General features: G+C 44.6%; 1 protein-coding gene across 1 annotated transcript; it reads left to right on the plus strand.

Moving 5' to 3' along the window:
- The first annotated feature begins 13,467 nt into the window (after positions 1–13,467).
- MIER2 (MIER family member 2) lies at positions 13,468–113,942 on the plus strand. The gene is made up of 13 exons (XM_058163564.1): positions 13,468–13,477; positions 39,330–39,417; positions 45,250–45,413; positions 53,503–53,628; positions 62,761–62,884; positions 80,403–80,509; positions 83,782–83,851; positions 85,114–85,265; positions 87,655–87,736; positions 97,745–97,839; positions 103,699–103,802; positions 105,328–105,464; positions 109,024–113,942. The coding sequence occupies exons 1-13, from the start codon at positions 13,469–13,471 to the stop codon at positions 109,488–109,490; spliced, it is 1,725 nt and encodes a 574-aa protein (XP_058019547.1). The 5' UTR covers position 13,468; the 3' UTR covers positions 109,491–113,942.
- Positions 113,943–139,883: the final 25,941 nt, after the last annotated feature.

Below are 139,883 nucleotides of genomic sequence, written 5' to 3' on the forward strand. Positions count from 1 at the left end.
TGAGTGGACCCAATTTTACAATTATTTTTACTGTGGTTATTAAGCAAATTGCATGGTTGTTAAGTGAATCATGCAGTCATTAAATGACTCTGGCTTCCCCAATTGATTTTGCCTCTCAGAAGCTGGATGGCAAGGTCACAAATCACAATTGCATGAGTACAAGATACTCTACAAGTCATAAATGGGAGTCAGTTGGCAAAGGCCCCAATTGTGACCATGGGGATGATGGGACAGTTATTACTCTGAAGACAGGTTGCAAGTCGCTATTTTTGAAGCCATCATTCCATTGTTAACTCTAGTTAACATTGTTAAGTCAAGGACTACCTGTAAAATCTTGATTTAGTAGACCATTTTGGGAGAAAGGTGCCCATTAAATCTGAATGTCTTTTAAATTGCTCCAAATAACAATAGAGCATTACATTACACAAAAGATGTAAACTGATGCAAATTACAAATTAAAATAAATTAGGTTGATTGTTGATTTATGTAAACAAACTTTGAAAAGAATGGATTTGTTTGTTCCTGCCAACTAGGGCCTGATTTGCTATATTTTACACCAGTTATATTTCAGAATAGAATTCAAAGGCAGTTTGATGTCAAACCTGTTGCATCTGTTTAATCCATTAATGCAGGGGTCTCCAACCTTGGTCCCTTTAAGACTTGTGGACTTCAACTCCCAGAGTCAAGCTGACTGAGGGACTATGGGAGTTGAAGTCCACAAGTCTTAAAGGGACCAAGATTGGAGACCCCTGAATTAATGAGAAGATTTTGAATCATGTCACCAAGACCTTTTGCTGCAAGTAGGAATTGCTACACTGGCTGAATTTGAGCAAAACTTCTTCTGGCCATGTCCTGTTTCCACATGTGAACCCGGCAGGAACTGACTCCAGGACTCCCAAGTTGTAAACTCACTCTGTCAAGGAGAGCAAAACCCTCTCTAGAGCTGACTGGAACAGGGGTCTCCAACCTTGGTCCTTTGAAGACTTGTGGACTTCAACTCCCAGAGTTCCTCAGCCCGCTTTGCTGTCTGAGGCACTCTGGGAGTTGAAGTCCACAAGTCTTAAAGGGACCAAGGTTGGAGACCCCTGGACTGGAACATAAAAAGAAACCATTACTGCACAAACAGAGACAATGTGTTGTTAGGACTGTTGCTGTGTTGCCCTGTTCAGACTCCCACAGCCTCTGGGCACTAAGTCAAGAATTCTACAGCATCTTTGGCCTAACTCAAGCTATAGATATTCATCTGGACATCATCAGCAGAGTAATGATGCTGTATGCTAAATTGACAGGTAATACCTCCCTGCAGTGTTATAAAACAGAGGTAAGTCGAACAAACTCTGTGGCCCACCACTGGGGATATCAATCAGGCCAATCCCTCTTCCTCCCCAAAACTGACTGGCATCACTCACTTAAGAGAGAGAAGTAGAATCAATGCAGAACAGCACTTTCTATCTTAACACTTTGAAGCAGTTTAGAAGGCCACTATTGTTGAGCATACAGAATGCCACAGATTCAAGAGTCTATGGAGATTCTCAGTCATCCAGTTCATGGTTATCCCAAAAGCGCTTTCTCAAAAGGCAATCGGACTTTCTTGGTTTTGCTTGAAGATCGTTCGCTTTTTCTCCAGAAAGCTGCTTCAGTTCCGACTGAAGACCCCTGAGCTAGAAGATTGTTTCAAGAAAAGCCGCATCATCTTCTCCATCAAAATATCTGGCAAAAACCCACAAAAAGGAATTTAGTTACTCAGTTCCCCATACCCTTTACTTGAAAGAGCTAGGAGGAAGAATGTAGTAGGCTCAGTAGAACAGATCACTGCTACCAAATCCTCTTCTTTGACAGTTTAGTCCCATCTGTGTGATGCAGAGGACCCCCCAATAGATCTTCACTGACTGGCTGAGTTGCAGTAACAAAAGAGTGCCAGGACATAGCATTACTATAAGGCAGGCCAGTTGAGGAACAGGCCGGAGGTCTCTGAAGGTGTTGAGATTAGGATTGAGATTATTTGGGAGTTTCAGGGCTTTCTGAGAATTTGGAAGTGGAATTGGCTGCACCAAATTGCACTGCTCAAGATAATTAGTTGCTTAATATGTTGGGAAATATGTATCATGTAATCAAAGGAGTTGGCCGGTGTATCCTGGTTGTGAGAGGTCAAGAGATTATAGCAGGTTAGTATGACCATTACGGAAGGATTAAAAATCTGATGTTAATCTCTATTTCCAGTTGGGTTACTTTAAGATGCTAATGGTGAACACCATATCTAGTAAAACCTCAATCATCTATGATTTAGTAGTGGATATAGGACAGAATAACAGAGTTGGAAGGGACCTTGGAGGCCTTCTAGTCCAACCCCCTGCTTAGGCAGGAAACCCTACACCACTTCAGACAAATGGTTATCCAACATTTTCTTAAAAATTTCCAGTGTTGGGCATTCACAACTTCTGCAGGTAAGTTGTTCCACTTATTGATTTTTCTAACTGTCAGGAAATTTCTCCTTAATTCTAAGTTGCTTCTCTCCTTGATCAGTTTCCACCCATTGCTTCTTGTTCTACCCTCAGGTGCTTTGGAGAATAGATTGACTCCCTCTTCTATGTGGCAGCCCCTGAGATATTGGAACACTGCTATCATGACATCCCTAGTCCTTCTTTTCATTCAACCAGATATAACCAGTTCCTGCAACTGTTTATATGTTTTAGCCTCCAATCTCGTAATCATCTTTGTTGCTCTTCTCTGCACTCTTTCTAGAGTCTCAGATATCCAAATCTGTAAGTAGAGATGATATCTTGCCAGAAATCTTTCCTCCTTGGTTTTTAATCTTTCAGGACCTAAAAACCAGAGAGAAATGATGATGTTGGTCTTTAAAGACACTTCACCTGTGAAGTGATCATGGATTCTGCATTTCAAAGGACAAGATATATTACACTGGGAAATCTGAGGATCCTGTTGGTGTATCTTCCATCCTATTGTATACCTGGCAGAATCCCTTTCTAGGTTGCTCACCTTAATTTCTGAGCTGGTTTTGTAGTCCTCTTTTATTGTTGGGTGACTCCAATCTCCTGAGGAAGAACTCAGGAATTTATGGATTCCGTAGTAGCCATGAAGGTGGCCCAGGTAATTTCAAACCAACACAGGTAAGGGACCAAATGTTCAACCTTGCTGGATATGGTTTAGGTTTTAGAAACACCTTCAGAGAAAGCAAGATAATCTGTGTCTGTTTCAAAAAGGGCAGGTCAGTGTATGGGACAAAGACAGCACTGATTGCGCTTGTTGATAGGCTTTGTTGGGATCTTGATAGAAAGAAGGCACCTTACATGAAACTGCTGAGGAAAGTCAATCTTTGGGTGTGACTCAGAGTAAGGTGTTATCAGAATATAGATTGAATATTACTAATCTCAATAATGCAAGAGATATAATAATATAATATAATATAACAACAGAGTTGGAAGGGACCTTGGAGGCCTTCTAGTCCAACCCCCTGCCCAGGCAGGAAACCCTACACCATCTCAGTCAGATGGTTATCCAACATTTTCTTAAAAATTTCCAGTGTTGGAGCATTCACAACTTCTGCAGACAAGTCGTTCCACTTATTAATTGTTCTAACTGTCAGGAAATTTCTCCTTAGTTCTAAGTTGCTTCTTTCTTTGACCAGTTTCCACCCATTGCTTCTTGTTCTACCCTCAGGTGCTTTGGAGAACAGCCCGACTCCCTCTTCTTTGTGGCAACCCCTGAGATTTTGGAAGACTGCTATCATGTCTCCCCTAGTCCTTCTTTTCATTAAACTAGACATACCCAGTTCCTGCAACCGTTCTTCATATGTTTTAGCCTCCAGTCCCCTAATCATCTTCGTTGCTCTTCTCTGCACTCTTTCTAGAGTCTCAGCATCTTTTTTACATTGTGGCGACCAAAACTGAATGCAGTATTCCAAGTGTGGCTTTACCAAGGCATTATAAAGTGGTATTAACACTTCATGTGATCTTGATTCTATCCCTCTGTTTATGCAGCCCAGAACTGTGTTGGCTTTTTTAGCAGCTGCTGCACACTGCTGGCTCATATCTAAATGGTTGTCCACTAGGACTCCAAGATGCTGTCAATGTCTCGATTTCTTTCTAAAAGGCTGCCTGGGTCTGGTCAGGATGAAAGCTCTGGTGTTGCCTATTGACTGGGTGGTACAATCCCAGAGCAGACGGCAACTTGAGTCTCGCAGTTAGTGCTACATAGCTGCCGATGGAAGCTGTGTGCAGAGGGCTTTCACCCATCTGGCTGGTTCACTAGCTGTAATCCTTCCTAAAACAAGAGAGCCCAGTGACAGTAATTCATTTTTTCATCACTAAGCGCATGGACTACCAGACTTCACTCTACACAACGTTGCCTTTTAACAACACCCAGAAATTTCATTTCAAAAAGCAGTGGATTAATTTTTTGGGGGTGGTGGGGGCGGGGTGGTGGTGGTATTCATCGCCATAAGTACTGATGCTTCAGGCCTTGAACTAGCCTATATATTTCTAGCTGCAATTCAAAGTGCTTGCCTTTTTACATAGCTTGGCTACTCAGTTATAACTGACTCATCTGATTCATGCAGGAAAACTGCTTGTGACCCACAGTTGTGGATGATTTACAAGGGTTTCTTTTTCAGCAATCACCATTATGCGGTGGAAGTCTTCCTGCAAACTTGTCCCCTAGTGTTGAAGGGGACCTAGTGTGGTTAGCAGATTTCCCCTGAAATCTGCTAACCACAGAATGCTTATGGTAACTTAGATGAGCTGTGGTGGGGTTTTCCCCCCATTGTAATTTGTAATGCTACTTGATATAACTACTTATCTATTCTTTGTCATCGTTTTATTGCACTTGTATCATATACATTGCAACTATTAAGAATGTAATTGATTGCAAAGTGCTAACTGAATAAATACTTGATAAAATAGTTTGATCAAAGCCAAGATGAGATTAAACAAATGTCAGTATCATAAGAAATTCTTCTTCTAACGTTCTTACTGCAACATTTTTAAAGAACAATAACTTTCCAGCTTGGGTTTGAAAGTCTTCAATTCTGATCATTATATCCACAACCTACAATATAAGACTTTTAAGCCGAGGATTCTCTCATTCTTGGCTCTGATATAATATTGGTCTGTCTTCCAGAGGTAGTTCAGTGATTAAACCCAAAGGGTCCATATAGGGGCTTTCCCCATTTGTAAATGCAATGACCTAAAACAGAGGTGAGCGGCATACTAGGGACAGTAAATTTTCTACTAGTAAATTTTTTGTTGATTTCAAGGATGAATGAACACTTTACCATAGCAGTGGGAAGGTCCATAGAATAGTGCTGCAGCAAGCGGTTAGGGTGGGGCAGGGACCAGAATGAAGGTATCCTGGAAGATGCATGTCTGACTGCATCCTTAACAAAATCACTAGTACTGGGACAATTTGCTGCGGATTCAATATGACTTATTATAATGATTTACTCTCTCATTCTGCTTCCTTGGTATTAAGTATATCCTTTAGTGTATTGCAATTTCTAAAATTTTGATTAAAACCTTGATATTATTAATTCATCTCATAATGTTGACATCCAATAGCCAAAAAACATATATATTAAATACTTGTTTAACAAAAGGACTTTAAATATTAAGGTGTACTTGCTTTTGGTGCCCAACTCACACATAAGAGCAAGCATGCAAAAACAAAACACCCCTCTTCTTGATTTGTAATCTATATAATGAAGTGGGAGAAAACAGATGAGTTGCTCTTTCTTTGCTAAACTACTGGACAGATGTAAACCCTTTGATCCAACTCTTTCTATCACCCAAGGTACCTCATAAGAGGAAAGCTGCATTTATTGTGTTTCCACGAAAATAAGACCCTATCTTAAGTTTTTTGAACCCTGAAATAAGTGCTTGGCCTTATTTTCAGGGAGGTCTTATTATTTTGGGGCGCATTGAGCAAGATGGGGCTCCTCTTGCCGTCTTACTTGATTTCGATCCTGTCTCCCTAACTCTAACCAGAGGAAATGGCAGGGACTGGCTGTGCATGCATTTAAATATTTTCCAGGAGGGCTTATTTTCGGGGTGGTGGTGCTTATTTTAGCGCATGCGCTCAAAAGCCTGATTGGGCTTATTATCAGGGGATCTCTTATTTTAGGGGAAACAGGGTATAAAGTCAATTTCTTAAAACTACTGAATATTTGAAATCTTATTTGAGGAATTTTGCATCATTTTAGTTTAACTTTGTATTTGTTTAGAAACATCGATCATGGTCAGTTTAGCCTTTAACACTTGCTTCTCCTGGGTTTGTTCTTGCAGAATCACATAAAAGACGCCGTTCTCTTCCTACAGCGGAAAAATTAGAACAACTCTCCAGACCCCGGATCTATTTTTTTGAAGAGCACGACCCATACAAAGTTTCCAAGGCTGCTCTCAAATACAATCCTTCTCCTCGCATTATTGAAATTAGTCGTCCAGCAAGAGTACGAGGAAGAATAATTTGAATTATGTAGATGTTGGCTTTCCTTGCTTCTGTATTATTTGGGAAACCAATTAAAGGATTTTGCATCTCTCAGAACTGTAAACTGTATATCATATACATCATCAGTGGATCTCTGGTTAGTCCTCTGGCTACTTCTACCTGATGACTTTAACACAAACAGATTCTGCTCAGCTTGATTTCCAGCACAATTCCATCTGCCGGAAACGTTGCTGGTTCTTTGGAATCAAGTAATGTCATAGATCACAAAAATCCTTGGTTAAGTCAATCAGATTCTGGCTGTGATACATGTTTCAATACGTTATCTTGAGATGTAGAATATGCACAAATTATAATTTTTTCCACTTGATAAGAACATAACAAATCCTCCAACTATTATATATGGGTAATTTATTTTTACAACTAAAGTAAGATGAGCAAGAAAAAACATTAGGCCTAGACTCTATTACAAAAGCACCCACTGGACATTAAAATCCAAATCTTTCGTACTGCACTAAAATAAACAGAACCTACACCTCCAGAACTTAAAATTGTATTCTTTCTTGTCCTACACTTGAACAAAGCAAAAACATTTCTGTTTTGTTACATCAGATATGTTTTTAAATATTTGAAATTTCCATTAAAAACAATTTCCTTTCTTTTACTAAACATAGTAGTGCTTTTAGGAATACTGCCTCCATGATGTCCTTTTTATCTAATAGCTGATTAATATATGCATCATATAAACTTAACGATTCTATGTATAAGCCAATTCTGTTGCAAAATGCCATATTTACAATGATACATTGGCTTACATTTATATTTAGAATCAAATTTGAAATTTTCCAACAGATCAGGTAGTACTGGTAAGAAATAAGAACATTGTAGACAGTTAAAATATCTCTGGGCCATTCCTTCATGACATTAATTCTTAGTTTAGGTTCAAGTGTGCAACTTTTGAAGGCTACCCTAGTCTTGATGCAACTTATCTAGAACTGTTCTCTCCAAAGTGGACTGCACAACAATCAATTTGGAAGAAGTGCGGAGAAGGATTTAAAGGATGGAAAGAGTGCTTTTAGTATCTATAAAGCTTAGAAAACCAGTTTTGCTCCTTAACTTTCCCAAATTCATAAAATACAAAAAGATATGAACCAAAATGTTTGGTTCCATCCACTTTGACAGTTCTACAAAATGTGAAAAGAGAGTCTGGGGACCACATACGGACAGTTTGGGGGAAAGGACATATATCAGAAAGTATGCTTCGGCCAGGCATGATCTTATGCAGTCAATGTAGTCAACACAGCAAATTTTAAACCAAAGATAAGCAGAAGATGGATGATTTTCAGTAAATCAAAAGGTGTTTTTAATGTTATTTGTTTATGCATTCATTCATTCATTCAATTTATAGGGCTGCCCATCTCAACATGTGACTCGTTAATAATTAATTTCAACTAATATAATAAAAATTACCAAAATAGTCTTTTACTTGTGGAATCCAGCTGCTGAAATCAAGAAAATGAAAAAGTGTGAAAAAGTGTGTGAATCTCAAACCTATATTTAAAATGAATTCCTCTGATGAACCATTAGAACTACACTATTTTGTCCCGTGGTTGAAGGACCTCAGGATTTTCTCTATTAATAAATTAGGTTCTATAAGCCTGAAGTCTACTGTCCCTGCTCCAAAGTAAATTATGGAATGATTTATTCAATTATTTTACACCTTATTTTGCTGAATTGTGTGTGGACAATGAAACTTTTCCATTCAGATACTTCTATCACTATTTCTGTATCTCCAATTTTTTAATCTTAGAATCTTAAACTTTTGCCTCATTGCTTGCTCCTTTTCAGCACAATACAGCAACTGATTTCACATACAGCATTGTACAATTCATGCATTAAATAAAATATAAGTGAATTCATAACCAAATCAAACCATGGATGAACCCAAATAATATCTCATAGACTAAATATGATAAATTTAATCACAGAAAAACCAGGCAGTCTGGATGAAAAAAGCCTATAGATACCTGGAAACATCATGTCATTCATCCTTTACATTGTCCTCATCTCTTTCCTGTTAATTTTTATAATTCTTTCACTCTTTATTCCACTATTCATTTCTTGTCCCTGTTCTTTCACTACATTCTTTTAACCCCTAGCCCATTTTGACTACTTTCATGTATCATACATACTAATTTTCCCACATTCAACTTTGATCATGTGAACTGGATCACATTTTGCACACTCAACATACTTTAATGTTGCCCAGTGATGTTTTTTATTCTCCTGCCTGTTAAAATCCTGCCTTATTCCCATGTTCTATTCCACTTACTTTTTCGGTATCCACTTTTCATTTTGTCCTTTATCATTATTCTCTTAAGTGGCCTACAATTTGCCTATCTTTTTTAATTTAATCCTCATAGCCATTCTTTTCTCCACTGGGTATTCACAATAATTCACATTCTTATGCATTAAAACTGGATTAAATTTCAGTGTGCGTTATATGGGGCTGCCTTTGAAAGCTACTTTGAAACTGCAATTGGTACAATACAGATCCCTTTCTCCTCTTGAGAGCTGTTGTAACAAAGTAAAACAGATTTGCAGGTGCTGTGTTGGCTATCAGTAAGTTTCTGGGTATCAAAATACCGATTTTAACATATAGTTTCCCCCACAAGTATCTCATTCAAATGGAAATAGTCTGTTCATAAACTCATAATGGGAAGGGATTCTTAAGGTACCCATTTACCGGATTGGGGGGGTTGAAGGCATTTTCACTTTTGAAGACCCTTCCATTTGAAACAGACTCCCACTAGAGATTTGGTTGCCACCTATCCTGATGGGATGTGATATGTGACTGTTATTATTGGGATTGGGCATAAGCGGCTCTTGTCTATTAACTTATTCGTTAACTTTTTAAACAATTGTTTGGTGGTATTTTAGTTTATGTATAAACTGCTGGGAGTGTCTTTGGAATATGGCACTATTAAAAAATTAAATTATTAAATAAAAAGTGATATCCAGGAAAATAGGCCACTTTCTAGAATAAGCCAGTGTTTTCCAAACCTGTGAACTAAAAATATGTGGAATTCAACTCTACATATCTTAAAATTCCTAAGTTCGAAAAACCCCGGTTTAAGATGATGGAGCAGTTGACATAAAATGCTGAAGCAAATTTAGGGATCCTGCAATATGTGGACTCACGAACTGTTTAACCGTATTTTTAGCATAGTTTGGTCTAGTGATGAAGGCACCAGGCTGGAAACCAGGACCCTGTGAGTCGTAGTTCTGCCTGGTTTACTACTTTGGGCATTGCATGTGAACACAGCAACAGTGTTGAGTTAATCCAAGTTTAGGATGACTATTAAGGAAAAGAGAGTCAGTTGGGTATAGTGGTTAAGGCTAGAAAGCAGGAGACTATAAATTCTAGTCCCACCTTAGCTGTGAAAGCTGGCTAGGTAATTTTGGGCCAATTACTAGGAGATGGTAAATTCCAGTCCTGCCCTTAGCCACAAAAGCCACTCACTAGGAGACTGTGAGTTCTAGTCCCACCTTAGGTGTGAAAGTTGGCTGAATGATAATGGGCCAATCACTCCCAATCAGCCCAACCCTTCTCACAAGATTGTTGTTGTAGAGAAAATAGGAAGAGGAAGATATGTTGAATATGTTCGTCACTTTAAGTTGTGAAAATAAGGGTAGGATATAAATAATTCTTAAACCTAGCTATATTCCCATCTCAGTTTTCCTCAAATTTGCCATCTTGTTCTATTTTATTTCAACTCTGTGCATATTTCCAGCCTTCATTCTTCCAGTTTCTTCCCTCTGATCACACCACAGACTTTAACCTTTTCAATTTGTCCCCTTGTGCTGCCTTAAATTTACTTCAATTTTTCTCCAGTTGACTTCCCCTAAAATTTCTGTACTTTGTACTTGATCCCAGCCTTGTTTGTTTCCTACTCCAACTTCTCCTATAACCAGAATTTATATTATTTAATAAAAATATATATCTTGCTTTTCCTTATATCATCCAAGGCAGCTTGGGGGACCTCTCCCTGTCTTTATCCCAGCAACAGCAATCTTGTGAAGTAGGTTGGGGTGCAAGAATGGCTACATACTCCAAAGTCATCAGGAGTTAAGGATGGTCAGATCTTCCCAGGCCCCCCCGCACCCAGTCACCTAATATTAACACCCCACATTTCTCCCCCAGTCTCATTCCTCCCCCTTTAGCTTCCCCAGAGACTGATACCCTCATAGGCTACCTATTCCTGCCCCAGTATGCCCTCCCATGTCTCCTTTTGACACTTGGAAAACTGCATCCAGTTTTGCTCACCCCAATATAAAAAAGGTGCTGAGATGCTGGAAAGAATGCAGAGAAGTGCAGAGAGGGGGCTGGAGGCTAAAACACATGAAGAACTGTTGCAGAAACTGGGTGTGTCTAGTTTAATGAAAAGAAGGACCAGGGAGGACATGATAGCAGTGTTCCAATATCTCAGGGGCTGCCACAAAGAAGAGGGAGTCAAGCTATTCTCCAAAGCATCTGAGAGCAGGATAAGAAGCAATAGATGAAAAGGAGAGGACCAACCTCGAACTAAGGAGAAATTTCCTGACAGTTAGAACAATCAATCAGTGTCTCTTGTCTCCAGAAATTGTGGGTGCTCCATCACTGGAGGCTTTTTAAAAAAAGAGATTGGACAGGCATTTACAGGTAGTCCTTGACGTATGACCCCAATTGAGCCCAAAATTTGTTGCTATGTGAGACATTTCTCACAGTGAGTTTCGCTCCATTTTATGACTTTTCTTGCCTTAAGTGTATCACTGCAGGTATTAAGTTAGTAACACAGTTACTAATCTAGTTTCCTCATCGACTTTGCTGGTCAGAAGGTTGCAAAAGGGGATCATGTGACCCCGCCCACCCCCAGGGGACACCGCAGCCATCACAAATATGAGTCCGTTGCCAAGAGTCCGAATTTTGATTGCATGAGCACAGGGATGTCCCAATATATGTCATACATGTGAAAAACGGTCCCAAGTCACTTTTTTTCTAGTGCTGTTAACTTTGAACAGCCGCTAAATGGGCTGTTGTAAATCGAGGATTACCTGGATCTGAAATGGTTTAGAGTTTCCTGCTTGAGCAGGAAGTTGGACTAACTAGATGACCTCTAAGGTTCCTTTCCAACTCTAGTTATTCTATATTATGTTAATTATTTTACCGGTTTACCTCGGTTCTTTTTTAACAATTAGCCAGTGTAACAACTTGCCTCCAGAAGTTGTGAATGCTCCAGCAATGGAAATTTTTAAGATGTTGGACAACCGTTTGTCTGAAATGGTACGATAGGGTCTCCTGCCTAAACGGGGTTGGACTAGAAGACCTCCAAGGTCCCTTCCAACTCTGTTATTTCTATTCTATTCTATTCTATTCTATTCCACTTATTCTATTCTTCTATTCTATTCTACTTATTCTATTCTATTCTCTATTCTATTCTACTTATTTTATTCTATTCTCTATTTTACTCTACTTATTTTATTCTTCTATTCTATTCTATTCTACTTATTCTATTCTATTCTATTCTACTTATTCTATTCTATTCTACTTATTCTATTCTTCTATTCTATTCTACTTATTCTATTGTATTCTCTATTCTAACTTATTCTATTCTATTCTAGTCTATTCTACTTATTCTATTCTGTTCTATTCTATTCTACTTATTCTATTCTATTCTCTATTCTATTCTACTTATTCTATTCTATTCTCTATTCTATTCTACTTATTCTATTCTTCTATTCTATTCTTCTAGTCTATTCTACTTATTCTATTCTTCTATTCTATTCTATTCTACTTATTCTATTCTATTTGCTATTCTATTCTATGCTATTCTATTAGCAAGTAGTTCTATTATTCTATTCTATTCTACTTATTCTATTCTTCTATTTTATTCTATTCTATTCTCTATTCTATTCTACTTATTCTATTCTTCCATTCTGTTCTACTTATTCTATTCTTCTATTCTGTTCTACTATTCTATTCTACTTAGTCTATTATATTCTCTATTCTATTCTACTTATTCTATTCTATTCTATTCTACTTATTCTATTATTCTATTCTACTTATTCTATTCTTCTATTTTATTCTATTCTGTTCTATTTATTCTATTCTATTCTCTCTTCTATTCTACTTATTATATTCTTCTATTCTGTTCTACTTATTCTTCTATTCTGTTCTATTGTATTCTTCTATTCTATTCTCTATTCTATTCTACTTATTCTATTCTATTCTCTATTCTATTCTACTTATTTTATTCTTCTATTCTATTCTATTCTACTTATTCTATTCTCTATTCTATTCTATTCTACTTATTCTATTATTATTATTATTATTCTCTATTCTATTCTATTCTTCTATTCTATTCTATTCTATTCTATTCTATTCTATTCTACTTATTCTATTCTATTCTTTCCCTTTCCACCCGCCCCCCAAGTTCACTTCCTTGCTCCCCACTTGCCTCAGCCCTCTTCCCCCACCCCGACTTCACCCTTTCCTTCCCAAGGAGTCCCCTCCCAGCTCTCCCTTTAGCATCGCTGCCCCCACTCCGCGTCCTCCTCTTTTCCCCCCACATCCCTAATTTTTTTTTTCTTTTTTACCTCAGCTTCTCCCTCCGCCCGCGATTCTCTCTCTCCCTCCCAGCGGGTCGCCAGCGCTCGCTCCCGGCTCCCTCCAGGTTACCCCTGGGCCTGAGCCCCTCACCTGCCTCACCTGTCGCTTTGCCTCCTCTCCCCTCAGCTTTCCACGCCCCTCTTTTCCCCACATTTTACCTCAGAGCTCTCCGCGCCTGGTCGCCCCCACCCAACACCCTCACCGCGCGCCCCCCCACCCTCCGCCTCGCAGTGTCCCCCCACACTCTCTCTCTCTCTCTCTCTCTCGGCCTCCTCCTCCCGCTCCCGTGCGCGGCAGCCAATCAGCGCCAGCCTCCACATCCGGGCTCTCCTGCCTCCCCTGCCGCCGTTCTCACTCTCGGCTATGGCGGAGGTGAGTGTGTGTGAGAGAGAGAGAGAGTGTTGGGGGAGGAGAAAGTCGGCTCCTCTCCTCCCTCCTCCCTCCCCTCCGAAGAGAAGGGGCACCCCGTGGGGGCGGGGCTTGCAGGGGGTTTTGGAGGGGAGCAGGAAGTGGGAGCCAGGGCAGGGCTTTTTGTGGGGGAGCAGGTGGGACTTGCAGGGCGGCAGGTGAGAGTTCCTGGGTTGGGGGGCAGGTGGGGGGGTCCCCGTGTGTGGTGATGGGTGGGGGATGAACGGGCCGGAGAGGCGAGGATGGAGGAGTTGGGACTTCGCTGGGGGTGCAGCGCCAGGGGTCGGTGGGGCAGGGCGGATGAGTCTCCCAATGGGTCAGAGTTATGGGGGTGCAGGGCAGGTGGGAAGGTGTGGCCCGTGGTTTAGGAGGCCGACTTCGGGAGGGTCTCTAAAACTTCTGGAGGGACTTTTTTGGGGGGGCCGCTCAGCAAGGATGGGCAGGTTTCGGGCGATGGGGATGGAGGGTCAAACTTGGGGAGCGGAGGAGGAGGAGGATTTGGGGTGCAGAGCTGAAGATGGGAGTGCTGAGGCCTTCTGGGTGGGGGCAGGGAGCTGATGAGGATGGGCCTGAGTTGGGCGCTCTGCGAAGATTTGGGGTGCAGGGGAAAGGTGTAGAATTGCGGCAGGAGCAATTGCCCTCAGGATGTGGGGGGGGGGGTTGCAGGATTGATTTAGGGGGCAGGTATTGCAAAACAACTGGGATTCTTGGAGTTTGCCAAAGATTTGGGGGGGATACTTTATAAACGACGTCTTTTGGGGGTTTGCGAATGCTCGGTTCGTGACTTTTTTCCAGGGGCTTAAATATTGAGGGGTGGGGTGTTTCATTGGGAAGCAGTTGTGTTTTAAAGGAATTCAAGCAAAATTTTGGGTTAGGGCACTTCTGCGGAGTTGGGGGTTACTTTTTTGGGGAGATGGGAATAACTTGGGGTTTGCCTCTGATGGCCACAAATGAATGGGAAGCGTTCTCAGGATGAAGTCGCTCCCAAAATGAAGGAGTCCGGGGATGGGTACGAATATTGTGTGTCAAATGGTCCAGGTGGGAATTGGTGTGGTTGGCAGGGCTTCTAATTGGGAGAGTTCATCTTACAAGGGTGTTAAGGTTTTGGTGTGATAAATATAAAGTACCTGGAGGGTTACGTTTTTGGATTTGCAAAATGGAGGGAGGGGTGACCTTTTATGGACATGGGGAACACAACTGAAATTTGGAGAATCGAGCTAGAAATGGTGTATCCACTGAGATAAAAAAGCCGGAAATTCTAAGAAGCTTGATTCAGATTTCAGGGAATGATAAAAGAGTAGGGAATATTGGAAAAATACACTTAGGATATTTGGGGAGAAGGACTTGGAGCTGCTGACAAATTGGTGTAATCCATGTTCAAGGTTGCACTTGGTGGAAATGACTGGTGGAAATGAAGAAAAGAGATGATGTAGCTCTATTTGTTTAGAAACTAATATCCAACTTTGGAGAGCAACAAGCTTTAAATCTGACAAATCTGAGTTTGGAGGGGTTTTTTGGCCATCTGAAGAGATCAAAAAGAAAAAACCAAAATCTTGAGTCATCCAAGGGCCAAGACAAAAAGTTGTGATTTTCTGAAAAACGGAGGATGCATGTCCACAGACCATTGGGGAGTTAAAGTCAGGGAGTTCTTTACAGATTACATCTGCTTCATGATGGCCTTGGTAGAGATTTTGAATAAAGAAAAATAATTGGACACGAGTGAGATAAGGTGGCGGCATCTGGAATTTGGGTGAGTTGAAGATGAAGGACAAGAAGATAAGGAGCTGTGTGAGGGAATGTGAAAACTTGGAAAGAGAACTTGGAAACTGGAGAGAGAGAAAAAACAACGGGTGAAATGGAGGTCTTTACTTCTGTAACATTTGTGCATCGAACTTAACAGAATAACAAAGTCAGAAGGGACCTTGGAGGTCATCTAGTTCCTTCCAGTTGCTCCTTGTTGATGAGATTGTTCATTAATGTCTTAATCTTTACCTTGAGCTTTTTTTTAATTTGGTAGGATTGTGTAGTAGGGAGTGTAGGATCTGAATTTAAAAAATAGGAGATAGACCTCTGGGTGTATCAAATGTAGCAGTTTTATTTCAGATGTTGTAAATTAAATATGTGTACACTTCTTCAAGGATGGTTTGGAGGAAAGGTTTTAGTTTGGAGGAAAGATTTTAGATCACACTTCTCAACACTTCTCTGCTGTTCCTTAAACCATCCAACCTTTCTTCCGGCTTCTACATGATACCAAAAATACACATCACTACTTTATGGAGTGAATTCATGACTTAATCCTGAAAACCCTCCGACATTTTGACTTTTGAAATGTCAGAATGGTAAAACTCTATTATTCAGGGTCATTGATTTATTTTTTAGTATGTAGTCCTTTTTATTGCTTTTTGTGTTTTTATTGCATTTTAAATTATCATTTCCATGAGCGTGGTTAACAGAATAATAAGAGTTGGAAGGAACCAAATGCCTGCTCAAAGCAGTAAACCCTATACCGTTTCAGACACATGGTTGTGCAGTGTCTTCTTAAAAAACTTCCAGTGTTGGAGCACCCATAACTTCTGGAGGCCAGTCGTTCCACTGGTTAATTGTTCTCACTGTCAGGAAATTTCTCCTTAGTTCTGGGTTGCTTCTCTCCTTGGTTAGTTTCCATCTGTTGTTTCTTGTTCTGCCCTCAGGTGCTTTGGAGAATAGCTTGACTCCGTCTTCTTTATGGCAACTCCTTAGATATCAGAAGACTGCTATCATGTCACCCCTAGTCCTTCTAGGTAGATGGGCAACTAGGAATATTTAAAATAAATAAATAAAAATAAATAATAAATAATGAGTAAGTCTATCCTTGTTCCAGATGTTAATGCATGTCACCTCTAAGCCAGGGGTCTCCAACCTTGGCAACTTTAAGACTTGTGCACTTCAACTCCCAGAATTCCTCAGCCAGTAAACCTGAGGAATTCTGGGAGTTGAAGTCCGCCAGGTTTAAAGTTGCCAAGGTTGAAGACCCCTGTTCTAGAACACATTTTTCCACAACCTGGTTCCGAGGTGTGTTGAACTCCATAGAATTCTCAAGTGGCATTGCTGAAATTGCCCGTGAATGATGGAAGGTGATGTCCAGCACTTCTGGAGGCATGAAATTGAGGATATGAAGTAGAGCATCGCTGCCTATTTTTCCCCAACTCTGCTTTTTCAATATTATCCATTGCTGACCCGATGTTGGTGATTTGTTTAAGGAAGCAGCTGCCGTTTTTGAGACAGCTCTGACTAGGAAAATAGACTTTGAGAATCATCCTTGGGGTTCTCAATGCCTCCTTGATTTTATTTATTTATATTAAATGTATGCTCTTTTTCCGTCAGATGCAATGCTCAGGAAGCCCAGAGTAATAAAATAAAGTAAAATAGGTTTTAGATTTTATATACATGCAGACAAAATCTGTTCAGAATAGGACAGTACCAAAAATAAATAAACACTGATTTAAGATGTGTTTCAGTTAAACTTCAGTTAAAGTCGGGTTAAACTGCCAAAACTGGTCTGATTTCTTTTCAGTAAAAAGATTAAAACGGGAAAAAGAGTAACAGAAATGTATTTAGCTTGGTCTTCCTTTGAAAAGAAGTTCCAAAAATTGGAAATGATCTTTAGTTCGTTTTTGCTGCCAATTTTAGATGTTCAGTGATGGTGATCAGCACCCTTTTAGATTAATGGAAGTCAACAAAATTTTTAAAACATCCCAGCTTTCTAAAGTAGACTTCTTCCCCTTAAAGTTCTCCACCTTTTCTGGTCAACCATACCAGATTCTACTGAGAATTCATGGTGATCGCTAATGATAGCGTTCACACAGTTGTCCAAAATATAGTTTGGAAGATCCAGAATAAGTTTCTTTGAAATGTGATTTGAATATTGGTAGCTCGGGTTGGTTAGTTAGGCTGTTGGTTTGAGCTCCGAGCTTGGCAATTCGGCTGCAAACATTTCGCCAGCCTTCAAGGAGATATCGTCACTGACAAATTGCCAAGCTCGGAGCTCAAACCAACAGCATAAGTTCTTTTGCTTGGAGCACTGCTGGGTGCAGTCTGAAAACTGGGATAAGGAGTAATTTATTTGGGTTCTTCCCACCCCACCCCACCCCCAATAGCAGTGCTATCTTCTCAACGACAAAATCATTGAGTTTAGTTAGCAGCTGTGCGCTCCAAGGTTTAAACTAAAATATGCATTAAGATGTGGCTATCTGCTAAGACTTAATACTGTTAGAAGAATTCCCAATGTTCCTGTTCCTCCTTGATTATTAATCAGAATAGAACTGGAAGGGACCTTGAAGGTCTTCTAATCCAACCCCCTGCTCAAGCAGAAGACCCTATGGTATTTCACAGCAATGACTGTCCAGTTTCTTCTTAAAAACCTCCAGTGATGAAGCACCCACAACTTCTGCAGGCAAACTGACAACACTGGTTAATTGTTCTCACTGTTAGGAAGTTTCTCCTTAATTCCAGGTTGCTCTGGAGCATGCAAACCAGCGGTGAGGTAGCCTAGTCATACTTTCCATCTGATTTGCACCAAAGGATTGTCCAGTAAAATCTAAAGCCTCGCCGCTAAGTTCAGAGTCTAACTCTCATGTTTGGTTCATCTGTATTTTCTTTTTTAAGCCTCAAAGACTTTTAACCGTGCAGAATTACCGAGTAATAACGCATCAAGTGTACCCCTAGGTACTTTATAAATGTAAGGTTTATACTGCGGCAATATAAAAATGTGGTTAATAATACTATGAAGTCTTCCTTTCTGTAATTGTTGTGTAATAGAATTTCTGAAATATTGGCTTCTTTCATTTGGGTAGCAAAAAAGCAGAGGGTGATTTATTTATTTTTTTAGTTCTGAATTATTATACAGTAACTCAGGGGATTGGAGGCACTTTTCAGAAAAGGAAGGACTCACCTGTATTTCTTATGTTCTCTAGCCATTAGATTTTGTCAGGAAATTTCTCCTTAGTTCTAGGTTGCTTCTCTCCTTGATTAGTTTCCATTCGTTGCTTCTTGTCCTGCCTTCGGGTGTTTTAGAGAATAAGTCAAGGCCCTCTTCTTTGTGGCAGCCCCTCAAATATTTTATTTATTTATTTATTTTATTTATAAATATTGGAAGACTGCTATCATGTCATCTATTTCATCTGTTTCTATATGAAACCAAATCTAATCAGGTGCTTTGGAGAATAGATTGTCCCCCTCTTCTTTGTGGCAACTTCTGAGATATCGGAACACTGCCATCATGTCTCCCCTAGTCCTTCTTTTCATTAAACTAGACATACTCAATTCCAGCAACCGTTCTTCATATCTTTTAGCCTCCAGTCCCCAAATCATCTTTGTTGCTCTTCTCTGCACTCTTTCTAGATTCTCAACATCTTTTTTACATCGTGGAGACCAAAACTGGATGCAATATTCCAAGTGCGGCCTTACCAAGGCATTATAAAGTGGCACTAACACTTCACGTGATCTTGATTCTATCTTTCTGTTAATGCAGCCTAGAACTGTGTTGGGTTTTTGGGCAGCTGCAGCACACGGCTGGCTCACTTATTAAGTGATTATCCACTAGGACTCCAAGAACCCTCTCACAGTTACTACTACCTGTTGAGCCAGGTACCACATATACTATAGCTATGCATTTGGTTTTTCTTGCCTAAATATAGAACCTTACATTAGAACAATGCCTTGTTGAAGAAATTACCTGTGGAAAAGTTGTTGGTTGAAAACATCTTTACATCTTTTATCATGAAAATAGATAACCACTGTAAATGGTCATCAAGAGGATTGAGGAATCCAAGCACTGACTCCAGAGAACTTGCAGATAATTGGAGTGCTAAAGTAAATTTATCAAGAGGTCAGGATTTTGTAACCTAACCCCCCCTTCCAATTAAATTTGATTTAATAATAATAATAACAGAGTTGGAAGGGACCTTGGAGGTCTTCTAGTCCAACCCCCTGCCCAGGCAGGAAACCCTACACCATCTCAGACAAATGGTTATCCAACATCTTCTTAAAAACTTCTAGTGTTGGAGCATCCACAGCTTCTGCAGGCAAGTTGTTCCACTGATTAATTGTTCTAACTATCAGGAAATTTCTCTTTAGTTCTAAATTGCTTCTCTCCTTGATTAGTTTCCACCCATTGCTTCTTGTTCTACCCTCAGGTGCTTTGGAGAACAACCTGACTTCCTCTTCTTTGTGGCAGCCCCTGAGATATTGGAACACTGCCATCATGTCTCCCCTAATCCTTCTTTTCATTAAACTAGACATACTCAATTCCAGCAACCGTTCTTCATATGTTTTAGCCTCCAGTCCCCAAATCATCTTTGTTGCTCTTCTCTGCACTCTTTCTAGATTCTCAACATCTTTTTTACATCGTGGAGACCAAAACTGGATGCAATATTCCAAGTGCGGCCTTACCAAGGCATTATAAAGTGGCACTAACACTTCACGTGATCTTGATTCTATCTTTCTGTTAATGCAGCCTAGAACTGTGTTGGGTTTTTGGGCAGCTGCAGCACACGGCTGGCTCACTTATTAAGTGATTATCCACTAGGACTCCAAGAACCCTCTCACAGTTACTACTACCTGTTGAGCCAGGTACCACATATACTATAGCTATGCATTTGGTTTTTCTTGCCTAAATATAGAACCTTACATTAGAACAATGCCTTGTTGAAGAAATTACCTGTGGAAAAGTTGTTGGTTGAAAACATCTTTACATCTTTTATCATGAAAATAGATAACCACTGTAAATGGTCATCAAGAGGATTGAGGAATCCAAGCACTGACTCCAGAGAACTTGCAGATAATTGGAGTGCTAAAGTAAATTTATCAAGAGGTCAGGATTTTGTAACCTAACCCCCCCTTCCAATTAAATTTGATTTAATAATAATAATAACAGAGTTGGAAGGGACCTTGGAGGTCTTCTAGTCCAACCCCCTGCCCAGGCAGGAAACCCTACACCATTTCAGACAAATGGTTATCCAACATTTTCTTAAAAATTTCCAGTGTTGGAGCATTTACAACTTCTGCAGGCAAGTTGTTCCACTGATTAATTGTTCTAACTATCAGGAAATTTCTCCTTAGTTCTAACTTGCTTCTCTCCTTGATTAGTTTCCACCCATTGCTTCTTGTTCTACCCTCAGGTGCTTTGGAGAACAACCTGACTTCCTCTTCTTTGTGGCAGCCCCTGAGATATTGGAACACTGCTATCATGTCTCCCCTAGTCCTTCTTTTCATTAAATTAGGCATACTCAATTCCAGCAGCCGCTCTTTATATGTTTTAGCCTCCAGTCCCCTAATCATCTTTGTTGCTCTTCTCTGCACTCTTTCTAGAGTCTCCACATCTTTTTTACATCGTGGCAACCAAAACTGAATGCAATATTCCAAGTGTGGCCTTACCAAGGCATTATAAAGTTGTATTAACACTTCACGTGATCTTGATTCTATCCCTCTGTTTATGTCGCCCAGAACCGTGTTGGCTTTTTGGCAGCTGCTGCACACTGCTGGCTCATATCTAAATGGTTGTCCACTAGGATTCCAAGATCCCACTCACAGTTACTACTATTGAGCAAGGTACCACATATCCGGTACCTGTACATTTTGTTTTTTTAGCCTAAATGTAGAACCTTACTTTTTTCACTGTTGAATTTCATTTTGTTAGATAGCGCCCAATGTTCAAGTCTGTCAAGAACTTTCTGTATCTTGAGCCTATCTTCTGGAGTGTTGGCTATTCCTGCCAGCTTGGTGTCATCTACAAATTTGATGAGTTTCCCATCTATCCCCTCGTCCAAGTCATTGATGAAGATGTTGAAGAGTACTGGGCCTAAAACAGAGCCTTGGGGTACTCCACTGCATACTTCCCTCCATGTGGATGTAGTTCCATTGAGGACTACACATTGAGTGCGGTTGGTCAGCCAGTTACAAATCTATCTGGGGGTGGTGCTGTCTAACCCACATTCTTCTTTATCTAGTAGTAGGTTATGGTCTACTTTATCAAATGCTTTACTGAAGTCCAAGTAAATTATATCGACAGCATTCCTCTGATCCACTAATTTTGTCACTTTGTCAAAGAATGCAATAAGATTAGTCTGGCATGATCTGTTTTTGACAAACCCATGTTGGCTTTTGGTTATTACTTTGTTTGCTTCTAGGTGTTCGGTGATTCGTTGCTTGATTATCTTTTCCAGAATCTTCCCTGGTATTGAGGTCAGGCTGATAGGTCTATAGTTTCCTGGATCTGTTTTTTTTCCCTTTTTTGAAGATGGGAACTACATCAGCTCTTTTCCAGTCCTCTGGAAGTTCCCCTGTGCTCCAGGATCTTTGAAAGATATAGTTCAGTGGTTCTGAGATTTCGTCTGCCAGTTCCTTCAGAACCCTGGGGTGTAATCCATCCATTTCTGGTGATTTGAACTCGTCTAGGGTAGACAGATGTTCACTTACCATTTTCCCCCCTATTTTAACTTGTGTTCCTAATCTGTTTTTTGTGGTGCTGTTTTTGATAGGTTGGATTGTTTTTTCCTTTTGTGTAAAGACAGATGTAAAATATGAGTTAAGTAGATCTGCTTTCTCCCTGTTGCTGGTCACCTTCTTGCCACTTTCTCCCAGCAATGGGCCAGTTGTTTCCTCGACTTTTTTCTTGTTTTTAACATGTTGGAAGAAGCTTTTTTTGTTATTTTTTACTTTTGTCGCTAGCCTTTGTTCATTGTGAGCCTCAGTTTTCCTCACTTCATCTTTACAGGCTCGGGCTATTTGCTAATATTCTGCCTTAGTTATTTGCCCCTCTTTCCACTTTTTATATTTGTCCTTTTTGTCTTTCAATTTGTCAGATAGTTCTTTATGCATCCATGTTGGTTTCTTTTGAGAGCTATTATTTTTCTTCCTCATTGGTATTGTGCTAGACTGTGCTTTTATAATCTCACTTTTCAAAATTTCCCAAGCTTCTTGAGTTGTTTTCCCCTTGAGGATTCTCATCCATGGAATCCTTCTCAAGCTCTCTCTGAGTTTATTGAAATTAGCTCTCTTGAAGTCCAAGACTCTAGTTTGACTTTGTTCTACTACTTGTGTTTGCATAATGTTGAATTCCAGTATTGCGTGATCACTTGCCCCCAAGATTCCTATAGCTTCAACCCCTATCATTTCATCTCTGTTAGTGAGAATTAAGTCCAATATGGCTGATCCCCTTGTTCCCTTCTCTACTTTTTGTAATTTAAAAATCTCTTTGACAGTCTCAATTTCTTCATGATGATTAGCTGCTAAGGGCTTGGCATTAGTTTGTTAGGATCTGATTCTTGACTCCATTTTGGGGTGGGTTTTTTTGCTTCCCTTCAGTAGTGTCAGGTTGTTGGAGACGCCCAGTCAAGTCCCTGCAGTTTTCTTGGCAAGGCTTTTCAGAAGTGGTTTGCCATTGCCTCCTTCCTAGGGTTGAGAGAAAGTGACTGGCCCAAAGTCACCAAGCTGGGTTCGTATCCAAGCCAGAACTAGAGCTCTCAGTCCCCAGTTACTCTGGCCCAAAGTAACCCAGCCGGCTTTATTATTTTTATTTATCATTTATTTATATATTTATAGAACTTTGATAAATCAGTGGTCCTCAACCTTTTCTTCACCACGGACCTTTAAATACCTCTTGTGGCCACGGACCGTGGCCACGCTCCTCTCCCCCAAGGCTTAACTCAAGATTTAAATCAACATTTCTTAAAGCCTTCACAGGCCCCTTGTGATGACATGGGGGGGGGGGCGCGCTCCCCCAGTGGTGCACGGACCACAGGTTGGGAACTACTGTAATAAATAATAAATACACTCTCAGCCTCTTGGTGATCGGCCCAAAATCACCCTGCCAGCTTTCATGCCTAAAGCAGGACTAGAACTCCCAGTCTCCTGGTGATTGGCCCAAAATCACCCTGCCAGATTTCATGCCTAAAGCAGGACTAGAACTCCCAGTCTCCTGGTGATTGGCCCAAAATCACCCTGACAGCTTTCATGCCTAAAGCAGGACTAGAACTCCCAGTCTCCTGGTGATTGGCCCAAAATCACCCTGCCAGCTTTCATGCCTAAAGCAGGACTAGAACTCCCAGTCTCCTGGTGATTGGCCCAAAATCACCCTGCCAGATTTCATGCCTAAAGCAGGACTAGAACTCCCAGTCTCCTGGTGATTGGCCCAAAATCACCCTGACAGCTTTCATGCCTAAAGCAGGACTAGAACTCCCAGTCTCCTGGTGATTGGCCCAAAATCACCCTGCCAGCTTTCATGCCTAAAGCAGGACTAGAACTCCCAGTCTCCTGGTGATTGGCCCAAAATCACCCTGCCAGCTTTCATGCCTAAGGCAGGACTACAACTCACAATCTCCTGGTGATTGGACCAAAGGCACCCAGCTGCCTCTCATACCTAAGGCACAGAGGTGAAATTCAGCCAGTTCGGCGAACCAGTAGCGGCGGCTGCGGGAGGCTCCGCCCACCCGCACCGACGTCATGATGTCGCTTTTTTGCGTGAATTTAAGCCTCTGCGCATGCAGACGACGCAGCGCCTGCCCATTTGTGAACCGGTAGGGAAGGTACCGTATTTTTCGGAGTATAAGACGCACCGAGATGCACCTCAGTTTTTGGGGAGGAAAATAAGAAAAAAAGCTGATTGACAGGTGGATTGGGTTCCCAATCAGCTGTTCCCAGAGGTGAATTTTAGCAACAGGTTCCCTTGGTTGTGAGCTCTGTGCCTTTCTTTTTTTGGCTTTTTTTTTTCTGCCTCTGAAAGCCTCCAAAACAGAACTTCCGGGGGGGAAAAAAGCCTCTGAAGCTCTGTTTGGGGGCTTCTTTTCTGAAGCTTCTTTCAGCCTCTGAAACCTCCGTTTGAGAAGCTGGGCGGGGGAAAAGGTGCGTCTTATATTCAAAAAAATACAGTAAGTAAATTTCACCCCTGCTAAGGCAGGACTAGAAGTCATCGTCTCCTGGTGATTGGACCAAAGTCATCCTATTGACTTACATTTGTGAGGCAGGACTAGAATTCCCAGGCGTTACCACTATACCAGGCTGGCTCTCTTGATCCTCTTACTAACCACCTATTGATATTACCAGGAAAGCAACAAGGAGTGAGATACTTCATCATACCTCCTCCCCCTGTATAGGACAGGTCAAACCTGGGTGGGAAGTAAACTTTTTGCAATTTTTTAGGCACCAAACCATATACTGGCTTTAAAGTTCATGGTTACAGTTCATGAGCTGGTTCAGGTAGCCACCAGAAAGACTGACTCAAAGGCACTGTTTTGTTTTTTTTACCAGCATGTTGAATTGGATCCAAAACTGAACTCTTCTAAAACCAACGTAGCATCTTCAGGTGTAATATAGCTACTTAGCCTGTGTTTTTGTTGAGCAGACAGGCTGTTGCATTTTGGACCAATGAAAGCATCTGAATCTTTTTTTCAAAGACATCCCCGTACAGAGTAGGTTACATTATATAATAAACAGAGTTGGAAGGGACCTTGGAGGCCTTCTAGTCCAACCCCCTGCCCAGGCAGGAACCTTACACCACTTCAGACAAATGGTTATCCAACATTTTCTTTAAAATTTCCAGTGTTGGAGCATTCACAACTTCTGCAGGCAAGTCGTTCCACTTGTTAATTGTTCTAACTGTCAGGAAATTTCTCCTTAGTTCTAAGTTGCTTCTCTCCTTGATTAATTTCCACCCATTTCTTCTTGTTCTACCCTCAGGTGCTTTGGTCCTTTCCTGGTCGTTCTTTTTTCACATTTGTACAACCAGCCTTTTAGCAGGTTTCCCTTTGATATTTTCATGAAGCCCTTTTATCCCCTTCCCAATGGTCCTATCCCATCAGATTACTATTGGCACAGATCCTGTTAAGGTATCTTTGAAGCTAAGCTATTTCTTTTCCAATGTTTATCCAATTCACTTCTTTTAACTTTCATAAATAATCGGGTGCCATCAGCAAATGAATCGCCTCGACCGAGGCAATTTATGAACAAGTTGAAAAGCATCCGTTTTAAATATGTATAACTGCAGACTTCCACTGTTTTGGATAGACGTAAAGTATTGTAAGAATATTCTGTATGTCTGTGGAGATTCTCAGTCACCCAGGTCATGGTTGTCCCAAATTTGCTCTTCCAACAGGCAACTGGACGTCCTTGAGTTGTTTTGGCTTTTTTTCTTTGAGAACATTTTGCTTCTCATCCAAGAAGTCCAGTTGCCTTTTGGAAAAGCACCTTTGGGTGTAAAAATGTTCTATTTCTTCTTTTGTTTTTATTGATTCATAAACCCTTCTTATTGCTGAGCTTCCCCTGGAGAGATTTTGTCAAAAGCCTTTTCGAAAAGCTCAGATGAACAACAGGAGAACTTGCCATTCGGAAGATTCGTTTATTTTGTGGTTGTTGGTTTTGGTTTGTTTGTTGTTTTTTTTAAAAAAAAGAATTGCCTTTGCATAGACTTTATAATTTTGTCTTGGTAAATGCTTTCCACCATGTTGGATAATTATGCAGTATTAGAAAAGCGTTGCTTGAGCTTGCTAAAAAAAAATAAATCCCTCCCCTCATTATTAGTTTAGATTTTTGGATTATTATTTTTTGAGCACAGGTATGGATTCTTCCTGCCTTCCTTTCTTTTTTGTTCGTTTTGGCAACTTTTCCATTTTCTCTAATAGCTTCTTTGACAATGCTAATTAATCATTTTGGAGAGCTCTTGAACTCAAGTACCTTACTTGACCTGCAGTAAATCGTCTATGAATGTGATTTTTCAGATTCAACCCCCCCCCCATCCTCCCCACCACAAAACATCCTGAAGAGATTTGATCCCTTCAACTTTCCTTTTCAACTGCTTTTGAAGCCGTCCCCTCAATTTCGGGGGCTTTCTACTCCTGCCTGGAAGGGACCGGAGCGGGTTGGGCTGCCTGGAAAATAAATTTCCACTTGTGCATGAATTGAATCCGGTTGGCGGTGTGTCAACACTTGCAGTTGGATCAGTGACACCTGGGCGAGATTTAAGGCTTCAACTCTGTAAAAATGGTACTTCTGTCTCGTGAGTGGGAATGTGGATTCATGCCATCCTTGAACACATGCAGCTACTCCTCGAAGTTGGGTGGCCGTTCAGAGTTACAACAGCAGTGATAAAAAGTCACTTACGACCATTTTTCATCCTTTACAATCGTTACAGCATCCCCGTGATCAAAATTCAGCCGCTTGGCAGCCGATTCATATTTATGACGGGGGTCACACGATCCCCTTTTTGCGACCTTCTGGCAAGCAAAGCCAATGGGGAAGCCAGATTCACTTAACAACCGTGTTACTCACTTGAGAGTTGCAGTGATTCACTTAACAAATGTAATGTGGGGAATCACTTAACAGTCGTGGTCAGCGTTCGAAGTACTGCCCCCATAGAAAGCAGAACTCTGACGCAGGTAGATTCCCCAAAGAACAATTTATTGGATACGTCGTATGGACACAACTGGTGAAAGCCGACTCTGAAAATTCCCGCGGCTTTCACCTAATTAGAAAGTAAAAATTCCCCCTTTCCTTCCAAGTCACTGGTCACGCTGTCCAATCAAGGTGCTGGCTGGTTGCTTAGTTACTTCACTCCTCCTCTGGCCAGCCACCTGTGAGAATGTCCTTGGTTCCCACAGGAAACTTTCTTTTTTTGTTTTGGCTACAAAACCCCACCTTGCTATTCCCCCCACTCACCCCGTCTCCCCTTCTGCTTTGTGGCAACCCTGAAGCCTCCAAGATGGCCTCAGCCAGGTACGCTTGAGGGTTGACAACCATGTTACTAACTTAAGAACTGCAAGTTCTTAAGGGCCGTGGTGGCTCAGGCCGTAAGAAGCCTGTGATTAAAACACAGCAGCCTGCAATTACTGCAGGTTCAAGCCCCACCAGGCCCAAGGTTGACTCAGCCTTCCATCCTTTATAAGGTAGGTAAAATGAGGACCCAGATTGTTGGAGGGGCAATAAGTTGACTTTGTAAATATACAAATAGAATGAGACTATTGCCTTACACAATGTAAGCCGCCCTGAGTCTTCGGAAAAGGGCGGGATATAAATGTTAAAAAAAAAAAAAAGTGATTCACTTAATAAATATAACAAAATGGGGAAATTTCACTTTTATTTTTATTTATTTATTTGTCAGACACGTATAAGATAACAGATATAAGTATAAGCATGATTATGAATACAGGAAATGGATATGAATAAATGGGGACATTAGGACTGGGATGATAGGCACGCTGGTGCGCTTATGCGCACCCCTTAGAGACCTTTTAGGAATGGGGTGAGGTCAACAATAGACAGTCTAAGGTTAAAAGTTTTGGGGTTTTTGGGATGAAACCACAGAGTCAGGTAGTGGATTCCAGGCATTGACCACTCTGTTGTTGAAGTCATATTTCCCGCAATCAAGTTTGGAGCGGTTCACTTTAAGTTTGTATCTATTGTGCACTCGTGTATTGTTGCGGTTGAAGCTGAAGTAGTCATTGACAGGTAGGACATTGTAGTGAATAATTTTATGTACTACGCTTAGGTCAGACCGAAGGCGACGTAATTCTAAGTTGTCTTCCCAAAATTTCAAGCCTGGTGGCATCGGGTATTCTGTTGCGAGTGGAGGAGTGGAGACTCTTCTCGTGAAATACCTCTGGACTCACTCAATTGTACTAATGTCCAATATGCAGTGTGGGTTCCAGATACATGAGCTGTATTCGAGAACTGGTCTAGCAAAGGTTTTGTATGCCCTAGTTTGCAGTACAATATTACCGGAGTACACTTAACAAATGTAATGTGGGGAATCACTTAACAGTCGTGGTCAGCGTTCGAAGTACTGCCCCCATAGAAAGCAGAACTCTGACGCAGGTAGATTCCCCAAAGAACAATGTATTGGATACATCGTATGGACACAACTGGTGAAAGCCGACTCTAAAAGTTCCCGCAGCTTTCACCTAATTAGAAAGTAAAAATTCCCCCTTTCCTTCCAAGTCACTGGTCACGCTGTCCAATCAAGGTGCTGGCTGGTTGCTTAGTTACTTCACTCCTCCTCTGGCCAGCCACCTGTGAGAATGTCCTTGGTTCCCACAGGAAACTTTCTTTTTTTGTTTTGGCTACAAAACCCCACCTTGCTATTCCCCCCACTCACCCCGTCTCCCCTTCTGCTTTGTGGCAACCCTGAAGCCTCCAAGATGGCCTCAGCCAGGTACACTTGAGGGTTGACAACCATGTTACTAACTTAAGAACTGCAAGTTCTTAAGGGCCGTGGTGGCTCAGGCCGTAAGAAGCCTGTGATTAAAACACAGCAGCCTGCAATTACTGCAGGTTCAAGCCCCACCAGGCCCAAGGTTGACTCAGCCTTCCATCCTTTATAAGGTAGGTAAAATGAGGACCCAGATTGTTGGAGGGGCAATAAGTTGACTTTGTAAATATACAAATAGAATGAGACTATTGCCTTACACAATGTAAGCCGCCCTGAGTCTTCGGAAAAGGGCGGGATATAAATGTTAAAAAAAAAAAAAAGTGATTCACTTAACAACCGTGTTACTCACTTGAGAGTTGCAGTGATTCACTTAACAACCGTGTTACTCACTTGAGAGTTGCAGTGATTCACTTAACAACCGTGTTACTCACTTGAGAGTTGCAGTGATTCACTTAACAACCGTGTTACTCACTTGAGAGTTGCAGTGATTCACTTAACAACCGTGTTACTCACTTGAGAGTTGCAGTGATTCACTTAACAACCGTGTTACTCACTTGAGAGTTGCAGTGATTCACTTAACAACCGTGTTACTCACTTGAGAGTTGCAGTGATTCACTTAACAACCGTGTTACTCACTTGAGAGTTGCAGTGATTCACTTAACAACCGTGTTACTCACTTGAGAGTTGCAGTGATTCACTTAACAACCGTGTTACTCACTTGAGAGTTGCAGTGATTCACTTAACAACCGTGTTACTCACTTGAGAGTTGCAGTGATTCACTTAACAACCGTGTTACTCACTTGAGAGTTGCAGTGATTCACTTAACAACCGTGTTACTCACTTGAGAGTTGCAGTGATTCACTTAACAACCGTGTTACTCACTTGAGAGTTGCAGTGATTCACTTAACAACCGTGTTACTCACTTGAGAGTTGCAGTGATTCACTTAATAAATATAACAAAATGGGAAATTTCACTTTTATTTTTATTTATTTGTCAGACACGTATAAGATAACAGATATAAGTATAAGCATGATTATGAATACAGGAAATGGATATGAATAAATGGGGACATTAGGACTGGGATGATAGGCACGCTGGTGCGCTTATGCGCACCCCTTTAGAGACCTTTTAGGAATGGGGTGAGGTCAACAATAGACAGTCTAAGGTTAAAAGTTTTGGGGTTTTTGGGATGAAACCACAGAGTCAGGTAGTGGATTCCAGGCATTGACCACTCTGTTGTTGAAGTCATATTTCCCGCAATCAAGTTTGGAGCGGTTCACTTTAAGTTTGTATCTATTGTGCACTCGTGTATTGTTGCGGTTGAAGCTGAAGTAGTCATTGACAGGTAGGACATTGTAGTGAATAATTTTATGTACTACGCTTAGGTCAGACCGAAGGCGACGTAATTCTAAGTTGTCTTCCCAAAATTTCAAGCCTGGTGGCATCGGGTATTCTGTTGCGAGTGGAGGAGTGGAGACTCTTCTCGTGAAATACCTCTGGACTCACTCAATTGTACTAATGTCCAATATGCAGTGTGGGTTCCAGATACATGAGCTGTATTCGAGAACTGGTCTAGCAAAGGTTTTGTATGCCCTAGTTTGCAGTACAATATTACCGGAGTACACTTAACAAATGTCTCGCCAACAAAAAAAATTGGGGCTAAGTTGTGGTCTTAAGTTGAGGACTACCTAGAATTTGCAAGAGAAACTGTGCTCCAAAACATGCTAGTAAGATGGTCAAAATCTAGACTCTAGAAAGAGTTCAGAGAAGAGCAACAAAGATGATTAGGGGACTGGAGGCTAAAACGTATGAAGAACAGTTGCAGGTACTGGGTATGTCTAGTTTAATGAAAAGAAGGACTAGGGGAGACATGATAGCAGTCTTCCAATATCTCAGGGGCTGCCACAAAGAAGAGGAGTCAAACTATTCTCCAAAGCACCTGAGGGTAGAACAAGAAGCAATGGGTGGAAACTAATCAAGGAGAGAAGCAACTGAGAACTAAGGAGAAATTTCCTGACAGTTAGAACAATTAATCAGTGGAACAACTTGCCACCAGAAGTTGTGAATGCTCCAAAACTGGAAGTTTTTAAGAAGAGATTGGACAACCATTTGTCTGAAGTGGTGTAGGGTTTCCTGCCTGGGCAGGGGGTTGGACTAGAAGACCTCCAAGGTCCCTTCCAACTCTGATTCTATTCTATTCTAAAATAGCGAATCTTTAGGATTTGACAAAAGCATTTTTGTTGGAAGACATCCAGTCTTCTTAATACAGGTAATCCTCAACTTACGACCACAAATTGAGCCCAAAGTTCCTGTTGCTAAGACAGACAGTTGTTAAATGAATTTTGTCCTGTTTTACGATCTTTCTTGCCTGAGTTGGTAAGTGAACCACTGCAGTTGTTAAGTTAGTAACACGGCTGTTAACTGAATTGGGCTTTCCCATTGATTTTGCTTGTCAGAGGGTCACAAAAGGGGAATCACGTGACCCCAGGGCAATGCAACCGTCATAAATACGAGTCAGGTGCCAAGCATCTGAGTTTTGATCACATGACTATGGGGATGCTGCAATGGTTGTAATTGTGATAAACGGTCATAAGTCACTTTTTTCAGCGCCCTTGTAACTCTGAACCATCACTAAAGAACTGTTGTAACTTGAGGACTACCTACTGACGCCTTGTATTTCTTCATGGTCTCCCATCCAGGTATGACCAGGCCTAACTCTTGCTTAGCCTGTAACCCCAGATAAGGTCAGTTGGCTAGTTGCTACCACCTACTAAGACATTAGAGGAGCGCAGTGGCTCAGTGGCTAAGACACTGAGCTTGTCGATCAGAAAGGTCGGCAATTCAGCAGTTTGAATCCCTAGTGTCACATAACAGGCTGAGCTCCCGTTCCTTGTCCCAGCTTTTGCCAACCTAGCAGTTCAAAAGGACATAAAAAATGCAAGTAGAAAAAAATAGGGACTACCTTTGGTGGAAAGGGAACAGCGTTCCGTGCGCCTTTGGCGTTGAGTCATGCCAGCCACATGACCACGGAGACGTCTTCGGACAGTGTTGGCTCTTCGGCTTTGAAATGGAAATGAGCACCGCCCCCTAGAGTCGGGTGTTGTGCCTCGCTCACTTTCCCCACAGCCAGGGCCTTCTTATCTGCTTCCGAACGCTGAGGAATGTCCTAGCATGCCTCCCAGCCCCAGCCCTGGCTCCATGCCCAGACAGGCCGAGGAAGAAGAAGTACCTCCAGCCCCCAGCCCTGGCTCCATGCCCAGGCAAACGGAGCAACTAGACCCTCCCCACAGCATGTGAGCCTGAGGAAGGTCAATTACCAACAGCTGCAGACTGGAGTGACCTCGCTTCAGGAGATTAGATAGCGGCAACAGAAGGAAGGGCAGGCCGATAAGTGCTGAGTCATGCCAGCCACATGACCACGGAGACATCTTGGACAGTGTTGGCTCTTCGGCTTTGAAATGGAAATGAGCACCGCCCCCTAGAGTCGGGTGTTGTGCCTCGCTCACTTTCCCCACAGCCAGGGCCTTCTTATCTGCTTCCGAACGCTGAGGAATGTCCTAGCATGCCTCCCAGCCCCAGCCCTGGCTCCATGCCCAGACAGGCCGAGGAAGAAGAAGTACCTCCAGCCCCCAGCCCTGGCTCCATGCCCAGGCAAACGGAGCAACTAGACCCCTCCCTCTCCCCCACAGCATGTGAGCCTGAGGAAGGTCAATTACCAACAGCTGCAGACTGGAGTGACCCTCGCTTCAGGAGATTAGATAAGCGGCGGCAACAGAAGGAAGGGAAGGGCAGGCCGGGATAAGTGCTGAGTCATGGAGCCACACCCCATGGCCTATATAAAGGATCTGCTTTCTGGCATTCTCTGAGTCAGGCAAAGTCTACCTTATCTTGCTGAAATCACTTTCTGGTCTCCTGCCTGCCTTGAGAACTTTGCTAGGACTTTGGGCAGAGCTGTAGAGACACACCTGATTCGGATTTCCCTGACCCGGCCGTCAGCGGAGGAGTGGGACACGACATCGGGAATGGCTAGCAAATATGTGCGAGGGGAACCTTTACCTTTACCTTTTACTAAGACATTCCCTTAGTTGGACATGTATAATTTGAATATAAGCAATCCTCGGCCTACGACCACAATTTAGCCCAGACTTTCTGTGGTTAAGTGACACATCTGTGACACATCTGTTACATTTTATGATCTTTCTTGCCTGGGTTGTTAAGTGAACCACCGCGGTTCGTAAGTTAGTAACCCAGTTTTTACATGAAATCTGGCTTCCCCCTTGACTTTGCTTGTCAGAAGGTCACAAAACGCGATTGCATCACTTCAGGACACACCAAGCGTCATAAATACAAACTAATTGCGTTTAGTCGTCGTGGTCATGCGATCAAAATTCAGACACTTGGCAACTGACTCATATTTATGACGGTTGCTGAGTCCTGAGGTCAACCCCTTTTGCGACCTTCTGACAAACAAAAGTCAAAGGGGAAGGCAGCTTCACTTACCAACCAGGTTACTAACTTATTAACTGCTATGATTCACTTAACAACCGAGGCACGTCCACGAGGATGCTGCAAAGGTCGTAACTCTGAAAAACGGCCATAAATCACTTTTTTCAGTGCCATTGTAACTTTCAGCAGTGATTATTAATTTTTGAAGATATGAAATTAAAATTTAAAATGATATTGGGGATGCTCGACTGCCATTTCAGAAAGAAAAGGAGAGAGGAGTAGAAGGAGGGAAGAAAGAGTAGAGAAGGAGGAGGGGAATAAGAAGGTTAGATAGGGTGACCTATCTAACATAAGGTCTTACAAGACCGCCTGCTGTTACCTTATGCCTCCCACCGACCCGTACGCTCTCACAGAGAGGGTCTTCTCAGAGTGCCGTCCGCCAAACAGTGTCGGCTGGCAGCCCCCAGGGGCAGGGCCTTCTCTGTTGAAGCTCCAACGCTCTAGAACGAACTTCCCCCTGGCTTATGCCAAGTGCCTGATCTTCGGACCTTTCGCCGTGAGCTAAAAACACACTTATTTATTCAAGCGGGACTGGCATAATAGTTTTACTATTTTAAATTGGGTTTTTATTGTTTTAGGGTTTTTAAATTTTTAAATTTTAATGTCGGCCTTTTTCCTGTAATTTGCTTTTGTTTTAAATTCTGGTTTTAATTGTATATATATTGAGTTTTATTCTTGGCTGTACACCGCCCTGAGTCCTTCGGGAGAAGGGCGGTATAAAAATCCAATAAATAATAATAATAAATAATAATAAAGGGTGGAAGAAGGGAGGAGTGGAGAAGGAGGAGAGGAAGTAGTAAAGTGAAGGAGATGAAGGATGGGAAAGTAGTAGAGGGTAGAGAGGGAGGTTGTGAAGAAAGGAAGTGGCAATCGGGCAGGCCCGAATCAGTAATAAATAAAAATTAATGAAGAAGTAACTTTCAGCGGTCACTAAACGAACTGTTGCATGTCGAGGACTACCTCTATAGGATCAGCTGGGATTTCAGGTGGTGGTGGTGGTGTTGTATAGGATAGGGCTCTCCAACCTTGACAACTTTTAAGACTTGTGGACTTTTAAGAATTCTGGGAGTTGAAGTCCACAAGTCTTAAAGTTGCCAAGGTTGGAGACCCCTGGTATAGGAGGACTTGAATTCCCTTGACCCTTATCTGTCCCCAGTTTGCTTTGACTGTCAATAGTTCAGATTCTTGTAGAGAGTGTCAGCATGCAATAAACCTGCATTCATTTGAACCGCTCTGGCTCTGGATTTCTTTTACGCTCCACGATAACTGAGCCAGCTTTTAAAATTCTTCTTGGCATCGATCTGAAAAGGTTATTTAAGATTTCTAGGAATTGGCATCCAAATACTCTTGTTACTGGGCATCTCTTTTCCTTTGCTGCCATTCAAAAGAAATTGGAAGGCAAAATGTATATGCGTACCGGCAGTCCCCGACTTACGACCACAATGCAGGGCAAAATTTCTGTGGTTAAGTGAGGCAATTTGCTAAGTGGGCTTTGCCCCGTTTCACGACCTTTCTTTCCAGAGTCGTTAAGCGAATCACTGCAGTGAATAAGTTAGTGACGCAGTTGTTAAGTGAATCTGGCTTCCCCATTGACTTCGCTTGTCAGAAGGTCGCAAAAGGGGATCACGTGGTTTTGGGACTCAGCAACGGTCATAAGAGAGTTAACAGAGAGCATATGCACCAAGGACAAATTCCTTGTGTGTCCAATCACACTTGGCCAATAAAGTATTTTATTATTATTATTTATTACAAGTAGGAACCAGTTGCCGAGCGCCTGAATTTTGAACACGTAACAATGGGAATGCTGCAAAGGTCATATCCGAAAAACAGTCATAAGTCTGTGTTTTCAGTGCTGTTGCGAATTTGAACGTTCACTAAATGAACTGCTGTAAGCCGAGGACTCCTGTGTGTGTGTTAAACCACTGGTGGAGGATTTTGAATTGGTTCTGTTCTCCATTCCTGGCATTTAGTAGATTCTTTCCCCAAGCCAACAAGTAGAATAGAGTTGAGTAGACTAGACTAGACTAGAACAGAACAGAACAGAACAGAACAGAACAGAATTCTTTATTGGCCAAGCGTGATTGGACACACAAGGAATTTGTCTTTGGTGCATAGGCTCTGGGAGTACATAAAAGAAAAGTTACATTCGTCAAGAATTATAAGGTACAACACAATTGATGGTCAATCAATATCAGTATAAATCCTAAGGATGCAAGCAACAAAGTTATGGTCATAAGTGGAAGGAGATGGGTGATGGGAATGATGAGAAGATTAATAGTAGTGCAGATTTAGTAAATAGTTTTACAGTGTTGGGGAATTATTTGTTTAGCAGAGTGATGGCATTCGGGAAGAAACTGTTCTTGTGTCTACTTGTTCTGGTGTGCATAGCGTCGTTTTGAGGGTAGGAGTTGACACAGTTTATGTCCAGGATGTGAGGAGTCTGTAAATATTTTCACAGCCCTCTTTTTGACTCGTGCAGTATACAGGTCCTCAATGGAAGGCAGGTTGGTAACACTTGTTTTTTCTGCACTTCTAATTATCCTCTGAAGTCCGGGTCTGTCTTGTTGGGTTGCAGAACCAAACCAGACAGTTATAGAGGTGCAGATGACAGACTCAATAATTCCTCTGTAGAACTGTATCAGCAGTTCCATGGGCAGTTTGAGCTTTCTGAGTTGGTGCAGAAAGAATATTCTTTGTTGTGTTTTTTTGATGAGGTTTTGGAAGTTAGGTATCCATTTTAGATCTTGCGATATGGTAGAACCTAGAAATTTGAAGGGTTTTTTACTGTTGATACTGTGTTGTCTAGTATTGTAAGAGGTGGAAGTATGGAAGGGTTTCTCCGAAAGTCTACCACCATTTCTACAGTTTTGAGTGTGTTCAGTTCCAGATTGTTCCAGTCGCACAACGAGGCTAGTTGTTCAACCTCCTGTCTGTATGCGGATTCATCATTGTCTCGAATGAGACCGATCACTGTTGTGTCATTTGCGAACTTCAGTAGTTTAACAGATGGATTGTTAAAGATGCAGTCATTGGTATACAGAGAGAAGTGGGGAGAGCATTTAGCCTTGGGGGGGGCTGTGCTAATTGTACAGGTATCTGATGTGATTCTTAGCTTCACCTGCTGCTTCCTGTTTGTTAGGAAGCTTGTGATGCACTTACAAGTCTGTTCAGGTACCTGTAGCTGGTTTAGCTTAGTTAGAAGAGTGTCTGGAATGATGGTATTGAATGCTGAACTAAAGTCTACAAAGAGGACCCTTGCATAGGTCTTTGGAGATTCAAGATGTTAGAGCCATATTAACAGCATCATAATGAGGACAGATAATAACACATTATAGAACAGAACAGAATTCTTTATTGGCCAAGCGTGATTGGACACACAAGGAATTTGTCTTTGGTGCATAGGCTCTGGGAGTACATAAAAGAAAAGTTACATTCGTCAAGAATTATAAGGTACAACACTTAATGATAGTCATAGGGAAACAGTCAATATAAATCTTAAGGATACCAGCAACAAGGTTACAGTCATAAGTGGGAGGAGATGGGTGATGGGAACGATGAGAAGATTAATAGTAATAGTAGTGCAGACTTAGTAAATAGTTTGACAGGTTTGAGGGAATTATTTGTTTAGCAGAGTGATGGCATTCGGGGAAAAACTGTTCTTGTGTCTAGTTGTTCCTGTGTTCAGTGCTCTATGGCGTCGTTTTGGGGGTAGGAATTGAAACAGTTTATGTCCAGGATGTGAGGGGTCTGTAAATATGTTCACAGCCCTCTTTTTGACTCGTGCAGTATGCAGGTCCTCAATGGAAGGCAGGTTGGTAGCCATTGTTTTTTCAGCAGTTCTAATGATCCTCTGAAGTCTGGGTCTGTCTTGTTGGGTTGCAGAACCAAACCAGACAGTTATAAAGGTGCAGATGACAGGCTCAGTAATTCCCCTATAGAACTGGATCAGCAGCTCCTTGGGCAGTTTGAACTTTCTGAGTTGGTGCAGAAAGAATATTCTTCGTTGTGCATTTTTGATGACATTTTTTGATGTTAGCTGTCCATTTTAGATCTTGCGATATGGTAGAACCTAGAAATTTGAAGGTCTCTACTGTTGATACTGTGTTGTCCAGTATTGTAAGAGGTGGAAATATGGGAGGGTTTCTCTTAAAGTGCACCACCATTTCTACGGTTTTGAGTGTGTTCAGTTCCAGATTGTTCTGGTCGCACCACGAGGCTAGTCGTTCGACCTCTCGTCTATATGCGGATTCGTCATTGTGTCAAATGAGACTGATCACTGTTGTGTCATCTGCGAACTTCAGTAGTTTAACAGATGGATCGTTGGAGATTCAGTCATTGGTCTATAGCGAGAGGAGAAGTGGGGAGAGCACACAGCCTTGAGGGGGGACCCTGTGCTATTTGTACAGGTATCCGATGTGATTCTGCTTAGCTTCACCTGCTGCTTGCTGTTTGTTAGGAAGCTTGTGATCTACTTACAAGTCTGTTCAGGTACTTGTAGTTGGTTTAGCTTAGTTAGAAGAGTGTCTGGAATGATGGTATTGAATGCTGAACTAAAGTCTACAAAGAGGACCCTTGCCTAGGTCTTTGGAGATTCAAGATGTTAGAGCCATATTAACAGCATCATAATGAGGACAGATCTACAATTTACTAATCAGCCCCCTGGGAATAACACATTATAACACATGTGCTCCTGCCTATAGGTTGAAGGCATCTTCCTCACAAGGTTTTCCTAAAAGACCATGAGCTCGGGTAGTCCTCAACTTACAACAGTTTGTTTAGTGACCGTTCATAGTTACAGCAGCACTGAAAAAAGTGACTTATGACCATTTTGTACTTATGACTGTGGCAGCGTCCTCATGATCGCGTGATCAAAGTTCAGACGCTTGGCAGCTGGTTCATATTTACGACGGTTGCTTGAGCATACACAGTTACTCCTCGACTTAACAACAGTTCGCTTAGTGACCGTTCGAAGTTACAACAGCAGGGAAAAAAAGTCACTTACGACCGTTTTTCATACTTACAACCATTGCAGCATCCCCGTGATCAAAATTCAGACGCTTGGCAACTGATTCATATTTATGACGGTTGCAATGTCTCGGCGTCACGCGATCCCCTTTTGCGACCTTCTGACCAGCAAAGTCAACAGGGGAAGCCAGGTTCACTTAACAACCATGTGGCTATCTTAACAACTGCAGTGATTCACTTAACAACCGTGGCATAAAGAGGTTGTAAAACGGGGGCAACACTCACTTAGTGAATGTCTCACTTAACAACAGAAGTGTTGGACTCAATTGGGGTCGTAAGACGAGGACGAGCATCCTGCCTTTATTATATTTACGGGCAACTCAAGGCAGCAATCCACCTTCATCCTTCTATTTTCCCCACAACCATCCTGTGAGGTGGGTTGAGCTGAGAAAGATTAACTGGTCCAAATAAATACATTGCACCACAGTTCCTATCATCCCAGCTGTTGTGTTGCTGGGAATGATGGCAGCTCTAGTTCAGGGGTGTCAAAAGTTGATTTCATTGAGGGCTGCATAAGGGTTGTGTTTGACCTCGGGAGGGCCAGGGTGGGTGTGGCCAGCATGATGTCACTCGTGACAGGGGCGCCTGCAGTGGCCGGGGGGGGGGGCATTTTCTCCAGTAGAGGAAGGCGAAACCAGGAAGAGGGCCTTGTCCTCTAGAGCAGAGGTCTCCAACCTTGGCAACTTTAAGCCTGGTGTCAAACTCCCAGAATTCTTTGCTGGCTGGGGAATTCTGGGAATTGAAGTCCACCAGGCTTAAAGTTTCCAAGGTTAGAGACCCCTGCTCTAGAGGAGCTTCGCCATCCTTCTCAGGCCTTGTGGAGGACCCCCGGATGGCTGTGCAGGCCGTCCAGAGCCCTAGGAAGCGGAGGGCAAGTGCCCAGCCCAGCCCTTGAGCTCCCATGGCAATGGGACCCCACAGCCCAGCCCATGTACCCCCTTCCCTGAGGGGGTACATGACCTTGAAGATGAATACTAGCACAACTGAGAAATTTCCTAGCATGAGCTAGGAAACAATCCCAATCTCTCTCTCTAACAGAAAGGCAAAGTGTCATTCTACATCATATAAATGTGGATTGTGAAATAACTCGTTTTCTTTTTCCTTTAAAGGCCTCGATTGGGAGGCAAAGCCCAAGGATCGTGTCTTATCCTGCACATAACTTATGTTCTGGGCGATCCAATCTTCATACCACGGCAGGTGAGGAAACCTTCCAGTCTTAAGGCTGGTCTTTTTGAATTGTTGTTCTTCATTCATTTTGAATTATGATGGTTCATTAATATTTCTCCTGATACTGCTTTGGTTCTCCATCTCTGCAACCAACTTGCTGTGCATCCACCAAAAAAATACCAAAACACTATAGACTAGGGGTCTCCAGCCTTGGCAGCTTCAAGCTTGGCAGGCTTCAACCCTCAGGAGCTGGCTGGGGAATTCTGAGAGTTGAAGTCCTCCAGGTTTAAAGTTGCCGAGGTTAGAGACCCCTGCTATAGACCAAATCTACCTCTGCTGAAATTACTGGTTTGTACCTTTACCTAACTGGGACGTGGTGGCTTAGTGGGTAAGTCGCTGAGCTTTTCGATCGAAAGGTCGGCAGTTCAGTGGTTCGAATCCCAAGTGCCGCGTAACAGGGTGAGCTCCCGTTACTTGTCCCAGCTTCTGCCAACCTAGCAGTTCGAAAGCAGGTAAAAAAATGCAGGTAGAAAAATAGGGACTGCCTTTGGTGGGAAGGTAACAGCGTTCTGTGTGCCTTTGGCGTTGAGTCATGCCGGCCACATGACCACAGAGACGTCTTTGGACAGCGCTGGCTCTTCGGCTTTGAAACAGAGATGAGCACCGCCCTCTAGATTCGGGAACGACTAGCATGTATGTGCGAGGGGAACCTTTACCTTTACCTTTAGACCTAGCTGTAAATGTGGGCTGATCTACTTTGGAACTGCCCAACCAAAGAGAATGAGCTTCTATCTCCACCAAAAGTAAGAATTACAGGTAGTCCTTGACTTAAGACCACAGTTGGGACCAGAATTTCCATTGCTAAGCATTGAGTTCACTGAGTCACAGCCAATTTTATGACCTTTTTGCCACAGTTTTTAAGCACACCACTTGCAGTTGTTAAGTGCATCACATGGCCGTTAAGCGACTCCGGCTTCTCCCACTGACTTTGCTCATTGGAAGGTAGCCAGGAAAGTTGCGAATTGCAATCACGTGACCGTCAGGATGCTGCAGTGGTCATAGGTGTGAGGACCAGTCCTAAACTTTTGCAACTTTGGATGGTTGCTAAATGAATGGTTGTAAGTTGAGGACTACCTATTGATTGATAGATACCAAGAAAAACATAACCTTTGTTGGTGGCCTCCCAAATGTAGGCTTCCCATCGGTCAGAGATGCATAATTTCCCTTACACCATCTTTGGTAATCGCTCATGAGATACCATATTTTTCGGAGTATAAGACACACCTTTTCCCCCCAAAAGAGAGAGTGAAAATCTGGGTGTGTCTTATACTCCGACTGTAGCCCCGCCCAGCTTCTCGAACGGAGGTTTCAGAGACCTAAAAAAGCATCAGAAACGGAGCTTCAGAAAAAAAGCCCCCAAACAGAACTTCAGAAAAAAAGCCACTAAACAAAGCTTCAGAAAAAAAGCCCCCAAACAGAGCTTCAGAAAAGAAGCCCCCAAACAGAACTTCAGAAAAAAAGCCACTAAACAAAGCTTCAGAAAAAAAGCCCCCAAACAGAGCTTCAGAAAAGAAGCCCCCAAACAGAACTTCAGAAAAAAAGCCACTAAACAAAGCTTCAGAAAAAAAGCCCCCAGAGCTTCAGAAAAGAAGCCCCCAAACAGAACTTCAGAAAAAAAGCCACTAAACAAAGCTTCAGAAAAAAGCCCCCAAACAGAGCTTCAGAAACGAAGCCCCCAAACAGAGCTTCAGAAAAAAAGCCCCCAAATAGAACTTCAGAAAAAAGCCACTAAACAAAGCTTCAGAAAAAAAGCCCCCAAACAGAGCTTGAGGCTTTTTTTTCTGAAGCTGTTTTGGAGCCTTTCAGAGGCAGAAAAAAGTTTTTTCTGAAACAGAGTTTCAGAGGCAGAAAAAAAAAGCAAAAAAAAAAAAGCAAGACACAGCTCACAACCAAGGAACCTGTTGCTAAAATTCACCTCTGGGAACAGCTGATTGGGGGTATCCGGGAGGCCAATCCACCTGCCAATCAGCTTTTTTCTTATTTTCCTCCCCAAAAGCTAAGGTGCATCATAATTCTCCGAAAAATACGGTACTTTCTGTATTTTATAAATTGTTGTTTTATATCATCCTGATGATCCTTCTACAGGTAGTCCTCGACTAACAACCGTTCCTTCAGTGACCGGTCAAAGTTACAGTGGCACTGAAAAAAGGGACTTACGACCATTTTGTACTTATGACTGTGGCAGCGTCCTCATGATCGCGTGATCAAAGTTCAGGCGCTGGCAGCTGGTTCATATTTACGACGGTTGCTTGAGCATACACAGTTACTCCTCGACTTAACAACAGTTCGTTTAGTGACCGTTGAAGTTACAACAGCAGTGAAAAAGTCACTTACGACCGTTTTCATACTTACGACCATTGCAGCATCCCCATGATATATTGACCATCAATTGTGTTGTAAATGTTGTACCCTGATGAACGTATCTTTTCTTGTATGTACACTGAGAGCATATGCACCAAGACAAATTCCTTGTGTGTCCAATCACACTTGGCCAATAAAAAAAAATCTATTCTATTCTATTCTATGAAAATTCAGACGCTTGGCACCCTGACTCAGATTTATGACGGTTGCAGCGTCCTCGGGATCATGAGATCCCTTTTTGCGACCTCCTGACAAGCAAAGTCAATAGGGAAGCCAGATTCACTTAACAGCCATGTTAATAACTTAATAACTTCAATGATTCCTCTGGTGGCTCAACGGACTCTGTCTGTCTGTTATTAACACAGCTGCCTGCAATTACTACAGGTTCTAGTCCCACCAGGCCCAAGGTTGACTTAGCCTTCCATCCTTTATAAGGTAGGTAAAATGAGGACCCAGATTGTTGGGGGCAATTAAGTTGACTTTGTATATAATATACAAATGGATGAAGACTATTGCTTAACACACTGTAAGCCGCCCTGAGTCTTCGGAGAAGGGCGGGATATAAATTCAAATAAAAAAAAATATGATTCACTTAACAACTGTGGGAAGGAAGGTCGTAAAATGGCAAAAAAAATCACTAAAACAAAAGTCTTCGTTAGCAGTGGAAATTTTGGCCATAGGTTCAGAGGCAGAAAAGTTTTTCTGAAACAGAGTTTCAGAGGCAGAAAAGTTTTTCTGAAACAGAGTTTCAGAGGCAGAAAAGTTTTTCTGAAACAGAGTTTCAGAGGCAGAAAAGTTTTTCTGAAACAGAGTTTCAGAGGCAGAAAAGTTTTTCTGAAACAGAGTTTCAGAGGCAGAAAAGTTTTTCTGAAACAGAGTTTCAGAGGCAGAAAAGTTTTTCTGAAACAGAGTTTCAGAGGCAGAAAAGTTTTTCTGAAACAGAGTTTCAGAGGCAGAAAAAAGCCACTAAACAGAGCTTCAGAAAAAGCCACTAAACAAAGCTTCAGAAAAAGCCACTAAACAAAGCTTCAGAAAAAGCCCCAAATAGAACTTCAGAAAAAGCCACTAAACAGAGCTTCAGAAAAAGCCCCAAATAGAACTTCAGAAAAAAGCAAGACACAGCTCACAACCAAGGAACCTGTTGCTAAAATTCACCTCTGGGAACAGCTGATTGAGGGTATCCGGGAGGCCAATCCACCTGCCAATCAGCTTTTTTCTTATTTTCCTCCCCAAAAACTAAGGTGCATCATAATTCTCCGAAAAATACGGTACTTTCTGTATCTTATAAATAAGTAAATCAAATTCAGTTCTAAAGTGGCTAACAGTAGCCTTTTTCCCCTTCTCACCTCCCCGCTCACCCCCCAAATCACGCAGTGGTGTCTATGGCTCAGCTGACCACCGATTCAACCTGGCTGAGATCCTGTCCCAGAACTTCAGAAAAAGCCCCAAACAGAGCTTCAGAAAAGAAGCCCCAAACAGAGCTTCAGAAAAAGCCACTAAACAAAGCTTCAGAAAAAGCCCCAAATAGAACTTCAGAAAAGAAGCCCCAAACAGAGCTTCAGAAAAGAAGCCCCAAACAGAACTTCAGAAAAAGCCACTAAACAAAGCTTCAGAAAAAGCCCCAAACAGAGCTTCAGAAAAAGCCCCAAATAGAACTTCAGAAAAAGCCCCAAACAGAGCTTGAGGCTTTTTCTGAAGCTGTTTTGGAGCCTTTCAGAGGCAGAAAAGTTTTTCTGAAACAGAGTTTCAGAGGCAGAAAAGTTTTTCTGAAACAGAGTTTCAGAGGCAGAAAAGTTTTTCTGAAACAGAGTTTCAGAGGCAGAAAAGTTTTTCTGAAACAGAGTTTCAGAGGCAGAAAAGTTTTTCTGAAACAGAGTTTCAGAGGCAGAAAAGTTTTTCTGAAACAGAGTTTCAGAGGCAGAAAAGTTTTTCTGAAACAGAGTTTCAGAGGCAGAAAAGTTTTTCTGAAACAGAGTTTCAGAGGCAGAAAAGTTTTTCTGAAACAGAGTTTCAGAGGCAGAAAAGTTTTTCTGAAACAGAGTTTCAGAGGCAGAAAAGTTTTTCTGAAACAGAGTTTCAGAGGCAGAAAAGTTTTTCTGAAACAGAGTTTCAGAGGCAGAAAAAAGCCCCAAATAGAACTTCAGAAAAAGCCACTAAACAAAGCTTCAGAAAAAGCCACTAAACAGAGCTTGAGGCTTTTTCTGAAGCTGTTTTGGAGCCTTTCAGAGGCAGAAAAGTTTTTCTGAAACAGAGTTTCAGAGGCAGAAAAGTTTTTCTGAAACAGAGTTTCAGAGGCAGAAAAGTTTTTCTGAAACAGAGTTTCAGAGGCAGAAAAGTTTTTCTGAAACAGAGTTTCAGAGGCAGAAAAGTTTTTCTGAAACAGAGTTTCAGAGGCAGAAAAGTTTTTCTGAAACAGAGTTTCAGAGGCAGAAAAGTTTTTCTGAAACAGAGATGAGCACCGCCCTCTAGATTCGGGAACGACTAGCATGTATGTGCGAGGGAACCTTTACCTTTACCTTTACCTTTACCTTTAGACCTAACTGGGACGTGGTGGCTTAGTGGGTAAGACGCTGAGCTTGTCGATCCAAAGGTCGGCAGTTCAGTGGTTCGAATCCCAAGGGCCGCGTAACGGGGTGAACTCCCGTTCCTTGTCCCAGCTTCTGCCAACCTAGCAGTTCGAAAGCACGTAAAAAATGCAAGTAGAAAAAATAGGGACCACCTTTGGTGGGAAGGGAACAGCGTTCTGTGTGCCTTTGGCGTTGAGTCATGCCGGCCACATGACCACAGAGATGTCTTTGAACAGCGCTGGCTCTTCGGCTTTGAAACAGAGATGAGCACCGCTCCCTAGAGTTGGGAATGACTAGCACGTATGTGCGAGGGAACCTTTACCTTTAGACCTAGCTGTAAATGTGGGCTGATCTACTTTGGAACTGCCCAACCAAAGAGAATCAGCTTCTGTCTCCACCAAAAGTAAGAATTACAGGTAGTCCTCGACTAACAACCGTTCCTTCAGTGACCGGTCAAAGTTACAATGGCACTGAAAAAAGGGACTTACGACCATTGCAGCATCCCCATGATATACTGACCATCAATTGTGTTGTAAATGTTGTACCTTGATGAACATATCTTTTCTTTTATGTACACTGAGAGCATATGCACCAAGACAAATTCCTTGTGTGTCCAATCACACTTGGCCAATAAAAAAAATTCTATTCTATTCTATGAAAATTCAGACGCTTGGCACCCTGACTCAGATTTATGACGGTTGCAGGTATATTCAGGTTTTTAGACTTTGAAGTAAGATGGGCGCCCTATAAATTTTATAAATAAGTAAATCAAATTCAGTTCTAAAGTGGCTAACAGTAGCCTTTTTTCCCCCCTTCTCACCTCCCCCCCTTCTCACCTCCCCCCCCCGCTCACCCCCCCCCCAAATCCACGCAGTGGTGTCTATGGGCTCAGCTGACCACCGATTCAACCTGGCTGAGATCCTGTCCCAGAACTACGGAGTACAGGAAAAAACGGAGGAGGCCGACGAGGAACCAGATCACGCAGAGGAGAAAGGGAAGCCTTTGGAAGAGATAGAGAAGAGTTTCAATGCCGCCCAGGTAAGGGGCTTGGAGGTCTATTCTTGCGCCTTCTTTGCTTGCCCAGGGAAGGTCTATGGAGATTCTCAGTCATCCAGGTCAAGGTTGCCCCAAAGGTGTTTTTTTTCAAGAGGCAACTGGACTTCCTTGTTTTTCTTTGAAGACGTTTCGCTTCTCATCCAAGAAGCTTCTTCAGCTCTGACTGGATGGAAGGATTTATATGTTGTGGCCCGCCAGCGGTCAGCAGAGCTGGCAGCAGACTCGGGCAGTGAAGAGGTTGGGGTGGAATGTGGGCCAGTCCTGGAGTCTGGGGAAGGCTCTGATGAGCGCTCTGCGTCGGAGGCAGAGTGGGGGCCAGGGCCATCCGACAGTTATCAGCTACCTTTGGAATGGGAGGATTTATATTCTTTGCAGGCAGCTTTTCATTTGCATTCTTTTTAGAGACTTGTTAAGGCTACTTGTTAAGACAGGTGTCCTCAGGGTCACCTGAGTGGTGCTCCTGGTTCCTGTAGGTCTGCAATTTTTTTCCTCTGGAAATCCATTCCTACTCCCACACCTTTCAAAGGGTGTTATTCCCAAATTGTATAGCTAAAAGTCTGTAGAGATTCTCAGTCAGCTGGGGGCTAAAACTATAAGAACGGTTGCTGGAATTGAGTATGTCTGCTTTAATGAAAATAAGGACTAGGGGTGACATGATAGCAGTCTTCCAATATTTGAGGGGCTGCCACAAAGAAGAGTGGGGGACAATCTATTCTCTAAGGCATGGGAAGGCAGGACAAAAAACAGTGGATGGAAACTAATCCAGGAGAGAATCAACCTAGAACTAAGGAGGCATTTCCTGACAGAAAAATTTAATCAGTGGAACAACTTGCATCTGAAAGTTAATGGATGCTCCAACACTGGAAGACTGTAGAGAGTCTCAGTCATCCAGGTCAAGGTTGCCCCAAAGGTGCTTTTTTCAAGAGGCAACTGGACTTCCTTGTTTTTCTTTGAAGACGTTTCGCTTCTCATCCAAGAAGCTTCTTCAGCTCTGACTGGATGGTGGAGAATGGAAGGATTTATATGTTGTGGCCCGCCAGCGGTCAGCAGAGCTGGCGGCAGACTCGGGCAGTGAAGAGGTTGGGGAGGAACGTGGGCCAGTCCTGGAGTCTGGGGAAGGCTCTGATGAGTGCTCTGATGAGCGCTCTGCGTCGGAGGCAGAGTGGGGGACAGGGCCATCGAACAGTTATCAGCTACCTTTGGAATGGGAGGATTTATATTCTTTGCAGGCAGCTTTTCATTTGCATTCTTTTTAGAGACTTGTTAAGGCTACTTGTTAAGACAGGTGTCCTCAGGGTCACCTGAGTGGTGCTCCTGGTTCCTGTAGGTCTGCAATTTTTTTCCTCTGGAAATCCATTCCTACTCCCACACCTTTCAAAGGGTGTTATTCCCAAATTGTATAGCTAAAAGTCTGTAGAGATTCTCAGTCAGCTGGGGGCTAAAACTATAAGAACGGTTGCTGGAATTGAGTATGTCTGGTTTAATGAAAAGAAGGACTAGGGGTGACATGATAGCAGTCTTCCAATATTTGAGGGGCTGCCACAAAGAAGAGTGGGGGACAATCTATTCTCTAAGGCATGGGAAGGCAGGACAAAAAACAGTGGATGGAAACTAATCCAGGAGAGAATCAACCTAGAACTAAGGAGGCATTTCCTGACAGAAAAATTTAATCAGTGGAACAACTTGCATCTGAAAGTTAATGGATGCTCCAACACTGGAAGACTGTAGAGAGTCTCAGTCATTCAGGTCATGGTTGTCCCAAAGGTGCTTTTTCAGGAGGCAACTGGACTGGAGTTCTTTGGGTTTTTTCCTTTTGAAGATGTTTCGCTTCTCATCCAAGAAGCTTCTTCAGCTCTGACTGGATGGTGGGGAAATGGGAGGATTTATATTCCTTGCAGATAACTGTGAAGCGAACCTGGCTGAAGCCATATTGTGCTGCCTCAAAGTTGCCACGCAGCCTGAGAAAGAAGGGAAGGGGGGAATTAGATAGCCCAGCTAAGAGTCAAAACAAAATGTTTTCTCGTGGAAACCAAGGTCATCGTAACAGAGGGCTGTTGAAGGAGGAGAGGAGCCTGCCAGCTATATCCATTGGACAATGTGACCGGTGACACCTGGGAAGGGGGGATTTTTACTCTTTTAATTAGGTGAAAACCGTGGGAACTTTCAGAGTTGGTTTTCACCGGCTGTGCCGATACGATGTATCCAATAAACATGTTCTTAGAGGAATCTACCTGTCTCGGAGTTCTGCTTTCAATGGGTGCATTACTCAGAACACCGAAAAACTGGTCACTTGCATCCTTTTAGAGAGCCGTTGAGGCCACTTGGAGGCTGGTTTGAAAGAGGGATCAAAGAGGCCATCTGTGTCAAAATTGAACAGCCCTCTGTCAACGGAGTGGGGGAATACAACATCTCCAGTTTACAACACAGCAGTTCCAAGAAGGTTCTACACCCATCTGCACCACTCAGGTGACCCTAAGGGCATAGATAAGCCTCCAAGTGGCCTCAACAATACTCTAAGAGGATGCAAATGACCAGCTGTCTGCAAGGAATATAAATCCTTCCATTCCCCACCATCCAGTCAGAGCTGAAAAAGCTTCTTGGATAAGAAGCGAAACGTCTTCAAAGAAAAAACAAGAAACTTGAAACCTGTGGGGCTTACCCAGGGAAGTCACCGATTTAGGTTTTCGAACATGTTGAAAACTTATGGGTTCTTATACAGGTAGCCCTACTGACTTATTCAGATAGGCTAACTGACCATAATTGAGCCTGGCAATTAAAGTCATAAGTCATGATTATCTTCTTTCGTTGGGGTGTTACTTGGAACCAATAATAACATTCCTTTCTCATAGAGTCAAGGACATCTTGCCCTGCACCTCAAAGGCTGGAATTGGGAGGTGTCTCCAGTTGGGATGGTGCTTGGTTTGGACCATGTGATGGACATGTGGGTGCAGAGGAAGGGATTTGGACTTTCCTTTGGGTGGGGAAAACCTGGAAGCTTTCAGATTCGGGTTTTCCCATATGTGCCAATATGACATCTCTCATAAAATGGAACTTTGAGGAACCTCAAGCCTCAGAGTCTTCTTTCATTGGGGGTGTTACCTGGAACCAATAATAACATTCTTTCTCAGAGAGTCAAGGACATCTTGCCCTGCACTTGCAGTGGTGTGACTGGGAGGCATCTCCAGTTTACAACACAGCAGTTCAAGAAGGTTCTACACCCATCTGCACCACTCAGGTGACCCTAAGGGCATAGATAAGCCTCAAGTGGCCTCAACAATACTCTAAGAGGATGCAAATGACCAGCTGTCTGCAAGGAATATAAATCCTTCCATTCCCACCATCCAGTCAGAGCTGAAAAAGCTTCTTGGATAAGAAACGAAGCAAGAAAAATATAACTTCAGCTAGAGTCGTTTCGAGAGTTGACACCCAGTACTCTTCAATATCTTCAATACCATTTAGATATGAGCCAGCAGTGTGCAGCAGCTGCTAAAAAAGCCAACACAGTTCTGGGCTGCATAAACAGAGGGATAAAATCAAGATCACGTGAAGTGTTAGTGCCACTTTATAATGCCTTGGTAAGGCCACACTTGGAATATTGCATCCAGTTTTGGTCTCCACGATGTAAAAAAGATGTTGAGACTCTAGAAAGAGTGCAGAGAAGAGCAACGAAGATGATTAGAGGACTGGAGGCTAAAACATATGAAGAACGGTTGCAGGAACTGGGTATGTCTAGTTTAATAAAAGAAGGACTAGGGGAGACATGATAGCAGTGTTCCAATATCTCAGGGGCTGCCACAAAGAAGAGTGGGGACAGGGCCATCCGACAGTTATCAGCTACCTTTGGAATGGGAGGATTTATATTCTTTGCAGGCAGCTTTTCATTTGCATTCTTTTTAGAGACTTGTTAAGGCTACTTTGAGGTTTACCTGTGTCCTCAGGGTCACCTTAGTGGTGCTCCTGGTTCCTGTAGGTCTGCAATTTTTTTCCTCTGGGAATCCATTCCTCCTCCCACACCTTTCAAAGAGTGTTATTCCCAAATCGTATAGCTAAAAGTCTGTAGAGATTCTCAGTCAGCTGGGGGCTAAAACTATAAGAACGGTTGCTGGAATTGAGTATGTCTGGTTTAATGAAAAGAAGGACTAGGGGTGACATGATAGCAGTCTTCCAATATTTGAGGGGCTGCCACAAAGAAGAGTGGGGGACAATCTGTTCTCTAAAGCACGGGAAGGCAGGACAAGAAACAGTGGATGGAAACTAATCCAGGAGAGAATCAACCTAGAACTAAGGAGGCATTTCCTGACAGAAAAATTTAATCAGTGGAACAACTTGCATCTGAAAGTTATGGATGCTCCAACACTGGAAGACTGTAGAGAGTCTCAGTCATTCAGGTCATGGTTGTCCCAAAGGTGTTTTTTCAGGAGGCAACTGGAATCCTTCCATTCCCCACCATCCAGTCAGAGCTGAAAAAGCTTCTTGGATAAGAAACGAAATGTCTTCAAAGAAAAAACAAGAAACTTGAAACCTGTGGCGCTTACCCAGGGAAGTCACCGATTTAGGTTTTCGAACATGTTGAAAACTTGTGGGTTCTTATACAGGTAGCCCTACTGACTTATTCAGATAGGCTAACTGACCATAATTGAGCCTGGCAATTAAAGTCATAAATCGTGATTATCTTCTTTCGGTTTTTTCCCAGATTTTATTAGATTATCAAAATATAAAATAGAAAGGAAACCCAAAAGTTATTGGAAAACTAGGGGAAAGACAAAGGGAAGAAAGACAATGTGGGGTAGGAAGGGGTAAAAAAAGAAGCATTAACTTCCAACTCTTTTTAGCAGAGTAGAATATAATTGGAAGCCATCTTTTTCCTTTGAATCTTCAGGACTGCCACATTTAGTGCTGTGGGAAACTGGCGGGGGGTTGCATGGAGTTGGGGAGATATGTAGCCATAACAACATTCTTTTCTCAGAGAGTCAAGGACATCTTGCCCTGCACTTGCAGTGGTGTGAGTGGGAGGCATCTCCAGTAGGGACGGTGCATTGATTGGACCACGTGATGGACATGTGGGTGCAGGGCAAGGGATTTGGACTTTCCTTTGGGTGGGGAAAACCCGGAAGATTTCAGATTCGGGTTTTCCCAGATGTGCCAATATGACATCTCTAATAAAATGGAACTTTGAGGAACTTCTAGCCTCGGAGTCTTCTTTCGTAAGGGGTGTTACTTGGAACCCTGGCAATAATAATATTTACAACCTTGACTTTTTTTTTTAACTTTTGCACAACAGTATACAGGTAGTCCTTGACTTACGACCACAATTGAGCCTCAACATTTCTGAGACATTTGTTAAGTGAGTTTTGCCCCATTTTACGACCCTTCTTGCCATAGTTGTTAATTGAATCCCTGCCGTTGATAAAGTCGGTTCAGTTGTAGAGTGAATCTGGCTTCCCCCATTGACTTTGTTTATCAGAAGGTCGCAAAAGGGGATCCCGTGACCCCAGGCCACTGCAACCGTCGCAAATATGAGCCGGTTGCCAAGCCTCTGAATTTTGATCACATGATCATGAGGATGCCACAAAGGTGGTAACTGTGGGAAAATGGTCATAAATCGATTTTTTCAGAGTCATCGTAACTTTGAACGGTCATTAAATGAGCTGTTGTAAGTCAAGGACTGCCTGCATACTATCCATTTCTACAACAACCAACCTAGCTAACCAGGAGAAACAAAATCAGACTTTCTTTTTTTTTTCCTTTTCCCCATCACAAGCACAAAATCCAGAAGATTTCCAAACAAAAACAAATTTAAATATATTACGGTATCCTCTTTAAATAAAGAAAGATTAGGAAAGCAGGTCATCGCATGAGCAATCTGATTTTATGATCTTATTTTGGCGTTCAGTTAAGAACTTCTCAGCACTCCCTCCTGCTTTTGGCTAGGGCACGTCGATCTGGCCTCGGTTCTCAGGAGCCTTATCGTTGTTATGTCTAGCACACTGGACGAAGACATCCTACATTCCATAAGTCCCCCACCCTCCCTCCCTCCCCATAAGTACAGCAACTAAGAAACGAAGCAAGAAAAATATAACTTCAGCTAGAGTCGTTTCGAGAGTTGACACCCAGTACTCTTCAATATCTTCAATACCATTTAGATATGAGCCAGCAGTGTGCAGCAGCTGCTAAAAAAGCCAACACAGTTCTGGGCTGCATAAACAGAGGGATAGAATCAAGATCACGTGAAGTGTTAGTGCCACTTTATAATGCCTTGGTAAGGCCACACTTGGAATATTGCATCCAGTTTTGGTCTCCACGATGTAAAAAAGATGTTGAGACTCTAGAAAGAGTGCAGAGAAGAGCAACGAAGATGATTAGAGGACTGGAGGCTAAAACATATGAAGAACGGTTGCAGGAACTGGGTATGTCTAGTTTAATGAAAAGAAGGACTAGGGGAGACATGATAGCAGTGTTCCAATATCTCAGGGGTTGCCACAAAGAAGAGGGAGTCGGGCTGTTCTCCAAAGCACCTGAGGGTAGAACAAGAAGCAATGGGTGGAAACTGATCAAAGAAAGAAGCAACTTAGAACTAAGGAGAAATTTCCTGACAGTTAGAACAATTAATAAGTGGAACGACTTGCCTGCAGAAGTTGTGAATGCTCCAACACTGGAAATTTTTAAGAAAATGTTGGATAACCATCTGACTGAGATGGTGTAGGGTTCCTGCCTGGGCAGGGGGTTGGACTAGAAGGCCTCCAAGGTCCCTTCCAACTCTGTTGTTATGTTATGTTATGTTCTTCATAAACGACTTAGATGAGGGAATAGAAGGGGAACTTACCAAATTTGTAGATGGTACTAAGCTGGCAGGAATAGCCAACAACCTAGATCAGCTTTGCTGGCTGAGGGACTCTGGGAGTTGAAATCCACAAGTCTTAAAAGAGCCAAGTTTGCAGATCCCTGTCCTAGATCAGGGGTCTCCAACCTTGGCAACTTTAAGCCTTGAGGACTTCAACTCCCAGAATTCCCCAGCCACCGAAGCAAATTGGGGAATTCTGGGAGTTGAAGTCCACCAGGCTTAAAGTTGCTGAGGTTGGAGACCCCTGCCCTAGATGGTAGGCTCAAGATCCAGATGAATCTTGACAGACTCGAACGCTGGGCCCTATCTAACAAAATGAAATTCAGTGTAGAGAAAAGTAAAGTCTTACACTTAGGCAAGAAAAACCAAAAGTTTAGACTGGGTGAAACCACATATAGACTGGGTGAAACCAGGCTTAATAGCAGTAACTGTGAGAGGGATCTTGGAGTCTCAGTGGACAACCAGCTAAATATGAGCCACCAATGTGCAGCGGCACCCAAAAAAAGCCAATGCAATCCTAAATTGCATTAACAGAGGGATTCAATCAAGATCGCGTGAGGTACTAATACCATTCTAAAAAGCCTTAGTAAGACCACACCTACATCCAGTTTTGGTCACCACGCTATAAAAAAGATGTTGAGATTCTAGAAAGAGTGCAGAGAAGAGCAGCCAGGATAATTAGGGGATTGGAGGCTAACAGTTGCAGGAACTGGGCCTGGCTAGTCTAGTGAAGAGAAGGACCAGAGGAGACATGATAGCAGTCTTCCAATATTTGAGGGGCTGCCACTGAGAGGAGGGGGGTCGAGCTATTTTCCAAAGCACCCGAAGGCCAGACAAGGAATAATGGATGGAAATTGTTCAAGGTGAGATTCAACCTGGAAATGAGGAGGAATTTTCTGACAGTGAGAACAATCAACCCATGGAACAGAAGTTGCCTTCGGAAGTTGTGGGAACTTCATCACTGGAGGCTTTCAAGAAGAGACTGGACTGCCATCTGTCAGAAGTGGTGTAGGGTCTCCTGCTTGGGGAGGGGGGGGTTGGACTAAATGACCTACAAGGTCCCTTCCAACTCTGGAAGCAAAGCTGGCTGGAGAATTCTGGGAGCTGAAGTCCCACCAGTCTTAAAGCTGCCACGTTGGAAGACCTCTGCTATATCTTGTGCTGCCCATTTGCAAGTTCCCCCATTGCCAGAACTGAATAAGTTATTATTACTCTTGTCTTGTGGCTCAGAACAGTGAGATGCCCTTTGAAGAGCTGCTGGCACTGTATGGCTACGAGGCTTCTGACGCCATCTCTGAGCAGGAGAGTGAGAGCAACGATGCTACGCCCAACCTCCCAGACATGACCCTGGATAAGGTAGGGGATGATCCACACTGCTTTGGTCCGGTGGGGCCGCCCAGGTTTGAGATGGATGCGCTAGAATTTGATTCTCCTGGATTTTAATTTGTTGTGTCATTTCTATCCCGTTTTATTGTTTTTACAAATAACTCAAGATGGCAAACATACCTACCAGACTGTCCTATTTCTCCCACAACAACAACCCTGTGAAGCAAGTTGGATTGAGAGTGACTCACTCACTGTCACCCAGCTGGCTTTCCTGGCTAAGGTGGGACTAGAAGTCACTGTCTCCTGGTGATTGGCCCAAAGTCACCCAGCCGGCTTTCCTGGCTAAGGTGGGACTAGAACTCATATTGCACAAAGTTGCTTACCTGACGTTCATACTAAAAAGGGACTAGAACTCACTATCTCCTGGTGATTGGCCCAAAGTCACCCAGCCGGCTTTCCTGGCTAAGGTGGGACTGGAACTTCCAGTCTCCTGCTTCTAGCCTTGCGCCTTAATCACTACACCAAACCGACTCTCTTTTCCTTAAATAGTCATTCTAAACTTGCCTCAACACATTTGCTGTGTTCACATGGCATGCAATGCCCAGAGTAGTAAACCGTTAGTGTGGCTTAACATCCTAGCTCAGGGGTAGTCAACCTTTTTATACCTACTGCCCACTTTTGTATCTCTGTTAGTAGTAAAATTTTCTAACCGCTCACCAGTTCCACAGTAATGTACCGTGTATCGTCATCTGCGCATGCCTCTCGCGCATCGTGGATTGGGTTGTGGGGGGGCACCAGCTACCAGCTCTGCTTGTCTGTTACAGCTGGGTGGTGTGGGGGGAGATGTGCGAGCTATTCTGGGACGAGGCTCTTTTGTTTGCGGTCGCACTATAGCACCATTTAGTTTCAGTTACGTAACGTGAACTAAACTTATGCGCGGGCAATACAAGTAGTATATTTTCAGAAATTTAAATTGTCACGGGGAATTTTATGAAAACCTTGTGAAAATGTTTTTAAATAATGCTATGAATTTTTTTTTTAAAGTCAATTAAATAAAAAAAAAAAAAGGAAAGTGCTTCAGTATCGGACAAAACCCTACCGCCCACCATGAAAGCTGGAACGCCCACTAGTGGGCGGTAGAGACCAGGTTGACTACCACTGTCCTAGCTGCTTTCCACAATACACCGAGCTGAAAATTACTTTAAAGTCATTTGAGGTTAGGCTAGCATGTTGATCCAGCCCACCAACATCTCACTGAATGTTATGGACTTCCAGGGTCATCTGTCTGCCTTTGACCTTCTTGAGTCTATCGCTTCTTTGTTAAAGCGAAGGACAAGCGGAATTTTTATTTCAGTTATTTCACAAAGAGGAGATCTTTCTCGCAGGTTGCTAGCCGAGACTTGCTCCCCGGAGATGTCAAGAAGAAAACTGGGGTTTGCTGCACTCGGAAGCTGGTCCTCCAAAAGTGAAAAGGTCTCTTTACTTTTTGTAGGCGAGGCTTACATGTTCCTTAATAGTTTTGAATAATTTGCAGACCTGAGGGGGGGAAAAAGCCTGTATTTTATTATTATTATTATTTAAGATTTAATCTTCAATTCGATTCACAGTCTGGGACTGGTAAAAACTTAGTAATTCAAGTCCTAACCAAGAACCGAAGAGCAGTTAAGGTAACGTCTGACTTATATAGGCAGTTCCGAGTAAGGTGGTTGGGGTTTTTTTGGTTTTTTTTTTGCAAAGTCAAGATATTCAGGTATGATAAATTTAAATTTTCCATGTATCTAAGCTGCCCTTTCGATATTGCTCCAAGGGCTCCTATTACTATTGTAAAACCATTGATTTCTTCCTCCACAATTGCTCAACTTTTAATTATTATTATTATTGTTGTTGTTGCTGCTGTTGTTGTTATTGATCATCGCACGGTCTGTTGAGACTGCGTTGGCGTTTTTCTCTAGCTGTCAAGTCCTCACCGAGGACCTGGGATAGGCAGATCTGGGTGTTTGACGGTGTTATAGATATCATCGCAGGATGAAAGCTGTTCAAAGTAAAGCCGCCTTCTGCAATTGACAAACGGCAAATTTGTCAATACCAATGGCGTTCAAGGGGTGCTCCAGTTGTTTTGGGATTGCACCCAAAGCGTCTATTACTATTGACACTACCCTTGCTTGCCTTCGCCACAATTGTTCTATTCCTATTTGTAGGTGTTTGTAGTTTGTTATCTTCTCGAGTTCTTTCTCTTCTACTCTGCTGTCTCCTACATCCACTATCCAAGCTTTTTTGTCTTTCTTATCGACAATTGTTAAGTCTGGGGTGTTACGTGGCAGGTGTCTGTCTGTTTGAATTCTAAAGTCCCGGAACAGTTTTAACTTCTTCATTTTCTATGATTTTCTCTATTTTATGGTCCCACCAGTTCTTGCTCGCAGGCAAACGCTATTTTCTTGCAGATCTTCCAATGCCCCACTGTTGCTACTTTGTCATGCCGCTGCTTGTAGTCGGTCTGTGCAATCTTCTTACAGCAGCTTACCAGGTGGTCCACTGTTTCTGCAGCTTCTTTGCATAGGCAGCACTTGCTCTCTGTTGTTGTCTTCTCAATTCTGGCTTTGTATTCCTTTGTCCTTAAGGCTTGGTCTTCTGCAGCCAGAATTAGTCCCTCAGTCTCTTTCTTCAACTTCCCTGCTCTTAGCCATTGCCAGGTCTTGTTATATCTGCTTTCCTTGCTATTTTCTTTTAATGTACTGTCCATATAGTGCTTTGTCTTCCCATTCCTCCATTCTGTCCTTCCCAAGGACCTGAGATAGGCAGATGTGGATATCTGATGGTCTTAAAGGTCTTCTTGCAGGATGTCAGCTGTTCCGAGTCAAACTGCCTTTTGCAGGTATTTCTTGCAGATCTTCCAATGCGCCACTGTTGCTACTTTGCACGGCCGTTGTTTCTAGCCAGTTATTATCATTTATGGTTATGTGCTAGATTTAGATTTATTATTACGTGTTAAATCTCTCGCAGCTGATAAAATACAGTGACGACTACGTTTTTGTCTAATGGGTATGTATATTTATCCTTACGGGATGACTGCATTATTATTATTATTTATCGCTTTTATTATTTTTTTACCTCTCCCTTATATTGGCTGTACGTTTTAGTATTATTGTTATATTCTGTTATTTTGCAAGTACACTGAGTGCTTCTGTACCGGAGACAAAAATTCCTTGTGTGTCTAACCGCACTTGGCCAAATAAACAAAAGTATAAGTATTTAGATCAGTGTTTTGCAACCTCAGCAGCTTTAAGATGCGTGCAGTTTTATACCCAGAACTCCACAGCCAACTGTGCTGGCTGAGGAATTCTGGGAGTTGAAGTCCACACTTCACGTATCTCTGGAGCTTCTCAGTCATCCAGGTCATAGTTGTCTCAAAAGTGCTTTTTCAAAAGACAACCAGACTGTGATTTTTTTTTCCTCTTAAGGAAGAAAATAAAATACAGATGTTTCTCATCCAAGAAGCTTCATCGGTTCTCACGTCCACATGTCTTAAAGTTGCCAAGATTGAGAAACACGTGTTTAGGGACTGGCCGACTCCAGCATAATTCTGGGTGGCTTATACCTAGAAACAAAAAAGATTACAAAGAAAAAAACCTACGTATCGAAAATGACCACATACTATACATCATAATAAACAAATAACTTGAGGTCCACCACCAGCCTACTCCAAGGATTGGGAGAACATTTTTAAAGACCTTAGCGTGGACGTTATAAAGATTTCTGAGGAAATACTCCAGAATGCAGCTGCCACCAATAGCAATAGCACTTAGACTTTATATACCGCTTTACAGCCCTCTCGAAGTGGTTTACAGAGTCAGCATCTTGCCCCCACCCCCAACAATCTGGCTCCTCATTTTATCGACCTCGGAAGGATGGAAGGCTGAGTCAACTTTCAGCCGGTCAGGATCGAACTCCTGTCAGTGAGCAGATTTAGCCTGGAATACTGCATTCTCACCACTGGTGAATGCAATACTGCATTCTCACCACTGCCATCACTTAGAAGGCTGACTTTCTGATGGCTTCGTTTAATTAAGGCAGGGGTGTCCAAACTTGGCAGCTTTAAGACTTGTGGACTTCAACTCCCAGAATTTTGCTGGCTGAGGAATTCTGGGAGTTGAAGTCCACAAGTCTTAAAACTGCCAAGTTTGGACACCCCTGAATTAAGGAGATCCAATGTCCACCAATTCTGCCTGATTTTATTAACCTTGTTAGGTCTGCAGAATTACAGGTAGTCCTCAACTTATGACTGCAAATGAGCCGAAAGTTTTATGTTGTTAAGTGAGAAATTTGTTGAGTGAATCTTGCCCCAATTTACGACTTACCTTGCCACATTTGTTAACGGAGTCACTGCAGTTGTTAAACTAGTCACAGGGTTGTTAAGTGAATCTGGCTTCCCCGCGGACTTCGCTGGTCAGAAGGTGGCAGAAGGGGATCCCACGTGACCACAAGACCCTGCAACCGTCATAAATCTGAATCAGTTCTCAAGCATCCAAATGCAAGTCATGTGACCACGGGGGATGCTGCTGCAACGGTCATAAGAATAGAATAGAATTTTTTATTTTTTTTTATTGGCCAAGTGTGATTGGACACACAAGGAATTTGTCTTGGTGCATATGCTCTCAGTGTACATAAAAGAAAAGATACGTTCATCAAGGTACAACATTTACAACACAATTGATGGTCAATATATCAATATAAATCATAAGGATTGCCAGCAACAAGTTATAGTCATACAGTCATAAGTGGAAAGAGATTGGTGATGGGAACTATGAAACGATTAATAGTAGTGCAGATTCAGTAAATAGTCTGACAGTGTTGAGGGAATTATTTGTTTAGCAGAGTGATGGCCTTGGGAAAAAACTGTTCTTGTGTCTAGTTGTTCTGGTGTGCAGTGCTCTATAGCGTCGTTTTGAGGGTAGGAGTTGAAACAGTTTATGTCCAGGATGCGAGGGATCTGCAAATATTTTCACGGCCCTCTTCTTGATTCGTGCAGTATACAGGTCCTCAATGGAAGGCAGGTTGGTAGCAATTATTTTTTCTGCAGTTCTAATTATCCTCTGAAGTCTGTGTTTTTCTTGTTGGGTTGCAGAACCGAACCAGACAGTTATAGAGGTGCAAATGACAGACTCAATAATTCCTCTGTAGAACTGAATCAGCAGCTCCTTGGGCAGTTTGAGCTTACTGAGTTGGCACAGAAAGAACATTCTTTGTTGTCCTTTTTTAATGATGTTTTTGATGTTAGCTGTCCATTTGAGATCTTGCGACATAAGTGAAAAATGACCAGAAGTCACTTTTTTTCAGTGCCGTCGTAACTTCGAACGGTCACTAAGCGAACTGTTGTAAACCGAGGACTACCTGTATCTGGTCAAATCCCCCATCACCAAATGAACGGTTTCCTTATACACAGGCAATTCAAAGAGATAAATTCCTCACAGCTGAACTTTCTGACCACGTGTTTCCGGGTGCAGGGAAGTATAGCTGCAGAACCGTAATCAAATACAACAGTCCATCATTACAAGGAAATGTTTGTAGTTCAAGGTTGAACCGTGGGGTTGAACCGTGCTTGGGGCCCTCTGAGCTTGGTTGTTTTCTTACAGACGTTTTCTTACCCAACTAGGTAACATCGTCAGTGCTAGAAGGTAGTTTGGGATTTGCTCTCTGTTTATAGACAGTGGCTTGGCCCTACCAAGTCAGACCAGCAATCAAACAATACACAACAGCCTAATCTAGGAACTATCAAGAACGCTTCTACCAAACCCGACAGTGCAGCCCACCTGTGTATAAAACAAGAGAGCAAACACCACTCCCTTGTAGCACTGAAGTTGTTACCTAGTTGGGTCGTGAAAGAAAACGACCAAGCTGAGAGAACACCAAGGACCCCTTCCCCCCAATATACAGCCCTTCATTTTCAGTGGGGAACAGATTCACCTGAAAACTCGTTTGATCACACTGGATTCTGAGAACTGGATTAATGTTGCTCTTTGTTCTTAACTAGGAATCATTTATTTATTTATTTTTCAAATTTTTATACCACCCTTCTCCAAGGACTCAGGGCGGTGTACAGCATAAATAAAATACAAATACCCAAAAGATTTTAAAATACAATATCCAGTTAAAAATCTAATTCAATAGCTGTATATTTAAAATTAGTAAGTAAAAAATTACAAAATAAATTAAAACCCCTTAAAAACCCACTAAAAACCCTCAGTATTAAAATTTATCAATTTAAGCCAGCACCGCTTGGTGGAAAAAGAAAGTTTTGAGCTCACGCTTAAAGGTCCGAAGATCAGGGAGAAGATGTAGTCCCACAGGTAAATCGTTCCACAGGGCCGGAGCCCCCACAGAGAATGCTCTTCCCCTGGGGGCCGCTGGCCGACATTGGTTGGTCAACGGCACCCTAAGGAGGCCCTCCCTGTGAGAGCACACTGGTCGGTGGGAGGTAACTGGCGGCAGCAGGCGGTCCCGTAAGTATCCCGGTCCCATCTATTATCAGATGTTTATAATAGTTCCTTTACTTATCCTCATTTGATATTTCTTTTTACACCAATATTTCTCATGGCACTTGAAGAAGCATGGGCTTCAACTCCCAGGCTGGGGAATTCTGGGAGTTGAAGTCTACGCCTCTTCAAGTGGCTGAGGTTGAGAAACACTGTTCTGCACAATAAAACCTACTTCCAATTGACCAGGGAACAGCCCAACAGCTTGCTTGTTCCCTTAAAAAAAAACAACCCACCACACTTTAAACTTCAAATCCCAAATCGGTTGAATTTAAGAAATCGGATTTCACAAAACGGAATTGAGACCATTGTTCACAGTCTCAAACCTGATCACGTGAAAAGAGAGGCTGGTCCAGATCAAACGGAATAAGGAGGGAGGTGTTCTCAGGTAAGCCCAATAATTTATGCCACTCCTCCCGAACTTTCTAAACATGGAGAGAGAGAAAAGAAAAAACTGGAAATTCTGCCGATCTTTTGGGAGATATGATTTTACCGCTGCCTCTCTCTTGGCCCCTGAATGAAAAAAAAAGCAAGTAAAATGTTTTTGTCATCTGGCTGTCCCCCAAAAAATTATCTCCAGTTGTCCGAGTCTTAAGTGAAGGATGCTTCATTCCGTGTGCAAAATTGTAAAGAGGGATTTTGTCGCAGAAATAACATTTTTTGTCACGGTATTTTTTATCCTCCCTTTCCATCCGAGGTTCAGGAGAGCGGAAGCAAAGCTAAGTGTAATGAAGATACAAATTTTGGTCGCATTGGAATAATAAGATAGCTGTTGACGAAGTCTTTTTTTTTTCCATTTGTATTTTTTTTATTAAACATACAAAATTTAGTGATTACATAAACAGAGCGTTGTCTGGGTACAATTAATTTTTTTTTATTGAAAAAGTTTTACAAAACTCCCCCTCCTGTTTCCCCCCTAACCCCCCTCCCTTCACAAACCCCCCCCCCGACTTCCCAGAACAAACACAAGGTGTAGTTAAAAATAAAACAAACATACCGTATATACTCGAGTATAAGCCGAGTTTTCAGCACGTTTTTGTGCTGAAAACGTCTCTTATACCGAGTATATACGGCTTTCTCTCGAGTTTTTTTCTTCTTTTTTTCACATTATACCGGATGGTGCAAACTTGGCGGGCTTTTGCATTAGCGCGGGGAAGCCCTGCCGGTGCAGTGAGAGGGCGGGGCGGGGGAGCCGCCAGCCTTCTCGGCTGAGGGAGGGAGGCTTTCCCTGACCGGTAGCTGCCTCATTTCCCTCCCTCGGCTTATACTCGAGTCCCCAGTTTACCCCAGTTTTTTGGGGTAAAATTGGGGACCTCGGCTTATACTCGGATCGGCTTATATTCGAGTATATACGGTATGCTAAAAAAATTTTCCCTCCTAACTCAATTATACTCCTACAATTCTCATCAATTCCTAACCTCCCCCAAAACAACCAAAAATAATACATCCTAATCATTCAAAGGCAGTCTGATAACTCTTGGTCTGATATCTGTTTTGAATATAGTCAATCCATTTTTTCCATTCATTTAAGTATCTTTCTTGCGTATTGTCTTGCAAAAAGGCTGAGATTTTTGCCATCTCAGCCAAATTGGCAACTTTCAATATCCATTCTCCTATTGTAGGTACTTCTTTTTATTTCCAATACTGTCCTATCAGTAATCTTGCCGCTGTTATTAGATTTAAAATCAGTTTAGTCTCAATTACTGTACGGTCCATACAGCAATTTATGGTACAATTAATTTTAAATAATCACAATCATAGAAACTACATGGATGAAACATGTCACAGAGATACCCATTGTCATCGGGGCACTTGGCACCTTGTCCGAGAATTTTACGAAACGCATCAAGAAATTGCAGCTTCCTGCAATAACACCAGCGGAACTGCAAAAAACTGTGCTACTCGGAACATCGTATATTTTAAGAAGACACTTGGTTGATACCTAGGACGCTGGCAGCAACTTGTATCAACCATTAGCACCAGAGGTGGGTTTCAGCAGGTTCTGACCAGTTCTGGAGAACCAGTAGCAGAAATTTTGAGTAGTTTGGAGAACCGGTAAATACCAGCTCTGACTGGCCCTGCCCCCATCTATTCTCTGCCTCCCGAGTCCCAGCTGATCAGGAGGAAATGGAGATTTTGCAGTAACCTTCTCCTGGAGTGGGGTGGGAATGGAGATTTTACAGTATCCTTCCCCTGTCACGCCCACCAAGCCATGCCACACCCACCAAGCCACACCCACAGAACCGGTAGTAAAAAAAATTTGAAACCCACCACTGATTAGCACCAGTCAATGATATTTGTGACACATTTTTAAATGTTCAGTTGACTGAGTTTCATGTTCAATGAATAAAAGAGATAATCATAGCATTAATAATTATCAGATAATAATATGCGCTTGTCTTATTTTGGTGAACCTTCCTTATATAATTAATCATTCTCTTATGCTTTTGGATTTCTAACTTCCATTTCTATGAGTTAGCCATTGATAAAACAAATCCCATGTTGAAAAGTATTCCGTTTCATCGTTCGCCTTGATTTTAAGTCTCATCAACTCAATCTTTGACTTTACATAATCTTGTCCTTTTTTTAAAAAACCCAAAAAACTCCTCTTTTTTCTGATTGTTCAATGAAGGAGCAGATAGCAAAGGACCTACTTTCTGGAGAAGAAGAGGAGGAGACGCAGTCTTCGGCAGATGACCTGACACCTTCGGTCACTTCTCACGATGCATCAGACCTCTTCCCCAATCAGACCGGCGGTAAGTTTGATTAAGAGCATCTCTTACACCTGCGGAGGCGGACAAACGGGTTAGATGGAGTCGTTCGGCTCTTTGCGGTACATCAGCCTGCAGTTGGGTGGCTGCAACATAGGTCGTCCTCGACTTACAACCTGTTGTGACCCAGACCCAAGTAGGTAGCAACAAACTCAGTCCGTGATAAAATAAACTTTATTCGAACAGCTGGGGATTACCTCATTCCCAGCGTCAAATGAGGTAATCCCCAGGCTTCCCAAACATAAATTCTTCAGTTATCACAAACCTGAGTCCAATTAGGCAAACTGCCAAAGGCCCTTCCTGATAAATGTCCAGAAGTCACCAAAATACGAAGCAGAGGACGCAGCTACAATGTTGTTTTCTGGCAAGCTGAAACACTGGTGCTGGTCTCTTATTAAGTCTTATGGGAGGGGCCAATCATCTCTTGGCCTTACTCCTGAGTCGTCCTCTCTGCTTGAGCTGCTCTTGCCTTTTGGCAGCTCTTCTCATGCGTGCATTAGGAACAGGCTCCTCCAGTTCTTCTTCCTCACTATTATCAGTCTCTGGAGGCTCTGGAGTCCGCACCTCACTCCCCGATGGCCCTGGCCTCACCTCAGCCTCATCGCTGTCCGACTCCGTTGCCAGCACTGTAGGCTGCTGACGGACCACAACACAACCATCCGATTAGCGACAGTTCAAAGTTAGAGCAGGCCCTGCAAAAAAAGTGATTGACAACCGGTCGTCACATTTACATTCATTGCAGCATCCCCACGGTCATGTGATCAAAATTTGGGCGCCGGCAACCAGCATGTAATTTATGATGGTTGTCACCCAAAGATGCTTTTTCAAGAGGCAACTGGACTTCCTTGATTTTTTATTATTTTTTATTATTTATTTATTTATTTATTAGATTTTTATACCGCCCTTTTCCCGAAGGACTCAGGGCGGTTTACAGCCAATATAAAAACAATAACAATGTACAACTAAAACAGAAATTAAAAAACTTATTATATAATTGGCAGAAATTTAAACAGATAAAACCCAAAATTCATATTAAATATATAATTAATCCAACTCCAATTAAATTAAAATTTAAAAGCCAGTCCTGAATAAATAAATATGTCTTCAGCTGCCGAAGGTCTTCAGGCATTGACGCAAGCTAGGGGAAGTTGAGACAGAGCCCCACAGAGAAGGCCTTCTGCCGCCAGCCGACATTTTTCAGCACCTGAGAAGATCTGTGAAGCACTCTGAGACAACAGTATGGTCAAGTACCCAGGAAACCATGGAGCGCAATCTGTATAACAAACCTTAAAGTGCATAAGACCACAGGCAGCCAGTGCAGCCTCAATGGTGTTACATAGTTGTTCTGTTTCCTCCCCAATACTCCCAGCAAAGAGTCAGTCAGAGGCCTTCCTTTTCCTTTTATTTACATAGATACATGTCCTGGCCACGCCTACCCACGGGCCTGCCAAGTTTCTGGAGATAACGAGGAAATTATAGATAAGGCCAGAATTACTCACGAATATATTCTTCCTCCATTGATAGTTTGCCCGCCAAATTCATTGCTTTGTCCAAGACAAAAACCAGGAAGTCCCGCCTCCTATTTATAGTCTCTGCAGATGTCACTGCATGACAATTATGACTTGGCTTTGTCCCAACTCTTCTGCTGCCGCGATCACGCCTCTGCAGCCTTGCATCACTCCAAAACTGTTCTTGGGGCGCCAAATCAGAAGAAGGCTCCAGAGAATCAGGCCTTGCCGGCCCCTCCTCCTCCCTTTGAGTGGGTGCCAGGGAGGAGAGGGCTCAAGAGAAGCAGGGCTTGCCAGGTCTTCTCCTCACTTTCTGAATCATCCGAGTCCAGGAGTCCGGGTCCAGGAACCTGGGTCACAACACTATCCTCACCGCAGGGCCCTTCCCCGGGCTGACGATCGGGATGCGGTCGGGCTGGGTTCTGCTCATGGAAGGCCTGCACCAGGTCAGGGGCATGAACGCCGGAGGCATCTACCCAGGAGAAATCAGTCCCGTATCCCTTCCACGCGATCAAATATTGGAAACGACCTTCAGCCAGCGGAGTCTCAGACGCTGTGGACTTCAGATTCTCCGCCTCGGCGACAGTGACGGGTGCTGTTGGGCACCGGGGGACTCGTGGCCTCAGGAACCAGAAGGGACCGTGAAAACGGGTGGATCCGCATGGATCGTGGCAGGGTCAGTCGGTAGGCTACCGGGTTGATGACTGCCTCGACAGGGAACGGGCCGATGAATCGGTGGTCCAACTTCTTTACCGGGCGGTCGGACGGGAGGTGTTTGGTGGAGCCACACCGGTCTCCAACTGCCAGCGGGGGCGTTGTCGCCGGGTCGGTCAGCCGTTGTAGTCCTCCTGCCCGATTCAGCTGCTGACGCATTAACTGTTGGACCGCATGCACCCGCCAGGAAGGTCTGCTGGGAACAGGAGAGTCCGGTGGTGCCAGAGGAAGAGCCGGATGGTACCCCACATTGGCAAAGAACGGGGTCATCTGAGTAGAGGTGTGCTGAGAGTTGTTAAAAGCAAACTCCGCCAGGGACAGGTAGTCGCCCAGTTGTCCTGTTGCTGGTTGATGAAGCAACGGAGATACTGTTCCAGTATACCGATGACCTTCTCTGTACCCCGCCGGTCTCCGGATGGTGCGATGACGACAGACACACCTGCACCTCCAACGCCATCAGGCTCTTCCAGAAGCGGGCTGTGAACTGAACTCATGGGTCCGAAACCACCCTGTCCGTAGACCATGGAGGCGGAAGATGTGCTGCAGAAAGAGACGGGCTGCTTATGCTGTGGGCAGTCCGCATGGGATGAAGTGTGCCATCTTGGTGAGCATGTCCACCACCACCAGCACCGTGGTGAACCCAGAGGACGGCGGCAGGTCTGTCAGAAGTCCATAGAGATCGCCCCAGGGTCTGTCGGGTGTCGGCAAGGGCTGGAGGAGCCGGGAGGGGCCCCGTGGCGGTCTTGGCTTGCCGGCACGGTACGCAGGATGTCACGAGGCATGTATATCATGCCGCACTGGGCCACCAAAAGGTCCGTGTCACCAGGTGGAGGGTCTTGAAGAACCCAAAATGTCCTGCTGCAGGGTTGTCGTGGCACTGGGTCATGACGAGGGCTCGGAGTGGTCCTGTGGGCACATATAATCGCCCAAACTTGAGTAAGTCCTCCTCCAAGGTCCAAGGAGACGTGGGGCCCACCTCCTCTCCTTTGCTGCGACCAGGCCCTGGCGCTGCGCCTCGCACCTGGGCCCGCAAGTCCACTGGTTCTGCTGCGCCAAGGCTTCGCCGCAGCACTGTCCGTGGAGGAAGGGGTCCTTGGCAGAGGTACTCTGGCTTGGACAGGGCATCCGCCGGTTGTGACCGCTGGGAATGTAGGTCACGCGGAAGTTGAACCGGCAAAACAACGACCACCGGATCTGCCGCTGGTTCAACTTCCGAGCTGTGGTGAGGTGCTCGAGATTCCGATGGTCCGCTCGACCTCCACCTGATGTCGGGCCCTCCAGATGGTGTCGCCAAGCCTCGAATGCAGCCTTGATAGCCAGCAACTCTTTTCCCAGATAGTGTAGTTGCGCCGGAAGGATTGAGTTTCCGGGAGTAGTAAGCGAGGGAAAAGTGTGCCACCATTCGCCGGAGCCTGTAGCAGCACCGCTCCCAGAGCCACATTGACGTCGCTTTCCACCACAAAAGGCCGGAGCGGGTCGGGATGCCTCAGGACGGGTTCCGTGACGAAGGCTTTCTTGAGGGCTGTGAATGCTTCTTGCTGCGGGGACCCCACCGAATGCAACCTTCTTCCTGAGGAGCTGGGTAAGTGGAGCTGTCAGTGTGGCAAAGCCCGGATGAAGGTCCGGTAGTAGTTGGCGGCCCAGCAGGCGCTGAACATCCTTCACCCGACGAGGGCTTCCCAGCTACACAAAGCTTCTACTTTACATGGGTCCATGGCTATGCCCTCGGGCGAGATGATATGCCCGAGGAATTCTAAGTCCGGAAGAAGACGATTTCTCCAGCTTCGCATTGAGTTGTTGCCCCGCAAGCGCAGAACCAGACCGACGTGTCGAAGGTGGCTTTCCTGGACCGGGAGTAAATCAGGATGTCGTCAGGTAGATAACCACGAACCGATCCAACATGTCTCGGAACACGCTGCTCATGAAGTGCTGAAAACGGCGGGAGCGTTGGTCAACCCAAATGGCATGACAGTGTATTCGTAGTGTCCGATCGAATGCCGCCTTCCATTCGCTCCTTCTCGACATCCGCACCAGGTTGTAGGCCCCGGAGATCGAGCTTGGTGAAGATCGTGGCCTCCGCAACCTCTCCAGTAGCTCCGGATGAGGGTAGCGATTCCGCACCGTAATGGCGCTTAGCCGGTAATCACAGCAGGCGCAAGTCCCTGTCTTCTTCTTCACGAAGAGGACCGGGGCCGAGAGGGGACTTTGAAGGCCGGATGAACCTCGGGCCAGGTTTTGTCCAGGAAGTCCCTGAGGGCGGCCAACTCGGCCCGACATGGAATACAGGCGCCCACAGGCAGTGGTGTTGGGCAGAAGGTCCACCACGGGCAATCGGCTGAACACGCCGAAGTCCCAGCTCAGGAGGCAAGGTGATGGCAGTTTGGCCGGCACAGGTGTGGCGGATGTGATCGACGCACTGCAGACTCGGAAAGAGATGGCGTCGACCAGGCCACCTGAGGATTGTGGGTCCGAAGCCAGGCCAACCCAAGGACCAAGGGAAAATGAAGGTCCGCCGTGACATAAAACTGGATCGCCTCCTCATGGTCCCCAATAGCCAGGCGCAAAGGCTGGGTGGCAAATTTAATGGGGCCGGACACCAGTTCTCGCCCATCAATTGTCTCTACCCGCATCGGAGGGTCCACCGGAACCACGGGGACCGCAAACTGGGTCACAAAGGCCTGGTCCATAAAGTTTGTTGTGGCCCCTGAGTCCACCAGCGCATGCGCCTGGAGCCCGTCCGACTGGTTCCCCAACCATATCCGTGTCCAGAATCAGATGCCGAGGGGCCCAGAGTCTACTTCCGCAACGCCCAGTGGGGTTAGTACGTGCCCGACCTAGGGTTTCCCGAGGTCGGGCCTGCCCGCTTCCGATTGGTCACGCTGTGATTCGGGACCGGCCCCACTTCGCTTTCTGGGGCAAGAAGCGCGGCGGCCGGGCTCCCCACAGTACAGGCACAATCCCCTTGGCGCCCGGTTCCGCCTCCTGGGCTGTCAGGCGAGGTCTGGCCGCTCCCAACTCCATGGGCTCTTCCGCAGGTTACAAAACGGGGCGACCCGGGGTGCTGGTGGTGCAGGAAGTGGTGCAGATGTCGACGGCGGGTCCCGGGTGCGATGGGACGGTCGCCGCTGCAGACGGGCATCGAGGCGGAGACAAAGGGCACCAAGTTGTCGAGGGTCCGCGCGCCCACCCGGCCAGCTGCCTTGCAATTCCTCTGAGAGTCCCTCCTGAACGCTGCCCACCAGCGCTGCATCATTCCAGTCAGAGTCCTGGCACAAAAGACGAAATTGCGATGTACTCCTGCAGGGGCCTTGACGGAGTTCCTTAAGGCGCCTGGTTGCCATCAGCATTCGGGTCCTCACATGGTGCGAGGTGCTGCCAAAACGCTGTTGGTCCGCCAGCAGGGGCTGTCCTGGAGCAAGAGGGCGTGGCCCATCGAGGGAAAGAAGGTTAATAAAGGCCACCTTAGCCCGGTCATCTGGGAAATCCTCTGGCCTCATAGCCATGTAGAGCTGGCACTGTCCCAAGAAGGTCGGGAACATCTCAGGCTGCCCAGAAAACTTATCCGCACGGTTATCGGGCACTGCGACGAGGAGGAGGAGTGGGAGGATGGGGGGCTGCAGGCACATTCCTGGCAGCAAGTTGGCCTGCCAAGTGAGCCACTTGCTGCTGGAGCTGTTGATTAGCTTGTAGCTGCTGTAACTGCTGCTACCTGCTGCTGATCCATCTTTGGTGAAGATGTTTTAGTCAGGTCTTGGACAAAATGTTCTGTTTCCTTCCCCAATACTCCCAGCAAAGAGTCAGTCAGAGGCCTTCCTTTTTTCCTTTTATTTACATAGATACATGTCCTGGCCACGTACCCACGGGCCTGCCAAGTTTCTGGAGATAACGAGGAAATTATAGATAAGGCCAGAATTACTCACGAATATATTCTTCCTCCATTGATAGTTTGCACAAATTCATTGCTTTGTCCAAGACAAAAACCAGGAAGTCCCGCCTCCTATTTATAGTCTCTGCAGATGTCACTGCATGACAATTATGACTTGGCTTTGTCCCAACTCTTCTGCCAAGGCCGGTCACGCCTCACCCTTGCATCACTCCAAAACTGTTCTTGGGGCGGCCAAATCAGAAGAAGGCTCCAGAGAATCAGGCTTGCCGGCCCTCCTCCCTTTGAGTGGGTGCCAGGAGGAGAGGCTCAAGAGAAGCAGGGCTTGCCAGGTCTTCCCTCACTTTCTGAATCATCCGAGTCCAGGAGTCTGGGTCCAGGAACCTGGGTCACAACAGGGTCCTCTATCACCGCCAGTAGCTGCATTCTGACTAACAGCCTCCAGTGCACTTCAAGGAGCCCATGAGAGCATTGCAATAATCCAAGCGAGAGGTGAAGAGCATGAGTGACTGCATAAGGCATCCCGTCAAGGAAGGGCGCACTGAACCAGGCGAACCTGGTAAAGCTCTCCTGGAGACGTCAAATGATCTTCAAACGACAGCCATCCATCCAGGAGAACACCCAAGTTGCACCTTCCATTGGGGCCAATGACTTTCAACAGTCAGCCGCGAGCAGCTGACTGTACCGGGTGCCGCATCCACAGCCACTCCGCCTTGAGGATTGAGTTGAGCCTGTTTTCCCCATCCAGACCCGCACTTTCCACACCGGGACAGCACTCATAGCTTTGGTGGCCTGGGTGAAAAGCACAGCTGTATCAGCGACAGTTGGTACTCACCCCAAAGCCACTGATCTCACCAGCGGTTTATATAGATGTTGAACAGGAGAGGCGAGAGAATCCACCCTGTGGCACCCACAAGTAGGCGCCCGCAGCCACCTCTGCCCCTGTCAACACTGTCTCGACGGTCAGAGATAGAGGAACCACCATACGGTGCCTCCCACTCCCAAACTCTCCAACCGGTGCAGCAAGATACCATGGTCAATGGTATCAAAAGCCGCCAAGAGATCTAATAGGACCAGGGCAGAGGAACAACCCCTGTCTCTGGCCCTCCAGAGATCATCCACCAACGCGACCAAAACTGTCTCCGTACTATATCCGGGCTGGAAGCCGGACTGGAACGGGTCTAGATAGACAGCTTCATCCAGGTATTGGGGTATTTTATTTATTTTTATTTATTATATTTGTATACCGCCCTTCTCCCGAAGGACTCAGGGCGGTTCACAGCCAATAAAAACCAAAATATATATAATACAGATTAAAAAACAGTATAAAAAACTAATTCGATATATGGCCTAAAAATTTTAAATACAATTAAAAACCCCATTTAAAACCCCAATTTAAAACCCCAATTTAAAACTATGTTCAAGCTAGTCCTGCACGTCGAAAAAACAACGTCTTCAGCTCACGGCGGAAGGTCCAGAGGTCGGGGAGTTGACGAAGCCCCGGAGGCAGCTCGTTCCAGAGGGCAGGAGCCCCCACAGAGAAGGCCCTCCCCCTGGAGGTTGCCAGCCAACATTGTTTGGCTGACGGTATCCGAAGGAGGCCCTCTCTGTGAAAGCGCACTGGTCGGTGTGAGGCTACTGGTGGCAGTAGGTGGTCCTATAGATACCCCGGTCCTAAGCCATGGAGCGCTTTAAAGGTGATAACAAGCACCTTGAATTGGACCCGGAAGACATTTCGCTTCTCATCCAAGAAGCTTCTTCAGCTCTGACTGGAGATGGTGGGGAAGGAAAGGATTTATATTCCATTGGTCATTTGCGTCTTTTTAAAGGGTCGTTGAGGCCACTTGGAGGTTTGTCGGTGTCCTCAGAGTCACCTGAGTGGTGCAAATGGATGTGGAGCCTTCTTGGCTGCAGGATGTTTTCTGGACTGGGTCCCTTCCCTGTTAAAGTCAGGCGCCGGCTGTTGGGGTGGAGCCTGTGTTGGCTGCATCTCAAACTGAAGTGCAAATGTTACCTGCGTTCTGCAGTTTTTCCTGAAAATCCGTTCATACTTCCTCACCATTTGGAGGGTGTTGCATCCCAAAGTGCATAGCTAAAAGTCTATGGGCCCAGCACCTTTGGGGCAACCTGGAGGTTTTTAAGAAGAGACTAGACAGTCACTTGTCTGAAATGGTATAGGTCCGTGATGTCGTGTCCCACTCCTCCGCTGACGACCGGGTCAGGGAAATCCGAATCAGGCGTGCCTCTGCAGCTCTGCCAAAGTCCTAGCAAAGTTCTCAAGGCAGGCAGGAGACCAGAAAGTGACTTCAGCAAGATATGTTAGACTTTGCCTGACTCAGAGAATGCCAGAAAGCCATGGGGTGTGGCTCCATGACTCAGCACTTATCCCGGCCTGCCCCTCCCTTCCTTCTGTTGACGCCGCTTATCAATTCTCCTGAAGCGAGGGTCACTCCAGTCTGCAGCTGTTGGTAATTGACCTCCCTCAGGCTCACATGCTGTGGGGGAGGGGTCTAGTTGCTCTGTTTGCCTGGGCATGGAGCCAGGGCTGGGGGCTGGAGGCGCTTCTTCTTCCTCAGCCTGTCTGGGCATGGAGCCAGGGCTGGGGCCGGGAGGCATGCTAGGACATTCCTCAGCGTTTGGAAGCAGATAAGAAGGCCCCGGCTGCGGGGAAAGCGGACGAGGCACAACACATGATGGCAAACCTATGGCACATGTGCCACAGGTGGCACGCAGCGCCCTCTCTGTGGGCATGCGAGCCGTCGGCCCAGTTCAACTGCACCGCGCATGCAAGCGCGCCTCCCGCTGGCCAGCTGGTCGTCGGGTCTCTGCCGTGCATGCGCGGGGGCATGCGAGAAGGGCGCACATGCATGTATGCTGGGGCATGCATTGCATTTGGGGGGGTTTCGTGCGCTTTGGGCACTCGGCCCGGAAAAGGTTAGCCATCACTTTTATAGGTTCTCCTGCTTGAGCAGGGGGCTGGATTAGAAGGCCTCCAAAGTCCCTTTCAACTCTGTTATTCTATTCTATTCTATTCTATTCTATTATTTCCTTATCCTCTCCTCTCCTCTCCTCTCCTCTCCTCTCCTCTCCTCTCCTCTCCTCTCCTCTCCTCTCCTCTCCTCTCCTCTCCTCTCCTCTCCTCTCCTCTTCTCTTCTCTTCCTTCCTTATTCTATTCTATTCTATTCTATTCCTTCCTTATTCTCTCCTCTCCTCTCTCCTCTCCTCTCCTTTCTCCTTCCTTATTCTATTCTATTCTATTCTATTCCTTCCTTATTCTCCTCTCCTCTCTCTCCTCTTCTCTTCTATTCTATTCATTCCTTCCTTATTCTATTCTATTCTATTCTATTCTATTCTATTCTATTCTATTCTATTCCATTCTTTCTTCTCTTCTCTTCTCCTCTCCTCTCCTCTTCTCTTCTATTCCTTCTTTTATTCTATTCTATTCTATTCTATTCTATTCTATTCTATTCTATTCTATTCTATTCTATTCCTTCCTTATTCTCTTCTCTTCTCTTCTCTTCCTTCCTTATTCTATCCTATCCTATTCTATTCTATTCTATTCTATTCTATTCTATTATTTCCTGTTCTATTATTATTCCTATTCCCATTCCCTGTTCTATTCTATTTTATTTTCTATTCCCATTCCATTCCATTCTGTGCATGACCTGGATGACTGAGAATCTCCATAGGCATTTATGACGGTTGCAACACCCGGGGGACACATGATCACAATTTGCAACTTTCCCTGCCAATTTCCATCAACAAAGTTAATGGGAGAAGTTGGATTAGCTTAATGACTATGTGATTCATTTAACAACTGCAGTAATTCAGTGATTTGCTGTGGCGTAACACTGGGCGCGGTGGCTCAGGGGCGAGGACATTGAGCTTGTCGATCGAAAGGTCGGCAGCTCAGCGGTTCGAATCCCTAGTGCTGCCGTGTAACGGGTGGGGCTCCCGTTACTTGTCCCAGCTTCTGCCAACCTAGCAGTTCGAAAGCACGTAAAAATGCAAGTAGAAAAAATAGGGACCACCTTTGATGGGAAGGTAACAGCGTTCCGTGCGCCTTTGGCATTGAGTCATGCCGGCCACATGACCACAGAGACGTCTTTGGACAGTGCTGGCTCTTCGGCTTTGAAACAGAGATGAGCACCGCCCCCTAGAGTCGGCAACGACTAGCACGTATGTGCGAGGGGAACCTTTACATTTACCTTTAACTGAATTAAGGTCATAAAAATTGGTCATAAAATCAGGTGAAACTCACTTAACAAGTACTTTGTTTAGTAACATAAATTTTGTGGTTGTAGGTCGAGGACTACCCGTACTGGCCTTATTCATGCAAGCTATTTAACAGGCTCCAAGATTGTTCCGGTAGTCTACAGGTTATCCTCGACTTACAACAGTTCATTTAGTGACCATTCAAAGTTACAGCATCCCCACGGTCACAGCAAAATTCAGATGCTTGGCAATTGCTTCACCCTTATGACTGTTGCAACATCACGTGATCCCCTTTTGTGACCTTCTAACAAGCAAAGTCAATGGGGAAGCCAGATTCACTTAACAACCAGGTTGCTCCCTTATCAACTGCAGTGATTCATTTGACAACTGTGGCAAGACAAGTCGCAAAACTCACTTAACAACTGTCTCACTCAACAACAGAAAGACGTTCCAGAGATATCTCTGATCTTCTTCATCTTATTTAGTGTCTAGCCCTTCTTTCTCCTTCATTCAAGCATGCTAAATCACGGCTGTATTTTTCTAACCACCCAATATCTAAGGGGCTGCCACAAAGAAGAGGAGATCATCCTGTTCTCCAAAGGACCTGAAGAAGCAATGGATGGAAGCTAATTGACTGTCGTGTCCCACTCCTCCGCTGACAGCCGGGTCAGGGAAATCCGAATCAGGCTTGCCTCTGCAGCTCTGCCAAAGTCCTAGCAAAGTCCTCAGGGCAGGCAGGAGACCAGAAAGTGACTTCAGCAAGATATGTTTAGACTTTGCCTGACTCAGAGAATGCCAGAAAGCAGATCCTTTATATAGGCCATGGAGTGTGGCTCCATGACTCAGCACTTATCCAGGCCTGCCCCTCCCTTCCTTCTGTTGCCTCCGCCTATCAATTCTTCTGAAGCGAGGGTCACTCCAGTCGGCAGCTGTTGGTAATTGACCTCCCTCAGGCTCACATGCTGTGGAGGAGGGGGAGGGGTCTAGTTGCTCCGTTTGCCTGGGCATGGAGCCAGAGCTGGGGGCTGGAGGTATTTCCTCCTCTTCAGCCTGTCTGGGCATGGAGCCAGGGCTGGGGCCGGGAGGCATACATTCCTCCGTGTTCGGAAGCAAATAAGAAGGCCCTGGCTGTGGTGAGATCGGGCGAGACACAACATTGACAAGAGAAGCAACCTAGGACTCAGGAGAAATTTCCTGACATTAGAACAACTACTCAATGGAACGGCTTTCCTCCATAAGTTGTGGGTGCTCCCCTCACTGGAGGTTTTTAAAAAGAGATTGGAAAAATATTTGTCAGAAATGGTATAGGGTCTCCTTCCTGAGCTGGTGGTTGGACTAGAACAGGGGTTTGCAAACTTGGCTCTTTTAAGACTTGTGGACCTCAACTTTGCTGGCTGAGGAACTCTGGGAGTTGAAGTCCACAAGTCTTAAAAGAGCCAAGTTTGCAGACCCGTGGACTAGAAGACCTCCAAAGTCCCTTTCAACTCTGTTTTTAGAATAGAATAGAATAGAATAGAGTAAAGTAAAGTAGAATAGAATAGAATAGAATAGAATAGAATAGAATAGAATAGAATAGAATAGAATAGAATAGAATAGAATAGAATAGAATAGAGTAGAATAGAATAGAATAGAATAGAATAGAGTTGAAAGGGACCTCGGAGGTGTTTTAGTCCAACCCACTGCTTAGGCAGGAAACCCTACACCACTTCAGACAAATGGTAATCCAGTGTCTTCTTAAAAACCTCCAGTGTTGGAGCATTCACAACTTCTGGAGGCAAGTTGTTCCACTGATTAATTGTTCTAACCGTCAGGAAATTTCTCTTAGTTCTAAGTTGCATCTCTCCTTGATTAGTTTCTACCCATTGTTTCTTGTTCTACCCTCAGGTCCTTTGGAGGATAGCTAGACTCCCTCTTCTTTGTGTCAACTCCTCAGTTATTGGAAGACTGCTGTTGTGTCTCCTCTAGTCCTTCTTTTCATCAAACTAGACATACCCGCTTCCTTCAACTGTTCATGTATTTTACCCTCCAGTCCCCTCATCCTCTTTGTTGCTCTTCTCTGCACTCTTTCTAGAGTCTCCACATCTTTTTGACACTGTGGCGGCCAAAACTGGATGCAAAATTTCTGTTATCTGTTCTCATCACTTGTCCGTAATAGGTGAGATCCTGCTTGCTAATCATCTCCTCGGGATAACGGTCAGCCTTTATTTCCTCTTGGCCCAATTGATTGACTCTTCTTGAAGTCCATGGTAACTTAGTAACCCATAATTCAGAGATGTTCTGTCTTCTTCCTCTAATTCTTTCTTAAATGTCCAGCTTTCGCAGCCATGCGTTGCTCCTAGGAAGACCCATTGCTTTCACTCTTCTGATCTCTGTTGTCATAGAAATATCCTTACTCTTCATGATCTTGCCTAATTTGGCCTATTTCCTGGGATTAATCGTCTCTACGTTTCCAGCATGCCTCCCGTTTCGTTTCTACTTCAGCCGAGAAATCAAATCTTTTTTTTTCTTTTCAGCTGTTTTTGTTGTTGTTGTTTTTTAACCTGAAAATTTTATATGTTACAAAGGTGCTTTTTTTCAAGAGGCAACTGGACTTTCTTGGTTTTTCTTTGAAGACGTTTCGCTTCTCGTCCAAGAAGCTGCTTCACCTCTGACTGGATGGTGGGGAATGGAAGGATTTATACTCCTTGCAGACAGCTGGTCATTTGCATCCTTTTTAGAGAGTTGTTGAGGCCACCTGGAGATATGTTTGAAAGATGGGTCCAAGAGGCCATCTATGTCAAAATTGAACAGCCCTCTCTCAACAGAGGGGAGGGATGCGACATCTATATCCAGTCAACCACTCAGATGACCCTGAAGACACAGATAAACCTCCAAGTGGCCTCAGTGATTCTCTAAAAGGTTGCAAATCACCAGCTGTCTGCAAGGAATATAATATTCTGACCTAGGCTTCCCAAAAGCACGAAGCAGACTCCTTGTCCCGACAAAACCCCTGTTTAGTAAGCTAATGTGAATTCCTCCCATTCACATCCAGCAAAGTCCCGGCAAACAGTCTTTTAAAGGTAAATTTACAACCACAGACCTTATCAGGCTTGGAGAGCTGCCAGGCCAGATTACCTTCCAAACTTGCCGCAATTGTTAAGTTAATCACTACAGCTGTTAAAGTAGTAGCAATAGCAATAGCAGACTTATATACCACTTTACAGCCCTCTCTAAGCGGTTTACAGAGTCAGCCTCTTGCCCCCAACAATCTGGGTCCTCATTTTACCAGCCTCGGAAGGAAAGATGGAAGGTGGATTCAACCTTGAGCTGGTCAGAATCGAACTGCTGGCAGTGGGGATAGGGAAGGAAGGAAGGAAGGAGTAGCACTTATATACCACTTCACAGTGCTTTTACAGCCCTCTCTAAGCGGTTTAGAGTCAGCCTCTTGCCCCCAACAATCTGGGTCCTCATTTTACCCACCTCGGAAGGATGGAAGGCCGAGTCAACCTTGAGCTGATCAGGATTGAACTGCCAAACTGCAGACAGCTGGCAGTTGGCAGAAGTAGCCTTGCAGTACTGGATTCTAACTGTTGTGTCTTGCCCGCTCTCACCGCAGCCGGGGTCTTCTTATCTGCTTCCGAACGCTGAGGAATGTCCTAGTATGCCTCCCGGCCCCAGCCCTGGCTCCATGCCCAGACAGGCTGAGGAGGAGGGGGCACCTCCCGGCCCCAGCCCTGGCTCCATGCCCAGACAGGCTGCGGAGGAGGGAGCACCTCCCGGCCCCAGCCCTGGCTCCATGCCCAGGCAAACGGAGCAACTAGACCCCTCCCTCTCCCCCACAGCATGTGAGCCTGAGGGAGGTCAATTACCAACAGCTGCCAACTGGAGTGACCCTCGCTTCAGAAGACTTGATAGGCGGAGGCAACAGAAGGAAGGGAGGGGCAAGCCTGGATAAGTGCTGAGTCATGGAGCCACACCCCATGGCCTATATAAAGGATCTGCTTTCTGGCATTCTCTGAGTCAGGCAAAGTCGAACTTATCTTGCTGAAGTCGCTTTCTGGTCTCCTGCCTGCTCTGAGGACTTTGCTAGGACTTTGGCAGAGCTGCAGAGGCACGCCTGATTCGGATTTCCCTGACCCGGCCGTCAGCGGAGGAGTGGGACACGACACTAACCACTGCGCCGCCGAGGCTCTTGTAACGCTCTTGTTAAGTAAATCTGGCTTCCCCTCATTGACTTTGCTTGTCAGAAGGTCGCCAAAGGGGGGGTCACATAACCCCAGGATACATCAACCGTCATAAATATGATCCAGTTGTCAAGCTCCTGAATTTTGATCATGTGACCGTGGGGATGCTGCAATGGACGTAAGTGTGGGAAACAGCCACAAGTCCCTTTTTTTCCCCCAGCACCGTTGTAACTTTGAACGGTCACTAAACGAACTGTCGTAAGATGAGGACTTCCTGTATTTTGAGAGAAAAGACCTTGTAATATGCCGGCTTCAAACCAAGTGCTCCTATAAGACGTTTTAATGGATAATAGAAAGGAAGTCGCTCAGATTGCAGAACGTTTACAAGAAACGGCGCTGACAAGTTTTCTCAACATTTTCTGAAGGAGGGTTGGACCACTTTTTCAAGGAATATCCAACCAGTGTGCCGGTTGGATGGGAATTTGCAAATTTGGGGTTGAGGAAGCTTTAAAAGTGAGATGCATACTCTCTTTTTTTTTTTAATAAAAGAAAAACGATGAACGCTTTGGATACATACTTCTTCATCCGCCTTTTTATAGGGTTTATTCAATATATGTCTGTATGTAGAATATTCTATATTCTAGGACAGGGGTCTCCAACCTTGGTCCCTTTAAGACTTGTGGACTTCAACTCCCAGATTCCCTCAGCCAGCAAAGCAAAGCTGGCTGAGGAACTCTGGGAGTTGAAGTCCACAAGTCTTAAAGGGACCAAGGTTGGAGACCCCTGTTCTAGGATGTAGCTGAAAATATTACAGCTGCTTGCAATTTTGGGTGTGTTTGTGTGTATGTTGTGCGTGTTTGTATGTGCATGTGTTAGAAACAGCCCATTTCCTTCCCAGAGCAACTCTGCATGCAATCTGCAAATAAAATATTAAAACATAAAAGCTGCATACAAATATGGTTAGCTATAGAATAGCTATAGCAGGGGTCTCCAACCTTGGTCCCTTTAAGACTTTGCTGGCTGAGGTACTTTTGGGAGTTGAAGTCCACAAGTCTTAAAGGGACCAGGGTTGGAGACCCCTGAGCTATAGAACTGTTACAGAATCAAGGGCTAAAAATATTGGAAGAGACATCAAGTTACAAACTGACTGAATCAAGATAAAAAATCAGAGATAATATCTACCTAAAGAGAGTCGATATCTGTGACTTTTTTTTTTTTTTTGGCATTTATATCCCGCCCTTCTCCGAAGACTCAGGGCGGCTTACACTATGTCAAGCAATAGTCTTCATCCATTTGTATATTATATACAAAGTCAACTTTTATTGCCCCCAACAATCTGGGTCCTCATTTTACCTACCTTATAAAGGATGGAAGGCTGAGTCAACCTTGGGCCTGGTGGGACTTGAACCTGCAATATTGCAAGCAGTTGCTGTTAATAATAGGCTGCATTAGCCTGTTGCGCCACCAGAGGCCCAGTAGACAAAATAATTATCCCATTTGTCTCCAAATTGTGCTAATCTGCTTTAGAACAGTTGCTAAGTCTCCTCTGCTTGTTCTCTGCTTTATTGTCGGCAAAACCGAACGTGTAGCTCAGGACTGAACTGTGAGGCCCTTGGTGGTCTCGGAGCTTGGTTGTTTTCCTGCAGACATTTCATAACCCAACTGGGTAACATCAGTGCTAGGAAGCAGTAAGATTTGTTCTCAGCTCCCGTGCAAACCTCACTCGCTTCTAGCCTCGATGATGTTACCTAGTTGGCTCATGAAACATCTGTGGAAAAAAATGTGGGCACAAAATTTTCAGGAGCCAATATTATTGGAAACTTGGGGGAAAAATTGGGTTAGAAATGTTAAATTTACACAGGCACAGAAATTTTTATAAAATGTTTTACAGATGGCATTTAGATCCTAAGAAACTATCGTGTATGTATTGAATAGAATTTATTGGCCAAGTGTGATTGGACACACAAGGAATTTGTCTTGGTGCATATGCTCTCAGTGTACATAAAAGAAAAGATGCGTTCATCAAGGTACAACATTTACAACACAATTGATGGTCAATATATCAATATAAATCATAAGGATCGCCAGCAACAAGTTATAGTCATATAGTCATAAGTGGAAAGAGATTGGTGATGGGAACTATGAGAAGATTAATAGTAGTGCAGATTCAGTAAATAGTCTGACAGTGTTGATGGAATTATTTGTTTAGCAGAGTGATGGCCTTCGGGAAAAAATCCAGATATGCAAGCAAAATGTCGGAGATGTAATTGTGATGACGCTACATATTTTCATATTTGGTGGACTTGTAAAAATATTAAGGCTTTTTGGATAAGAATTTGGTGGATTCTACAAAACGTTTTGAAAAAGAAGATAAAGTTCCTGCCGCAAGTTTTTTTGCTAGGAATTATCACGGATTGTACAGTAATTGAGACTAAACTGATTTTAAATCAAATAACAGCGGCAAGATTACTGATAGGACAGTATTGGAAGAAAAAAGAAGTACCTACAATAGGAGAATGGATATTGAAAGTTGCCAATTTGGCTGAGATGGCAAAAATCTCAAACTTTTTGCAAGACAATACGCAAGAAAGATATTTAAATGAATGGAAAAAATGGATTGACTATATTCAAAACAGATATCAGACTAAGAGTTATCAGACTGCCTTTGAATGATTAGGGTGTATCATTTCTAATTGTTATGGGGGAGGTTAGGAATTGATGAGAATTGTAGGAGTATAATTCAGTTAGGAAGGAAATTTTTTTAGTATATGTTTGTTTTATTTTTACTATACCTTGTGTTTGTTCCTTGAAGTCGGGGGGGGGGAGTTTGTGAAGGGAGGGGGGAAAGGGGGGGAAATTTTGTAAAACTTTTTCAATTAAAAAAAAAGAAACATCTGTGAAAAAAAAAAAGCAACCAAGCTCAGAGACCACCAAGGACCACCACCCCAAAAAAAAAAAACCCACCAATTTTCTCAATTTAAAGCGGAAAGAGGTCATCTTGTCTTTTTTTTCCCCCAAGCTAATTTCGTGGCAGACGGAGACAAGGCTCCTTGTTCCTCCCCTTGTGCTTCCTTCTCAGCTGAAGACTCCGAAGAAGATTCCATCGCTCCTAATGACTGCAAGAAGGTAAGGCTCTGGCATCCCATAATTGTCCTCCCTCATTAGCACATTCTGCTTTCTGGCTCAGGCTCAGACTCAGACGCAGAAGATTCGAAGCTCAAGCTGTTCGTGTTTTCAGGAGCCATCAGAAGTTGGCTTAGGAGGTCGATCTATCTCGACACTCTGTTCCTGACAGCCGATAGCCAGGTATCCCCAGGTAGCTCAGAAGGAAGCCGTAAAAGAGACAGGAGAAATTTCCTGACAATTAGAACAATTAATCAGTGGAACAACTTGCCTCCAGAGGTTGTGAATGCTGCAACACTGGAAGTTTTTAAGAAGATTTTGGACAACCATTTGTCTGAAGTGGTGTAGGGTTTCCTGCCTAAGTAGGGGGATGGACTAGAAGACCTCCAAGGTCCCTTCCAACTCTGTTACTCTATTCTATTCTATTCTAATTCTATTCTGTGTTCTGTTCTATTTTATTCTATTCTGTGTTCTGTTCTATTCTATTCTAATTCTATTCTGTGTTCTGTTCTGTTCTATTTTCTATATATTATTATTTTATAACATAGATTATTCTATTCTCTATTCTAATTCTGTTCTATTCTATTCTATTCCTCCTGTTCTTTGTTCTGTTCTGTTCTGTTCTGTTCTGTTCTATTCTATTCTATTCTATTCTATTCTATTCTATTCTATTCTATTCTATTCATGGATGGTCACAGTGGAAATCCTGTAAGTGATAGCACATGATTTAAGTTCCCCTTTTCGGAGCAAGGTGATTTCTGACTATGCTTAGGGTTGGAAGTCTGTATCACAGGTAGTCCTCGACGTCCGGCCACAACTGAGCCCAAAATTTCTGTTATTAAGTGAGACATTTGTTAAGTGAATTTTGCCCCATTTTACAACCTGTCTTGCCTCTGTTATTAAGTGAATCACTGCAGTTGTTAATAGAATAGAATAGAATTTTTTATTGGCCAAGTGTGATTGGACACACAAGGAATTTGTCTTGGTTCATATGCTCTCAGTGTACATAAAAGAAAAGATATGTTCATCAAGGTACAACATTTACAACACAATTGATGATCAATATATCAATATAAATCATAAGGATTGCCAGCAACAAGTTATAGTCATACAGTCATAAGTGGAAAGAGATTGGTGATGGGAACTATGAGAAGATTAATAGTAGTGCAGATTTAGTAAATAGTTTGACAGTGTTGAGGGAATTATTTGTTTAGCAGAGTGATGGCCTTCGGGAAAAAACTGTTCTTGTGTCTAGTTGTTCTGGTGTGCAGTGCTCTATAGCGTCGTTTTGAGGGTAGGAGTTGAAACAGTTTATGTCCAGGATGCGAGGGATCTGCAAATATTTTATTTTAAGATAGTAACACGGTCATTAAGTGAATCTGGCTTCCCCAGTGACTTTGCTTATCAGAGTAGCAATAGCACTTAGACTTATATACCGCTTCGCGATGCTTTACAGACCTCTCTTAAGTGGTTTACAGGGTCAGCATCTTGCCCTTCCAACAATCTGGGTCTTCGTTTTACAGACCTGGGAATTCTGGGAGTTGAAGTCCACAAGTCTTAAAGTTGCCAAGTTTGGACACCCCTGGTTTATTGGGACGTACCGTATTGGCACAAGCTTGGTGGAAAACCAGCTCTTGAGTTCCCGCCAGTTTTGCCCCCGATTAAAATAGAAGTTTGTCTCTCCCCCCTCCCCCAAAATTCACCAGTCACATGATCCAGTCAGCATACAATCCAGTTGCTAGGTGACTTCAGTCTCCACCTTCTGAACACCTGCAGAAATAGCAATAGCCTCAGCACTTAGACTTATATACCGCTTCGCAGTGTTTTTACAGCCCTCTCTAAGCGGTTTACAGAGTCAGCCTCTGGCCCCCAACAATCTGGGGCCTCATTTTTACCAACCTCGGAAAAGGATGGAAGGCTGAGTCAACCTTGAGCCTGGTGGGATTCGAACTGCCAAACTGTAGCTAGCAGTCGGCTGAAGTAGCCTGCAGGGCTGCACTCTAGCCACTGCGCCACCTCGGCTCTTGACTGAAATGTCCTTGATTCCCAGGGGAAGGGTTTTATTTCGGCTACAGCACCCCAGCTATCTCTATACCCATCCCCCCTCCCTGCCCCTCAGCTCCAGGCTGTCTCAGCCCTGAAGCAATGTGAAAACTAAACTCTCGTAGGAAAGCCTAGAAGGCAGAAAATGGCCACAGTTAGGCCAGCTTCAGGGTTGACCCCAGATTCTCTTAAAAACTACACGATTCCCTTAACAACTGCCGTGATTTGCGTAACAACAGGGGCAACAAAGGTCCTAAAATGGGACAAAGCTTGTTTAACAGCTGCCTTGCTTAGCAAGGGCAAAAGAAGAAGGGGACGGCAGAGAACGAGGTGGCTGGATGGAGTCACTGAAGCAATAGGCGTGAGTTTAAATGGACTCCAGAGGATGGTAGAGGACAGGAAGGCCTGGAGGAACGTTGTCCATGGGGTCGCGATGAGTCGGACACGACTTTGCAACTAACAACAACTTGCTTAGCAACAGAAATTTAGGGCTCAATTGCGGTTGTAAGTTGAGGATTACCTATACCAGCAACGGCTAACTTTTTTACCATTGCATGCCAGGGGGGTGGGAGGGTCGCGCACGCGCGTGCCCACACCCATAATTCTATGTGCCTCGCTCCCGTGCATGCACGCATGACACACACACACACACCGCTCCCGGCACGTGATGGCCTGGTAGGCCCATTTTTCTCTCTCACCTGGCTCCAGGACCACTCTAGGAGTATGGGGAGGGCGAAAATGCCCTTCCCCACGCCACCCCGGAGGTCCTCCAGAAGCCGAAAACGGCCCGTTTGCCAACTTCCAGTCTCACTGGAAGTTGGCAAATGGGCCATTTTTGCCCTTCCCAGCCTCCTAGAGAGGCTCTGGAGCTAGGTGAGGGAGAAAAACAGGCCTTCCCCACCCCACCCCCACCTACCCCAACGCCCTCCGGAGGGCAGGAAAAAGCCTGTTTCCCTACTTCTGGTGGGCCCAAAAGGCCCAAAAATCAGCCGGCCGGCACACACATGTGCCAGAGCCGAGTTCGTGTGCCCACTAATATGGCTACACATGCCACCTGTGGCACGCGTGCCATAGGTTCGCCATCATGGACCTATACCATTGAAGCTTCTTAGGCAGAGGTTTCAGTCAAGGTGTCCCTTTTGCAGATGGAATTTAGCTGCTCAGCCCTCAAAGATGGCGTCCTTCCGTTTATAATATCTATACTTTTTTTTTAAACCCCCCCCCTCCTTTAGGAGATCATGGTGGGACCTCAGTACCAGGCCGTGGTCCCCCTCTTGCACTTGAACCGGCAGGGCGAAAAAGGTGAGTAATTTTTCTCACGTGGAGCCTTGTTGTTTTAGCCTTCAGCAGCGCTGTATGGGTGTCTTTAATCTCTCTTCCTAGAAGTTAACCTTCGGGGCCAGGAACTGTGCAAATCGGGCTGTCCTTGGACAATACCAGCTGAGGATTTCGGAGTTTTGGAAAAGCAAAGAAATAGCCTTCGGGGGGGCGGGCAGGAGTGAAAATTTGCCGTGTTTTGCAGACGATGAAAGGAACAAGCCGTGTTGCTTGAACACTTTGTCTTCCTCTTTACAAAACTATTTGAGTTTTTCATTGAGGTTCTCACATCAGAGTTAAAAGTGTTGAACGTTAATCACACAATTATGATGTGTGCAAGCAGAACATTGGTCTCACAGTTGTCACGTGTGCAACTAGGCCCTAGGACTGAGTTTAGTTTAGCCCAGTTCCCTAGATTCCTTGTAATGGGAATGGGGAAATTCTTGCTTGCTTATTTCCTTATTTATTTGATTTTTATCCCTCCTTTTTTACCTTATAAATAACTCAAGGCAGTAAACAGACCTAATACTCCTTCCTCCTCCTGTTTTCCCCACAACAATCCTGTGAGTTAGGTTGGGCTAAGAGAAAAGGACTGGTCCAAAGTCACCCAGTCAGCTTTCATGCCTAAGGCGAAACTAGAACTCACTGTCTGCTGGTGATTGGCCCAAAGTCACCCAATCGGCTTTCATGCCTAAGGCGGAACCAGACTCCCAGTCTCCTGCTGATTGGACCAAAGTTACCCAGTCAGCTTTCATGCCTAAGGCGAAACTAGAACTCACTGTCTCCTGGTGATTGGCCCAAAGTCACCCAGTTGGCTTTCGTGCCTAAGGTGGAACCAGACTCCCAATCTCCTGCTGATTGGACCAAAGTCACCCACCTTTCATGCCTAAGGTGGGACTAGAACTCACGGTCTCCTGGTGATTGGCCCAAAGTCATCCAGCCGACTTCCATACCTAAGATGGGATTAGAATTCATAGTCTCCTGGTAATTGATCCCAAAATGCCGATTTTCATGCCTATGGTGGAACTAGAACTCACCGCCTCTTGTGATTGGCCTGGCATCACCCAACCAGCTTTCATGCTTAAAGTGGGATTAGAACTCACAATCTCCTGGTTTCTAGGCCAGGACTTTAACCTCTACACTAAAGTCTGGGTTTAGTCTCTCTCTTTCTCTCCCTCTCCCTCTCCCTGTCTCTCTCTCTCTCACACACACACATTCACTCACTGACTCTTTCTTTTTTCACCTAGTCTATGAAAACGATGACCAGTTGCTGTGGGACCCAAATATCCTTCCGGAGAGGGAGGTGGAAGAATTCCTCTTCCGAGCCATCAAGAGGAGATGGGAGGAAGTCTCCAACGCCAGGCTCCCCGATGGAGAGATGGTGAAGGATAACGAACAAGTGAGTTGCTGTGTGGCTAAGGATCCTCCATCACGAGGGAGTGAGGTTGCTGCAAGAAAAATGCTAATGAACGGTAGGAAGATTAATGAATGAGTTACCGTATTTTTCGGAGCATAAGGCGCTCTGGAGTATAAGACGCACCTTAGTTTTGCGGGAGGAAAATAAGAAAAAAAAAATTCTGCCTCTGCCTACCAGCATTCATCTGGCTAGCGTCCTGTCGGCATGTGAGACTGTTTGGAAACTGAAACAGTATTTGCTGTGTGAGCAACAAGGAAGGAGACCGCAAGGAGCCTGGGCGTGGCTTAGGTCAATTGTTCTAAAGCTGCATGCTGTGCTGATCTCTGAAACTGAAACTCCTCTCCTCTGCTTGTGTTTTGCTTGCTGCTGCGAACTCTGACAAGTCCTTGCAGCAAATAGCAAAACAGCCAGGTCAGCTTCAGCACATTATTGCAGCCTGATTCAGCACGAGCAGCTGATTGGCAGGTGGATCGGCCTCCCGGAATACCCCCAGTCAGCTGTTCCAGGCTGCAGGGATTGCCATAGACCAGGGGTCTGCAAACTTGGCTCTTTTAAGACTTGCGGACTTCAACTCCCAGAGTTCCTCAGCCAGCAAAGCTGGGAGTTGAAGTCCACAAGTCTTAAAAGAGCCAAGTTTGCAGATCCCTGCCATAGACCATCGCCTCCTCCGTGCCTCGCGTTTTTGGCTACATCCGGTATATAAGACACACCCAAATTTTCACCCTCTCAGACGGGAAAAAAGTGTGTGCTATATGCCGAAAAATACAGTAATTTAAAAATTATCAAACCTCCCCTCAGTAGAGAAGGATACTACAGCAACCAAAAAAAAAAAAGATTAGCCGGTCTGCGAAGGTGTTTCCGCCCTAACAGTGATTCTTAACTTACATTTGTGCAAAAGACATGCCCAGGTCAGAGAAAGCTTTAGCTATTCGATGCTAAAATTGGCAGGTGTTTAGCTGAGGAAGATGTTACTTAATTGGGTAGTGGAAAGTAAAAAAAAAAAAAAGATAAACCAGCTCACAGAGCACCAAGGACTACACAGATTAACCCTGAGCTACATATATTCCCTTCTCTTGCAGAGAAGGATGTTTCCAAGCCCTGCCAAGATGTCAAGGTCTCCGGCATCGGGTATCACGATGCCAATGGAGGGATCCTTGGTGCTCTCTGAGCTTGGTTGTTTTCATGCAGATGTTTCATTACCCAAAGATATCAGCGCTAGAAGGGAGTGGGAGGTGGAGGAATAGGACATGGAGGAGGAGAGGTGGAGGTGGAGAACATGGAGAGGAGGAAGAGGTGGTGGAGAAGGAGGAGGAGGCCATGGAGGAGGGGTTGGAGGTGGAGGACATTGAGGAGGAGGAGGAGAGGAGAGGAGGTGGAGAAGCAGGACATGGAGGAGGAGGCCATAGAGAGGAGGAGGAGGTGGTGGAGAAGGAGGCGATGGAGGAGGAGGGGAGGTGGACCGACTGAGGAGGGATGGAGGTCATTGAGAAGGAGGAGGGGAGGAGGAGGAGGAGGTGGAGAAGCAGGACATGGAGGAGAAGGTGGCGGTAGACGACATGGAGAGGAGGAGGAGGAGGTGGAGGACATGGAGAGGAGGAGGAGGAGGAGGAGGTGGAGGAGGTGGCCATGGAGGAGGAAGTGGAGGTGGAGGACATGGAGAGGAGGAGGAGGAGAGGAAGTGGAGAACATGGAGGAGGGATGGAGGTGGAGGACATGGAGAGGAGGACATGGAGAGGAGGAGAGGGAGAAGCAGGACATGGAGGAGAAGGTGGAGGTAGAGGACATGGAGAGGAGGAGGAGGTGGAGGTGGAGAACATGAAGAAGGAGAGGAGGAGGTGGAAGAGGAGGACATGGAGAAGGAGAGGAGGTGGAGGACATGGAGGAGGAGGTGGAGGCCATGGAGGAGGAGGAGGAGGAGGAGGAGGTGGAGAAGCAGGACATGGAGGAGAAGGTGGTGGTAGACGACATGGAGAGGAGGAGGAGGAGGTGGAGGACATTCTCTCTTCTTTCTCTCTTTCTATCCTTTAGAGGACATGAAGAAGGAGAGGAGGAGGTGGAAGAGGAGGACATGGAGGAGGATTGGAGGAGAACATGGAGGAGAACAACGTTGGGGGTCCTTGGTGCACCCTGAACTTGGTTGTTTTCTTGCCCACGTTTCTTCATAACGCGCTGCAGCTGAGCTGGGTCCCTCCTCAGCCATTGTTACCCCATAGTCTTTGTGCAGGGTGACAGACAACGAGAAGGTCTCGCTGCTTCTTCCCGTCCCCTTTCCCTGCTCAGGTTCCTGTTTCCCAGCAGCTTCTTTCTTGTCCCCGTAGCCAGAGTTGCTTTTCTGATCACCCGCCTCCCTGTGCGATTCTATCTCCCGCAGGCCCTCTACGAATTGGTGAAATGTAACTTCAACGCAGAAGAAGCTTTGCGGCGACTCCGGTTCAACGTGAAGGTCATTCGAGGTGAGACAGAAGGCATCTTCTTCTATCTTTCTCTTCTTTCTATCCTTTCTCTTCTTTCTGTCTTTCTCTTCTTTCTGTTCTTTCTCTCATTCTCTTCTTTCTATCTCTTCTTTCTATCCTTTCTCTTCTTTCTATCTTTCTCTTCTTTCTATCCTTTCTATCCTTTCTCTTTTTTCTATCATTCTCTTCTTTCTATCCTTTCTCTTCTTTGTTTTTCTTCTTTCTATCATTTCTCTTCTTTCTCTTCTTTCTATCATTCTCTTCTTTCTGTCTTTCTCTTTTTTCTGTTCTTTCTGTTCTTTCTCTCATTCTCTTCTTTCTATCTCTTCTTTCTATCCTTTCTCTTCTTTCTATCCTTTCTATCCTTTCTCTTCTTTCTATCATTCTCTTCTTTCTTTCTCTTCTTTCTATCTCTTCTTTCTATCCTTTCTCTTCTTTCTATCATTCTCCTCTTTCTATCCTTTCTCTTTGTTTTTTTCTTCTTTCTATCATTCTCTTTTTTCTATCATTTCTCTTCTTTCTCTTCTTTCTATCATTCTCTTCTTTCTATCCTTTCTCTTCTTTCTATCATTCTCTTCTTTCTATCCTTTCTCTTCTTTCTTTCTCTTCTTTCTATTTTTCTCTTCTTTCTATCCTTTTTCTTTCTATCATTCTCCTCTTTCTATCCTTTCTCTTCTTTCTGTTTTTTCTTCTTTCTATCATTCTCTTTTTTCTATCATTTCTCTTCTTTCTCTTCTTTCTATCATTCTCTTCTTTCTATCCTTTCTCTTCTTTCTGTCTTTCTCTTCTTTCTGTTCTTTCTCTTCTTTCTATCTCTTCTTTCTATCTTCCTCTTCTTCCTCTTCTTTCTATCATTTCTCTTCTTTCTATTTTTCTCTTCTTTCTGGCTATCTCTTCTTTCTATCCTTTCTCTTCTTTCTTTCTCTCCTTTCTCTTCTTTCTGTCTCTTCTTTCTATCCTTTCTCTTCTTTCTATCATTCTCTTCTTTCTTTCTTTCTCTTCTTTCTATCATTTTTCTTCTTTCTATCCTTTCTCTTCTCTTTCAAACCTGGTGCCCTTGAGGAGAACAGGTAGTCCTCAACTTACAACAGTTCACTTCGTGAGCGTTGGAAGTTGCAACAGCGCTGCATATAGTAATTCGTGACCGTTTTTCACACGTAATCATTGCAGTATCCCCCTGGGTCAGGTGATCAAAATTCAGACTTGGCAACTGACTCATATTTATGACAGTCGCAGTGCCCCGGGGTCAAGGGATCCCCCTTTTGCGACCTTCCTTTTTTTTTTTTTCATAAAAAAGTTTTATTTTTACAATCATATCCAACAGCTCATCCAATGTACAGTTATATACAATTAGTCGGGCTTGCCCAGTCACCACCCCCCTTTTTAACACTCTTCCCTCTTCTACCTTCTTCTACTTTCCAGACCTTCCTCTCCTTCTCTTATCTACATCCTCTCCTCCCTCCACCCTACACCTTCCTTCTCCCTCTTCTACCCCTCTTCCTTCCTCTTCTCCTCTTTCCTACCTCCTACTCTCTCCTCTTTTCTCCCTCCCCACCGTTCTAAAATGGTAACTGGGCAGACCCGACCCTACATTAATTATATTTATGCATCTTCAATAATCCCTGTACATTAACCATCACTCCATCCTCTACCCTCAACCCCCAATTCCCTCCCCCTTTCCCCCCACCCCGACTTCCCAGAACAAAATGCAGGGTATCAAAACTAACAATCATAATCCAAAATAATTCCTAAATTATAATCTCTAGTCACCCCACACATAATCACAGTCACGTGATTCCTTCTTTTGCGACCTTCCGACGAGCAAAGTCAGTGGGGAAGCCAGATTCACTTAACAACCGTGTTCGTAACTTAACTGCAGGGATTCACTTAACAACTGTGGCAAGAAAGGTTGTGAAATGGAGCAAAATTCACTTAACCGTCTCGCTTAGTAACAGAAAATTTGGGCTTAACTGTGGTCGTAAGTCAAGGACTATCTGTACTTATTACATTTAAAGAAACAGTAGCATAAAAGAAATAAAAAAAAGATGTAAAGAGACTTGGTAGATAAAGAATAAAGTGCCACTAAATGAACAAAGCGTTTTCAAATACCACCAAATTTGAATTTCCTTATCTTATTTATTTATTTATTTATTTATTTTCGCATTTGTATACCGCCCTATCTCCCTAGGGACTCAGGGCGGTTCACAGGCAAATAAAAAGGTACATATAAATACAGAATAAAATATCAATTAAAAAACTTATTCCACTTAGCCAAATAATTAAAAAGAACAGTATATATAATAAAACCCATTAAAACCAATATAAATTTAAAATCTAATCCAGTCCTGCGCAGATGAATAAATGTGTTTTAAGCTCGCGGCGGAAGGTTCGGAGGTCCGGAAGTTGACGAAGTCCTGGAGGGAGTTCGTTCCAGAGGGTGGGAGCCCCCACAGAGAAGGCCCTTCCCCTGGGTGTCGCCAAACGGCACTGCCTGGCTGACGGTAATCTCATTAATTGATTACTGACATGTAAAGAACTAGGTTTCTTATATCATTGTAACTAGAAATCTCAAGTTATTAATATTATAAGAACATTCATATTCATCTAGGCGGTTGATATTGGAGCATAGATCTTTTTAACATTTATACTGCATTGGGTTCTGTTAATCTGGATTAAATGTTGATATGTATTGCTAGTCCATGTATGCTATGCCCTACACTAAATAAATAAATAAATACTGGTAAAACTACTATTCGTACAGGTAGTCCTCAACTTACGACCACAGTGTAGTCCAACATTTCTGTTGCTAAAGTGAGACATTGGTTAAGTGAGCCCTCCCCCATTTTACAACCTTTCTTGCCATAGTTGTTAAGCGAATCACTGCAGTCGTTAAGTTAGTCACATAGTTGTTAAGTGAAACCGGCTTCCTCATTGTTGTTGTGTCTCGTCCAATCTCACCTCAGCCGGGGCCTTCTTATCTGCTTCCGAACACGGAGGAATGTCCTAGTATGCCTCCAGCCCCCAGCCCTGGCTCCATGCCCAGACAGGCTGAAGAGGAGGAAATACCTCCAGCCCCCAGCTCTGGCTCCATGCCCAGGCAAACGGAGCAACTAGACCCCTCCCCCTCCTCCACAGCATGTGAGCCTGAGGGAGGTCAATTGCCAACAGCTGCAGACTGGAGTGACCCTCGCTTCAGAAGACTTGATAGGCGGAGGCAACAGAAGGAAGGGAGGGGCAGGCCTGGATAAGTGCTGAGTCATGGAGCCACACCCCATGGCCTATATAAAGGACCTGCTTTCTGGCATTCTCTGAGTCAGGCAAAGTCTAAACATATCTTGCTGAAGTCACTTTCTGGTCTCCTGCCTGCCCTGAGGACTTTGCTAGGACTTTGGCAGAGCTGCAGAGGCACGCCTGATTCGGATTTCCCTGACCCGGCCGTCAGCGGAGGAGTGGGACACGACAATTGTCTTTGCTTGTCAGAAGGCCGGGGGGGGGGGTCACCTGACCCCGGGACGCTGCAACCGTCATAAATATGAGCCAGTTTTCAAGCGTCTGAATTTTGATCACTTGACCCACGGGGATATTGCAATGATTACACATGTGTGAAAAAAGAACATCAGTCACTTTTTTTCAGTGACGTAACTTTGAACGGTCATTTAATGAACTGTTGTTAAATAGAGAACTACCTGTATTTCTTTAAAAGGAAAAGAATAGAAAGGAAAGGGAGGGGAGGGGGGTCGGAATTGAAAAAAGAAAAGAGAAAAAATTTGATTAAAGGTAAAGGTTAGCCATGGATCAATTTCACCCCTGAGCAGAGTTTTAAACCTGGGTCTCCAGTTTAATCTCAGCCCTTAATGTGAAAAGAAGGGCTGCTGGATTAACGAAAGACCCAGCCTGCCCAAGACGTGGTTGAAAGCATTGGCAGCACAGAGCCCGTCAATCCCAATGTCCAGGTGGACAAGAGTTAATAAAGAATTAATTAAGGGAGGGTTTGAACACCTCACCGAGCCTTATTACACTTACCTCTGAGACATCATCCAAACCAGAATGATTTGGATTAAGATGGATTAAGATGGAGAATATTGGCTACATTATCAAGCCATGCTTTGTTTTAGATTTAGAGCCTCTAAATCATCGTCTACGTCTGACGATGGAGGTTAAATTTCCTCTTCCAGCTTCTATATGACAGAATAACAGAGTTGGAAGGGACCTTGGAGGTCTTCTAGTCCAACCCCCTGCTCAAGCAGGAAATCCTATACCATTTCAGACCAATGCTTGTCCAATCTCTTCTTAAAATCCTCCTGTGTTGGAGCACCCACAACTTCTGGAGGCAAGTTGTTCTGCTGATGAATTGTTCTGTCAGGAAATTTCTCCTTAGTTCTAGGTTGCTTCTCTCCTTGATTAGTTTCCATCCGTTGCTTCTTGTCCTGCCTTCAGGTGCTTTGGAGAATAGCTTGACTCCCTCTTCTTTCTGGCAACCCCTCAAACTTTGGAACATTTGCTACCATGCCACCCCCTAGTTCTCCTTTTTTGACTGCACTAAAATTCCCAATTCCAGAAATCATTCATTGTTTAAGTCTCCAGTCCCTTAATAGACATAGCAATAAGACTTACACAGTAGTGGCCAAAATTGTGGAAACCTTTTGGTATTTTCTAAAAACTAAAAACTTTTTTGGGGAGTAGTACCATAAAATTATATATCAATGGAAAGATGATTTAATCAAGAATGTAATGCAATATCTTTTATGAAGGACTTGCTATTAGAATAGCAATTACAGTATGAAGAAGAAAAGTGAAACACGTAGAAAAAACGAGATATACAAAAATTTATCACCGTAGAAAAAACGAGAGATACAAAAATGTCAGTTAATACTTAGTTGGGTAACCTTTAGCATGAATTACGGCCTTACAATGTCTTCCCATGGAGTGAACCAAGTCTTTTAGTCCTGCAGCTGTTATAGTGTGAAACCAAGATTGAATGATGGCTTCTATTAACTGGGATTTATTGCTGGGTCACTTCTGACTAACATATTTCTTTAGTCGGCTCCATAGATTTTTCAATTGGGTTAAAAGGTCTGCCATTCCAGCAGTGGAATAGGATTATCTTGAAACTCCCCAAAAAAAGTGATGTTATTAGCCATCCAATCTCAAAAATACACTTTTCCCAAAAGGTTTCCACAATTTTGGCCGCTACAGTATACCACTTCACAGTGCTTTGCAGCCCCCTCTAAGCAGTTTACAGAGTCAGCATATGAAGACCTTGAGAATAGGGAGAGGAAGACTAGCGCACAAAGCAGTAGCATTTCTCCCTTCTGTGGCCTATTTTACAAGTAGTCCTTAACTTACGACCACCATGGAGCCTGTCTGTTACAGTCATAGCTTGTGACCTCTCTAAGCCGGGTTGATCACATAACCAACTTGATTTTACTCCCTTTTTTTTTGCAACGGTTCTTAAGTGAACTCATGGTTCACTGTGGGCTGGTGTTGCGGAAAACTGGACGTAACTGCCGGGCTTCGGCAAAACCATCATCAAATGCACTCACGTGAGCTGTAACTTTTTTTGGTTTTTTTTGGTAAAAAGTGTTTTATTTATTTTATTTTTTTAAAAAAAAGATAAAAAATCATTTTTGAACAGAATATCAGACAGGTACATCATTAAACATAGTTCAGATTTCACACACACACACCCATTGTATTACATCTAATATATTTCGTTTCCCCTCTTAAAAAATTATTATTATTTGCACATGTCTTTCAAAAAATTTGTTCCATCCCCCCTTTTTTAAAACCTAAATTTAAATCGAGTCTAGTCCCCATATTTAATTTTCTCTTATATATCATTTCAGTTTCAATTTCATATTTAAGATGATTCTCTTAGTTTCCCCAAAACATCACAAATCTCAGCTTTTCTATCGTATTTTTTTTATTGAAAAAGTTTTAAGAAACAAAAACATTTTCCCCCTTCCCCCCCTCTACAAAACCCCCTTCCCTCCTCCCTTCACCACCACCACCCCCCCCCCGGCTTCCCGGGTCAATCACAAGGTTTTGTTATACATAAACCAAACATAGAGTAAAATTTTCCCTTCTAATCCAATTAACCTCATCCAAATCTTTTCATTTCCCAACCCCCCATTACATAAAATAATACTTGATATAATACTGAATAATAATAATTATTCAAAGGCAATCTGATATTTCTAGCGTATTTTTAAATCAGAGGTCAGCTATCTAAACCTTTCTTAAAGTTGCCTTGCACCCACATAGACATATCCATCTTACCTGGGAGTGTCCTGAGATCACAGGAACAATCCCCTCTTATCATCTTCCTCTGCCTCTAGGTAACATATGCCTAACAGTTTCCATATAATCAATTCTCAATAAAAAACATACAGATTTAAAGGGGCAAGTACTTTGAACGGTCACTAAACGAACGGTTTTAAGTCGAGGCCAGCCTGTCTGTTACAGCTGACAGTTGTTATTAAAGTAGACAGGCCACTGAGGAAGGCAGTTAGAAGTAGAAATAATTCTCAGTAACCTAATGTGCGCGCGGCTTATTTGTGGTAAAGGGTAAATACAGGTAGTCCCCAACTTACAACCGCAATTGTGCCCAAAATTTATGTTGCTAAATGAGAAATTTATTAAGTGAGTTTTGCCCCCCCATTTTACGACTTTTCTTGCCACATTTGTTAAGTGAATCACTGCAGTTGTTAAATTAGTAAGACGGTTGTTAAGTGAATCTGGCTTCCCCGATTAACATCGCTGGTCAGAAGGTCGCAAAAGGGGATCACGTGATCCCGGGACACTGCAACTGTCATAAACGTTGTCAAAGTCAGTTGTCAAGCATCCGAATGTAATTCACATGACAGTGGGGATGCTGTAACGGTCGTAAGTGTGAAACATGGTTATAAGTCACTTTTTTTTTAGTGCCCGGGTAACTTTAAACGGTCACTAAGCAAACTATTGTAAGTCGAGGACTACATGCACTTGAAACAGTTCATTTTGTGAACGTTGAAAGATACAACGGTATTTATATTCAAAATAAGTATCAGATAAAAAAATATCGAATAGCATATGAGTAAATTTAGGAAATATTTTGTATTAGATATATTTCTGAAGGAGAGGGGAATTGAGAGTGTGATTAAGTGTGGAGTGACTAGAGATTATAATTTAGGAATTATTTTGGATTATGATTGTTAGTTTTGACACCCCACATTTTGTTCTGGGAAGTCAGGGTGGGGGGTAAGGGGGAGGGGAACTGGGGGGGGGTTTGAGGGTAGAGATGGAGTGATGGTTAATGTACAGGGATTATTGAAGATGTATAAATATAATTAATGTAGGGTCGGGTCTGCCCAGTTACCATTTTAGAATGGTGGGGAGGGAGAAAAGAGAGAGTAGGAGGTAGGAAAGAGGAGAAGAGGAAGGAAGAGGAGTAGAAGAGGGAGAAGGAAGGTGTAGGGTGGAGGGAGGAGAGGATGTAGATAAGAGAAGGAGAGGAAGGTCTGGAAAGTAGAAGAAGGTAGAAGAGGGAAGAGTGTTAAAAAGGGTGGTGGTGACTGGGCAAGCCCGACTAATTGTATATAACTGTACATTGGATGAATTATTTGATATGATTGTAAAAATAAAACTTTAAAAAAAATAAAAAGATACAACGGTATTGAAAAGCACGATTTATGACCGATTTTCACATTTCCAACCATTACAGCCTCCCCATGATCACCTGATCAAAAATTCAGAATCCTTGGCAACCGGCTCGTATTTACGACGGCTGCAGTGTCCTGGGGTCACGTGGTTCCTCCTTTTGTGACCTTCTGACAAGCAAAGTCAGTGGGGAAGCCGGATTCGCTGAACGACCGTGTTACTAACTTAACAGCCCGTAGTGATTCACTTAACCGCTGTGGCAAGAAAAGTTGTAAAATGGGGCAAAGCTAAACAAACGTCCCGCTTAACAACAGACATTTGGGGCTTGTCGTAAGTCGAGGACTAGCTGCAATCCGGTTGCTAGAATTCTTGTGCCCTCTCCTCTCCCTCTCAGTAGATCTCGCTAAGCAGCTCCTGCGTGGCTCGTGCGCTTTGTGCGAAAGTCCAAGAACAGAGCGTTTCCAAGGCAGTCCTGCGTCTCCTGCCTTGAAAGGAAGAATCGTGGATCAGCGATCGATGCAACAATTAAATGCAGTCACTTCCAATAAAGTCAAGATCTCATTGCAGAACGATCCGGCAAGACCAGATGAAAATACCTGTCAGGGCTCGGGGATTGAAGCATATTTCTCCTTTTAAAAAAAAAAAAAAAAATCTGCCTCAATTATTGAACAGTTTAAAAAAAAAAAACCTGCATGGAGGACTCTAATTTCTAAAAGTTTAGGAAAAATCTTTTTTCTTTATAGAGGATATCTATCTATCATCTATCTATCTTATCTTTCAATCTATATCTACCTACCTACCTAAGATAGATAGATAGATGTGTGTGTGTGTGTGTGTATGTATATGTATGTAAGTCTTGGCATATTCGGGTCTTTTCCCGTGTAAGGTCGAGAGTATCTTGGCGACGTTTCGATGAGGTCTCACTCATCATCTTCAGGCTGGTGCATTCAGATTCGTGCTTGTGTGAGCAAAGCATGGTTGGAGCTGCCGTCTCTATAAATACTGGTGGGGAGGTGGGGAGTATTGCTGTGAGCGGGTTGGTGTATGTGTGTGTGTGTGTATATGTGTGTGTATATGTGTGTGTGTGTGTGTGTGTGTGTGTGTGTATGTAGGTCTTTGGTTATTCGGGTTTTCTCCCGCGTAAAATTGGAAATATCTTGGCGACGTTTCGACGAAGTCTCATTCGTCATCTTCAGGCTTCAGCTTTGTGCTTCTGGGAGCAAGAAGCACGAAGCTGAAGCCTGAAGATGACGAATGAGACTTCGTCGAAACGTCACCAAGACACTTCCAATTTTACGTGGGAGAAAACCCGAATAACCAAAGACCACCCACGAAAACCTCAGAAAACATGTATATGTATATGTATATCCTTCCTTCCTTCTACTTAGTTACTTACTTTCTTTCTTCCTTACTTCCTTCCTTACTTTTTCTTTCTTTCCTTCCTTCCACGCTCCCTCCCTCTTTCCTTCCTTCCTCCCTTCCTCCTTTCTTTCTTTTTTTCTTTCTTCCTCTCTTTCTTTCTTTCTTTCTTTCTTTCTTTCTTTCTTTCTTTCTTTCTTTCTTTCTTTCTTTCTTTCTTTCTTTCTTTCTTTCTTTCTTTCTTTCTTGTGGGCCACAGTTAAACCCAAAATTTCTTTTGCTAAGAGAGACAGTTGTTAAGTCACGTTTTGCCCCCATTTGATCACCTTTCTGGCCCCAGTTGTTAAGTGAATCACTGAAGCTGTTAAGTGAATCACGTCGTTCTGATGAGAGTCTGGCTTCCCCATTGACTTTGCTTGTCAGAAGGTCGCAAAAGGGGAGAATCACATGACCCCGGGGCACTGCAACCATCATAAATATGAGTCACTTGCCAAGCATCTGAATTTTGATCACGTGACCCTGGGGGATCCTGCAACAGTTGTTTGAACAATGGCCATAAGTCACTTTTATCAGTGCCGTTGTAACTTTGAACAGTCACTTTAAAAAAACACTGTTGTAAGTCGAGAACTACCTGTACGAAGATGACCATAGAGACAGACTGCATCTACTGTCAGTAAAATGTGACTTTAGGACAAGAAAATAAGAGGAAAAAAAGCTTGTTTGTCCTACTTTGATTCTTTTTTATGGCTTTTAAGATTCTGCTCTTATAACCTATTGCAGGGGTCTCCAACCTTGGCAACTTTAAACTTGGAGGACTTCAACTCCCAGAATTCCCCAACCAGCTTTGCTTTGCTAGCTGGGGAATTCTGGGAGTTGAAGTCCTCCAAGCTTAAAGTTGCCAAGGTTGGAGACCCGTGACCTATAGCAATAAAGTCGAATTCTCGTATTTCTAGTCCGGCCTACTTTGAAGGGCTGACATTCTGTTCCTGATTGCTTCTCTCCCCCTTACAGATGAGCTCTGTGCCTGGAGCGAAGAAGAATGCAGGAACTTTGAACATGGATTCCGGGTGCATGGAAAAAACTTCCACCTTATTCAAGCCAACAAGGTAATTTTAAAGTCACCCACTTTCAAAACCAGCCAGGTACCTGTAGCTTCTCCGCGAATCCTAAGCAGGATCATGGCTCCGTTGCAAAGGCAAGAGAGGAAAAGGCGAGGTTGCAGGAGTCTGACTTCCCTTCTTACCAGAGGTGGTAATTCAGCTGGTTCAGACCGGTTCAAGCAAACCGGTAGCGGAGATCGCGGCTCGGCCCGCCCCACGCCTACCCACCGTGGTGCTATGCCGTCCTGTTTAGGCACGTTTTGAGGTCGGCCGTAAGCATGCGAACAAAAAGCATGTGCAAAAAAGCCGAGCACATGCATGAAAGGTGTGTGCAAAGAGAGCGGGCGGGCGGGGTGAACAAAATGTGAAATCCACTCCTGCTTCTTACCCCTTGTTACAGTGGTGGGTTTCAAAAAATTTTACTACCGGTTCTGTGGGTATGGCTTGGTGAGCGTGGCGGGGGAAGGATACTGTTCCATTCCCACTCCAGGGGAAAGATACTGTAAAATCTCCATTCCCACTCCAGGGGAAGGATACTGTAAAATTTCCATTCCCACCCCACTCCAGCGAAAGGTTACTGCAAAATCCCCATTTCCTCCTGATCATCTGGGACTCGGGAGGCAGAGAATAGACGGAGGCAGGGCCAGTCAGAATTTTTACTACCGGTTCTCCGAACGACTCAAAATTTCCGCTACCGGTTCTCCAGAACTGGTCAGAACCAGTTGAACCTGCTGAGACCCACCTCTGCCTTGTTACCTTCTTGCATAGCCTGGCAAGTTTAGGCATCATGATGACAATTTAGACCAAGGATGCTCAATCTTGGCAAGTTTAAGACCTGTGGCCTTCAACTCCCAGAATCCCCCAGGCAGTCACGGAGGTCCCTGTGGATTTTACTCCACTAGTCATAGCCAACTCTAGGGGTGATGCTCATCTCTGTTTCAAGGCCATTGAGCTAGCACCGTGCGCAGACATGTCCATGGTCGTGACGTCACAGAGCACTGTTTAACTTCCCACCGAAGTGGTACCTATTTATCTACTCGCATTTTCATGCTTTTGAACTGCTACCGTGTTTCTCTGAAAAAACGACCCACCCCAATAATAAGCCCAACCCTAAGTTTGGGGGGTGGGCCTAATATTCCCCCCCCCGAAAATAACCCTGGGGGGGATGGGCGTGGCCAGCACGAGGGGGGCAACTGTCTGGCTGCAGCTCCAGCCCGCTGGCCCCTTGGGGCAGCGCAAATACCACTTTTGCCCTTCTCTTTCTGGGCACAGCTTCTGCTTGTTGGGCTTCCCCAAAGCTGGCAGTTCCGCGGCCAGGTGCTTTGCTTTTTCCCTCTTTTTGGGAGGCTCGCGGGAGGCTTTTTGGTGAATGGGAGGAAAATGGGGAGGGGGGTTTCCTACCTGCCATCCTTCCCTCCTATTCCTAGAACAGAAACAGAAACCATATTGTCACTTTAAATGTACACTAATCGGCATACATTAAAATGAAATTTCGTTGCATTCAGCTCGCAAAAGTCAACCATTATACATATACTCACATATATGACGCAGAGAGACATCACAATCTAATGGCTGTAAGTCGAGGACTACGCTGTTACCTTTCTCACCGAAGTGGTACCTATTTATCTACTCGCATTTGCATGATTTCGAATGGCTAGGTTGGCAGGGGCTGGGATGAAAAATGGGAGCTCACCCCATTGTGCAGCACTCGGGTCTCAAACCTGGACTGTCGGCTTTCCAGCTGATAAGCCCAGCGTCTTAACTGCTGAGCTATCGTGCCGCCCTACTTATATGTAGACCCTGCCTTATTTATCTTCTAAACCAGCGGTCACGAACCGGTGGTCCATGGACCATTGGTGGTCCGTGAGAAAATTTTGGAGGTCCGCAGAAAAATTATTTGCATTTTTTATATTGCACTAAATCAGGAGTCCTCAAACTATCGTCCCTGGGACGGATATGTGCAGTGAACATTTGTGTTACTGCACAGAGTCTCCCCCTTTGGGATCTTTTTGTGTGGGTCGGAGGGGGCAGAAATTCCAACTTGGGGTCTGCTTCAGCCTCCTGGTGCTGGGCTTTGGGTGAAGGCTGGAGGGAAGCGCTGCTGGTGGCGAAGAGCCGGAGAGCCTCGTTCCAGTGGACTGCATCATGGCCTGGAACTGGCGACCATCTCAGCCCACTGAGCCTCCAGATGCCAGTATCTGGCCTTGCACTTCAGCAGGTCTTCTCTCTGCTTGGAAAACCTATCCTCCTAGTCCTCAGTGAGGTGCTTCTGCTGAGCCTCCTTTTCAGCTAGATCCAATTTGAACTGAGCTGTTTTGCCAACTCTTTCTCGTGGTGGCTGCTTAGCTCCAAAAACTGCTTCCTGTTGGGACCCTAAGGAGCCCAGGCAGGCAGGCAAGGAGTGGCTGGGAAAGAGAGGGGTGAATTGAGGACAGCGAGGTGCCCCTCGACATGAGTGACATCAAGTTGGCCAAGCCCACCCAGCCACATGACCACCTAGCCACGCCCACCCAACCGGTCATTAGGCAGATCATATTAGTGGTCCACGGGATTTAAAATTATGAATTTAGTGATCCCTGAAGTCCTGAAGTCCCCATTCTAAACCCAGGCTATATTGTTAAAGGAAACATTTGGCCACTAGAGGTAATGAGTGAATTGAGTTTATCCTCTTTATTTAATTTTTGGGTTTGATGGTAAAGCCTTTTATTGTTGTGTATCGCTGAACACCCTTCAGGATTGGGGTGGATTATAAGTATTGCAGATTTTTTTTTTAAAAACCACATTCATTTATCTCAATCTGTCCTGTTCTGTTCTTTAGCCCCAGAGGCTTCCAAAGTGGTTTTCGTGGCTATAGCAGCTCACGCTAAACCTGATTTAACAAACCACGGCTGCTGCTATTCATTTATTGTTTATCGATTGTGGTAATTTGCATGCTGACTACTTGTCAAGACGGTGGACATTAAAATATTAAACCTTATATTGGTAGTCCTCAATTTACAGCCATTTGTTTAATGACTGAAGTTGCAACAGCACTGAAAAAAAGTGACTTACGATCGTTTTTCGCACTTACGACCATTGCAGCATCCCCATGGCCCTGTGATCCAAATTCAGATGTTTGACAGCTGGCTTGTATTTATGACGGTTGCCGTGTCCCGGGGTCACGTGATCCCCTTTTGCGACCTTCTGACGACCGTGTCGCTAACTTCACAACAGCAGGGATTCCCGTAACCACTTTGGCAAAGAAAAGCCGTAAAGTGGGCCAAAACTCACTTAACGGCTGTCTCTCTTAGCAAGGGAAAATTTGGGCTTCATTGCAGTAGTAAGCCCGAGGACAAACCATATAACAGAACGCCAAATTAGAATACAGGTAGCCCTTGACGTACGACCGTAACGGAGCCTGCCTGATACAGTCAGAAGTTGGGATAGTCATCAACCAGGTCACCACAAGCCTTTCAAAGACTCACCTCCTTATACTGATCCTTGTACCTTATCAAGGCTTCAGGAGGATCTCCATACCTGCGTGGTATGAAGAGAAAGTACATTTTAAAGCAGAGGTGTTCTGTTTCCCTCCCCCCAATACTCCCAGCAAAGAGTCAGTCAGAGGCCTCCTTTTCTCCTTTTATTTACATAGATATATGTCCTGGCCACGTCTACCCACGGGCCTGCCAAGTTTCTGGAGATAACGAGGAAATTATAGATAAGGCCAAAATTACTCACGAATATATTCTTCCCTCCATTGATACAGTTTGCCTGCGCAAATTCATTGCTTTGTCCAAGACAAAAAAACCAGGAAGTCCCGCCTCCTATTTATAGTCTCTGCAGATGTCACTGCATGACAATTATGACTTGGCTTTATCCCAACGCTGCTTCTGCTGCGCGCGCCGGTCACGCCTGCGCAGCCTTGCATCACTCCAAAACTGTTCTTGGGGCGTTGCCAAATCAGAAGAAGGCTCCAGAGAATCAGGCCTTGCCGGCCCCTCCTCCTCCCTTTGAGTGGGTGCCAGGGAGGGAAAGGGCTCAAGAGAAGCAGGGCTTGCCAGGTCTTCTCCCTCACTTTCTGAATCATCCGAGTCCAGGAGTCCGGGTCCAGGAACCTGGGTCACAACAAGAGGTCTCCAACCTTGGCAACTTTAAGCCTGGCGGACTTCAACTCCCAGAATTCCCCAGCCAGCTTCTGGGAGTTGAAGTCCGCCAGGCTTAAAGTTGCCAAGGTTGGAGAGCCCTCTTTTAAAGGATCCTGGGATCTGTTTCCCATTCCTAGCAGGTCCCAGGAAGGCCGGTATTCTTCAGTCAGAATAGAGTTGGAAGGGACCTTGGAGGTCTTCTAGTCCAACCCCCTGCTCAAGCAGGAGACCCTGTACCCGTGATGGTGAACTTATGGCATGTGTGCCACAGGTGACAGGTGTACCACAGGTGGCACGCAGAGCCATCTCTGCGGGCACGCGAGCCAACGCCCAGGTCAGCTCTACCACACATTCCTGCGAGGCTCCCACCAGCCAGATGATTTTCAGGTCTTTGCCAGGAGACGCAGGTGCAGAGGGTGGGTGGGTTGCGCGCAGGGGGTTGGGGGATGCAGTGCCCCCCCAACCCCCATTTTGTCGTGTCCCACTCCTCCGCTGATGGCCGGGTCAGGGAAATCCGAATCAGGTGTGCCTCTGCAGCTCTGCCAAAGTCCTAGCAAAGTCCTCAGGGCAGGCAGGAGACCAGAAAGTGACTTCAGCAAGATATGTTTAGACTTTGCCTGACTCAGAGACTGCCAGAAAGCAGATCCTTTATATAGGCCATGGGGTGTGGCTCCATGACTCAGCACTTATCCAGGCCTGCCCCTCCCTTCCTTCTGACGCCGCCTATCAATTCTTCTGAAGCGAGGGTCACTCCAATCGGCAGCTGTTGGTAATAAACCTTCCTCAGGCTCACATGCTGTGGAGGAGGGGGAGGGGTCTAGTTGCTCCGTTTGCCTGGGCATGGAGCCAGAGCTGGGGGCTGAAGATACTTGCTCTTCTTCAGCCTGTCTGGGCATGGAGCCAGGGCAGGGGCCGGGAGATGCCCCCTCCTCAGCCTGTCTGGGCATGGAGCCAGGGCTGGGGCCGGGAGGCATGCTAGGACATTCTTCAGCGTTCGGAAGCAGATAAGCAGACCCCGGCTGTGGTGGTGAGATTGGACGAGACACAATACATTTTTGGTTCCGGGAGACTTCAGGGAGGCCTGCTAGCTCCCCCTGCAGGGGTCATGCGCAGGGGGAGCACGGCTTATACGCGCATGCATAAGGCGTGGGGGAGTGCGGAGGGGTTGTGCGCACATGCACAGGGAGCGGGGCCTGCGTGGGGCATTGCATTATGGGTGTCGGCATGTGCACGCGCGCTTTCGGCACCCGAGGAAAAAAAGGTTCGCCATCACTGCCCTATATCATTTTTGTTCTGTCCCCCCACCTGAGTCCGGGAGGGTCAAGAAATGACTCAATTAGCCGGCAATTGAGTCCACTGCAGCCATCAGCTCTGGCAGCAACCCAGCGAGCGTCTGCCAAGGTTTTTCTGTTATCTTTCTTGATGCTGGCGTGTCAACCAGGAAGTCAGGAATAAACAGCACTTCAGCTCAAGTTCTCTCCAGGCAGCTGGATTTGTTCGTCACGAAGCAGTATAGCAGCCCATCCTGCTTTTGTACCCTGTGGGGTGTGGCTCTGTGACTCAGCACTTTCTAGGCCTGCCTCACCCCTGCTTCTGTTGTTCCCGCCTCTCTTGTCTACGAAACCTGGGATCTAACCAGGACTGATTGTCCTCAGCTGGGTCTGAAAGTGTTTCCTGGGCGGAAGGAGATACAGGAGAAAGAGGCCTCGTCACCTCTTCACCCTTCTTCCTGTTATTGTAGGTCCGGACCAGGTCGGTGGGTGAATGCGTGGAATACTATTACATATGGAAGAAATCGGAGCGGTACGACTACTTCACTCAACAGACGCGGTTTGGAAGGAAGAAGTACGTCCTACCTCCTGAAGCCGCTTGCTGGCCAGAGAGTAATGTTTGGTGTCACTGGCCATTGATGGCGAAGCATGAATCCCCACGGAATTGCGCCCAGAGCTTTTGACCCTAATCCTTAGGTGGCTTGAGTCCAGAAATCTGCACATGGGCAGCTGAAAGCTGGAAATTAACACACACACCTTTGGTAAAGTCAGAATCTGGTAGAGTACAGGTAGTCCTTGACTTACAACCATCCGTTTAGTGACCTTTTTGAAGTTACTAAATGGAAGGGAGGGAGGGAGAAGGGAAGAAAGGAAGGGAGGGAGGGAAGAAAGGAAGAAAGGGAGGGAGGGAGGAGGGAAAGAAGAGAGGGAGGAAAGGAAGGAGGAAGGAAGGGAGGGAGGGAGGAAAGGAAGGAAGGACAGGGAGGAAAGGAAGAAAGGAGAGAGGGAGGAAAGGAAGAAAGAAAGGGAGGGAGGGAGAAGGGAAGAAAGGAAGGGAGGGAGGAAAGGAAGGAGAGAGGGAGGAAAGGAAGAAAGGGAAGGAGGGAGGGAAGAAAGGGAGGGAAGGAGGGAGGGAAGAAAGAAAGAAAGGAAAGGACAGAGGAAAGGAAGGGAGGAGGAAAGAAAAGGAAGGGAGGGAGGGAGGAAAGGAAGGAAGGAAAAAAGGACAGACGGAGAATGCAATATTGCAGGCTGACTCTGCCCACTGCCAGGAGTTTGATCCTCACCAGCTCAAGGTAGACTCAGCCTTCCATCCTTCCGATGTCAGTAAACTGAGCACTCGGGATTGTTGGGGGCCAGATGCTGACTCCGCAAGCCACTCAGAGAGGGCTGTATAGCACTGGGAAGCGGCATATAAGTCTAAGCGCTTATTGCTATTTGCATTTGGTTTCTAATTTCCAATTGAGCTCATGCTGGACAGAGACAGCCAAAAGGCAAAGAGTGGGGGGGGGGGGTGCCATCAAATGGCCAGGTCTACCATAGATGGAAATTTTTAATCTTTGGTTTAATCCTACAAAGCCTCGTACGATTGCAGAGTGTGGAAGACTCTGAAAACTACAGGTAGTCCTCGACTTACGACACTTCATTTAGTGACCGTTCAAAGTCTACAACGGCACTGAAAAAAGTGACTTAATGACCGTTTTATACAATTACGACCTTTGCAGCAGATGCACGATAATGTGATCTAAATTCAGATGCTTGGCAGCTGGGTCATATTTATGACGGTCGTTGTGTCCCAAGGTTACGCGATCCCTTTCTTATGACCTTCCGTCAAGCAAAGTCAACGGGGAAGCCAAATTTACTTAACCACCATGTTATTAACTTATTAACTGCGTTGATTCACTTAACAACTTTATAGCAAGAAAGGTCGTAAAATGGGGCAAAGCTCGCTTCATCGATGTCTCATTTAACAACAGAAATGGGGGGGGGTCAGTTGTGGTCATAAGTCGAGAACTACCTGAAGACTGCTTGGTTCGTATGGAAAAACCACCTACATGTTTCCCCGTCTTTTGTCTTCTTCCGTCCCTCCAACTCTGTAGGGATTACGTGGATAACTTTTTAGATGGCGGGGAAGTGGAAAGCGCCAGCCGCGCGCGAAGCTCTCCGCCCATTGCGTCAGCCGCTGGCTGCCTGGACTCCTGCTTCAACCCGGATCATTTAACAATGGAGACCGCAGGTACGTTTTTACAAGATTGGCACGTCTTCTCGATCCCAGTAAACCGGGGTGGTTAGTCCTGCGTGTGTTCTGATCTAGGCTTCCCAAGAGCATGAAGCAGACTCCTTGTCCTGACAAGAACCCCTTTTTATTAAATGACTGTGAATTCCTCTCATTCACATCCAGCAAAGTCTTTCAAGGGAGAATGTACAGTCACAGACCTTACCTGGCTTGGAGAGCTGCCAGGCCGGTATCTTCAAAACTTGGCAAGGAGTCACGGACCAATTAAGCAAACTAATAGTCTTCCCCTCCCAGTTTGCTCCTCTTTTATTCCCTCTGGAAGGGGCCATTCATCATCCACCTGTGGCCTTACTCCCAAGTTGACCCTTGTTCTTTAGCTCTTCCCTTCGTCTGGCAACTCTGCGTATGCGCACACTGGGAACAGGCTCCAGCTGTTCATCTGCCTCACTGATGCCTGACTATGAAGGTAGCTGATAACTGTCATATGGCCCTGGCTCCCTCTCTGCCTCCGACGCAGAGCCCTCATCAGAGCCTTCCCCAGACTCCAGGACTGGCCCAGGTTCCTCCCCCAACCTCCTCACTGTCCGAATCTACTGCCAGCCTTGCTGGCCGCTGGTGGCCCACAACAGCATGTGGGTGCATCAAAAGAAAGAGAGGTAGGATCGCTTGTGTCCTAGGAACAGAAACCCTGCGTGGATTTAGATAAATTCCACACTAGCTCCTAGACCTCGAGAAGAAGAAGAAAAAACTTTTTTTTTTCTGGTAAAAAGTTTTATTTTCATTTTCCAACAACCTATTCAATATACAGTCTCTTATTCAACATTAATCATTAACTTTCATTTGTTACTTATTCGGACCTGCCCAGCTACCACTTCCTTCCTTAACAAACCTTTCCTCCTCCCTTCTCTACTTTCTTCTACTTTCTTCATCCTTCCTCTCCTTCGCTTTTCTACGTCCTCTCCTCTTTCCCTACTCTTCTCTTCCACCCTTTCTAACCCTCTCTCTTTCCCCTTTCTTCTTCCTCTCCTTTCCCCTTTTCTACCTCTCTCTTCCTACCTACTTTCTTCCTTCACTCCTCCTCTCCTCTTCATTCCCTTCTGAAATGGCAGCTGAGCAGCCCCGCTTTCATTTCAAATTATTTCTATTTCTTAATTACATATCTTCAATCATTCCTTTACATTGATCCTTCATCTTCCCCCCCCCCCCCCCCTCCCACCCCCCGAGACTTCCCAGAACAAAGTACAGGGTATAAAATTAACAATCATAAATTAAAATACAACATAAGTCAAATCCATAGTCACTCCTCTCTCTAAGACCTTAACTCCCCTTCCAAAAACAAAAAAATACATTCTTCTTCCAGTCCATTATATATCAGTCCATTCCACTCCTAAAAACTTCAGAATCTTCCAATTAAGTTAGTATTTCCAGTTCATCAATAAAATATCTTCATCAATTAAGACCAAATATATATCCAATCTTCATCGATCAAGACCAAAACGATATTCCATCTTCCAGTATTCATCAGAAATTCTTCTATAATATACCTTTCTTCCTTAAACAGTGTCCCAAATATAATTCATATTTCCAACTTAAATTCTTAAATTTTTATCCAATCTCCAAAAGTAAACAATATTCTATCTTCTCATATCTTTAATATCACTTACATAAATCAAATAACATTGTTAATATTAATATTTCTTCAATTTACCTTACATCTGTCAGATAACATTATTAAAATTATAACTTATATCCAAAATATATCAATTATAACAATTAAATTCTATTTAACCAGATACCAACATTACAAACTTGATGCATTTCTATGTTAAATTTATGTTTTTACCAACAAAGAAACAAAGGAAGACTAGTATAGATCTATTTCAAGCTATTTAGCTCTCATTAAGCTGGCAGAAATAGCCAACACTACGGAAGATAAGCTTAAGATATGGAAGGATCTTGATAGAATTGAACATTGGGCGCTCTCTAACAAAATGAAATTCAATGGTGAAAAAAGTAAGCTTGTACATTTAGGCAAGAAAAACAAAATGCACAGGTACAGTATATGTGGTACCTTGCTCAATAGTAGTAACTGTGAGGGGGATCTTGGAGTCCTGGTGGACAACCATTTAGATATGAGCCAACCGTGTGCAGCACCTACAAAAAAGCCAACACAGTTCTAGGCTGCATAAACAGAGGGATAGACTCAAGATCACATGAAGTGTTAGTGCCACTTTATAATGCCTTGGTAAGGCCACACTTGGAATATTGCATTCAGTCTTGGTCACCATGATGTAAAAAAGATGTTGAGACTCTAGAAAGAGTGCAGAGAAGAGCAACAAAGGTGATTAGGGGACTGGAGGCTAGAAAACATATGAAGAACGGTTGCAGGAACTGGGTAGGCCTAGTTTAATGAAAAGAAGGACTAGGGGAGACATGATAGCAGTGTTCCGATATCTCAGGGACTGCCCCAAAGAAGAGGGAGTCAAGCTATTCTCCAAAGCACCTGAGGGCAGGACAAGAAACAATGAGTGGAAACTAATCAAGGAGAGAACCAACCTAGAACTAAGGAGAAATTTCCTGACAGAACAATCAATAAGTGGAACAACTTAAGTTGTGAATGCTCCAACACTGGAAGTTTTTAAGAAGATGTTGGATAACCATTTGACTGAAGTGGTGTAGGGTTTCCTGCCTAAGCAGGGTGTTGGACTAGAATGTGTGTAGGCAACCTATGGCTCCAGAGCCGCATGCGGCTCTTTGGGCCCTCTGCTGTGGCTCCCTGTCCCATCACTGGTTGGCCCCACCCCTCATCTCTTTTATTTCTTTTTTGGATATTTTTGGAAATCCAGGCTGGCTGAGGAACGATTGCCAGCCACAGCGGAGGCTTCCCTTTGGGCAACCCTCCTCTACCTCTTCCTCTCGTGATCCCCTGGCTGGCTGTGGTGGAGCTGGGAGCATGCGCACGTGCACGGAGACCCTCCTCAAGCAATCATGCTATCATGTCACCCCAGTCCTTTTCACTACATTAGCCATGCCCAGTTCTTTCAACTGTTCTTCAAATGTTTTAGCCTCCAGTCCCCTAATCATCTTCGTTGCTCTTCTCTGCACTCTTTCTAGAGTCTCCACATCTTTTTTACATCGTGGCGACCAAACCTGGATGAAACATTCCAAGTGTGGCCTTACCAAAGCATTATAAAGTGGTATCAACATTTCACGTGATCTTGATTCTATCCCTCTGTTTATGCAACCTAGGACTGTATTGGCTTTTTGGGCTGCTGCAACACGCTGCTGGCTCATATTTAAATGATTGTCTACCAGGAGTCCAAGAGTCCTCTCACAGTTACTACTGTTGAGCCATTTAAGGGAAAGGGACAAGGATTGTGTTCTCCCCCTCCGACCCAAAGGACTGTTAATGTGGTCCCGCAGATAACCTGGCCCAGTGCCATATCTATATTGCTTAGCTACCAGACCGAAAAAGCTTAGGGCAGTTTATGAAATGCAAGTGGTACTGAATGAATTGGGATTTTTCCCCCCCCCTCCTTACACCCCCAATCCCCTGCAGAGCCATTGAGCATTGAAAGCGCAGCCTGCAGCCTCGGCAGCACCAGCGAATCCGGGCACGGCTACGAGTGCAGCACGCCTTCAGAAACAAACTGTTCCTTCGACCCCCCCGAGGAGGTGCCCCCCGCCAGCCGTGTCCCAATGTACCTTCAGCACCCACCAAATCCCTCCGAAGCCGGATTCTATCAGATGGCTGCAACGGACAAGCAGGAGGAGCCCTTGCGGTGCTCGGGAGAAGCGATTACCATGGACTTCACCCCACTCCCCGAGAGCGTCACAGAAAGGTTACCTTTAATTTCCAGCCACGCGGGACTGGAGGGAGTTCCAGAGACGTTGGAGGCTCCTGCGCAAGTGTCCTTAGCTGTCCCCGATTTCAGCCTCCTGGGTCTTGGAGAAGTCGATAGCCTTCTGACCACTCAACAACCCTGTCCGGCGCCCGTGGCCCATTCAGACTCAGTGTCTCAGTGACAGCGGCCATCAAGAGATCCTTTGCAGGCCAGGAGCTGACTCGGATTCTGGGGGAGACAAGAGACCGGAAATCTTGGCTCGATGATTATCTTTTCCTGGTCCTCGGTGACAAACCTGCTGCTCCTCCCCTTCCGAAATCCGAGGAACACCGGTTCCCCGCCAGCCAGCCCTACCCCTGGCAGTTCCAGTGTCTCTCCGGCAAAACCAAACACCTCCGTCACTATCTCCTGTGCAGCTATCGCAGGAGCTGGCCGAAGGGAACTGTGGCCCCCATGGGGTCATCATGGACGGGGACCCCCCCCCCTCAAAGCCATGCGGGACAGACCGAGTCTTCCCCCACCCCAGCCCCACCCGCCGTCTCCACGCTCAGCCAAACCCCCCAGATTGCCAGGGGAAGGCGCTTCGGCCCCAGAACGGACACTCTGCAGGGAGGGAGGGAGGCTGGCCGGCTGTGAGCACTTTGAAGAGGGAGGGGGCTGGACGGGAATGGAATGCAAGGTTTCCTGGAGCGCGGGAACTAGACGTAAAAATGCATCGGGTCCCTAATCACCGGAGCAAAATAGGGTAGAGAATGCCTGAATTTTAAGTTTCATCAATGACAGAATTGGTACCTCTCCTAGTTCAGGTCTTTTCCGTACACCTAATTCGATGCGGGTGGGTGAGAGCGTCCGAGTGCATTGCTACACATGCACACAGGCGCACGTGCGTATGCGGGACGACTTGTTGCCAAATTTTGTGATTGCACCCTGTGTTGTTAGAACGAGTGGAAACCCTGTTGGGTCGTGTTTTCTCCTCCCTGTGACCTCTATCTGGTGAGGGGATAGCTTCCTCAAAGTCAGATGCAGTTTTGGGGCAGAAAACAGTCCAGAAGGGAGGGGGCACGTCTCTCCGATCCTCATGTTTCTCAACCCTGGCAACTTCAACTCCCAGAATTCCCAAGCTGGCATTTTGTGGACTTCAAGTCCCAGAATTCCCCCAGACAGCCATGCCGGCTGAGGAATTCTGGGAGTTGAAGTCCACCCGTCTTAAAGTTGCCCTCGTTCAGGAACATTGCCCTACAGGAATTGCTTACAAAGTGTGTTTTTTTTTTTTCCCCCACTTCTGATAAAAGTCACATTTAGTGAAGAATCCGTGCAAGTAGGGAGACAAAAGAGTATGGATTGGAAAAAAGAGGAATTTGGCCTAGCAGCATCTTTGGTTGGTATTAAGTGCCCCCCCCTTTTGTCCTTGCCCATCCCCCTTCACACACACCCCAAAAAAAGCATACATTCCACGTTTAGCAGAGTGATTTCAGGCAAGGGAAAGTTTTTTGGCGGAGAACCCCACCCTCCGATTTTATTGTCTTTTATTTTTGCTAGAGAGAGATATTTTTCACAACCTACTACTCCATTCGCAGCAGTTCTAGCACTGCTGCTTCTTCGGTGTGCCAAACTGAGACTTGGAGGGTGGGTGAGGGGAGTGCGGAGAGGAGTAAGAGAGGGAAGGGGAGCACGGAGAGTTCTCTCTCCACCCTCCCACCCTTCCAAGCTTGGTTGTTTTGACCGCTCCGAAACGTTGGCAGGATTAGCAAGGACAAAGACAGTGCCATACTTCCAGCTCCCTTCTCCACGCTGTTCTTAGATTGCATTTCAGATCCTTTCCTTTTAAAAAATTTTTAAACCGTGAAGTCCCGAAGAGGGGGTATTGCATTTATACTCTTAAAAGAGAACATCCCCACCCCCACCCCAACTCCCCTCCCGATTCAACGAGATAAGAGACAGCCCAAGCTTTGCGTTCTTCCCAATTTTATATAACTGGAGCCTTAGAACACGTAAAAATGGAAATGAACAGGAAATGAGGACACCACCTTATCCCGTAATCCCCTACCTTGCTTCCATCCAATTACTCCATCGTTTGTGGCAGGGGTGAAGTGCTTCCAGTTCGGACCGGTTCGGGTGAACCAGTAGTAAAAAAACGCTACCAGTTTGGGCGAATCAGTATTTCCGACGATCAGCTGTGACGAGCGATTTATATTAGCTAGAATCGTCGGATTTCCTGCTTTCTAGTTAATCTAAATCGCGTGGCAAAGCGGATTCCCCTGCCCCCTCGCTGTCGGTAGCAGATTCACCGAACCCGTAGCAGATTCACCGAACCCGTAGCAGACTTCAGAGGATTTCACCGCCGGTTTGTGGGCTGTTTCTGCCCTGGATATTTTGGTGGAAGCGAAAATGGGTGCAGGAGGGAAAGCCAAAAGTTTTTATTTTATTTTTTTAATCGTTCTGGATCCAGTCACAGAGTTAATCGTCCTTCATCCTCCCCAGCTTCTTTTGAAGGGGAAGGTCAATGGTTCTCTCATGCCTCTCCCATCACAGACCTTGGAGAGCCTCTCTGGAAAACAGAGAGCTTGCAGAAACCAGGCGCCAGGTCACAGGGAAGGAAATGAATTCCAAAATGAAGCAGTGATGACAAGATGGGCTGGATCTGCTTTTAGGGACCAGCGCTGGGTGGTGGACAGAGCGAATCAAGCAGCGATGCTTGGTTGGTTGAGCTGAGAATTTGATGTCCTGCAATTAAGGGTTTCCTTGCAGCTTAGCGGGGATGAAACCCCTTTTAGGACTGTCCGAGAATTTTTTTTTCCCCTCTTCCTGTTCTTCGCATTCAGTGCTCCTCTGGATTCAGTGAACCCACACCCACCCACCCACCCCCAAAAAAAGACCTGGTTTCTGATGAGTTTTATCATAGCATTTGCAGCAAAACAAGAATTCCACTCCTTTTTCTAACGATCTATATTCTTTTCTTCCTTCTCACTCTCCCCCCCCCCGCCCGCCCGCCTTTCTCTTCCTCATTTTAATCCTTGATTATTCTGGGATTCTGGATTTCGTCACCCGCTATGTCGCCCCAGACCGGTCAATCTTCAACTCTCAGGGTTAACATTTCTTCCATGGGGCTTCACGTGTTCAATCATTGCTCTGGATACCGTAAGGCGAAAAGCCCCCGCCGCCGCCCCCCTCCACACCCCGTTTTGAGCATGCCTGTCCATTCCTTTGCACGGGGCTGGGTCTGTCCTTTTGAGGAGCATAATACCGTCTTTTTCAGAGTATAAGACACACTTTTTTTCCTCCCCAAAAGAGGCTGAAAATTGGGGTGCGTCTTATACACCGAATGTAGCCCCACCGGCCCCCATCCTTTGGCCTCTACCTCCCAGCAATTTGCCTCCTTACAGCAAACAGCCCATTTCAGCTTCAGCTTCAGCACAGCCTATTTAGCACAAGCAGCTGATTGTCGGTTGGATCGGCCTCCCGGCGATCAGCTGTTTCAGGCTGCAAGGATTGCCATAGCTTATTGCCGCTTCTGCGCACCCCATTTTCAGCCTCCGCCTCCCGTTTTCAGACTCCACCCCCATTTTCCGCCCGTTCTGGGCGGCGGGAATCAAAATGGGTGGAAAATGGGGTGCGAGGAGGCCAAAAATGGGATACGGAGGCCAAAAATGGGGTGCGTGGAAATGGCAATAAGCTATGGCAATCCCTGCAGCCTGAAACAGCTGATCGTCGGGAGTCCGATCTAACTGACAATCAGCTGCTTGTGCTGATCAGGCTGTGACGAAGCTGAAACAGGCTGTTTGCTGCAAGGAGGCGAATTGCTGGGAGGCAGAGGCAGATTTTTTCCCCCCCTTGTTTTCCTCCCCAAACGCTAGGGAGCGTCTTATACTTTGGAACATCTTATACTCTGAAAAATATGGTAACTTGATTTCTTGGCATGTCCAATGCTTTCTGAAACGTTCCACAGGATCACGTGTAAACCCACCCAGGACAAAACAATGTATTGGTACATGATTTCTCAGGTCACCCAAAAGAGTTCCACATTCCCCCTTTTTAGACCAATGTCCAGAATGCTTTTCTTCTCTTGCTGCATTCCTAGGTTCAACCAATAGGGGGCAGAGGTTCTGCCGGCGGATTTCCCCTGTTGGCAGAAAGTTGCAATTGGCAACAGGAAGCTCTTGTGTGACCTTTGCCCTTCGCTGTATTTTTGAGAAGGGTCTTGGGCCATACATGTTTGGGCCCTTCTTGATGGATGTATTCCCCCTACCCCAATCAAACGCCATTAATCCAGCGCCTCTCAACTCTGGCTACTTTGAAGTGTGGGACTACAACTCCCAGAATTCCCCAGCCAGCAAATCTGGCTGGGGAATGCTGGGAGTTGAAGTCCACCTATCTTAAAAGTTGCCAAAGTTAAGAAACACTTGATTTAATGGAAGCAGCCATCAATCCGTACAATCCCCTTTGTTCATAATGCCCTTTCTCAAAAGAATATATATATATATATATATAAATATAAATATAAATATAAATATTTTGCTCCGATGAATCCTTTGAACATCTTGTCCCCTCGCTTCCTTTGTAATGGCCCTATTTCATTCCTTCTGTTTTAATATTTGAAAATGTCTTATTTATACTACGAATTTTCCAAGTTTGTTTACATTGGGGATTTTTTTAAGGACTACCGTGCTAATTGGGGAGGGGAGGGATGGGATGGGGGGGGGAGGGAAGGTTGTTCCTCAAAAGAAGAAAATCTTTATTCATTTATTTTGTTACGAAGTGTTCATTTATCTTCGTTGCCTTGTTTTGTTTTGTTTTCTTTTCATCCTATTTCCTGGTTGCCACTCTCCCTGCCCCATCTCTCCCCCCCAACCCACCCACTGCTGAAGCCGCGGAGAGTTTTCCACTGTGAAGTGATATTGCCTTGAATACCCTTCATTTATTTATTTAATTAAAAGCATAAGTTTGTGGAGGGGAAGAAAAACCAAATGGGAGACTTGTGTCTTTTTTTAAAATATATATATATATATATAAAAATAAATATATATCTATATCTATATCTCACTTTCTTTCTGGTCCCCTTTCCCTTTCCTGATTTGTCCTCTGCCCTTTTGCCTTCTTGCCTTACTTCTCAATATTCTAGTTCTTATTTATTTATTTATTTTGCCTTTTTTTTTCTTTTTTTTTTGGCATTAAGGTGCCTATCACTAAGGGGGACGCGGTGGCTCAGGGGCTAAGACGCTGAGCTTGTCGATCGAAAGGTCGGCAGTTCAGCGGTTCGAATCCCAAGTGCCGCAGAACGGGGTGAGCTCCCGTGACTTGTCCCAGCTTCTGCCAACCTAGCAGTTTCGAAAGCATGTCAAAAATGCAAGTAGAAAAACAGGGACCACCTTTGGTGGGAAGGTAACAGCGTTCCGTGCGCCTTTGGCGTTGAGTCATGCCGGCTACATGACCACGGAGACTTCTTCGGGCAGCGCTGGCTCTTCGGCTTTGAAACGGAGATGAGCACCGCCCCCTAGAGTCAGGAACGACTAGCACGTATGTGCAAGGGGAACCTTTACCTTTACCTATCACTGGGACAGCTTGGCTGCCTCACCGGAAGAGTTCATATATAGGTAGTCCTCGACTTCACGACCACCCTTGAATCCAAAATTTTGTCCAAGATAGTCGTCCAGCGAGCTTTGCTCCGTCTTAACCACCACTCTTGCCACAGTTGCTCAGCGAATCGCTGAAGTTCTTAAGTTAGTGACACGGCCGTTAAATGAATCTGTCTTTCCCATTGACTTTTGTTTGTCAGGAGGTCGCAACAGGGGATCACGTGATCCCGGGACATTGCAACCGTCTATAAATATGAAGCAGTTGTCAAGCGTCTGAATTTTGATCGTATGATGCTGCAAATGGTCATAACTGTGAAAGACGGTCGTAAGTCCCTTTTTTTTCAGTGCCATCGGAACAGCTGCCAAACGAACTGTTGTAAGTCGGGACCCTTGCAACCATCCTAAATGAGACTCAGTTTCTAACTCTCTGAATTTTGATTACGTGACCATACAGACACTCGGCAACGGTTGTAAGTGTGAAAAATGATCATGTCACTTTTTTCAGCAGCCTTGTAACTTCGGTCAATAAGTGAACTGTTGTAAGTTGAGGACTACCTGTACAGTGGGTCTTTTGGGGGGTGGGGTTTCAAACTGGGCTGGGGAATTCTGGGAGTTGAAGTCCACCCATCTTCAAGTAACCGAGTTTGAAAAAAACTTTTGGGTTACTAATCTCCACAGCCCCACACATCACCTTTGAGGGAAGCGGGACGAACTGTTTTATATATATAACAACAGAGTTGGAAGGGACCTTGGAGGCCTTCTAGTCCAACCCCCTGCCCAGGCTGGAAACCCTACACCATCTCAGACAGATGGTTATCCAACATTTTCTTAAAAATTTCCAGTGTTGGAGCATTCACAACTTCTGCAGGCAAGTCGTTCCACTTATTAATTGTTCTCACTGTCAGGAAATGTCTCCTTAGTTCTAAGTTGCTTCTCTCCTTGATTAGTTTCCACCCATTGCTTCTTGTTCTACCCTCAGGTGCTTTGGAGAACAGCCCGACTCCCTCTTTGTGGCAGCCCCTGAGATATTGGAACACTGCTATCATGTCTCCCCTAGTCCTTCTTTTCATTAAACTAGACATACCCAGTTCCTGCAACCGTTCTTCATATGTTTTAGCCTCCAGTCCCCTCATCATCTTTGTTGCTCTTCTCTGCACTCTTTCTAGAGTCTCAGCATCTTTTTTACATCGTGGCGACCAAAACTGAATGCAATATTCCAAGTGTGGCCTTAGCAAGGCATTATAAAGTGGCACTAACACTTCACGTGATCTTGATTCTATCCCTCTGTTTATGCAGCCCAGAACTGTGTTGGCTTTTTTAGCAGCTGCTGCACACTGCTGGCTCATATCTAAATGGTTATCCACTAGGACTCCAAGATCCCTCTCACAGGTACTACTATTGAGCAAGATGCCACATACATGGTACCGGTGCATTTTCACCAACTGATTGCTGTCTGGCCAACATCTCTCACAGAATGCATCATAGCTGCTGTATCTTCGAAAGGGTTCTTTGAGGTCATGCAGCTCACCCCCTGCTCATTCACTCTCAGATGGCCCGTCCATCTCTTCAACACCATCCCATGAAACGAAGTTTGAAAGCGCTTACTGTTTGATAGTTTTTAATAAATTCAACCAAAGTCTGGCCTTCCCGGAATTTTAAATCCATACATTCGCATTCTGCAGACCTAATATTTGGTTATGGGCGCTCTCTCTATGATGTAGTGCAGGTAGTCCTCAACTTACAACCAAAATTGAGCCCGACATCTATGTGGCTAAGCGAGAAACTTTGTGAGCTTCGCCCTGTTTTATGTTCGACGGATCACTGCAGTTGTTAAATTAGTAGCACAGTCATTAAGTGAATCTGGCTTCCCCAAAGAATCTTTTGCTTGTCCGAAGGCCGCAAAAGGGGATCACGTGATCCCGGGACAGTGCAATGGTCATATATGTGAGTCAGTTGTCAAGCATATATAAATCACGTGACCTTGGGGATGCTGCAATGGTCAAAAGAATGAAAAAGGGTCACAAGTCACTTTTTTCAGCGCCGTAACTTGGAACGGTCACTAAGTGAACTGCTATAAATCGAGGTCTCCCTGTATTTTCAAATCCTGAATCCAAATTACAGGGGCAACGATGTATGTAAGGAAATGAGTAGCGAAGAAACCAAAACTAAAGGCACTTTGGGAGGGTCAGTGGAAAACCTAAAGGCTTAGATCAGGAGTCAGCAACTTGCGGCTCGAGCTGCATGTGGCTTTTTCACCCCTCTGCTGCGGCTCCCTGTCTCTCAAAATATGCGCCACAACCGGCAATAGAATTTTTTTATTGGCCAAGTGTGATTGGACACACAAGGAATTTGTCTTGGTGCATATGCTCTCAGTGTACATAAAAGAAAAGATACCTTCATCAAGGTACAACATTTACAACACAATTGATGGTCAGTATATCAATATAAATCATAAGGATTGCCAGCAACAAGTTATAGTCATACAGTCATAAGTGGAAAGAGATTGGGGATGGGAACTATGAGAAGATTAATAGTAGTGCAGATTCAGTAAATAGTTTGACAGTGTTGAGGGAATTATTTGTTTAGCAGAGTGATGGCCTTCGGGAAAAAACTGTTCTTGTGTCTAGTTGTTCTGGTGTGCAGTGCTCTATAGCGTCATTTTGAGGGTAGTAGTTGAAACAGTTTATGTCCAGGATGCGAGGGGTCTGTAAATATTTTCACGGCCCTCTTCTTGATTCGTGCAGTATACAGGTCCTCAATGGAAGGCAGGTTGGTAGCAATTATTTTTTCTGCAGTTCTAATTATCCTCTGAAGTCTGTGTTTTTCTTGTTGGGTTGCAGAACCGAACCAGACAGTTATAGAGGTGCAAATGACAGACTCAATAATTCCTCTGTAGAATTGGATCAGCAGCTCCTTGGGCAGTTTGAGCTTACTGAGTTGGCGCAGAAAGAACATTCTTTGTTGTCCTTTTTTAATGATGTTTTTGATGTTAGCTGTCCATTTTAGATCTTGCGATATGATAGAACCTAGAAATTTGAAGGTTTCTACTGTTGATACTGTGTTGTCTAGTATTGTGAGAGGTGGAAGTATGGAAGGGTTTCTTCTAAAGTCTACCACCATTTCTACGGTTTTGTGTGTGTTCAGTTCCAGATTGTTTTGGTTGCACCACAAGGCTAGTTGTTCGACCTCTCGTCTATATGCGTATTCGCCATTGTCTCGAATGAGACCAATCACTGTTGTGTCATCTGCGAACTTCAGTAGCTTAACAGATGGATCATTGGAGATGCAGTCATTGGTATACAGAGAGAAGAGAAGTGGGGAGAGCACACAGCCTTGGGGGGCCCCTGTGCTAATTGTACAGGTATTTGATGTGATCTTGCTTAGCTTCACCTGCTGCTTCCTGTTTGTTAGAAAGCTTGTGATCCACTTACAAGTCTCTTCCGGTACCTGTAGCTGGTTTAGCTTAGTTAGAAGAATGTCTGGAATGATGATATTGAATGCTGAACTAAAGTCTACAAAAAGGACGCTTGCATAGGTCTTTGGAGACTCAAGATGTTATAGGATGTAGTGCAGAGCCATATTAACAGCATCATCTGTTGATCTATTTGATCGATATGCAAATTGCAAGGGGTCTAACAGCGGATCCGTGATGGTTTTCAGGTAGGAAAGCACTAGCCTTTCAAAGGTTTTCATGACTACAGATGTTAAAGCAACTGGTCTGTAGTCATTCAGTTCCTTGATGGTGGGCTTCTTCGGCACTGGGATGATGGTAGAGCGTTTGAAGCAAGAAGGAACATAACACATCTCTAGTGATTTATTGAAAATATGGGTGAAGATGGGGGCCAATTGGTCAGCACAGACTTTTAAGCAAGAAGGAGTTATCTTTTCTGGGCCTGGAGCTTTTCCTGGCTTTTGTCTGTGAAATAGGTCCTGCACTTCCTTTTCTGTGATCACTAGGGGTTGTGAACCCAATGAAATGGGGTCAGTTGTAGGAGGCTTGGCTGTTGTTGGTGTGTCTGAGATGGGGGTTGTGGAGATAGGTGGCTGTAGTTTCCTTTCAAACCTGCAGTAAAACTCATTCAGGTCATCTGCCAGTTGTTGATTACCTTCAGCCTGGGAAGGAGGTTTGCCATAGCCGTGATATTTTTAAGAGTTTTCCACATGTTTGCTGGTTCATTTGCTGAAAACTGATTCTTTAGCTTTTCAGAGTAGCTTCTTTTTGCTGCTCTGATCTCCCTTGTTAGTGCATTTCTGGCCTGATTGTACAGCATTTTATCACCTTTTCTGTAGGCCTCCTCTTTGGAATGTCGTAGCTGCTTAAGTTTAGGTGTGAACCAAGGTTTGTTTTTACTGTATATTTGCAAGTTCCTTGTAGGTACACATAGGTCTTCACAGAAGCTGACATATGATGTTACAGTATCTGTGAGTTCATCCAGGTCTGCAGAGGTATCTTTAAAAATATTCCAATCAGTGCAGTCAAAACATGCCTGTAGCTTTAATTTTGATTCCTCCATCCAGGTCTTCACTGATTTAATTACTGGTTTTGTGGCTTTAAGTCTTTGCCTGTAAGCAGGTACAAGGTGAATCATGCAATGATCAGAGTGTCCTACAGCTGCACGTGGTAAAGACCGATAAGCATCTTTTAGTGTTGTGTAGCAATGGTCTAGAGTATTCTTGCCTCTGGTGGGACAATTGAAAGTATTTTGGTAGCTCTTTCCTTAAGTTTGTCTTGTTTAGATCTCCCAAAACAATGGCCAGTGAATCAGGGTGTTTGGCTTCAGCCTCCATGATTTGGTCAGCTAGAGTTCGTAATGCCTTGTTTACACAGGCTTGTGGTGGGACAAAAACAGCAATTAGAAGAAATGAGGAAAATTCACGAGGCGAATAGTAAGGTTTGCAGTTGATAATTAGAGTCTCTAAATTATTGTCACAGAATTTGTAAATTATTTTTTTTTTTTGTTTACATTTATACCCCGCCCTTCTCCGAAGACTCAGGGCGGCTTACAGTGTATAAGGCAATAGTCTCATTCTATTTGTATATTTTTACAAAGTCAACTTATTGCCCCCCCAACAATCTGGGTCCTCATTTTACCTACCTTATAAAGGATGGAAGGCTGAGTCAACCTTGGGCCGGGCTTGAACCTGCAGTAATTGCAGGCTTTGTGTTCTTAATAACAGGCCTTACCAGCCTGAGCTATCCGGCCCCTCATTTTAAAATCTTGACACCAGTTTCTGCTAATATATAGGCATAAGCCGCCTCCTTTCTTTTTACCAGATGTTTCTGGAATCCTGTCTGATCGTTCAATCTGAAACCCTGGAATGTTCAGGCTGCTATTTTCAATTGATTCATTTAACCAGGTTTCAGAGAAGCATAGGACTGCTGAATTGCGAAAATCAGAATAGTATTTGTTTAAGAGGAGTATTTCATCCATCTTATTTGCAAGTGAGCGTATATTTGTTAGGAAAATTGAAGGCAGAGGAGTTTTAATGCGATTTCTTAGCCTGATTAAGATCCCAGATCGTTTACCTCTCTTCTTTCTCTTCCGTCGTTTGGTTTTTTTAGTAGTCCATGGCTCCGTGGGAATTGCCTCTTCCTGTGTTAGAATCTCCTCCGTGTTTGTAAAGACAGGCGGGGGTGAGATCAAAGAAAGCTGCTCCTTAAAGAAATGTTCCTTAATTTTTAGCAGATGGTCTCGTGAGTAGGAAATCCGTAGTGAGTCACAGAGAACAATTAGAAATAAAGAAACAATTAGAGAGCATTTCACCGAGGCAGCCTTCGTCGGCGCCATCTTGGCTAAATGTGCGACACCCTCCGGCACGTGATTTATTGAGCTTTTCAACCCCCGGTAGGCCAACCATGGATAAATCCAAGAAAAGAAAAGTTTCAGAAAAAAACAGGACGTTCAATTCAAGTACAGATGCTCGTTTTGTGGCCACTCAAGAAATAGTCAGACACAGGAAGGGGTTTGTGGCTCCCGGTGTTTTCTTTTCTGTGGGTCCACATGGCTCTGAGCGTTTAAGGTGGCCGACTCCTGGCTTAGATTGAGGCCTGAGCTTGGAATCTCACTCTTGGCCACTTTTAAAAGAGGTGGACTTCAACTCCCAGAATCCCTCAGCTAGCAGTGCCTTATACAATGTAAGCCACCCTGAGTCTTCGGAGAAGGGCGGGATATAAATTCAAATTAAAAAAAAAAGAATAGGGAATTCTGGGAGTTGAAGTCCACAAAGTCTTAAAAGTTGCCAAGGTTGGAGACCCCTGATCCAGGTCATGGTTGTCCCGAAAGTGCTTTTTTCAGGAGGCAACTGGACTTTCTTGGTTTTTCTTTTGAAGACGTTTCGCTTCTCATCCCAGAACTTTCTTCTTCAGCTCTGACTGGATGGTGGGGAATGGAAAACTTCCGACACTGGAAGTTTTTAAGAAGAGACTGGACAACCGTATGGTATGCATTGCGACAGGGCAGTGATGGCTAACCCGTTTTTGTTGTCGGGTGCCGAAAGCAATACATACACAACCCCCCCTGCACGCCCCACCCCCCCTGCACATGTGTGTGTGACACACACACACCCCGTTTACCCCACCCCCACGCACGCACACGCGAACCCCACATGCTCCCCCTGCACCCATTTTGGGTCTGGTAGACCTCCCTGCAGCCTCCTGGGAGCAAAAATGGGCTGCGGGGGGGGGGCTCCATACCCCCCTGTGCGCCCCTTTTTGGGCTTAGTAAGCCTCCTTGCACCTATAACCCATAATGCAATGTGCGCGTGTGACCCAACTGCGCTCTCCCCTGCTCCACATGCATGAGCACGGTGCTCCCACATGTGCCCCAACCCCCCACGCATGCACGGCAGAGCTCCAAAAATCAGCTGGCCAGCGGGAGGTGGTCATGCCTGCGCGATGGAGCTGAGCTGGGGCGACGGCTCGCCTGCCTGCAGAGAGGTTCCCCATCATGGCGATAGGGTCTCCTGCTTGTGCAGGGGGGCTGGACTAGAACAGGGGTCAACAACCTTTTGGATGTCGGGGACCACTAAATTTATCATTTTAAATCCCGCGGACCACTAATACGATCTGCCTGGGTGGGCGTGGCAAGGTGGTCATGTGACTGGGTGGGCGTGGCCAAATCGATGTCACTCACGTCAAGGGGTGCCTCACCAGCCTCCCCTCCCAGCCCCTCATCGCCTCCCCGCCCAGGCTCCTTAGGGCCCCAACAGGAAGCAGTTACTGGAGCTAAGCAGCCATCAAGAGGAAGAGTTGGCAAAACAGCTCAGTTCAAATGACCTAATGCCTATTGACCGGCTGGGTGGGCGTGGCTAGGTGGTCATGTGACTGGGTGGGCGTGGTCAACTCAATGTCACTCACATCGAGAGGCGCCTCGCCGGCCTCTACTCACCCATCCCCTCCCAGCCACTCCTTGCCTGCCCGCTCGGGCTCCTTAGGGCCCCAACAGGAAGCAGTTACTGGAGCTAAGCAGCCACCCTGAGAAAGAGTTGGCAAAACAGCTCAGTTCAAATTGGATCTGGCCGAAAAGGAGGCTCAGCAGAAGCACCTCACTGAGGACTAGGAGCATAGGCTTTCCAAGCAGAGGAAAGACCTGTGGGAGTGCAAGGCCAGGTACCGGTGCCTGGAGGCTTAGTGGGCTGAGATGGTCAGCCAGTTCCAGCCCATGATGCAGTCCCATTGGAACAAGGCCCTCCGGCTCTTCGCCACCAGAGGCATTTCCCTCCAGCCTTTACCCAAAGCCCTGCACCAGGAGGCTGATGCAGACCCCAAGTCGGAATTTCTGCCCCCCTCTGACCCACACAAAAAGATCCCGAAGGGGGAGACTCTCTGCAGCAACACAAATGTTCATTTCTTTATTTATTTATTTTTTGTTTACATTTATACCCCGCCCTTCTCCGAAGACTCAGGGCGGCTTACAATGTATAAGGCAATAGTCTCATTCTATTTGTATATTTTTTACAAAGTCAACTTATTGCCCCCCCAACAATCTGGGTCCTCATTTTACCTACCTTATAAAGGATGGAAGGCTGAGTCAACCTTGGGCCGGGCTTGAACCTGCAGTAATTGCAGGCTTTGTGTTTTAATAACAGGCTTCTCTATTGCCTGAGCTATCCCGGCCCCTTGCACATATCTGTCCCAGGACCCCTGATTTAGGGCAATATAAAAAAATGCAAATAATTTTTCTGGGGACCACTAAAATTTTCTCAGGTACCACCAGTGGTCCACAGACTAGATAACTTCCAAGAGCCCTTCCAACTCTTTTGTTATTTCGGAAACATTCTCAGGTTTTCCTTTTCAATCCTTGTGATCATTCCCATTTTTCTGCACCTGTTCCACTCTATTCAGGCTTTCTTTTTTGTAAAAAAAAAAGAAAGAAAGAAAGAACTGGATGCAATACTTGAGATGAGCTTTTGGGTAGACTAACCAACAGCTGATAATGGAGCCAGCCCACGTTGTGTGGCTCTTAACACAATCAGCCAAGGACAAGCGTCTTATTATTTTCTAATGCAAACCCCTGGGGGATTCTGAACACACATTACAGTCACTGGAATGGAAATACCAATGAATCACACTATAAGTAAGGTAAGTCCCTGACTTATGACTACAATTGGGACCAGAATTTCCCCCTGGTGGTTGTTAAATGAACGGCGCTTGCCTGTGCAAACTTTTTTTTCTTGTTCACAATTAAAAAAATTTTATTAGTTTATCAAAGTTGAAAATGCAAAGAAAAAAAAAACCATGGAAAAGTAAGAAGAGAGGAAGGGGGGAAAGGGTGGTATAGGGTTATTAATTCTGACACTCTTTGGCACAGTCGAAGATAACGATGTTACAACTACAACTTTTGGCTTTTTCACAGCAATATGTACCAGCCATTTCTATAACAATAAGCCTGTCTAGTTTAGAATTTAAGTTTCATTTTTTTCTCTCTCTCATTGCAAACACAAAATCCGGAAGCGATTTCGAACTAGAGGCAAAATTAAACGTAACCTCTTATTTGGATAAAAGAAACATTTTAACCATCTCAGCTTCCCTTGCTGTGGGGTATGATATATCATTCATCATTCATTCTCATATTTTCAAATCTAGTCCCTAATATGAAAAAAGATTCTAGAAAGAGTGCAGAAAAGAGCAACCAAGATGATGAGGGGACTGGAGGCTAAAACATATGAAGAATGGTTGCAGGAACTCGGTATGTCTAGTTTAATGAAAAGAAGGACTAGGGGAGACATGACAGCACTGTTCCAATATCTCAGGGGCTGCCACAAAGAAGAGGGGGACAAACTATTCTCCAAAGCAGGGGTCTCCAACCTTGGCAACTTTAAGATTTGTGGATTTCAACTCCCAGAATTCCTCAGCCAGCTTCGCTTTGCTGGCTGAGGAATTCTGGGAGTTGAAATCCACAAGTCTTAAAAGTTGCCAAGGTTGGAGACCCCTGTTCCAAAGCACCTGAGGGCAGGACAAGAAGCAATGGGTGGACACTAATCAACTTAGAACTAAGGAGAAAATTCCTGACAGTGAGAACAATTAATCAGTGGAACAACTTGCCTCCAGAAGTTGTGGATTCTCCAACACTGGAAGTTTTTAAGAAGAGACTGGATACCCATTTGTCTGAAGTGGTGTAGGGTTTCCTGCCTGGGCAGGGGGTTGGACTAGAAGACCTCCAAGGTTCCCTTCCATCTCTGTTATTCTATTCTATATTTTACCAACTTTAAAATATTGTTCAGCATTACTTTAAAAAATGGCATACCTGTGTATACATACATACTCATTTTATACATACCAAACTAACGTAAAGCTTTCTAACAATACATATATCATTTTAAAAAAAATAAATCCAGACCTTTTGTTGTTAAATGAATCACAGGAGTTGTTAAATGAATCACAGGAGTTGTTAAATGAATCATGCAGCCATTAAGTCAATCTAGCTTCTCTGTTGATTTTTGCTTATCCAATGCTGGCTGGGAAGATCGCAATGGCTGATCACATGACCCCGCCACCATTGTAAATATAGGTAGTCCTCGATTTACAAAAGTCCGTTTAGTGACCGTTCAAAGTTACAACGGCACTGAAAAAAGTGACTCATGGCCATTTTTCAAACTTACAACCTTCGTAGCATCCCGAGAATCACATGAACAAAATTCAGATGCTTGGCCACTGGTTCATACGACCTTCGCTGTGTCCCAAGGTCACGTGATCCCCTTTTGAGAACTTTTGACAACCAAAATCAATGGGGAAGACAGATTCACTTAAAAACTATGCTACTAACTTATCACCTGCAATGATTCATCTAACAACGGTAGCAAGAAAGGTCACAAAATGACGCAAAACTCACTTAACAAATGTTTCACTGAACAATGTAAGTTTTGTGGTCATAAGTTAAGGACTACCTATATATACCAGTGGCCATATGCCCGAACATCGATCATGTGACCGTGGGGGTGTGTGTGCTACAACAGTCATAAGTGTGAGGACCGATCACAAGTCACTTCTCAGTGCTGGTGTAACTGGTCACTAAACGAATAGTCGTAAGTGGAGGACTACCAGTAAAAATGTTCCAAACTGAGCCTCAGATTGCAAAGATATTTTGGCGCTATTGCGGATATCTCAAAAGCTTCCCATGGATGTATCTTTCAACCTTAAGGATAAATCAAACACCACTTCACCAGGAATTGAAAATCATCCTTAATGTTATCAAATATTCATTCGATCAATCAATCAGAATAAAGCTGGAAGGGACCTTGGAGGTCTTCTAGTCCAGCCCCCTGCTCAAGCAGGAGTCCCATTTGAACTGGATCCTCCATATTTGGGGTTATTGCTGGGCACACACAAAAAAAATAAAAACAAATCCCCTAAATCAATATAACAGACCAAGCAGAAATATTGTGATTCATGGAGCTGATGTGCATAAATTTTCTGAATGAGAGGAAGAGTTAGAACCAAACAATAAATCCAAATTAAATTTATATTCGAATGGGACTTTGCCTGCTATATACCATTCAAATTTCTGAATTCGATATTTTCTTTTTGTGTATATACACACACACAAAAAAAATACCCCGCATTCGTTGCTGCTTGTTTGAATAGCAATGATCCCTGAGGCAACCCTGAGCTTAATTTAGATTTTCCTGGTTCCATTAAGTCTGCCCTTTCAAAAGGAATTCACACTTCTACCATCATCAAGGTCAAGGGCTTAGAACCAGTGAGCTAAAAAGCTGCATATTCTCTGAATTTTTGAAAAAGACGAGACTGGGGGAACCGGATCCCAATGCTAGCTGGCTGGCCGGTCTTCTTCCATTGCCACCAGCCCCTGGCATAATATCCAGGTCTAATATCAAATATCAATCTAATATCATACCAATTTATTGTGATGCCTGCAAACTATTTTTTTCCACATCAAAAGAGAGTAGAGTAGGATAGGATAGGATAGGATAGGATAGGATAGGATAGGATAGGATAGGATAGGATAGGATAGGAAAGTCACCCAGTCAGCTTTCATGCCTAAAGTGGGCCTAGAACTCCCAACCTCCCAGTGATTGGCCAAAGTCATCCAGTCAGCTTTCACGCCTAACATGGGACTAGAATCCCAAAGTCGCCCGGTCAGCTTTCATGCCTAAAGCGGGCCTAGAATTCCCAGTCTTCTGGTGATTGGCCCAAAGTCACCTAGTCAACTTTCACGGCTAACATGGGACTAGAACTCCCAATCTCCCAGTGACTGGCCCAAAGTCACCCAGTCAGCTTTCACACCTAACATGGGACTACAACTCCCAATCTCCCAGTGATTGGCCCAAAGTCACCCGGTCAGCTTTCACGGCTAACATGGGCCTAGAACTCCCAGTCTCCTAGTGATTGGCCCAAAGTCACCCGGTCAGCTTTCACACCTAACATGGGACTAGAACTCCCAATCTCCCAGTGATTGGCCCAAAGTCGCCCGGTCAGCTTTCATGCCTAAAGCGGGCCTAGAATTCCCAGTCTCCTGGTGATTGGCCCAAAGTCACCTAGTCAACTTTCACGGCTAACATGGGACTAGAACTCCCAATCTCCCAGTGATTGGCCTAAAGTCACCCAGTCAGCTTTCATGCCTAACATGGGCCTAGAACTCCCAGTCTCCCAGTGATTGGCCCAAAGTCACCCGGTCAGCTTTCACGCCTAACGTGGGCCTAGAACTCCCAGTCTCCCAGTGATTGGCCCAAAGTCGCCCGGTCAGCTTTCATGCCTAACATGAATTTTTTAAAAATGTCCCCTCTTCCCTTCCCCACCTCCCTCAGTCTCCCAGTTTGCCTCCCCTTCTCTCCCCTTATACGAACCCGATTTGAGAGAGCGTGGCGGTCCATCCCCTCCAGTTGCACAGAACAAGCTACCTTTTTACCTGGATGCACGAAACTTCGGCTAAAGGAGTCGCCTTTTGATTTTTCTTTTTTTCTTTTTCATCGCCTGCGGTTTCCCTTCCCCTCTCGGGGAAACATGTCACCGAAAAGTTTTGAAGGCTGCTTCAGGCACAGGTTTATTTCCTCAGCTGATTGGATTTGCAAAGACCCTTGAGAACCAGAGGCAGCTTTCCGAGAGGAGGGGGGTGGCAGAGAGATTGTTGTTTGCAGGTGCTTAGTTGCCCCCACACACACATACACACACACCAAGAACCTGACTCAAAGCTGTTTTACTCTTGCATATTTGATCGCTGCTGTCCCTGGGAACAAGCTGATCTCTCCGCTCATGGAGACACACGTACCCGGTCTCCCTGAAGAGAAAATACACACAAACCTAAGCTTCCCTTTTTCAAAGTACATTTGGGGGGCCCTTTGAAGTTCCCTGAAACCTCATGGAAGGAGTGGGAGGAGTCAGGAACAGGATGGAAATCTTCTCTTGCGGGAAGGAAAAAGTTTCTCCCCCCCAAAAAAACCTAAAAAAGGTATTTTCCATCAGTAAAAGCCTATGAATACTCAACATATTCTCCCTCTCTCCCCCTCTCCCTCTCTCTTTCTGTTTTTTTTATCCCACCGTTATTACTTTGTAAGTAACTCAAAAGGGTCCTTGAGTGGCTCAGACTGCTAAGACAGTCTGTTATTAACAGCAGCTGCTTGCAATTACTGCAGGTTCAAGTCCCACCAGGCCCAAGGTTGACTCAGCCTTCCATCCTTTATAAGGTAGGTAAAATGAGGACCCAGATTGTTGGGGGGGCAATAAGTTGACTTTGTATATAATATACAAATGGATGAAGACTATTGCTTGGCATAGTGTAAGCCGCCCTGAGTCTTCGGAGAAGGGCGGGATATAAATGCAATTTTTTTTAAAAAATGGCAAACGCACCTAATACTCCTTCCTTTCTCCCCTATTTTCCTCACAGCAACAATCCTGTGAGGTGGATCAGATTGAAAGAGAGTTACTGGCCCAAAGTCGCCCAGCTTGTATGCCTAAAGTTAGATTGTAGAACTACAATTCACTGTCTCCTGGTGATTGGCCCAGTCACCCAACTGGCTTTTGTGCCTAAAGTGGGACTAGAACTCCCAGTCTCCTAGTGATTAAGCTTAATGTGAACCGCTCCAGTCTTGATTGCAGAAAATAAAATTTTAAATTTTTATACCGCCCTTCTCCCGAAGGACTCAGCCAGAAATAAAATACAAGATATATACAATATACAATTAAAAGGAATTAAAATATAGCAATTACTAAACGGCTGATAGTTAAAAATGAATTTAAAATTTAAAATATTAATAAAACCCCAATATAAAATCAAACTATTATGCCAGTCTGTCTTAGCAGTCTGAGCCACCAGAGGCCCAAAATCCCAAAAGCTTCAACCAAAAACTGTCTACTATTGACCTCACCCCATTCCTAAGAGATCTATAAGAGGCGTGCATAAGAGCACCAGTGTGCCTACCGTTCCTGTCCTATTGTGTCCTTTCGTTATATCCAGTTAATATAGTTATTACATACTCATATATATGCTTACATATTGTATAGTTATTACATGCTCATGCTTATATATACTGTGTGACAAAATAAATAAAATAAAATAAAAACTGGCCCAGCTGGCTTTCTTGCCTAAGGCAGAACTAGAACTCTCCGTCTCCTGGTGATTGGCCCAAAGTCACCCAGCTGGCTCTCGTACCTAAGGCGGGACTAGAACTCACCATCTCCTGGTGATTGGCCTGGTGCCTTAATCACTTGGCCAAACTATGCTCTTATTATCTTTTTATTAGGTGGTAGTTTATACCAGTGTTTTTCAACCTTGGGGAACTTTAAAATCATTGCTGGCTGGAGAGTTCTGGGAATTGAAGTCCATAGAAAGTTGCCAAGGTTGAAGAACACTGGTTTAGAGATTATTGGACCTAAATTCAGCCCGGTAGGTGCCAGATCTGGTAAATAATGCCAGACTGAAGTTGGAATTCAGCCATTCTGAATATTAAACTGCCCGTCCTCTTAAAAAAATCTCCAAAGGTGAACAATTTACAACCTCTAGATGTCGAATCTTTCATGGATATTCAGCTCTTGCCATCAGAAAACCTTTCCTATATTTAAAGTAAATCTAAACCAGCTCCTCTATTTCATGTCAAGTCATCTTTCCTGTAGGCCCAACGTCTCAAGATCCAAAGTAGCTTCTTCTTAGGACTGAACATAGAGACCTCTTGAATGTCACCTGCTTCTCAGCTCTTTAATCCTCTTTTGATCTTCTGCACAGGATCCCAACTTCTCGCTAGACTTCAAATTCCCAGGATCACAGTTTCAGTAACACGACGGGACTGAGTCTTCAGTAAGCCAGGGCATAATGTGAAGTGATAATAAGCGTGACGTGATGGCACCTTTAAATTTGTGAGGCCACAGCTGGAATACGGCGTTCAGTTCTGGTCGCCACAAGGCAAAAAAGACGTTGAGACCCTGGAACAGGAGTGTGAAACTCAATTTCATTGAAGGCCACGTCAAGGTTGTGTTTGACCTGGGCGTGGCCACCTGTGGTGGCCAAGTGCTACGGCAGGACTTCCCTCAGACTCTTCCTCACTCTCATTATAATCTCCTTCCTTCCTTCCGTCCTTCCTTCCTTCCTCCTCCCTCCCTCCCTGCTTCCCTTCTCTCCTCCCTCCCTTCCTTCCATCCTTCCATTCTTTTCTTCTTTTTCCTTCCCCTCTTTCCTTCTTTTTCCTTCCTTGCTCTCTTCCCATCTGTCCTTCTTCTTCTTTCCTCTTTCCTCTTTCCCTTTCTCCTTTCCTGGCCCTTCTTGCATGCTCAAATGCAAAAGGGGAAACAGTTCTCCTTTTGTTTTGTTTTGAGTTTGTTTTGATAGCCCTCTGCCAGCAAAAATGGAGCACACGACCTCCCCGAGCTCCATTTTCACTGGCAGAAGCCCCGCCGGCCGTTCCTTTGCTGTTTCCAGGCTGGGCCTGTGGGCCAGATCTAAGCACCCCGGCCCATAGCCCAAAATCAGCCCACAGGCCTTGAATTTGACACCCTGCCCTAGAAAGAGTGCAGAGAAGAGCAACCAAGATAATAATATAATATAATATAATATAATATAATATAATATAATATAATATAATATAATATAATATATTTATTATTTATTTATTTATTATTTAAATTTTTATACCGCCCTTCTCCCGAGGGACTCAGGGCGGTTTACAGCCAGATAAAATGACAGTACTATTACAAAATAAATACTATTAAAATACCACTAAAAAACTTATTCAAATTGGCCGCAATTAAAATTTAGCAAATAATAAAACCCATTAAAAACCCATTCAAAACCCATTTAAAACCCCTTAAAAACCCACGAATTTAAAAAACTAATCCAGTCCTGCGCAGATGAACAAATAAGTTTTAAGCTCGCGACGGAAGGTTCGGAGGTCCGGAAGTTGACGAAGTCCTGGGGGGAGTTCGTTCCAGAGGGCGGGAGCCCCCACAGAGAAGGCCCTTCCCCTGGGTGTCGCCAGACGACACTGTCTCGCTGACGGCACCCTGAGGAGTCCCTCTCTGTGAGAGCGCACGGGACGGTGAGAGGTATCCGGTAGCAGTAGGCGGTCCCGTACAACAGAGTTGGAAGGGACCTTGGAGGCCTTCTAGTCCAACCCCCTGCCCAGGCAGGAAACCCTACACCATCTCAGTCAGATGGTTATCCAACATCTTCTTAAAAATTTCCAGTGTTGGAGCATTCACAACTTCTGCAGGCAAGTCGTTCCACTTAATTGTTCTAACTGTCAGGAAATTTCTCCTTAGTTCTAAGTTGCTTCTTTCTTTGATCAGTTTCCACCCATTGCTTCTTGTTCTACCCTCAGGTGCTTTGGAGAATAGCTTCACTCCCTCTTCTTTGTGGCAGCCCCTGAGATATTGGAACACTGCTATCATGTCTCCCCTAGTCCTTCTTTTCATTAAACTAGACATACCCAGTCCCTGCAACCGTTCTTCATATTGGTGCTGGCCACTCAGGAGGTGACACGAGGCTGGCTCCAGGCAATTACAAGTGCTTCTTTGGTGGAGGGAGTCTTCCCGGCCGCCTTGAAAGAGGCGGTGGTGAGACCCCTCCTCAAGAAGCCGTCCCTGGACCCGGCTGTTTTAGGTAATTATCGTCCGGTCTCCAACCCGCTCGCGAAGGTTGTAGAGAGTATGGTGGCATATCAGTTTCTACACCTGGATGAAACTGTCTATCTAGACCTGCTCCAGTCCGGCTTCCGCCCGGTTACAGCACTGAGACGGCTTTGGTCGCAGGATGATCTCTGAGGGCCAGGGATAGGGATGTTCCTCTGCCCTGGTCCTGTTAGACCTCTCAGCGGCTTTTGATACCATCGACTATGGTATCCTGCTGCGCCGATTGGGGATTGGGAGTGGAGGCACCGCTTATCGGTGGTTCTCCTCCTATCTCTCCGATCGGTCGCAGACGGTGTTGACGGGGGCAGAGGTCGGCCCGCGCCTCACTTGTGGGTGCCGCGGGGTCGATCCTCTCGCCTTTGTTCAACATCTATATGAAGCCGCTGGGTGAGATCATCAGTGGCTTCGTGTGAGGTACCAGCTGTACGCTGATGACACCCAGCTGTACTTTTTCACACCGGCCACCCCAACGAAGCTATCAAGTGTTGTCCCGGTGCTTGAGGCCGACGGGTCTGGATGGGGAGAAACAGGCTCAAGCTCAATCCTCCAAGACAGAGTGGCTGTGGATGCCGGCATCCCGGTACAGTCAGCTGAGTCCTCGGCTGACTGTTGGGGCGAGTCATTGGCCCCGATGGAGAGGGTGCGCACTTGGGCGCCCTCCTGGATGAACGGCTGTCTTTGGAAGATCATTTGACGGCCGCTCCAGGAGAGCTTTTACCAGGTTCGCCTGGTGCGCCAGTTGCGCCTTTCTAGACCGGGATGCCCTATGCACGGTCACCACGCCTCGTGACGTCTCGCCTGGATTACTGCAATGCTCTCACATGGGGCTCCTTGAAGGGCATCCGGAGGCTGCAGTTAGTTCAGAATGCGGCTGCTGGTTATAGAGGGAGCCCTCGTGGCTCCTGTGATGACACCTATCCTGCGCAGACTGCACTGGCTACCTGTGGCCTTCCGGTGCGCTCAAGGTGTTGGTAACCACCTTTAAAGCGCCCATGGCATAGGGCCGGGTTATCTACGGGACCGCCTACTGCTACCGAATACCTCTCACCGACCTGTGCGCCTCACAGAGAGGGACTCTCAGGGTGCCGTCAGCTAGACAGTGTTGCCTGGCGACGCCCAGGAAGGGCCTTCTGTGGGGCTCCCACCTCTGGAACGAACTCCCCAGGACTCCGCCAACTTCCGGACCTCCGAACCTTCCGTCATGAGCTTAAGACGATTTATTCACCTGTGCAGGACTGGCTTAGATTTTAGATTTTAAATTTAGATTTTAAATTTATAGATTTTTAAATTTACAAGGGTTTAAATTTGGTTTTAAGATTTATATTTCTATTTTTTAATATTTGGCATTAGAATAAGTTTTTTAATAGTTATTTTAATTGTATATAAATGTTTTATGTGCCTGTGAACCGCCCTGAGTCCTTCGGGAGATAGGGCGGTATACAAATTTGAATAAATAAATAAAAATAAAAAATATGTTTTAGCCTCCAGTCCTCTAATCATCTTTGTTGCTCTTCTCTGCACTCTTTCTAGAGTCTCAACATCTTTTTTATATCGTGGCGACCAAAACTGGATGCAATATTCCAAGTGTGGCCTTACCAAGGCATTATAAAGTGGCACTAACACTTCACGTGATCTTGATTTTATCCCTCTGTTGATGCAGCCTACAATTGTGTTGGTTTTTTTTGGCAGCTGCTGCACACAACTGGCTCATATCTAAATGGTTATCCACTAGGACTCCAAGATCCCTCTCACAGGTACTACTATTGAGCAAGGTACTACATATACGGTACCGGTGCATTTTGTTTTTTTTGCCTAAATGTAGAATCTTACTTTTTTCACTGTTGAATTTCATTTTGTTAGATAGCGCCCAATGTTCAAGTTTGTCAAGATCTTTCTGTAATTTGAGCCTATCTTCTGGAGTGTTGGCTATTCCTGCCAGCTTGGTGTCATCTGCATATTTGATGAGTTCCCCATCTATCCCCTCGTCCAAGTCATTGATGAAGATGTTGAAGAGTACTGGGCCTAAAACAGAGCCTTGGGGTACTCCACTGCGTACTTCCCTCCATGTGGATGTAGTTCCGTTGAGGACTACACGTTGAGTGCGGTTGGTCAGCCAGTTACGAATCCATCTGGTGGTATGGTTGATGATTAGGGGTGATGATGATTAGGGGACTGGAGTCTAAAACATATGAAGATCGGTTGCAGGAACTGGATACGTTTAGTTTAATGAAAAGAAGGACTAGGTGGGAGACATGATAGCAGTCTTCCAATATCTCAGGGGCTGCCACAAAGAAGAGGGAGTCAAGCTGTTCTCCAAAGCACCTGAGGGTAGAACAAGAAGCAATGGGTGGAAACTAATCAAGGAGAGAAGCAACTTAGAACTAAGGAGGAATTTCCTGACAGTTAGAACAATTAATCAGTGGAACAACTTGCCTCCAGAAGATGGTACACTGGAAGTGGGCAGAGCAAAAGCCAATATTGGGTGGGACTACCCCTTTCTCATTGCCCGCCCCCCGGAAACTGGAAGCGGGGAGGAGCAAGATAGATTCCACCGAGGGTGGGGTAGCTGTTTGCAAAGCTGACTGCTGGGATAGACACAGGAAGTGCTCAACATATGGCTGTTTGTTTAAGGATGGTTCAGATTTATGACAGTGCTGAGAAAGATGCTCCAATATTTGAGGGGCTGCCAAAAAGAAGAAGGGGATCAAATTATTCTCCAAAGCACCTGAAGGCAGGACAACAAGCAGCGGGTGGAAACTTATCAAGGAGTGAAGCAGTCCCTCTCTTCTCTTCTCTTCTCTTCTCTTCTCTTCTCTTCTCTTCTCTTCTCTTCTCTTCTCTTCTCTTCTCCTCTCCTCTCCTCTCCTCTCCTCTCCTCTCCTCTCTTCTCGCCTCCCTTCTCTTCTTTTCCCTTCTTTTCCCTTCTCTTCTCTTCCACTTTCCCCAGCCTCAGAACCGCCTTCAGAAAAAGGGAAGTATGCAGTGGAGTACCCCAAAGCTCTGTTTTAGTCCCAGTACTCTTCAACATCTTCACCAATGACCTGGACGAGGGGATAGATGGGGAACTCATCAAATTTGCAGATGACACCAAGCTGGCAGGAATAGCCAACACTCCAGAAGATAGGCTCAAGATACAGAAGGATCTCGACAGACTTGAACATTGGGCGCTATCTAACAAAATGAAATTCAACAGTGAAAAAAGTAAGGTTCTACATTTAGGCAAAAACAACAAAATGCACAGGTACAGTATATGTGGTACCTCCCTCAATAGTAGTAACTGGGAGAGGGATCTTGGAGTCCTAGTGGACAACCATTTAGATATGAGCCAGCCGTGTGCAGCAGCTGCTAAAAAAGCCAATGCAGTTCTGGGCTGCATAAACAGAGGGATAGACTCAAGATCACGTGAAGTGTTAATACCACTTTATAATGCCTTGGTAAGGCCACACTTGGAATATTGCATCCAGTTTTGGTCGCCACGATGTAAAAAAGATGTTGAGACTCTAGAAAGAGTGCAGAGAAGAGCAACAAAGAGGATTAGGGGACTGGAGGCTAAAATATATGAAGAACGGTTGCAGGAACTCAGTATGTCTAGTTTAATGAAAAGAAGGACTAGAATTGACATGATAGCAGTGTTCCAACATCTCAGGGGCTGCCACAAAGAAGAGGGAGTCTGGTGGCCTCTGGTGGCTCAGATTGCTAAGACAGTCTGTTATTAACACAGCTGCTTGCAATTACTGTAGGTTCAAGTCCCACCAGGCCCAAGGTTGACTCAGCCTTCCATCCTTTATAAGGTAGGTAAAATGAGGACCCAGATTGTTGGGGGCAATAAGTTGACTTTGTATATAATATACAAAAGGATGAAGACTATTGCTTAACACAATGTAAGCCGCCCTGAGTCTTCGGAGAAGGGCGGGATATAAATGCAAAAAAAAAAGGGAGTCAAACTATTCTCCAAAACACCTGAGGGAAGGACAAGAAGCAACAGCTGGAAACTAATCAAGGAAAGAAGCAACTTAGAACTAAGGAGGAATATCCTGATAGTCAGAACAATTAATCAGTGGAACAATTTACCTCCAGAAGTTGTGAACACTCCAACACTGGAAATTTTTAAGAAGATGTTGGATCGCCATTTGTCTGCAATGGTGTAGGGTTTCCTGCCTGGGCAGGGGTTGGACTAGAAGACCTCCAAGGTTCCCTTCTAACTCTGTTATTATTATTATTACTAAGATGAGTCTTCACATCATGTGTCCAAAGTAGGATCATTTGAACCTTATCATCAATGCCTTGAGGGAGAAACCTGACTTGATTTGTTGGCATAATAAGAAAGGTAAATAATACGAAGGAAAAACAATTAGGTGCCCTGAAGTCTAGTCCTAACCTCACAGGTTGTCCCATTTTCTCCTCTAGCATCTTCAGGCTGGACTCTTCAGTCTCCTCCCTAGGGCTTTCTGCTGATTGGCCAGGGAGCATAGGCCACACCCCTTCATAACAGGCAGCTTGTACAAAGCTTTGCTCTCCCTCCTCACCTGTTCCTTCTCAGCCTCTGGAGGCTCCTCAGCTCTTATCTATATGAGATGGACCTCCAGTTTCCAATTTGAAGTGGAGCTTTCTGCCTTAACCAGTAAGGAAGTGGATTTTATGCTAGGGTTGGGACCTTTCTCTCTTTCTCTCGTTTTTCCTCTTTCCTTCTCTCTCTCACACACATACATCTCTCTCTTTTTCTCTCTCTCTCTCTCCTTCTCTCTGTTTTTGTCTCCTTCTCTCACTTTCTCTTTCTCTCTTTCTCTCTTTCTCTCCTCTTTCTGTTTTTCTCTCCTCTTTTCTCTCTCTCTCGCTTTCTCTCTCCCACTTTTTCTTCCTCTTTCTCTCTCTTTCTCTCTTTCTTTCTCTCTCTCTCTCCCTGTTTTGTCTCTTTCTCTCACTTTCTCTCTCACTTTCTCTCTTTCTCACTTTCTCTCCTCTTTCTGTTTTTCTCTCCTCTTTTCTCTATTGATATTGATATATTGATCATCAATTGTGTTGTAAATGTTGTACTTTGATGAACGTATCTTTTCTTGTATGTACACTGAGAGCATATGCACCAAGACAAATTCCTTGTGTGTCCAATCACACTTGGCCAATAAAAAATTCTATTCTATTCTATTCTATTCTCTCTCTCTCTCTTTCTCTCTCTTACTTTTTCTCTCCCACTTTTTCTTCCTCTTTCTCTCTCTTTCTTTCTCTCTCTCTCTCTTTTAACCCAGGGGAGGGAGGGAGGTTAGAACCAGTCAGAGGTTGTGGGGTGGTGGTTTTTGTTTTGTTTTGTTTGTTGGACTCTTTTCAAAAGCAGAGACCGCATACATTTCTGCGGCTGGCAAGAAACGCCGAGCTCTCCGACGTCCAGAGTGAAAACAGAAAGTCCTGATGATTTTTGTCTCCCTGTTGCCTGCCTTTTGTCTCGAAACCCAGCGCGCCCCATTTGCATCGGTGTGCGAGAAGCGATGAGTTCCCAAAACCGCCAAAGCTTCGCTCGGAGGTAAGTACCAGTCTTTCAAAGTGTCATTTAGCAGAGAAGGAACAGCGGGACGGAGTTAGAAGCAGCAGAAGGGAATGATATGGCTTTTTTCTGACGTCGGAGAGCAACAGGGAGATTAATTGCTAGGGCCCATTTTTTTAGGTCCTGAGCGAAGAGGTGGGGCTGGGGGTTCAAGGACTGGCGGATGGCTACAGGCAAGACTTCACCACAACTCCTGTTTTGCAGAGCTGGCCAAGGCCATGTTTGCCATCATAAACCGACAGCTCTCTTACGATCCCTCCTGACACTTTCCAAACCTACCGGTTAATGTCCTGCATGCAGGGCAATAGAAATATTTTTGTTGGGGTGTTTATAATAATAATAACAGAGTTGGAAGGGACCTTGGAGGTCTTCTAGTCCAACCCCCTGCCCAGGCAGGAAACCCTACACCATCTCAGACAGATGGTTATCCAACATTTTCTTTAAAAATTCCAGTGTTGGAGCATTCGCAACTTCTGCAGGCAAGTTGTTCCACTTATTGATTGTTCTAACTGTCAGGAAATTTCTCCTTAATTCTAAGTTGTTTCTCTCCTTGATTAGTTTCCACCCATTGCTTCTTGTTCTGCCCTCAGGTGCTTTGGAGAATAGCTTGACTCCCTCTTCTTTGTGGCAACCCCTGAGACATTGGAACACAGCTATCATGTCTCCCCTAGTCCTTCTTTTCATTAAACTAGGCATACCGAATTCCTGCAACCATTCTTCATATGTTTTAGCCTCCAGTCCCCTAATCATCTTTGTTGCTCTTCTCTGCACTCTTTCTAGAGTCTCAACATCTTTTTTACATCGTGGTGACCAAAACTGAATGCAATATTCCAAGTGTGGCCTTACCAAGGCATTATAAAGTGGTATTAACACTTCACGTGATCTTGATTCTATCCCTCTGTTCATGCAGCCCAGAACTGTATTGGCTTTTTTGGCAGCTGCTGCACACGGCTGGCTCATATCTAAATGGTTGTCCACTAGGACTCCAAGATCCCTCTCACAGGTACTACTACTGAGCAAGGTACCACATATGCAGTACCTGTGCATTTTGTTTTAGAGACAAAGGATGTGAGGGGGGTTTATTTCCCCAATGAAGAATGTTGCTGAAAGAAACAAAGAGCGTGTTAGATCGAGAGAAGAGTTGAGAGAAGAGAAATGCATCTGATGAGGGGAGCTCCAGGTCACAAAACTTTCTGCTTTGGAATAAAGTCGATTTAAGCTTAAAAAGGTGCTATCAGACATCTCCTGGTTCCTTTGGGGCACCGTAGACTAAAACAACTCTCCTTTGACAATGAAGAGAAAGGGATTTTAATCAGGAATGGATGAGGGTGTAAGAATCTGCAGTCAAAAGACCTAGTTCTGTTTTAAAAAAAGAATTCATTCTCATTGAGAGAATAGTAGCTTTACAGCAGGGGGTATCCAACTTCGGCAACTTTAAGACTGGTGGACTTCAACTCCCAGAATTCCCCAGCCAGCATGGGGAATACAGCCCTGCCTTAGAGCAGGGGTCTCCAACCTTGGCCCCTTTAAGACTTGTGGACTTCAACTCCCAGAATTCCTCAGCCAGCTTTGCTGGCTGAGGGACTCTGGGATTTGAAGTCCACAAGTCTTAAAGGGGCCAAGGTTGGAGACCCCTGCCTTAGAGGGTACATTAGAGGTCAGCTATTCAACGTGGTGGCTCAGTGGCTAAGATGCTCAGCTTGTCGATCGAAAGGCCGGCAGTTCAGTGGTTCAAATCCCTAATGCCGCCGTGTAACGGGGTGAGCTCCCGTTACTTGTCCCACCTTCTGCCAACCTAGCAGTTCGAAAGCACGTCAAAAATGCAAGTAGAAAAAATAGGGACCACCTTTGGTGGGAAGGGAACAGCGTTCCGTGCGCCTTGGCGTTGAGTCATGCCGGCCACATGACCACGGAGATGTCTTTGGACAGCGTTGGCTCTTCGGCTTTGAAACGGAGATGAGCACCGCCCCCTAGAGTCAGGAACGACTAGCACGTATGTGCGAGGGGAACCTTTACTTTTACCTGTTCAAGGCTGAAATCTTTCAATTGCACAGTTTGTGTCCAAACTCCTGGTCTTAAATGATCAATATGGGCCAGTCCTTCTCCTACTCTCAGGCCAACCCACCTCACAGGGTTTTTGTGATGGGGAAAATAGGAGGGGGAAGCTATGTTAGATATATTCTCCGCCATGAGCTTGTAAAAATAATAAAGGCGAGATACAATTAACTGTTTAGTTTAGCATCACATTTAATGTCTTGTTTAATGAAAAGAAGGACTAGGGGTGACAGGATAGCAGTGTTTCATTATCTCAGGGGCTGCCACAAAGAAGAGGGAGTCGGGCTGTTCTCCAAAGCACCAGAAGGTGGGACAAGAAACAATGGATGGAAACTAATCAAGAAGAGAAGCAACTTAGAACTAAGGAGAAATTTCCTGACAGAGAGAAAAATTTATCAGAACAACTTGCCTCCAGAAGTTAGAAGAACTCCAAGGTCCCTTCCAACTCTGTTATTCTATTCTATTCTATTCTATTCTATTCTATTCTATAATATAATATAATATAATAATATAATATAATATAATATAATATAATATAATATAATTAATATAATATAAAATAATAAAATATAATATAATATAATATAATATAATATAATATAATATAATATAATATAATATAATATAATATAATATAATATAATATAATATAACATAACATAACAACAGAGTTGGAAGGGACCTTGGAGGCCTTCTAGTCCAACCCCCTGCCCAGGCAGGAAACTCTACACCATCTCAGTCAGATGGTTATCCAACATTTTCTTAAAAATTTCCACTGTTGGAGCATTCACAACTTCTGCAGGCAAGTCGTTCCACTGATTAATTGTTCTAACTGTC

This window comes from Ahaetulla prasina, chromosome 1 (genome assembly GCF_028640845.1).
Source record: "Ahaetulla prasina isolate Xishuangbanna chromosome 1, ASM2864084v1, whole genome shotgun sequence".
In the NCBI taxonomy this organism is placed as follows: Eukaryota; Metazoa; Chordata; class Lepidosauria; order Squamata; family Colubridae; genus Ahaetulla; species Ahaetulla prasina.

Excerpts from the sequence above, each read along its gene's own strand:
- MIER2 (XM_058163564.1), top strand. Across the intron at positions 39,418-45,249 it reads CAATCTTCATACCACGGCAG|TGGTGTCTATGGGCTCAGCT; the intron begins GTGAGGAAACCT and ends AAATCCACGCAG. Across the intron at positions 87,737-97,744 it reads CAACGTGAAGGTCATTCGAG|ATGAGCTCTGTGCCTGGAGC; the intron begins GTGAGACAGAAG and ends TCCCCCTTACAG.